Source organism: Jaculus jaculus, chromosome 4, assembly GCF_020740685.1.
Source record: "Jaculus jaculus isolate mJacJac1 chromosome 4, mJacJac1.mat.Y.cur, whole genome shotgun sequence".
Taxonomy (NCBI): domain Eukaryota; kingdom Metazoa; phylum Chordata; class Mammalia; order Rodentia; family Dipodidae; genus Jaculus; species Jaculus jaculus.
The window spans coordinates 111,261,111-111,405,289 of NC_059105.1; positions in this window are offsets into that span (position 1 = coordinate 111,261,111).

Below are 144,179 nucleotides of genomic sequence, written 5' to 3' on the forward strand. Positions count from 1 at the left end.
GATTGGATAAACCCTTAGCAAATCTGACCAAAAGAAAGAGAGAAGAGACACAAATTAATAAAATGAAAGATGAACAAGGTAACATCACAACAGATTCCAGAGAAATTCAAAAAACCATAGGGACATACTATAATAGCATATACTCCACAAAGTATGAAAATCTGAAAGAAATGGATGATTTCCTTGATTTATATGACCTAACTAAATTAAATCAAAATGAGATTAATCACTTAAATAGGCCTATAACAAATATGGAGATCCGAATATTTATCTATAATCTCCCAACTAAAAACAGCCCAGGCCCAGATGGATTCACTGCTGAATTTTACCAGACCTTTAAGGTAGAGCTAACACCATTGCTTCTTAAGCTTTTCCAGGAAATAGAAAAAGAAGGAATTCTACCAAACTCCTTCTATGAGGCCAGAATCACCCTGATACCAAAACCAAGCAAAGATAGAACAAAAAAAGAAAATTACAGACCAATATCCCTCATGAACATAGATGCAAAATTTTTCAACAAAATATTGGCAAACAGAATACAAGAGTAGATCAAAAAGATCATTCACCCTGACCAAGTAGGCTTTATCCAAGAGATGCAGGGATGGTTCAACATACGCAAATCTATAAATGTAATACATTACATAAACGGGTTGAAGGACAAAAATCACATGATCATCTCATTAGACGGAGAGAAAGCATTTGACAAAATCCAACATCCCTTCATGATAAAAGTCCTACAGAGACAGGGAATAGAAGGAACATATCTCAACATAATAAGGGATATTTATGACAAGCCTACAGCCAACATATTACTAAGTGGGGAAAAACTGGAAGCTTTTCCACTAAAATCAGGGACAAGACAAGCATGTCCACTGTCCCCACTTTTATTTAATATAGTTTTGGAAGTCTTAGCCATAGCAATAAGGCAAGAGACACACATAAAAGGGATACAAATTGGAAAGGAAGAGATCAAGTTATCATTATTTGCAGATGACATGATTCTATACATAAAGGACCCTAAAGACTCTACTAGCAAACTGTTAGAGCTGATCAAAACCTACAGCCATGTAGCAGGATACAAAATAAATACACAGAAGTCAGTAGCCTTCATATATGCTAGCAACAAGCACACAGAGGTTGAAATCAGAGACTCACTCCCATTCACAATGGCATCAAAAGAAAATAAAGTACTTTGGAATCAACCTAACCAAGGAAGTAAAGAATCTCTACAATGAGAACTTTAAAACACTCATGTGAGAAATTGCAGAAGACACTAGAAAGTGGAAAAACATCCCTTGTTCCTGGATGGGAAGAATCAATATTGTGAAAATGGCAATCTTACCTAAAGCAATCTACACATGTAATGCAATCCCTATCAAAATTCCAAAGGCATTCTTCATGGAAATAGAAAAAAACAATCCAAAAATTCATTTGGAATCACAAAAAACCTTGAATATCTAAAATAATACTGAGCAACAATAATAAGGCTGGTCGTATCACCATACCTGTTTTTAACCTATACTACAGAGCCATAGTAACAAAAACAGTGTGGTACTGGCACAAAAACAGACATGTAGATCAGTGGAACAGAATACAGGACCCAGATGTAAGCCCAGGTAGCTATAGCCACCTGATATTGGATAAAAATGCCAAAAATACTCATTGGAGAAAAGACAGCCTCATCAGGAAATGGTGTTAGGAAAACTGGATATATATCTGCAGAAGGATGAAAATAGTTTCTTCTCTCTCGCCATGCAAAAGAATTAAGTCCAAATGGATTAAAGACCTTAATATCAGACCGGAAACTCTGAAACTGTTAGAGGAAAAATTAGGGGAAACCTTTCAACATATTGGTCTTGGCAAAGACTTTCTGAATACAACCCCAATTGCTCAGGCAATAAAACCACAGATTAATCACTGGGACCTCATGAAGTTACAAAGGAATCCTTCCCCCAGAGTGGGACCTTACTGCAGAGTGAGAGGCCTCTCTGGGGGGGAAGGGGAGGGAACTTTATCTAAGGAATCTCTTGGAAGGAAAGTGTCTCCTCCTTCCAAATTGCTGCTGGTCCTACTTGCTGCTTTCCAATGTGGACTGAAGACCAGCCTAGACTGAAGAGTAGCAACTCTCCAGGAAGCCTCCAAGCCTTCAGTGCTGGATTGGGACTTCTGAGGTACCAGCCTCATGGACTGATCAGATACCAGATTCCTTGACTCTGGCCTGTAACTTGCTATTTTTGGACTATTGTAAGCTAATCCATTAAATTCCCTTTTAATACAATTCATTCTATCAGTACTGTTCCTCTGAAGAACCCTGACTAATACAGTCCCCCAATGCAAACTTGTAGCTTCCACATGCGTGCATGTACACACAAACACGCATGCAACCACACCATACACAAAACAACATATATATACACACACACACACAGAGTTGTCTTTAACAACACTGCTCACAATACTAAATAAAATAGTAAACATTAAAAGTGACCACAATTCAGTTTCACAATGGAATACAAAAATAAAATTCAATCAAGGGCTGAGCAGATGGCTCAGTGGACAAAGTGGTTTTTGCTCAAGTTTGAGCACCTTAAGTTCCATCCTCCCCCAGCTGCATGTAAAACTTCAGAAGTTGTGCTGAGCTTCTGTATCCCAGCATGCTGATGGGATATGGGACACAGATGGGTGAATTTCCCAGGAGCTCTTGCCAGTGGTGACCACAGCAAAGGGAAGCAGAGTGAGATCCAGAGAGAAAACTGCCTCAAGTGAAGTGGAAAGTGGAAAACCTACCAGAAATTGTCCATTATATTCCACATGTGTGCAATGCCACAGCACACACCTGTACCCACATACACACACATAAAACATAGCTGTGTTTTGTGTGTATATGATGGATTTCTTTTTTTTTTTTTTTAATATACTGTCTCACCATAGTCCAGGTTGACCTGGAATTCCTTCTGTAGTCTCAGGGTGGCCTCAAACTCATAGTGATCCTCCTACCTCAGCATCCTGAGTGCTGGGAGTAAAGGCATGTGCCACCACACCCAGCCTGGTTTGTGTTTTAATGTGAATGATTGTTAGAAACACAACATTAAGTAAAGGAAATATAATGCATGTAATTAAATCGTTGGAAATGCCAGGCATGGCAGTGCACTCCTTTAATCCTACTCCTAGGGAGGCATTTGTAAAAGGATCACCATGAGTTCAAGGCCACCCTAAGACTAATCCCAGGTCATCTTGGAGTAGAGAAAGATACAACCTTGACTAAACCACTACAAAAAGTCAGAACTGTAAAAAAGATTTTATATATATATATATATATATATATATATATATCAAGAGAAAGAGAAAGAGAGGGAGAGGGCTATTCCCTCTGTCACATTAATATAAGAGCTGATTAACAAGAGAAAAACATTCAAATGCATTAATTCTATGGGTACCTAGAAATCTTCGTGAGAACATAATCTAAAGAAATAATCATGTCAGGGGGCTGGAGAGATTTCTTAGTGGTTAAGGCCACTAAGTACCCATGCAAAGACACATACACAAGGTGGCACATAGTCTGGAGTTTGCTTGCAGTAGTCAGAGGCCCTGATGTGCCCATTCTCTCTCTACCTGCCTCTGTCTTTCATTCATTAATTAAATTTTTAAGAGAAATAATCAAATCATAATTTTGTCTAGACAAAAATCAATAAATTGATAATGATATGATATGGCAAATTGATGTCTGTACTAAGAGACTAATTTCTAGAGATATTACTAAGAGTTGTAGGGTGTCAGTATAAAAAGCTATAGGACAACTTAGGTTACTTCAAAAGATTTGCTCATTTTTTTCTGTACAGTACAGATTGTCAGTCTCTGCTGGTTGAGAACACTCACCAGCCTTAGTATGCAAGGGACATGCCTCCCCCAGTAATCTGTAGGGATTGCTGTGTGAACCAAAATGTCAGATCTAATATCACTTTCTGGAGTTACAGTTCCACAAATGATTTTAGCTTGAAATAGTAAAGTCACCAGTTTGGCACATTTGGGGATGAGATGTCCTTAAGTATCAAGTCACTTCACACTAAAATCTTGTTTTTATTTCATGTGTTAACTTCTCTATGCTTCCGAAATTGGACCTTTGCTCCTATATTTATTTATTTATTTATTTATTTATTTATTTATTTATTTATTTATTATCATTACTAATCTTGATGAAAAGAGTGAAGCTGGGAGACATGTTCTCTTTTGGTGATATAATATGAGATAACTATAACATCTACTACTTAATCTTCTAACGTATCCATTTTTCTGTATACATATTTCATTGCAATTTCACATTATAAAAGTTATATGTGAAGTCAAACAGGCAATTTTTGTGAATATCAGGGCGGATGGTAGTATAAGACCATACTCTAATGATATCAAGCTGTTATCTCTCTGAAATATAGGTAAATATTTTCCAGCAAAGAGTTCAATTTCTGTTCCCATATAAAAACTTTAACATTTATGTTCCATCATTTATCTGAGACTTAAGACATATATTTATTCTTTTATTCATATATACAAGAAAATCTAAAACTACAATGTGTTGTGGTGGTACATTCCTATAGGGATTATAGTTTCAGTGACTGAGGAGGCTGAGACAAAACAGTCACAAATTTGAGGCCAGCAAGTGTGACCCAGCCTGAAAAACCTAGGGAGATCTCTATGTCAATGATTAAAAATCATGAGCAACTAGAGGTATAGCTCAGCTGGCTGAGTGCATGCCTAATACCTATGAGTTCTTCAATTCTATCCCCAAGACTGCAAAAATAGATAGATAATGAATAAATAAGCATCTAAAACCAAAGGGTTAAAGGAATGGTAAAATAGATGCCAGAGAGAGAAATGAGGAGATACTGGATTGCTCAAATGAATTAGAAATTTGATTACCAATGCTCAAGGCTAGCAATATTTGTGATGTTTCAGGCCCAAGGGTGCCAGGCTGCCTGTGAAAAAGAAAAAAAAATAATTAATGTTTTCTGAGATTAATTAGAAACTTAAATGGAAGTATAATGAAAAATAGCTTGGCTTAGCTCAGTTGATTTACAACTGTGTGTCAGTAGATTTCAGAGTTACTGAAATTTCTGTGTTTTACTTGAATAGAAACATAGTAAAATTGGTTGTAATTGATTTTCCCCATATCTAGCACCTAATTCCAAGCAAGACTACTCAGAACTTCACAGAATTCTCAAGAAACTGGAATAGAGCAGGAAGCAGCCAACTGTGAGGCCATCACATTTATAACAATATGGTTGGCAGTTAAAGGCATCCATAATTAAAAATGTAAAAAGTTGTGTTTTTGTTTTTTTTTTTAAGTAACCATATCTCTTGTAGAATTAAAGTTCTCCAAACTACCTTTATTTGGTATAAATTAAATTTAGGTAACACAACTTACAGTGGAATTTTGCAAAGTTGCTGCAGACCATTTTGTTAGCATTTTCCTGGCTGTGGACTCCATTGGTCTTTTCCAGTTATATAACCTTTGACCAAGGCATAGAGTCTGCAGTCACTCAAAAGATTTGTGATAACCAAGGAAGACAAAGCTAGAGGCAGCATACAGAGGGCCAGAGATAGGGGTTTTAATGTGAAACTTACAAGTAATGAAGCAAACAATTATAACTTCTTCACTTCTTATAAAGTCAATATATGTTACAGATTTCCCATGTGTTCATTCTGAGTGGTCAAGAACTGGAATAGAGCACAAAGCAGCCAACTGTGAGGCCATTGCATTTATAACAATATGGTTGGCAGTTAAAGACATCCATAACTAAAAATGTAAAAAGTTGTGTGTTTTTTTTCTAAAGTAGCCATATCTCTAAATAAATGTAAGTGCCTCTCACAGCATATAGATGTACTTGAAGGCACTCATGTCAAGTAGGAAGAGTCTTGTTCCAGGATTACTATTTCTGCCGATTTTACAGGTCTATCTGGAGCTTATTTACTCACTGTTCTCAGTCCATTTCCTGGACTGTCAATACCTGTGGGAAACAGATGATAAGCCATATTCAGCTGTCCATGCCACTCCAGGGAAATAGGGAAACAGCAGACCCAGAAATCTTCAACAAGTCATTGATTATGTCATATGTGATGTTTCAGAGCCTTGCAATAAGCAATAAACAGGAAACCTTAGCCATATCCACACCTACCTGTCCATCTAACTGCCTCTTATTTTTATTTTTTTAATTGAGAGAGAGAGGAAGAGGCATATGGAGAGAGAGAATGGGCACTCCAGGACCTTCAAGCACTGCAAATGAACTCCAGACTATGCACCACCTTGGGCATCTGGATTAAAATGGGCCCTAGGGAGCCAAGCCTAAGTTCACTGGCTTTGCAGGCAAGTGCTTTAACCACGCTAACTTGCTATGAGACAATAGCCAGGTAGCAAGTTTTCTATAGGCACAATGGGCCTACAATGGTCTCCATGAAAAATACTCTTACTTTTGAGATGATTAATGGTATGCAATTAAAATAAATGTTCATGTGTGAGGCCATATTATCTTTCTTTACCAGCATATCACAACATTTTGACTGCAAAAGCAGATGTGAAGATCAAGGTGTCTTCTCTCAAGCAAAGCAAAAAAATAGTTTTTACTCTTAGAGTCCTTCATCCCCTCAATTCTGCTAAGGGTCTTCTTCATTGGGGTTATTGGTATTTATTGTGGGCACCAAGAGGATTCAGTCTCTGTGGGGGTGGGGAGAAAAGGGAGACACAGTGCCTCAGGCTATTCTCACCCACCCCGAGGCTCTTACAATCTTTCCACCCTCTCCTACACAATGTTGCCTGAGCCTTGTGGGCAAGGTAGAGATCTGATTTTGTATTGCTTTCTCTGTAGCCTCTGGGTTTCTGTTTTGATGAGGTTTGGGGACCACACTGTCTCTCCACATCTCCCTGAAATTGGTTTTCAGGCTATCTGTGAAAGCAACATTCATGTCATCCTTTCCTCTGTAATGACCCTGAGCCAGGGCAGATGAAGTGGAGATGATACTTCTCACAGAAGACAATTGACTCTTTATGCTTGAAGTATTAATGTACCCTGGTTCTCCCCAGTATTCTCCACCATCTGTAAGATACAATAGATTGCCCAACCAAAACTGAGAACATTTTGAATGAAAGGGGGTAAATCTAATTATTAGAGAGACTTATTGATGTATATGTCCACTCTTCCCAGTTAAAAAGCAGTGGAGGGGGGCTGGAGAGATGGCTTAGTGGCTAAGCGCTTGCCTGTGAAGCCTAAGGACCCTGGTTCGAGGCTGGATTCCCCAGGACTCATGTTAGCCAGATGCACAAGGGGCACACACATCTGGAGTTCATTTGCAGGGGCTGGAGGCCCTGGTGTTCCCATTCTCTCTCTCTCTCTCTCTCTCTCTCTCTCTCTCTCTCTCTTTCTTTCTCTATTCACTCTCAAATAAATAAATGAAAAAAAAAAAAGCAGTGGAGGTTCACTCTGGAGCTTACTGGTTTTCTCTCCTAGGGAATTTTGCTTGGTTCCCAAAGCTAGATATGAATTCTCCTCCATTAAGTGGGTCTCATGTCCAGTCCATGAGCAGTTGATTACCTACATTGGCTGCGGTGCTAGTACTACACAAGTGTGTACTTCTGCTGGGCTGATTGATTTTATATTTGGCAGCATCTCCTGCTTATTCAATATGTTGGCAACCATAATTCTCCAGCAGCTCTCATAACACTTTCCAGCACTATGAGGGCTACCTCGGAAGGAACTGGTTTCCCTCACAGTTTTAGCATGATCATTTGCTGTCCAATAACCACAGGATGTGGTGTCTTTACCAATAGCAAATTGTATTTTAATTCTTTCAAGTAAGTAAGCTTTTTGGTAATAGCCTGCATTATTTTGGGGACTTCGTGTGTCTTCACTATGGGGGGAACCTGATTCTGGCCTGGGATTTACCACAAAGAGGCCATGTTTTTTGAGTTATGTTTTTTCCACCTTCTATGGGGCTCTTCTCTTTGGGTCTCTCCTCCCCCTTACTGAGGTAATGACTTACAAAATGGTATGCAGGAATTGATTCATATTGCCATTAGTTTTATGTATCCTCCCATGCCCCTTGCTCTACCCTCAGTGCCTTTCCATCTCCTTCTTTATCTATTGATTTGTCTTTCTTTCTTTTGATTGACCACTGGCTTGCTGTCAGGTAGTCCTTCCTTCTCTCCCTCCCTATTTTCCCTTTTTTCCTGGCTTCATTCTAGTACCATGTCCATACTGTTGATACTTATTATAACGTACAAATAACTGAATCTGATCCAGGTTAGGACCTGCACAGGAGTTCATTCTTGAGTTCTTTTTGTTGATTCTCTTTATTTAGCCATGTTTTTAATCTTTTGTGAATTGTTGATTTTAATTCTCAACTAATTTTTTCATCCTTTTGTTCATGACCTCATTAATTTTGTTGAATATACTTGCCATAGATTCATTTGGGGATTCTATGACTGGAGTTTCCTCTAGGTTTTCAATGAAGGCTTCCAATGTGATTCTAGGTATTCTCCTTGAGTATTCTGGGTTTGGTGGCTTGCATTTTGTTTTTGTTTTTTTTTTGTTTGTTTGTTTTGTATTGTGGCAGTTGTCTTGTTTTGTTGGGAATGTAGCATTTAGTATCTCTTGTGAAATTATATGTTGGTTTCCTTGTTTCGGTTTGATCAAGGTAGGAGTGGGAAGGTAGTATATTCACAGCTTTTGGCTGTGTGGTCTTAAGCTTGAGATGGGTCTTGTGTGTTCACTCTCTTCAGAATTCTGGGTGAGGTCCTGGAATGCCTGGTCAACTCAGTTACTAGACTGGGTCCTATTTTCTCTCTGGTACTCAATTCTTGTTCCTTGGTGGTGTTCTTTGCTGTGACTACTGGTGGAAAGCAGGATGAGGGGGATATCAGGGATCTTGCTTTGGGTTTGGATCTCGGTCACAGTATGGGGCCTGCCTGAGTCATGTGTTTGTGAAGATAGTATGGCATTAATAATTTTAGGTAACCACTGCTTGTGAACCTCCCCAACACATTTCATTTTGGGATATGGTGGTTCCCTACCTACCATTCATGGGCATATCCCTGTAACTGGCACCTATTTGTCCCTCACAAGCACAGCTGGAATGAACACTTATCTGTTTGCCACTTGCAAGCATGCATCCAGGAATTGGTGCCCAGATGCTGTGTACCAGTACCAAAATATATTTTATTTGGGAAAATATTTCCTATAAAACTAAGTTTTATTTAAACATGGAATGGTTTTACTATTCTTTTTTTTTTTTTTTTTTTTTTTAGTAACTTGGTAATAAATTTTATCATGCTCCTCAGCTCAGGGAAATAAAGGACATTTCATCACATTTTTGAGGTCAGTTGTAAGTGTTAAGTTCTTCTTTCTTTGATTATTTAAATGCTTAAATGATAAATAAAAATTAAAATTTTCATTCTTTTAAATAGAATAAAATCATTTTCATGATATGAATATTTTTAACATCAGGATTAGTGTTTCTCAAATAGTTTTTACTAATTTAACAAAGTGCTTTTTTGTGAGTGCACCAATGTTGGAAGTATTGTTTTCTTTAGAATTGGCTCAACACATGAGAAATATTAAGGCACTGGGATTCCTTGAAGGATGAAAATTGTTTTAAATTTTAGCAAAAATCTTTATCTATATATGGATTTTTTTTCAGTTAATATCTACTTAGGTCTGTATAGCAGACAGATTCAGGTTCACTGAAATGAATTTCCAGACCACACACAGTTATGGAGGAAGGGATTTATTGAAGCTTACAGATGCAGGAGAAGTTCCATAATTGCAGAAGAAGATGGCCTGCCTTCACAGGCCCAAGCAGAGAGACAGAGAGGCACAAGCCAAAAGCCACGCAGCACAGCACACTTCAGGAACTCCACCTAGGTACACTTTTCATATCTTTAGATTGAATTCTGAAACCCACCACCACACCTTAAGAGCCACCCAGTGACATTGCCTCCAGCCAGGTGACTGCAGATGCAATCTACAAACAAACAACTGAATATATTCCATCTATTCAAACCACCACATTCTGCCCTTGGCCCCCAAAAGATTTATAACCATCACACATTGTAAATTTTACTCAGTTCAATTTCAAAGGTCCCCACAGTCTTGACCAATTTAAGATATTAAGACCTATAAAATCAAACAAGTTAAACATTTCTAACATATAAAGTCACAAACTAAACATTTTCACTGGTATAAGGCATAGCAAGAAGAGACTAAAACAATGCAAACTCAACCACCATCAAACAAACATCAAACTTCTACAGTTCAAGTCCAATACAACCAGAGACTGACAGTTTCCAGATTTTCCAATTCTACCCCTCCAGCTGGGCAGAGTAGCCAGGGAACACTTCCATCTCAGGCCAACAGTGCACTCTATGGTAGCCTTTGCTCAGTCTTGGTATATCCAAAACTTCTTGAGGTCTTCATGAAAACCATGGTCCATCTTCCAAAGGCTCTTTCAGCCTATCAGAGCATCAGGCCTTACCTCATGCCGCATCTCAGCGGCAGCTCCTAGAAGCATGTACAATTCATGACCACTCCTCACATTTTTCATGCTTCTGAAACCAATACCAGGTGTGCAGGACACAGCCATATTCTTAATTCTCAGACACAGTAAATCATAGCCTTGAAAAGTGGTTCCTTCTCCAGTCAACTTTTTCCAAAAGTGTTTGTTATTTCTATGATAGTCTTTCCTCAGGCATCCTTTCTATAGTAAAGGAATTGGACTATCTTCCTTTAAGATTGCTAATGTATTTGACAATAGTAGATTCAGTAACCTAAAACCAGTCTTAGTGCCTGTAATTTTAACTTGCTTGAGGTTTTCCAGCTTAAAATCTTAAATCTCTCAGTTCAATATCTCTAGCCAAGCATATCAGTCCATTACAAATTTAACCTTGATCAAACTCTCCAGGTCTGGGCAGCAGGACACAGCCAGCCCTTATGCCAGTAGCCCAGTTCCAACAAAGTCCTCTTCAGTCTTTCCTTCCGCTTAGAAAGCTTATAAGCCAAGCTTCGAAGTTCAATGCTGTCTGCACTTAGCATTCTCATACTCTCATCAGAATAGTCCATAAAACTTGGCTTACCATTCTAGAAGACATCTTCAGTTGCAAGCACCAACTCTATGCCTATTCCTCCAAACCAAAGGTTCCAAAAGATCAACATCCACATGGTCAGGTTCATCTCAGTCCACTCCTCATTACCTAATTCTGTAGCAGACAGATTCGGGTTCGCTGAAATGAACTTCCAGACCAGGCACAGTTATGGAGGAAGGGATTTATTGAAGCTTACAGATACAGGGGAAGTACCATAATGACAGAAAAAGCTGGCCTGCCTTTACAGGCCCAAGCAGAGAGACAGAGAGGCACAAGCCAAAAGCCACACAGCACAGCACACTTCAGGAACTCCACCTAGGTACACTTTGAATATCTTTAGACTGAAATCTGAAACCCATCATCACACTTTAAAAGCCACCCAGTGACATTGCCTCCAGCCAGGTGACTGCAGATGCAATCTACAAACAAACAAACAACTGAATATATTGGGGGCCATCTATTCAAACCACCACAGTCTGTTAGGTGCTGATTCAAACTTTATATTCCTTATAAAAGGAATAGGAGTAATGTTGTAAGATCACTATGAGAGCATTGTAGATATATCATCATTTGCTCCTCATATCATTCAATAATTTGACAGAACATTAGACTTGGACAAAAAGATTTTTTTTTTCTTTTTTTCAAGGTACAGACTACTGTACACCAGGCTGATCTGGAGTTTACTATATATAGTGTCAGGGTGGCCTCAAACTCAGGTGATCCTCCTACCTCTGCCTTCTAAGTTCTGGGATTAAAGTTGTGTGCCACCTCACCTAGCAAAAAAGAGAGACTTTCAATTCAAGATATATGTGTTAGTCACTACTGTGTAGCTATGACTAAAATATGTGAATAGGGCCCTTGGTTGACTTAAAGGAGGAAAGATGAATTAGGCTCATGGTTTCACATGGTTCCATCCATGTTTTCTTGGCCCCAAGCACTTGGGAAGAACATCATTATAGTGGGAACATGTACTTGAGAAGGTACTTCACCTCATGGAGGACAAGAAGTAGAGGAAGAGATGGAAAGGATCAAAAAATAATATATTGCCAATTACCTTCCCCCAGTAGTGACCTACTTCCTTCAGATAATCCCCACCTCCTACAAATTCTACCCTACTCCCAATACCACCATCAGCTGGGGTCAAGCCTTTTTGGTGGGATTTTCATATCCTTAAAAACATATTTGCAAAGACTATGGAATTCAACATACCTCTGAACATATCTACTCCAAGTAATTAAATTTTTATTAAGTAGTTAGTATTTCGTTTGTTTTAAGCCTTTAGTGTAACAGGTGACAGAAAAAGAAGGGAAAAGAAGGACAGAGGAGGAAGGACAAAGAAAAAGAGGCAGATGGAGAAGAAACACATGCACCAGGGAAAGGGACAGAGGGCCCAAGAGCTAATTTATATGTTTTAGTACCCCAGAAAAATTTAATATACTTATTGGTAATAAATAAAAGTTATAATTAGATGCTATCTTGGACTGAGCACTTGTACTAGCCTCCAAGACATGGCAAACAAATAGATGAAGTCAGTCATATTAAATGCCACATTCTCAGACTAAAATTTCAAAGGAACAGATCCCTAATCAGACAAGATATTTACTTGAAAATGAAAAGTTCCAGTCTACCTGAGTCAGCTTAGTTAAAAATCCCATCTAGTAAAAGCTGGGTATGGTGGCATACATCGTCAATCCCAGCACTCGGGAGGCAGAGGTAGGAGGATTGCCCTGAGTTCAAGGACACCCTGAGACTACATAGTAGATTCCAGGTCAGCCTGGGCTAGAGTGAGACCCTATCTTGAAAAATCAAAACGAACTTAATAAATAAATAATCACATCTACTACCCTCTTACAAAAGAGTGACTGACACTAAACTAACATTCATCCCTCATTCTTTTTTCTTATTATTTCTTTGTTTATACTTTGCAAAACCTGCTCTTCTGCTACTGCCCGGGGAGACTTTTTCTCTTTTATAGAATGAGATGTTGCTCAATTCATAAATCACAAGTAAACAATTATATATAAAGTTGAGTTTGTTATAATTTTGTCCTTTGACACTGTGTCCCACCTACCTGGAATGTATGACGCTTATACATTATCTCCCACTTCCACATTCCTGGACTGTTTCATTAGCTCTTCAGGTGACTTGGATAGTTCCCATGTTTGACAAGCTCACCAGTATTAATATTGGAAACATTCTTACTTAGTTGCTCTAATCTTCAGCTTTTATGGCACATCTCACCCCTGCCCAAAACAACACACACACACACACACACACACACACACACACACACACTTTAACAAGTGCCATATTTGGGAAATACATTTGGAATGTTTATACCCAGAAGTGGGAAAACTGCTTCTAGGAACAGAGCCTAAGAAGTGGGAATAGCTAACTTCTAGATATCTACCCCAGGAGTGGGTTAGCTACCTCTAGCAGCATCCTGGGGGGGGGGGGTGGAAACTAAAGAAAAGTTTAGTTTAAGCCATCAATAAACTCATTGCATCTGTTGTCATTGCTGCTCTGATGTTACTACTGTTCCAGTTTCCTCTACATTCAGATAGTCACTGACATTTTTTTGTTATTGTTGTATTGTTGAACAGTCAAAAACCAGTAATATGTGAACAACTAGTACATTGTGTAAAGGATAAGGAACTTTTGGTTTTAGATAATCCTTAAACATTTATTAAAGGAAGGAATTTAGAGGTATGATCTGCTGGACTCTGCTGATGTAGAACACACATACACTGATCACAAGAGCCACCACTTTAAGCCTACCTATCTTCAGCAGATCTGTGGGCCCTTAGTTATTAACCTCATGGTCTTTGATCAGTATTTATGTTTGCTCTGAGTCAACAGTCCAATCCGGTCACTGAATAAATGGCGCAAAGAATATAGCTTAAAATCAGTTAGCATCTCTAAACATTGATGTTCCATATTGGTCATGTGTGTTGTTCAGGCCAAAGGTAAACCAAGGCAGAAGAAACCTAGTTACACTGCTTTAAGCAGTTAGATTACATGATAGTAAGGTATAGATATACAATTATTATTTCACAGCAATGATGTCAGAAAAATTATTTGCAAAGTCCATAAAAAATTCCCATATTTCTTTTGCAAAGATCATTACCATATTTCATTCTCGTAGTTCATCCCCACAGCAGGATACTAGCCCATTGTAGAGGTGATGCTCATTGTGTTTCCTGTGTTTTGCTCCCTAGTTTCAGTTTTTGTAGTAACAGTGACTCAGATTTATTTATCAAACAACCCTGCCACATTTAGTTTTCTGCCCCATTTGATGTAAGACAGATTTTTTTTTTATTTTGTTTCACACCTTCCCAGAATGATCAGGTCCACTCATCTCATCTTTGCTCAAAGTTCAAAGAAGGAGGTAGCCTTGCAAGAAATAGGGAAGGAGAGTCAGAAACAAGTTCAGAAGAGTAATACCAAAAATCAAGAACAGCAGCAACAAAGCTGGGTGTATCAACTAGCCTGAGACATGTTAACATGAAGCCAAAGCAGGGAGCCTGAAATTATGTGCAGTGCTATTGCTGCGAAAATCTACTTTATGCTTCAAACAGTGCACAGAGGAAGAAGTTTCCTCTTTGGCATTTCTCTACTACCAATTATCTGGAGTGACAAGATCTTTTACAAGCCCTTTTTTCCAGTTTTGACTCAAATGAAATGCCCTGGTGTGTGTTACTATCTCTTAAACAGCACCATCCCTCAACAGTTTTCCTGAGAAATAAATTTATATATATGTATATGTGTGTGTATGTATATATATATATATGTGTGTGTGTGTGTATAATATACACATATAATATACATATATAATATACATATATGTATAATATACATATATATAATATACATATATTATATATATATATATAATTTGACAGAGAGAGAGAGACAGAGAGAGAGAGAGAATGGGCCTCCAGGGCCTCTAGTCATTGCAAATGAACTCCAGACACATGTGCCACCTTGTGCATTTGGCTTTACATGGGTACTAGGGAATCAAAATTGAATCCTTATGCTTTGTAGGCAAGCACCTTAACCATTAAGCAATCTGTAGCCTCAAGAAATCTGTTTTGATAAAGTCAAGCCCATAGAAGCACAATATAACATTTCAAAAATTCTTGGAACCAATTCTTTGACTAAAATAGAATAAGTGTTTTTCTTATTGCTTTCAACTTATAATAAACTCTTGAAATGACAGGTCAGTTATAGTAGCCTAAGGGGTGTTATTTGTTTCTTTCTTTCCACCCTTCCTCCTTATTTCCTGGATGTCCCTTTCATGATTTCCATTTTATTATTGTTCAGACACCACTATGGATAAAGATCTCATGAAAAAAGTCAGTGCCCAAGACACTGCTGTGTAATTACGCTCTCTCTTGATGGCACTGAAGATGGCCTTCATTGGTGGTGGCATAGGGGTTCCCTTTCACAGAAAGATGGATTGTGTCTGCAAGCCTTGATGCCCTTCAAATTATCTGAGCACAGAAAAGAGAACAGAGTGAATTTTATTTTAACTCATTTTACTTCTGAATATATTTCCCAGTAGTTGGGAGGTGGTGACTGCCTGAGCGACCCAGTCAGTTGTTATCTGTGGGACTTGATTAAGTCTGAATCCAGTGATTCATCCTGAGCAAGACACATGGTTAATGAGGAGAGAAATGGAAAGTGCACTGAGTCAGAGTGTGTTTGTGGTAATTTGTGACACATTTACTCCTCTAGGGGCTTTTTGTTTATTTCTTCCCCCTCTGTGCAGGTTTGAGGGCTAGAAGGGCGGGGGTAGCAGATAAGGGAATTTGTTATAGACTATTCAGTGTTTGCTCTCTCTTTCTCTCTCTTTCTCTCACTCTCTCTCTTTCTCTCTTTCTCTCCACCGCTGGAAGAAATTGGGACACTCTTCATCTCTACCACAGTATGCTAGGGAAGTTCTTAGCTAGATATCTTACTTTCCAGTATTGTGTATCATATTTTTCACTGATACTGCTAGTTTTTATTTCTATGACTTTTTTGAAGTGTTTTTTGCCACTTTTCTAAATAATAGTCTATTAAACAGTTCACAGTGTGTGTTCTGTAGAAATGTACAAAAGTGATTGGATGATACTAATTAAAGAGAGATTTTGTTTCCACTTACTGCAGATCAATGATGGGTTACATTAAAGCTTCATTTTGTGATGAGTTTAATACCAAAGAACAGCTGTGCTAAATACATATTTCAAGATCTACAGGTAGGTCAAAGAAATGCTCTTTTCTCTGAAAAGTTTGTAAACTGTAACTTTAAATTTTATTTGCATCACTGTTTATTGTAATCATTGTTTCAGTAGAATCTAGATAAAATTCGGAGATGTTTAGTTACTTTAGGTACGTGCTTTAATCTGGATCCTTCAAGGTACTGGCAGTACTCACAATGTATGGTGAAATTTTTCGAGTCTGATTTGCACCAAAGTATTTCAATAAATCAGGTTTCCTTTTGTTTTACAATGATCTTGGATTGAAGAAGGAAATGTCAGTGTGGTTCTGTGCCTTTCACATGGCGATTATGATTATCTCTAATCTACTGCCTGATAAGATTTCTTTGTTCTGTAAATGTTTGTTTTCCTTTATAGAAGTCTGAGGTCGGTGGATCCAGTTCTGAGATTGACAAATAGTAACTATGAACATTATACACTCAGAGGTACAGACCCTCAGACTAGTGGAATTATAGCACAAAGGAGGAGAAAATATGCAAAAAATACTGTGTAAATTTAGCCTTCAATAATCTTGCTTCAGATAATAGATGTAAAACCTATATCTATAGCATCTGTTTTAATAAAGGTTATTCTTCATAGTGGTAGTATGTTTAGATGTTTTTATTCTTTGACACTTAGATAGGATACAATAGACAGTTTACCATTGTGTTCTGCTTCCCCTAAAGTTTGATTTGCCTATGACAGAGTCCACTGCAATTACAGGCTTATAGATTCACAGACTTGGTGTTATCACAGATGAGATTTTACTGTAATGTATTAAAGTTTGATCAGGTATATTTTTTTGTTTAGGCTTCCACATTAAAGTCAGGGTTCCTTAAGGAATGCAGTAGGTGAAAAGGCTTGACAGGGAAGAGAACCAGAAGCTGACTTGGATTCCACACCTGAGCCACTGGATGACTCAGGGCCAGTCTAGTCATTTGTATCCCCTCCTAAATGGAAATGACAGTCACTGTAGAGTACCAAGCTGCTGTAACTGACTTCAAAGAGAGCCCTTCCCTTGAAGGAGATGCAAGCCAGGGGGTAAAGGCAAGGAATTGGTCTGTAAAAGAGCAAATTTCTTTCAACATGGGACCAAAAGCTCAGGAGGCTACGGTTGGTTAAGGACTCAACTTTTCAGTGAAGGCAGCACATTTACATTACTTCTGAAGAAAGGAAATAGTCTGCATTTTTGCATTCTAGGGTAAAAAGATGAGACAGAAGTCAGGCTCCCTAGTGTAAAGTGAATAATGCTGCATTCTGAAAGGCAGATCTATTGTGCATTTTTGATGTTTTGGTTTATTTCCCAGACATATGAACTCTGCATCTCGATTACCTTATGTGTAAAATGGAGATAATAGTCCATCTCCTTATAAGGCATAACAAGAATGGCAACAGACATTTGGAAAGATTTTTGTAAAGCATGTGCCATTGCTGGTACATCAACTTTGCCCTCATTCCTGGAATTAACTAGGGGAGGCCCTTATGCTGACTGTCACAGGGCCATCACATGATCCTCACGTTGAGTTTGGCACACTTGATATTTGTAGACAATGCTTTTGAATTTGGGGTAGAGCAAACAGGCAACAAACACACAAAATTTTCCTATTCTTATAGAATTTATATCAGAGAGAAATGTACCCACATTTTGGTTGAAGAGGTATAGTGTACATGGACTGTGTATGCATACATGTGTGCACATATGTTGTTACTTAGAATGGAACAAGCATAGGAAAATATTTCCTGCTCTGGAGAAATGTCTTAGTGATTAAGATGCTTGTCTGCAAAACCTAAGGACCTAGACTCAATTCCCCAGGACTCATGTAAGCCAGATGCACAAGATGGCACATGCACCTGGAATTCATTGCAGAGGCTGGGGGCCCTGGCATCCCCATTCTCTCTATCTGCCTCTTTCTCTTTCTGTCTCCAATAAATAAATAAATTAAATATTTAAAAAAGATTTCCTTTATAAAGATCTAACTTTGAATAAATTGACTGTCAATAAAGGAAGGGTGTGGGAAATATAGCACTCAGAACTATCTTCTCTTAATTTTATATTTTCATGGTGTTTTCACACAGTCAGTGTTATTCAGTCTTGTCCAACCTCCTCTTCTTTAAGGTACCCAGGAAGCTTCTAATATCTCATGGATGGGAATAGGATGCTTGAGTGAGCATCATCCAGAGCCTGATACAGGTGTGCCACAGAAGCTGTCAGGCTCTAACATGAAGCTAAATGTGCTATAAGGAACTGTGAACATATAAGCATCCAGGAGCTGGAGTGGGCACAGGGGACACCACATTCAACAGGGAAAACCTCCACAGCTTGGTCATATTTTACCCCTGGCTGATTCAGTGGTATTTGGACAAAGCAAAGCAGGTAAACATGGGGAAAGCAACCTGGATCACTGTTTGACTTGGGCATTCAATGCCCACCTTTCCTCACAATGCATTTGATCCACCTGTTAGCAAGTTGGGACCCTTATCTGCATCCACATATAAGTATACCCCACTCTAAACAACAGGAGACCACATGACTGTTTATTCAAGTAAAACAAAATTAATACACATATACTTACATACATATATAATATACATATATATAGGCATATATATATATGTGCATATATACATATACATATATAGAGAGTTTTCTTGGCATGCTAGGTTAGATATCAAAAGCCTAGATAAGAGCCATGAATATACTTTGAATCTTTAAGGCAGAAAGACCTTAGCATTTTGCTAAAAACAACACTACCATTTAACCCTTTTACATTTACAAAGTGTATAACAGTTGTTTTAATGACAATCCAAGTTTTGACAATAAGACAAATATCCCTGGAGATAAATTAAAATCATCTGCCTTCCCTGACTTCTTTTTTTCAAAGAGGAAAGAAAGATTTGCATCTTGTCTTTGTGCACATTCCCCCTGTGCTTCCTTCTCTAAATAGATGGCTACATTTTGAATAAGGAAAGGTTTGAAATGCCTCCCTATCCAGGGTAATGTTTTCTTTTGAGTTGACAGACAAAATCTTTATCTAACAAATGAATGTACTCAAGAGATTATATAATACTAATTCAATTAAAAATCTTTTATATGTTCAGTTATTTCTTCTGTGAATTTGATGATATTTAGATTGTTCAGAACTAAAAGTCATATTTACTTTTTCACTTAAACTATTATTAATCATTTTTGTATTTAACTTCAAGGAAGTTATAACTTTTAATTATTTTTCTTTAATGAATGAACAAACTAGTTATAAAAATAATCCTATCTGTAATTTTTTACCTGAAATATTATTTTTTCTTAGGTAATATTTTGAGCTTACACAAGTGTAATTTACTAAATTCAGTGGAGATAATGAATGTGGTCATCCAAGGGTTCTGTTCTTCTGTGTGTGTGTGTGTGTGTGTGTGTGTGTGTGTGTATGCACAGACATGCACACATATGGCTTTTTGAGCATTATGCCACTCAGTAAACAATTCATTTTTTTGGCTCAATATTACAATTAGTCACGTTTGAATTCTGTATATAGAATTATCAAGTATGGAGGTCATATGATATAATTGTGTACTTGAAGAAAAATCCAAAGCAAAAAATGAATAATGATTATTCTGGAATAAAAATAACATAGGAATTTTGAAAACTAAGCTGCTAGTGTAATGTAAGAAAAGGTCCTATGCCAAGTGGAATTCTTCCTTTCCCAGTTGCTGGGAAGAAAGAGAAAAAAGTAAATAGGAAATATCACATGGAGGCTTTGATCAAGTCTTTATATTAACTAGGCATCAAATTAGTATACTCTCATTGCCAAGTCCTAATGTATATGAAGTGCCTTGATTAATTGATGGGCTCAAGAGGAATGCTGACTCAGTAAAGGTCTCTTGCATCCCTTATTGTGTGCTAAATTGGGCAAAAAGTTCAAGAAAACTAACCAGCATCTTGCTCCTTATGATCATCTTGGTTAGGACTGACTCATACAGGAGTTCTAGTCTCTCCAGGACAGGCAAGGTAGTGTATCATTTGGGCTTGTTTATTACTGTCCACAAAATGAGGCTACTTTGTGCATAATCTGTATCACTAGTAGAAGTTATAAACATCACGAAGGTGAAGTCTGTTTTATTCCTACTTCAGAATGTGGGGTCTGCAGGATTACTGTTATATGCTTGTGCTGGCAGGACAGAAATGGAGAAACAAGGCAATGTTTTATTAAACATAAGATACTTATTCATACAACTTTATTATATATTTTGTATGGGCATCCAGTGTACAGATGTGTTTCTGAATTATATTTCAAATGAAATAATCCCAGTCTATACCACAGTGAGAGTGTGAATGAACTATGAGAACTTCAGTGGTCCAAAGAATACCTTATATTTCCTAATGGCTTTAGGAGAGCTCCAAATCTTCTGATCTGGGAATTTCCTACTGAGATTGCTCTATCTAGTCCTCCAGGTGTTTCTATTTCAGTTGGGTGAAAGTGTGCTTCTAGAAAACTACATATCTGGGATCTTCAACTTCTACTTGAGCCCTGTTTCCTATCTTAAGTTATACCTTACAAGATGATACAGCCAGAAACCTTCATTCCTTTATGAAGTGCTTCCCTGGGGGGTGGGGGGTGGGATCAGACTATGAGAAGAATCAGTTTCCTCAGTGTTTAAGCAATCATAAACTTGGCCCTCCTCTCCTTGATATCCCTAAAGCTTTGCATATATTATTATCACAACTCCCTTTTGTGTGCAGATATGTGTAATTAAGTTTTCAATCAATTTGACTAATTAAATGAATGTGTCTTATGTGGGCTAGATCAGAAGACAAGATTTTGGGTTTCTGAATATTACCACTAATTTATTATTCCAATAATAAATTCCAATGGACTATTTAACCTCTCATTTTTCTATAAACCAAGTTCAGGGATGCATTGAAAGGTCAAGCCAGTAAGATTACAATGTTTCTAAGACCCTCTTCCAAACCCCATTACAAGCCTTTTGTGTTCTCATGAGCCTCAAATTCAAATCTCCAGATGGACTTTCTTGACAAAGGGCACATACCAGATCCATCTGAAAAGTCAACCACATGAATGGGGCTGAAGATCCTGAGAAGTGAGTGCAAAGACCTGGCCAAGAGTTCTAAGGCTTGGTACATTCATTGTCCTGGATTTTATAGGTTTTATTGCTTGAAAAGATTAGAATTTGGGATGTACTTGAGAGTTAGAGAGCCATTCTAGTCTCTTGGTTGGGCTACAATTGAAAGGTTAGGGTGCCAGATGGTACACTTACACAAAATTTCCACTGTACCAGTGGCTTCCAGGTTTTGTTTTATGAATTTGACTAATGAAATCTATAGACTATAGAAAGGAGCTTATAAATATTTTATTATAGTGTCTAAAAGAAGAAAAGAAGTCAGAAATCCTGCTGTTGGGTAGGAAGGCTTCTCTGGAAATGGATAAGTCTGGAAATGGTGTCTCTACTTGGGGTTCTTTATGAGAATTTACTGGATGGGACATTAACTGGTCAGTCTAGTCCTCCAAACCAAATGTCTAGGCATATCTGATATTTGTATCTTCCAGCAAGGTGGAGGCTATGAAAACTCCTTTAAGGAAAATGAAATAAGGCAAAACCAGCTCCTATGTCATATGTGCAGATACCTTTTAATCTTATACACATTTTCTGATAAGGTTTTCATGCAAAAGAGATAAGGAAAACCAGATTCCACTTACAGGCTCAAGGTATTGTCAGAGTTCCTGCCACTCCTAAGATGCTTCAAAATTTTGGGAGACATACAGAAAAGAATTTTAATTTTTGGCTCTAGAGGTTGAAAGGAGACACTCATACATATTAATTATGCACTCTACAATACAATTACACATGATGCCATCAAGCATGCCTGAGAAGATACCATATTAAGTTAAGTGACAACTCTGACATTTTTTTATATCTGCATGAATAAAGTATTATGCTGGGAAGATGCTCTTTGCCATATCAGTGTGCCCAATTTGTGAACAAATATGGAATAACAGAAAATAATTTATGAAAGTGTTCTTGGGATATATCAACTTAATCATTATTATTCCATAGAGAAAGTGAGATTCATGGAGGATTGGCTATCATCTGCTCTTTGCAGGTGATAGAACTCTAAGAATTCTTCCTAACACTCTCCTGACCTTTTGAAGATTTTCTATAACCACAGGTCATATGTTACCTTATTGCATAGTCACAACTGTCTTTGCTACTCAGGGTGACTCCCCTGTGCTAAAGTAACAGTTTGTTCAGAGCAGCAGTGACTCATCTCATTGGCATGACAGTTGGTACTGTCTAGCAGCTCCTGGACATCCAGAGAAACAAACATCACCAACAGGCAGATACGTTGGTGATCCCTATGCATTGTATCATTTTCCACTAGGTACATATTTTCCTTAGTTGAATAGTAAATGAAATTTGCAGGATAAAAGCACTCATGAATGAATAACTTCCAGAAAACAAGCACTTGCACAAGAATTGAGAGATATACATAACCATAACTTGCCCATGACAGTGGACCACTTGGTAGACATATATCCATCTTACCTTGCTCCTCATTCTTCATTCTGGTGCACAGTGACCCATGCCAGATCCCCACTTTCTATCTTCATCCTCGCTTCAGATAACCCACTGTAAATGTATATTTCCTCCAAAAACCACACTAATGGTCACTGCCCTGTGCTCCATTCCTCCCTAACCAGAGGAAAAGGAACAGTTTCCTTTTCTTCATAGTTCTTCAAAATTTAACAATACAGCCTTCTCTGAACCACCATGCATCATTAAGACATTGCCTTTCATATGCTCCTAAGACAGTCTATGCATATTTTCATATCAGATTGTCACATTGCAAGTTCTTGAGGGACAGAAGAGGCCATGACTTGTGTTCTTTTGGAACTTCTAACAGGACTTATCAGTTAATAAACTGAATTAGGTGATATAAATAAAAGAGCATGAGCTTATGTAATCTTGCTTAGAACTCCTCTTCCAATGTTTTTCTTATGGTTAAGTAAGAAAATAACATGAGCCTCTGGTGCGGTAAATCTGTCTCAGTTCTCAGACATCACAACACCCAAAGCAATTATAGTTCTGAAATACAAAGTATACTTTTTGAATGTTTTTTTGTACATTTTAGAATACAGATATATATTTTAAGATTATTTATATAAGGTAGCATGGGATAAGTGACATTTGAGTATATAGGTTAAAAGTGACTTAGAAATGCAGCCTATCTGTGCTGTAGAAACAAGATCAGTTTGCTTTCTCCTGCTAACCTCATTCCTACTTTGTCATGCTTATTGCTCAACAATGTTTCAGGGAACACTCCATAATAGAGCTGCTGCAGATGGGTCTGAAATGCTAAATAGTAACAAAGATGACAAGTCCTACCATTTAATGAGTCAAAGATCAGATGCTAACATTGTATTAAAATGGAATGATGAAACACTCATAATGTGCCATTCTGTTTGCTTGAAAAATGTCAATGGAGGAGCAATAGGAAATAGAAGGCTATGCAAACAAAAGTTGCCCATACTTAAGTGATGGCAATGAAACAAAATGAAGTTTGTTTAATTGAAACAATAAATTGTTTAATTAAAAGAAATCCCTATCTCCTACTCATTAAGATATGCATCATGGAAATTCATTTTAGAACAAAAAATTAATATCTGCCTTATAACTTCAATTGTGTTTTTACATACTTTTACTTTTTTCAGAACAATATTGGCTGGTAGAGAAGGAAAAAAATCTGCATTCGTACTTTTTTGTGCACTGAGCCTATACCAATGTCTCATAAAATTAATAACTTCAAAAGAACTGCATCAGGAATTTTGATTAATCCAGAAATATAAATGGGAAGTGGGAAAGAACATGACTCAGGGCCCACTTGAAAGCTTTAAAATTTTAGTCTTTCAAAATTTACATTCCCTTCCACTGATTGGTGACAGATCAAGGCATCTCTAGGCAACTCCGAAGGCAACTGGCATATTGGATGCTGCCTTTTATGAAAACATTTACATGAGCAGAGTTTCTCCATGAAAAAGAAAATGGACTGATAGCAGAAAAGCACCAATCCCAGAATATAAAGTAAACAAAACCTTAGTTTGTGTACCTTATTGGTGAAAGAGATATTACTTCTTATATGCTGGTGAAGAAGTATAAAGACTGCAAGGGGTGAAATTTGCCTCCTCCCATATTTTCCGAGATAGGAACAAAACTTTCAGCAGAACAACAGGAGATGTGCCAGTGACAGGAAGGAGTATTCTAGCCTAACTACAGCTGATAGTACTTGGATGTGGTCTCCCAGGAGTGGACTGTCTAGCATCGATTCATTAGTTGATTTAATCTTCATGCCTGCTAAACAAGAGTTTCTCCCTTACCTAGAGGCTGTCAGGCTATCATGAGGTCCATCTTTTGTCACCCTATCATGCCACAATAAGAAAAGTGACCCTCATATCTGTTATGAAGAATAACTAGTGAAAAACAAATTACGTGATCTAGAAATACAGTCTTAATTTTTCACTCATGACACTCATGTATCTTTCTCAACTTCTTTTATTCCCATTTTTGTCACCCCTTAAAGTGGATATTTTTCCTTTACTCAAGATAATATCATTATTTTTAAAACCTGTTAAAAACACATTATATGGTTAGCATTGACAGATGTGACTTAAAGACAATTTCGCAATCAATATTTGGTGGTTCATGTTTATACATGTGACTCAGCAGGGTTGTTGACTTGCCAGGTGAGAAGCATTAGTCTTTCTTTTTTTAATTTTTTTTTAAATTTCATTTTGAGAGTGAGAGTAAGAGAGAGAGAGAGAGAATGGGTGAGCCAGGACCTTCAGCCTGCTGTAAATGAACTCTATATGAGTGAATCTCCTTGTGCACATGTGTGACATTGCATGCTTGTACCACTGTGTGTCTGGCTATGTGGGACCAGAAGATTTGCACCTGAGTTCTTAGGCTTCACAGGCAAGATCCTTAACTGCTAAGCCATCTTTCTAACCCTACAATCATAATTTGGAAGTAAGATTTTAGTACAAAGAAACTTTTGTGGACAATGCTCTGGATCCAAGAGCATTTTGATATAAGAACCCAAATCCAGCCAGGCGTGGTAGTGCATGCCTTTCATCCCAACACTTAAGAAGCAGAGGTAGGAGGATCACACTGAGTTCAAAGCCATGCTGAGACTACAGAGTGAATTTTATGTCAGCCTGTGCTACAGTGAGACCCTACCTGAAAAAAAAATCCAGGCATGGTGGCACACACCATTAACTCTAGCACTTGAGAGGCATAGGTAGGGGATTGTTGTGAGTTTGAAGCCATCCTGAGAATACAGAGTGAATTCCAGGTGAGCCTAAGGAAAAATTGATTGCTCTTACTGTAGGACCAAAGAACTTAGAAATCCAAATATGATTAACTAGTAGCATTCTCTAAGTTAAGACATTTAGACATTTGAAATATTTATGCTGGGTTGATTGAAAATTCACATTTTTCTGAATTCTTTTCTAAGGCTACCAGACATCTTTTTTTCCAACTCAACATGAAATGTGTTATATAAAAAATAAAAGTGCCTGGTAACATCTGAATTAATGTTAGAGGAATGGGTAGTGCTTTGATGGCAGGTGATAGTGCATGCCTGGCATTGTAATGGTCACATAATGCTTACTTATATTTAAGTACACATGTACTTACACAATCTGTTCTACTTTCCACATTCCAAGTCCAAGTACAGTGATTTTGTGGATGTGATCATCACTCTGGATGTTGGTTTCATAGTGAACAGGGATTCTGAGGCATGGAAGGATATTTTTGGAGCTATGACAGGAAAGGTAAGTAGTGCTAAGGGCTCTCACATTTCTGTTCTTGGTGCATAGTTTTAAGCTACCTTGCCTGGAACAGGACTATCCCTTCTTTGATTCACTTCTTTCCATGTGCTTCTCACTTCTGAGTAAGTTAGGTGTCTATTTTTGCTCATGTATACTCCATTTTGCGTTTTCTTAGCATCTAGCTTATCTGTAACTACCTCTTCATTCTGTGGTGAGACCTCTTCCTACTTGGTGGCCTTAATAACTTAGAGAAATTCCTAATATTATCACTCAACAGTCCAGATTTTCAATGCTCATATCTTGAGTGTTGAAATGGCCTCCTAACTAGACCATATGTCTTCAGTTTTTCTTCTATCTAAGTCAATGCATATATTTGTAAATTACATTTCTAAATGCAGAGCCCTTTAGATATTTATTTCCTGTTCCTCTTCATTGCCTACTTATTGGCTAAATGATTCCTTCTGCCTTCCTGAGTCTTGGTTTCCCCCATAAGAGATATACCACCATTACATCAGTTATTATTTTTGGCCTGGCTCTCCAGCCCTAAAGCCTCTAGGGTCCAGTGTTGCTTAACACCTTTTATGATTTTTCTCCTCTAACAGGATGTGTAAGTCTTTCCAGCATCCTGACAGCTAGTCAATAGGAAGGAGGTTTCCAGCTCAGCTCTAGCTTGATTTCTCCATGAACTTCAGCACAAATATATGGACCCTTCAGCAATAGGGCTTTACCATCTAGTTCTGGTGAGAAACCAAGGGTGTTGGCAATAGCCTATAATGTTTTGGAAATATCAGGGGCCTCCCTGACCAACAACTCCCTGGAAGGTACCTTAACCCTGGACTGTTCCCCAGTTCTACATATGCTTAATATGTAAGTGTGTGAGTGTCCAAGTTTATCAAAGAGTTTTCAGCTATGCACATGTGCCTATTCTTTAGCCAGAAAACAAAATTCAATATGTAGTCTCAGGGTAGCCTCGAATTCATGGCAATCCTCCTACCTCTGCCTCCTGAGGGCTGGAATTAAAGGTGCACACCACTACAGCTGTCTTAAAATACTTTATTTTCAATCTCCATGTTCATTATTCATGGGATTCTCATTTATGAAATATAATTTCTGCCATCTGCTTTATTCTTCTAAGTGTTAGCAATAAATCCTTACTAGTAAACTTCATGAGATTTAGCCCCTCTCACTCAAAATAATCCAGTCAATGTTTTTTTAATCATATATCATACTGTAACACTGTGAGTTTCATGTACTTTTTCTTAGAATCTTTATTGTCATTCTCATAGTCTATGTCTTCTCAAATTAGTAGTTTTTTATCATCACATTTATCTCTGTTCTTTGACCTAACTTTAGAGAAATGAAAAAAAAAGCACCTTCAAAACAAAAAGTCAAAGATGCTTGTATTAAAGTTTATTAAAAGATATATTGTGTTTTCTTTTCTTTTTTCTTTTTTTGTTTGTTTGTTGTTCAATTTAGAGTCTTTCTGTCACCCAGGCTGACCTGGAATTCACTATGCAAAGAAAATCTTGTAATGTGGAAAAACAGAACAGTTGCTTACCAATATGAAATGAGTAGGCTCCTGCATAATCTTAGATCAAAACTGTACTCATTCACTCCCAAATAACTTGCTATGTAAAGGGGATTGTGTGTGGCTCTGTTGAAGACCAAAGACCAGCCCGTGGAAGGACAGCAGATCAGATCACATGTGTCCAATGTCATGCTTGCATTTTCCTGAAGCACTGAGCATGAGTAACTAGCAACAGAAACTCTAGGACTGTGAACATTGAGGAAGCAGGTAATGTGGTATTAGTAGTTATCAGTTGCCATGTAGAAGCTATCCTAGTCAGGGTAAATAAAGCCATCCTGATGCATGTCTTCTTATGACGCTCTCCTAATTAAGTCCAGAAATAAATCAGGAGTGGGATACTTTACTAGTAAGTGAGCTGTCTGAAAAGGAGTGAAGTAAGCATAGTGACTAGTTTAGAGATTGGAGGCCAGAGAGAGAAAATAGGAAGGTCAATGTGCTTCTAAATGGCCACTTAATACAGAGAAACAAAATTTGCAAGTGCTTTAGGCTTTCTTTTAACATTTTAGTTTTAAGAAATATCATTTCTGGACTGGAGAGATTGCTTAGTGGTTAAGTCCCATGCCTGCAAAGCCTAAGGACCCATGTTCAATTCCCCAGTACCCATGTAAGTCAGACATACAAGATGGTGCATGCATCTGGAGTTTGTTTGCAGTGGCTTAAGGCCCTGGAATACCCATTCTCTCTCTCTCTCTCTCTCTCTCTCTCTCTCTCTCTCTCTCTCTCTCTCCTTCTCCCTGCCTCTTTCTCTGCCTTTCAAATAAATAAATAGAAATATGTTTTAAAAAGAAATGCATTTCTTAGTTGTATAAATTAATTGCACAGCATGACTTATAGTAAATAGAAATTCAACAAAGAGTTAAACATACCCATCTTTCTATTGTTTTAGCAAATTTCTAAACACAATACAATATTTTCAATCTATACCCTTCCTGATGCCCCATGTGGTTCTTAGTCATATATGTCCTACATGACTCAGAGGTTGTCCTGTATGATCTTATCTTCCTAGTTTCTCCACCTACCCTTCCACCACAACTATTTTTATACTCTCTATTGCCATATGTTGGGCCACCTTTTTTCCCCTATGTAAATAAAGTCATGCATAAGCAAGCATACATTACTTTTATCCATGCCTATTATACTTCATGCAGTATCATATCACCCAAGTGTACCCATATTGCTACAAAAGACAGCACTTCCAAAAAATAGGATAATGTGAACTAACTTTTTGAAAGATTTTCATTCATTTATAATCAGATAAGTAAAGGCAAGAGATGAGAAGAAGAAATCTGGATTGTCTGGTTCAGGACACAGCCCAGTATAGAGTTTATACTCCCCTGAACACTGAGGTGACATAAGAAGAACTGGGTACTTAGAAATGTGTCCCCTCTCTCTAAAGAGTACCTAAAGGTTTATAGTTTCCACTTTCATCTTCTTATTTCCAAGTTGACTGCAGCCATTTCTTTCAATCAAGTTAAAATGACAGATAACAGCTTAAAATATCATTCTTTACAGGGATATCTATATTTTAACAATCATAAGTCCTTAAAGCTCAAGCACCTTCAATGATGATTGAGATAGTCTCCCAGAAATAGGCTAACACTTTGGAAACATCTAAGGATGTGTTTGCTCCAGTTATACCTGCTTTGAAAGAAGAACTTCCCCTTATGAACCAAGAAGGACTTATTTTTTAGAGCATAATTAGCTTAAGAGCTCCTTGAAATAACCATGCTTTTATATATATCTTGTTGACTGTGTTTCCCATGACTTAATAACTCACTCTTTTGTGATTCACATTATTTGTGCCTACTTCAAGAAGACACTAAAGGTTGACTTTGTTCAATTGTCACTAATAGGCTGTTGAATTCTAGACAATTCATTTTCAGATCAGAATATATTAAATATTGTTAATTGACCCTTACAAGAATGGAACTACTTAGTGTTTTTAAAAAGAGATGGATAAAGGAGAATTGCCTTTCCCAATGCTTTCAAGTGCTGTCATTGACAGAGGCCCCTTTGCTAATTACAGACAGAGAAGAATGATGCTGGTAGCATTCACAGCTGTGGCAGGCTTGAGGTTCATTCTACATGAAGAAAAAAATACCAGTAACCTGTACGAGACAGACACTGCTCCAAGTACATGTGGGGAAGTGGATTGCATGAACACTGCTGCCCTTTTTAAAGCTGACATTCTGTGGGAAAACTGAAGTTGCACTTACTGTAGGCAATCTGGCAAGTTCCTCATCTTATCCCAATCATGTAGAACTAAAACAGCTTGTTAAACACTCCAGAGTTTTATGTTAGTACAGAAAAATGCAGAGCAAAAATAACATTAAAATATGAGTCAGTATGTCATGTACTTGTTGAATAAACAGATTTTGAATGTTCACCTATATCACCACAAAATACTAATGAGGGCTGGGGAGATGGTTCAGTGGCTAAATTACTTGACACATATGCCTGAGTTAAGATCCATAGAAATTATGTAAAGCCAGATCCTAGAGTGCAAGCAAATATTTATAATACCAGTGGCAAATGCAGGGGTGAACTATGAGAGATCCTGCCTCAAACAAGGTGGCAGTTGGGGACTTAAGGTTGTCCTCTGCCTATGTGCCATGGCTTGCACATACTCACATTCATTTTCATGAACACACACACACACACACACACACACACACACACACATACATGCACAGAAAACAAAATAATCAAAGAGAAATAAGTCATAATGTCACAATAATTGATATGTAAAGATTGAGAATGGTAATTGGAACTGAATTCCCTTATTCTATATCAGCAAATTAACTTACAATGAAAAGCTAGTGTTACTCCATTAGTGAATAGCTTATAAACATAGTGTCACTGTAATTCCTGGAAAAGAAATTGAAATGTTATGTTTAAAGTCTATCCTCAGATGTTTCTTATAGTTTTCCTAACAAATTAGCAAATTCATTAAGAATAAACTTAGCAAAATCAGTCATCACTATGACCAAAGACCCTACTGAAAAATCACTTCTGCTTTGTGATTACTAGACCTGTTTATATTCACTTTATCATTATCATTCTACTATTTTCAAAATGTATACCCAGAAACAATGCAGTGGTAGAGAGCAAGAGGATCCTGGAATAATAAGATGCATCTCCTCTCTGCCCATACATCTCTTTACCTGCTTGCCTCTCTCTTCACTCTTAGCCACCAGGCAGTCACATTAAAGTAACCCCAACTTCAACATCATTAGTGCTTACTATGAAGTTCCCATAGTCCCACATTCTTCTTATCACTCAGGCTGAAACAAACTTCTTAAAACCCAGAGCTAATTAATTAGCTGGATTTTCTTACATTTAATGGGAACCTTCTAAGTCAACAGAATTTAGCCTTGTTTTAATTTATGTCATTGATGTGGACTGTAAATATGCCAGCCAACAAAATCCTAAGCTTTATTGTCTAGATTTTACTTCATTAGTAATGATTTTTATTTGTAAAAACATGATGTTAAAATAGAACAAGAAAGCTTGCATGGTGGCTCACACCTTTAATCCCAGTACTTGGGAACTTGGGATCATTGTGAGTTCGAGGCTACCCTGAGACTCCATAATGAATTCCAGGTCAATCTGGGCTAGAGTGAGACCCTACCTTGAAAAGCAAAAAAGAAAAAAAAAAAAAAAAACATAGAACAAGTAGCATGTTCCTAGAATGATTTCATCATTCCTACTAGTATGAGTCTTCATTACAAAGATGCCTTCATCCCATGTTCAAAATGAGCTTCACCTTAGAATAGGCAGCACCATTACTTCTGGAAAGGGGAAGTTCTGATGCTAAATGTTTATATGTAGTTGATTACAGGAAGGTACCTTTTTCTCTATGGCTAACAGTACAAAATGAACTTTCTAAAGCCATGGTTGAATTTTTTTCTAATGTTGAAGTTGTCAGATCTAATACTGTAACTAGTCTTTTATCTGAAGTTGGCAATCTCCCAAAAGCAATCAAATGCATGAAAGAAAATAGTGACTTATATCATTATATACAAGTAAAGTGACCTTATTCTGTATAGTTTCAAATTTGCAAATATTCAGATAACAATTTCCACAAAACACCTTACCTCTGAATTGAGACAATTTCTCAAGCACAGAGCTGAGGCCTCTGAGCTGAGGATGGGAGGCTCTAGCTCGTGATTGCCATCCAAAGCACAGTTCATGCTATTCTGCATTGCTTGCTGAGATGTATTTAAAGATTGTCTTTTAGAATGAAACCAAAATGCATCCCAAATTAAATTCACAATAGAAAGATTTAGTCAGGATAAAAATCACTTTGTATTTTTACCTTCATGATGTGAATCGATTATTCTTGATAACAGTTCCTTAAAATCCTTTGGGTACATTTCGATGACAGTACTCAACATCCTACTTCCAAGTGTTAATTTGCAATAAAACTTCATCTGAATATGTTCAAAATAATATAAGAAGTTATTTTTAGATTTATTTTCATACTCTTCCCTAAACAGAGAAGAATAGTAAGGTGAGAAGCACCTCAATTTTTTATACTCTTCACATAATACCTTACTAGAACAAAGGCAAATAAAGCCTAATTCTCCCACAAAACTTTGGTCATATTTTCTCTGTGAGTTGATAGATTGACTCTAGGCTGCACTAATTCCAATAACTTTATTGTAAATGGCTGATTATTCCAGAGAACTCATATCCAAATATCCAGAGCACAGATACCTTCAGAAGTATCATGGGAAACATTCACCAATACTGTTGCAGATGTGTGGGTAGGAGACAGGATTGTTCACCAGGCAGATACTGATTTGGGATAAGTCCAATATTTTCTATGTAGATCACGAACTGTAAAAGTCTTCAGAATATCTACAAAACCTCTTAAATGTGCACAGCCTTCCCCAAAAGGCCAGTTGTTTTGGTGCACTAAGGAAGGGTTTATTTTTATTTTTATTTTTTTCAAATTGGGGATGACCTGTACAAGTCCAGCTAACTTGCTATGCTGCTCAGCAAGGGTTCCAGGTCTGAAGGAATCTATGCTATATATAACTCTCCTTAGAATTCATAAGGAATGAGCCTTTGCAGTCCAAGATCCAAATGCTGAGAATGCTACATTTTGTCACATGTCATAGATTTATTCAACAGTGACACAAAGTCACTTTAATGAAAGTGAAAGTGATTGTGAGGCACTGGGGACCCAGGCCCCCAACAAATGACTGGCTTCTAGTTCATTACTCCACAACAGGGAATTCTAATTTATCTTCACAGTAAAAAAAGAAGTTCATATGCCTCACTTATAAGATTTAAGGCATGAAGCTAGTGACTACTTTCTGTAAACTGCGTCACTTAATCTCTAGGGATAGGGTTTCTCTGATCACCTAACAATGCAGACCAAATGCATGGCACTGGGCAAAAGCTCAGTTTCTGTTTTCAGGTATAGTTAATGTCAATGGGTAAATGAACTTAATTATCAAAATAATTCCACACAACAGGGTTTTATATCAACTCTACAAAGCAGCTAAATGCACCATTTGGGTACATAGAAAGCTGAGCTCCAAGCAATCCTCCTAAATCCCTGTTGTGTACAACTGATAAAACCATAAGCATTATCTAATTGCTTCTAATTTATTTCACCATCTATTATATTTGAAAACAAATTGCAAATGTTAATGCCCAATAAAAGAATCATTAACAAAATTTGTATCTATTGTAAACAATAGTAACATCATTTAAATGGTGATGTATTATATGTTTAAAGCACTGATGTGGACTGGAGAGATGGGTCAGTGTTTAAAGGCACTTGCTTCCAAAGCCTGGAAGCCTGTGTTCAATTCCCTAGGACCCATGTAAAAACAGATGCAAAAGTGATGCATATGTTTGGAGTTCATTTTCAGTGGCAGGAGGCCCTGTTGTGCCTATATTCTCCTTTTCTCTGTCTACCTGTATCTTCCAATAAACTGTTACTCTCTCACTCATATTAATAGCTAGTTTTAAAAACTGATGTTAAGATACAGTAAAGAAAACATGGCAAAATGTCATCCTATATTATTTCAATTTTAGACCAAATATTCAAAAAAAGAATCAAAAAATTACAAATTCATATTATATTCTAATAAGCTCATTTTAAAAAATATTTTAAAATTTGTATTCATTTATTTATTTCAGAGGAAAAAGGCAGAGAGAGAGGGAAGGAGAGAAAGAGAGAGATAAAGGGCACATCAGGGCATTCAGCCACTGCAAATGAGCTCCAGATGCATGCACCACCTTGTGTATCTGGCTGACATGGCTCCTGGGGAATTGATCCTGGCTCCTTTAGCTTTGCAGGCAAATGTCTTAACTGCTAAGCCATCTCTCCATCCTGCTCATTTTTATTAGTGGTAAATTAATGGTAAAATAATGTCTTATATCTCTTGCTGATATTGATTTTCTAAACATTTTTATCACACTCAAAAATGTATAGCAGTTATTTAAAAACTGAAAGTTCTTATTAATAGCAATGTTCAAATATAGTGTGTTGTGAGAGTAACAACAATGCCCCAACTATTGGGAGAATAATTGTACTACAAGTATCACAGGATGATAATAATACTTCAAGCATTGTATGAGCATCTAAATTTTAAAATGCTATAAATTGAAAATGCCTAAAAATAGTTCCATGGAAAAACATAGGTCTTTGACTTGTGTCTAACTTGTACCTGGGACACAGAAACTCTAATGCAATTGGCTTTTTACTAGAACTTGGGAAGAATTCAGATATTTACATACCCTAGAATTCCATTCTTCCTGCCAATAAGACTAGCTTACCTCTCTGAGTTTTACTTTGATTGATATCAATAACAGGTTAATGAGCATTTTTGGTGACCACTGAGGTACAGTCATATACACATCAGTAGTTTTTGGCCATTGCTGCTTTAGAACCTTAAATCTATTGGAAATACAGACAGATAAGCAACAGTCAATGTACTTTAAATAGATGGACAAAAGCACTACATAAGTCCATATATTAACATGAAGCTTGAATGGAAAAGTCAGAAAATCTGGGCTCAGATTGTGACTTTCTTAGTTTTAAATGCAAACTCTGAAGTACCTTAGCTGTTTTCAGCTTCATTTCCTTACACATCAGACTATTACTTCAATATTTGACTCCTGGGCTCATTATTAATATTCATTGATTGAAGACATTGATTTGACTTTACATTTGCAAACTGAGGACAATTCCAAGAAGCAGAGTGTTGTCCTAGTCTGGCTGATGTTGGAAAGCACAGGAAATCCTTTGACTGGATTCCCTAATAAACTTAAGTAGGAAAACCAACATGAGGTTAAATACACAGCTAGTTGCTTGTGTGGAAGTAGCCTAATGTATGGATAAGCTATAGAGCTGTTTGGTTAGTTTTTGTGATCAGGAAACTTTCTTGGTTGTTTTCTGTGTTCAGCCATCATTGTACAATAATCTTGTTTTTAATTAATCCATCACATAATGATCTTGTCTATTGATGTTGAAGTTCTCTGAAATTATTTATAATCAGCAATATAGCAAGACACAGTGACAAATACTATGTTACTTTCTGGATATCAGAATAGACTTTTAAACTTTCCAAAGTGTTCATATACGTGTGTGTGTGTGCGTGTGTGTGTGTGTGTGTGTTTGTGTGGGCGTGCGTGCACGCATGAGTACACACATGTACATGCTTATATGCATCTGGAAACTCAGTGTCAAATTCAAATTCCTTAAACTTAAGTAAGTTATATTCTCATCATAGTTTTATTACTAGAGATTAAATCATTCCCATTCAAATATAATTAAGGGGCAGGAGAAATGACTTAACAAAGTAAGGTGTGTGCTTGCTTGCAAAGCCTGCCTGTCCAAGTTCCATCCCCCACCACCCCTGTAAAGGTGGATGCAAAGTGATGCATGCATGTGTGATCTCAATGCATTTATGATTATGGGAGACAGAGCCAGGAGAATCTGAAGCTCATGCAGCAGCTAGTTAGGTATTCATTTGCAGTATCAAGAGACCTGTGTTAAAGAAGGTGGGAGAATGGAAGAAGGGTGCAGATACCTTAAGGTCATTCCCTGTCCTCTACATGTATTCTGTGGCACATACATGCTTACAACTCACACACATACACACATTTAAAAACTAAAAATTAAAAAGTAACAAAGATAATCAAATCAACTTCATAATTAGCACCTTACATAACTTTTTCTCCATCACTATTGTTTCTAAATTAAATGTAATATAATGTTAAGCATAAGAACTGTATTATTGTTGGATGACTACGTGTGACATAAAAAGAAAAAAATGTTAAAAACATTAAAGAAAAATATCAAAAATTTTATATTAATGTAAAACAAATAACTAAATTTGATTTGTGTAAATTTTTTCCAAGTTCTACTTTTGATTATATATTGAACCATCCTGCTTAAAAACTGCCAAAAGGAATATATATATATATATATATATATATATATATATGTATATATATATACTTGTGGGGTGAAGAAGAAATAATTGTTTTCAAAACATATTTATTCCAATATGTAGCCCTGAATAACGCTGCTTAGACATAACAAATCACCCCAGTTCTTTGCCGTGCTTGCATTCCTTGCTGAACTATCTGTGCCAAATGGTCATTTTTCTCACATTTATTATGTTAACAGGATAAATGCCAACATTTGTCAACATCTTGTAAATGATGAGTCTTAATGAGGCAAGCTACTGTTTCCCTCCTCAGAGGAATTTCATAGCAGAATAAGCAAAATGCCAGGTCAAAGCAAGTGGGAGGGAATCCCAGAGAAAATCTTGCTCTGAACATACATTCCTTGAGGTTGTGCTTAGGATAGGTTCTAGGATATATGCAAATTTTGCCTAACCCTATGTAACATTTCAATTATACATATTTTTAACAAATTCTGCAAAATGAGGTCTACATGATGATTTAGCCCAAAAAGCATTATCTGCAACTAGAATAAAACACATGAAAGAGAGACTGATTTAGAGGCATTGCCAAAAGCCAATGAATACAAGTCTTTTTAATTGTTTTATTTATTTATTTTATAATAGTGGGCCATATTCCACTCACACTGGGGTAGATATATAAAGAGAAGTGGAGGAGGCAGTCTTGCTACAGAACAAATGAGCCAAGGAAGATTTTATTGAACACACATGTGAGCTAGATTTAGAGGTAGAAAATGAAGCATTTACTAAAGCATTGCTTACAATTTGAGGAGTCAGGTAAGACAAACATGAGTGAGAAAGTGCCTACAATTGCCATTGTGCTCTGTGACAAGCCTAAAGGACATATGGTCATGCCAAAGGATTTAGGGTAGAAAATATTTTTAGATCCAAACTATAATAATTACAAGCTAAATACAACAGGACACATTCTTTTATTGGCCTTAGTCTTAGTCTTTTTATTTGTAGAATACAGATAATAATACATACAATGTAATATTGCTTCAATAATTATGAGATGACTTATATTTATTCACATACATATGAAATGTGCATATGTACATATATAGCATCTATAAAACATACATATATATGTTGCTTGAAAAATGCAACTATTACCATTATCTTATTGTATTGTGCTAAAAATTTATCATCTCTGATATTAAAAAAGGTACAAAAGTAAGTGAGTACTATCCTATATAACAGAGCACATACCATATTGTACATGCATGTGTGACACTTAGAATCCTTTAAAAAGTAATGAGTAGGCTGAGGAGGTGCACTTTCTGCACAAGTATAAAAGGGCCTGGGGCCACTGAGTTTGATTCTCTTGACATGGCCAAGAACAACTGCAACCCCAGTCCAGTGAATAGCAAGACAGGAGGATTGTTAGGGTTCAGGAGAAATTGGAAAGTCCCAGAATCAGGGAAGAGATTCCATTTCAATAAAAACCAGGGGATGAATAATGGAAGGGTACACACCTGACTTTCACCTCTGGCCTCTGTATGTGTGCACATGGGTCATTTTCTATACTCATGCATACCACACACACATACATGCAAAAAGAAGGAAAAGAAAAAGTAATGTGTATATATTCTAATAACCTTATTGAGCACTTTCTGCCAGAAGGTTTTCCTAGAGAATATCCTAACATTCTTGCAACATGTCTAGAAGTAATGGCAAAATATTTATAACCATTGCAGGTCTCTGAGGATCAAAATGACTGCCTCTGCTTCTAGAACTTTGTTTGTACTCAAGGCAAAAAGCAACAGTTCACAAATTGCATCAAGAAAACAAAACTTTCTCAGCCATCATATATGTGTGTGTGTATCATATGTACAATGTGGTAACTACTAATTTTTGATCATTTTGTAATAAATTATTTTTACAGTCATAAAATTATTGCTCTGTTAGTAATGAAATGAGAAATTGATTACCTAGCAGATAATAGGCTGAAATGGCCAATATATATCGGGTGGGTGATAGAGAAAGTCTGTAAGTAGAAGAAAGGGGAAACAACCAAATTTGAATGTCTCAGAGGCAAGTGAGAAACGGAATATTTTCAAGTACTGTTGTCTAGAACTTATTAAAATGGTATTTGTTTGTTTGTGATAAAGGTGAGAGAGAGAAAGAGGGTGTGGGGAGAATGGACACACCAGTGCCTTTTGGCTTCAAATGAACTCAAGTTGCATGAGTTACTTTGTGCATCTGGCTTGACTTGTGTACTGGGAAATTGAACACATGCTAGCAAAAGAGAACAAGCACTGAAAAAGCCAAGCATGCATCCCTCCAAGTCAACGGGAGGAAAGAAAGCATGCCTTATGTGGGCAGAAATAATTGGGAGGGTAATAAAATCAGAACTTTATAAAAACATCCAACAACCTGTTTTTTTCTTCTTGTCCTAGGAAGACTATATACTCAGAAAATGGCATCTTAAGATCATAAAGATCTTTATCATTTGCTTTGCACAAAAAGCTAAGATACTAATCTATTGAGTTATTGGATATTTCAGGGCCAGATACACAGAAGTTCATTGTTAATTGTAACAAGATGGATGACTTTATCAACTGTAAGAGATTATTTCTGGTGTTTTCTATGCCACCACATTCCACTGGTTTCCTTCAGAACAGGTATGTGGTGTGTGTGTGTGTGTGAGATAGAGAGAGTTGGCAAGAGGAAATATATATGAAAAGCATTTCTGCTTTTATATTTGGAGAGTAGGTTCAAGAGAACAGATGTCAAGTTCACAAGAGAAATTGAGGAAAAAATTATCTCATAAAAATATACATATTCGGGCTGATGAGATGGCTTAGCAGTTAAGCGTTTGCCTGTGAAGCCTAAGGACCCCAGTTCAAGGCTCAATTCCCCAGGACCCATGTGAGCCAGATACACAAGGGGGTGCACGTGTCTGGAGTTTGTTTGCAGTGGAGGCCCTGGAGCGCCCATTCTCTCTCTCTCTCTCTCTCTCTCTCTCTCTCTCTCTCTCTCTCTCTCTTTCTCCCTCCCTGGCGGGCCCATTCTCTGTCTTTCTCTGCCTCTTTCTCTCTCTGTCTGTTGCACTCAAATAAATAAATAAAATAAACAAAAAAAATTTTTAAATATACACATATTCTCTGAAATATGAAGAGCATGAGTGAATGAGAATATGTCTCTGGAACAAGGAGCCACAACCAGGGAAGCAACAAACATGTCACATCTTCTTTCATCTGGACATTTAGATTTAATCACAATTACTAAGGAGCCAGGGAGTACAATACTCTGGCTTTAGGCAAGTTGGAGTGGCAATCTACCTGGGAACCCACAGCATTAGAGATGAGCAAGTTATGCACCATGTCAGTAAATTAAAAGGATGGAACTGATCAAAATATCATCCTAGGGCTGGAGAGATGTCTTAGGGGTTAAGGCACTTGCCTGAAAAGCCTAAGGACCCAGGTTCAATTCCCCAGAACCCACATAAACCAGATGCACAAAGTGGCACATGCATCTGGAGTGTGTTTGCACTAGCAGGCCCTTGCATGCCCATTCTCTCTGTCTCTGTCTCTCTCTCTCTCTCTCTCTCTCTCTCTCTTTCTGTGTCTCTTAAATAATAAATACATTTTAACAAATCATCCTAGAAGCCAGGCGTGGTGGCACATGCCTTTAATCTCAGCACTTGGGAGGCAGAGGTAGGAGGATCACTGAGAGTTCGAGGCCACCCTGAGACTACATAGTTAATTCCAGATCAGCCTGGACCAGAGTGAGACCCTACCTCGAAAAACAAAACAAAAAAAAAAACTTCCTAGAAAACACATCACATGGCAATAAGTGATTTACCATTGCATCTCCAGCTGTTCACTTCACATTCACAAACCACCACCACCACCACCAAGCAAATAGAAAGCTTTAAACCTTGAAGAAGAAAAAAAATCTTTAATTTCTGTCTTGCTTAATTTTATATCCCTAAAGATTTGAGTTTTATCCCTGCTTTTTCACTCCTCACAAAAATCACTAACCCCCACAAGACATTACTAAGTAAATTTTGACTATTTCTTTGAAAGGATGCTGCTCTTCAGGCTTAGAACAGTTGAAGAATTATGTTTTAGGTTCTGAAAATTAGAAAATGGCATCAAATTTTGCAAGTCTACATAATCTTCCAAAGTAAAGTACTTTGGAAAGGCCTAATTTCTAGGACTTTAATTTTCAAGCTGATGAAACAGCTTCCTACTTCTTAATAGCAGAACCCACATTTCTCACTGTAAGGTTTTGTCTACAGAAGAGGACTATCTGTGGAAAGAGGGAGAATGCAGGATACAGAACAGGACTGAAAGCTAATGGCACTCAGTAGTGAGGCAGGAAGAAGAAGGGGGCCTCTGGGGAGCAGCCGTGATGGAGTTGGAATCTACCCTGAACTATTTTCCTCAGAGGAATCTTAGGACAGAGTGGATAAGAACTTTTAAGGTATGTCTTGGTATGTCTAGGACATATACACTCCAGGTGGAGACTACCTTACAATCACAACACATTGAGTATAGGTAAAGAGCTTTTGGATTATGACCTGGCATATGCTCTACAAAAGAGAGTAATGCCATCATTTTACACTCTAGAATCTAGTAAAAGTCACTTCAAATCCAATTGGTGAAGTTGAAAATTTTTTAACTGCAAAAATAAGTTCAATCAAATAAGCAGCTTGAGATAAGAATATGGAAGTCCTGGGCTGGAGAGATGGCTTAGCAGTTAAGTACTTGCCGGTGAAGCCTAAGGACCCCAGTTCACGGCTTAATTCTCCAGGACCCACGTTAGCCAGATGTACAAGGGAGCACATGCATCTGGAGTTCCTTTGCAGAGGCTGGAGGCTCGGGCGCGCCCATTGTCTCTCTATATATGCCTCTTTCTTGCTCTCTGCCTGTCACTTTCAAATAAACAAAAATAATTTAAGAAAAGAATGTGGAAGTCCTTAAAACATTACATTTACTATGCTATAATAAGAATCTTGGAGTCCCCAAAATATTAACTTCACTGTCCTGTAATAAGAATATGGAATTCCCCCAAACATTGCATTCATATGCTGTAATAAGAAGCTTAGAATTCCCAAAACATTACCTTCACTGTCCTGTAGTGATAATATGGGAATCCCCCAAGCATAACATCACTGTTCTGTGATAAGGATATGGTAGTTCCCAAACATTACATCACTGTCCTATAATCAGAATGTGGCAGTCACCCAAACATTGCATGCACTTTTGCTGTCTTGATCTTAAATCACACTCTTACAGAGAAGAGAAAATTACACTTATGTTACCAAAGTATAATGGCTTTAGGTCATTGCTTGTTCCAGAAACCCCTCTGAATGAAGGAAGGAAAGGTTCTTAACTGTGATTTTCTTCTTCCTGTCACAGAAGCACTGAACATTTTCATTAATCATCCCTGATTTGGAGTTGGAAAGTACATCATTTTCTCTGGAAATTACTCTTTTCTTGGTCTTTATATTCTGAGCACAGTGACACATAATCTGGATGGTGATTAAGCCACATGTGTGGAGAAGTAATGAGTTTGAAGTTTGGTTATCTTACTATTTTAAGAAGTATTAGGTCTATATAGGTATGCTTTTGAAAATTAAGAAGGAAAGTTGCAGATGAAAGGATTTAACATGCAGTAAGAGAAAAATCCACATTGGATAAAAGAAGTAGAAGAGGATTAATATGAAAAAAGTATATAGAGGTAGTAATAAAATATGTCTGAGTACATCAAGTATCATTGGGGTTATTGAGATATAAGACTCTTCTTCCATATGTCTACGAGAGTTAAATTTTAATCTAGGGCTGGAGAGATTGCTCAGTGGTTAAGCACTTGCCTGTGAAGACTTAGGACTCCAGTTCAATGCTTGATTCCTCAGGACCCACGGAAGCCAGATGCACAAGGTGAATCATGCATCTGGAGTTTGTTTGCAGTGGCTCGAGGCCCTGGCATGCCCATCCTCTCTCCCCCCCCCTTTCTCTCTCCTTCTCAAATAAATAAATTAAAATTAAAATAAATTTTAAAAATAAAATTTAATCTAAACACCATGGAGAACAATTTGGCAAAACCAAGCATAACTAAGGAGGGACATTTCTAGAAACTGTACAACTCCAAATAGTTGAAAATTCCTTGATAAATGGGAAACAATGCCAATAACCATTAATGTTGCCAAGAATGTTTGTCTTCATAATAACTGGTTCAAAAAAAGGTACTCATTTCATGGTGACCAGAAAGCAAAGAGAAAGCTGCTGGGAGAGACTAATGTCTAACTAACTCTAACCCACTCAGTGAACTAACTTCTTTTCAGTATGCCTAGTTTCCTACATCTCAACAGGGCCATAGGCTTGGGACCAAACTTTCAATACCTGAGCCTTTGGGGGACATTAAGGATTGAAACTCAAGCAGCTACCAATAGGAAGAAACAATAACAATAATAACAACAACAACAACCATAGACCCTTCTATGTCTAATACTTTATTTGCAGTTCTTTTTTTTTTTTTTTTTGATGTTTTCATATTCTGTGTAGTCAAGCTTAAAGTAGTTGGGCGTGGTGGCACACACCTTTAAACCCCGCACTCAGGAGGCTGAGGTAAGAGGTTTGCTGTGAGTTTGGGGCCAGCCTGAGAATACATAGTGAATTCCAGTCAACCTGTGCTAAAGCAAGACCCTACCTTGAATAAAACAAACAAACAAAGCAGCATAGCCTTGCCACTTGCTGTGGCCCATGAATGGAATGCAAGGCACAAGAGTGCATGTTAACAGTGGAGGAACAGGACCTGTAGTATGTTTGCCATACACTATGTCTCCCCTGCCAAGGTAACCGGCAAGTTTGAATAGTTGCTGTTGTGTCACCGTGGATTCTAGAGAGAATTTGTCAGTGGTGAGTAGCCCAAAATAGAAGTAAGATGGGCAAGAAGCTTGAGAGAGACTCAAGTTTTCCTGGTGAAGTCTGCAGCATCCAGTGTTGTTACTAATGACATTAAACCTGCCACTTGTTGTCAGCATCTCTTGTTCTGGGCCTGTCTACCCAGGACTAGCCAGCGTGAAGATGTTTCTTATTACAGCCATTGATGCCACCCCTTACCAGTACCTACAGCATGTGGCTAAGTAATTCTCCAATGCAAGATAAACACTCTACCATCAAAGTCCAGTTCTTGACTAAGCCTTTATTTTACATTAATTTATAACAAGTTCCATTATTATCTCCATTTTATTAATCAAAAAGATGAAAGTAAAGAAAAAATAATTTGTTCAAGATGACAAAGACAGAAATGGTAAACCAGCTTAAAAGCTTAGGTAAATTGCCTCTAGGGTCCTGAACACTTTTTAAAAAATTATTTTTATTTATTTATTTGCAATGTTAGAGGGAGGATCTGTTGAATGACATGGCAGGCCATCTTGTCTTGCTTCTGCAAATGAAATGTAAATGTATGCACCACTTTGTGCATTTGGGTTTAAATAAGTACTGAGGAATTGAACCTGGGCTGTCAGGCTATGCAAGCAAGTGGCTAACTGCTGAGCCATCTCTCCAGCTCTCAGTGTTCCTCAACTTTTTTTTTTTTATTAAGTAGAGACTTTGTATAGATACATCATGTATTGGTACCATCATCTCCCTCTTCCCTGCCCCCATTCCACTGAGGGAACTCCTCAACTCTTAACTCTAACATATGGGCATAAACTGTAAGTTTCCAACTGAAACTGCAGTCACTAATCCTGTGACAGAATCTAGATATATCAGTTACCTTCTTACTGTCAAGACAAAAATACCTGGCAAAGAATTTGTTTAAGGAGAAAGGGTTATATCACATTAGAGCCCCAGGCTGGAGTCCATCATGGCAGAGAAGGCACTGTGGTAGGAGCTTGTGGCTGCCGGCTACCGTCAGCACTGTGAGAAAGCAGAACAGAGAGATGAATGCTGCTCCTCAGTCAGCTCCTTGGTATACAGTCCAGGACCCCAGCCCATGGAATGAAGCCCTTCCCCATGGTCAAGGTGGATCTTCCCATCTTGATAATGTTAATCTAGAATACCCCTCACAGACAGGCCCAGAGGCTTACTTACTGGATCATTCTTCACAGGTGATTCTAGGTCCTGTCAGGTTGACAGTATAAACCATGACCCCAGCCTTGTTCTGACATCTGCCAGAGCTATATCTCAGAAAACAGTGGTTATGGGCTGTTAATCCATTTGCCTGTGAAGTCTAAAGACCTGGTCTCGATTCCCCTATATTCATGTAAGAGATGCACAGGGTTGCGCATGTATCTGAAGTTCACATGCCAATTCTCTCTCTCTTTCTCTCTCTTAAATAAATGAAATACTTAAAGTAAAATATAGAAAAAAAAACAAAACCAAGAAAACAGTGGTTAAATTTGGACTCTAAATAGTAGCATCTGGTTATATCAAACCTAATGTGTGCAGGTGGGGGCTTTTTAAACACTATATACTCAGCTTGTGGGACCAAGCATACAAAGTAAATGTAAGAGTAGCTTACACTGAGCCTTAATAAGAAAATCTTATTATCAGATTACTGTTCTCTGGAAGAGTCTTTTCCCAGTCTTTTATTTGTAAGAGATGATCTTGTTTAAAATCAAGAAATTTTATCACACTGAAAATATATCTGTAGAATTCACTGGTGAAGGGTATAGACATAGCTTTAAATTTCTTCAGTTTAGTTACCATGCCTTATTTTTTTAATACAATCTGCATCTTAAAGTATTTTTTCTAAGAAAGTCTTTAACCTTTTCAGACATTCTCTAAGAAAACCAATCTATTTTGAAGCCTTTAGAAATATTTCAGAGCACTTGAAGATGATATATATTATGTGATATGCTATTACCAATATTTCCAGCAGGCAGGTAGCTGTGGTTAAAGAAAATAATGTAACTGGTAAGTGTTGGACATATCTATGTTTTTTGTGTGATTTTAAGCTACTCTCTAATCCTTCAATAAAATAGTTCTTTAAATCTTGTTTGCCAAACCACTTAACACTGTTTGAAATATCACTAACTTCTAGAACAATAGCTCCTGAAAGCCAAGCAATGTAGTATGTAGATCACACAGGCACATGCCTCTTCACCCCATCCTGTCCCATGCAACACTACACCCGGCCATGGGCACAGCCTTTGTCTTGCTGTGCCTTGCTTGTCAAAGAATTTAATGAGCACAAGAGAGAGAAAAGGTGGTGGAAAGAGCAACTTTCAGCTTTCCTATGTTCTAAAGTAGGGTTTTAAAAGTACTTTTTCACATTTAAGTACCTTTTCTGCATAGGAGGGGAAATAGATGAATTCTGAAGAATAGCAGTTTGAATTACAGAAAATCACCATCATCCTTTCAAAAAGTTTACATATTCCACTTTCACATGAAACCTTTATTAAAGTTGGGGTAACTCTTCCTTCAAGGGGAAGACAATGGGACAATATTGTGTAAAATCACATCTTTGTGTAACATATTATATACAGAAAAATACCTTAAAACCCTGTGAATAAAATATATTTAAATGGGAATGGCCTTATACTATTAGTCACTGAATTCATCAGAAAGAACCAAAAGGCTCATGTGCAACTATATATGTATGTTCTTACATGAGTCATGAGTTAAACTCTCCCTACTTCTCTCTCACTATGGTGGACTTAAATGTTCTCAGGAAATGATTTGCCTGCCATAGTTAAGAAAGTTAGATTAAGTAGTTAAATGAAGGAAAACATGATAACATTACCATAATGCAAGAAGTTATCTTTCAGTCTAGAAGATTCTCTCCTTCTTCTTACTATCTGGGGACAAATCAGGACTGTAGTGTTCTTTACACAGTATGGTATGCATCATTCCTGAGTGTGAATGCACCCTGTAAGCCTTTGTTTCTACTATAAATATGGTTCTGTGTGGATGTCCTAACAAGCCTGAGGTATCAGCTGCCAATGTGTTCTTGTTACATAAAAATGCCAGTCTCTGAATTAAGTCATTTCTGAAGGTCCTTTGAAGACAGTCGCTTTGTGAAAGAAGTTAGATTATGTGAAAGAGGCACATGATGTGACAATAACTTGTAATGTCAGCAGGAAGTTCCAGGATAGGATTGTTCTCACATGAAATAGCCATTGAAGAGATTCATTTGTCTCTCTCCCCATTCATGCTCAGAGGCACACCAGCTGAAGAAATTACCATATGCTGGTAGAAGGAGAAAAATAGGATTTAGTTCATGTTTTTTTCATATATCCTTTTACCCTCCCCCCCCAAGGTACTGAATGGTTCCCAGAAGGATTTCTCAGCCATCAACAAGTGTATAAATATAGGGGGTGTTGGGGGAAGAAGGTAGCTGAGGGTCAGAGGAAGAGGGGATGTGTGTGTGGACAAATTGCCACTCTGCAGATGTATGTAAGGATGCAGTGATCTGAAAGAATCCAGGCTGCCTCCCTTTCCAGTGTGCTTTGATAAATTGCTCCTTATTGTTTCCTTATTGTTTTCAGAATGTATTTCCCAAAATGAAATGCATTTTACAGTCCCTCAAGCTATAGGACTTCTAGAGAAAAAGACCTTGCACCATTTTGAACACTAGTGAACTCTCTGCAGCTCTCAGACAGGTGATGAAACAGGCATACAACTATACTCATATTCTGGACTGTGGCCAATAAAATTGCACACTATAAAGACTAGGCACACACATAATCTAAGCCCACTAAGCACTAAGGAGATAGAAGAGTTTGCCCATCTTTTTCTTTGAAGAGTTGTGATCTGAAGAGTATCCACATCAACATCATGCAAGGTGTGAGTGCCATCAGTAGGTTCTCTTAACTTTCAGTAAAGACATATCCTGATTTATGTGCCAAGTGTCCCATAAAAACAAAGATTCGTGAAAGAAAGTGCTGTCCACAAATAGGGGTAAGTGCCTTTCTTAATTCACTGGGAAAGTTCCAGAGAATTTTCTGGATCATTGCAAACAAGTAAAGATTGGCTCACCAACATGTTCTGGAAGATCTGAAATGATTTTCAGGGCTCATGCTGAAGTGAATTCAAACATGGCCTATCACACAAGTGCATTCAACATTTGTTTCCAGTCAGTTTGCAAACATTCTTATTCATCTAAGTAGAGACAAATGAATATAGGGCCTGTTACTGATTCATGAGAATGTGTATAAGGAGGACTGTACACTAGAGCCTTCATGGGAGAGAGTGAAATGAGAAAGAGCTAGGAGCATATGTGTTCCAGATGGAAAAAATAAAAGAAACATGAGCAATAGAGAAATCAAATGACATACCTAAGCAGCAAGATTCTGTCCTAAATGGTGGGGCTGAACAGAGAGTTGAGGATGAACCTGGAGCCATGCGTGCAGTGGAGCTTGTATAAAAGGCCAAGGGCTTCAGGAAACAAGTTCTATTTTTACCAGCTTTGTTTTGTATGAGAAATTTTGAGGACTCTGTTTACACATATGAAAAATTGAAATAATATGTCATTCAGATATTTTTAAACATTAAGTATGACAATACATAATTTCATTCATCTCTTTGTATTTGAACTTTGAATCCATGGGATTAATTCAACCGCAGGTAAAAATATTTGAAAAAAATGTGTGTATTCTGAACATGTATAGATTCTTTATATTCCATTATTATCTGGATGGGGCAACATACCAGCTACTGACATTGTTCTTATGCCATACTAGATGGAACAAAATACTGGCTAATGATGTACATGGGACAACATACCAGCTACTGATGTAGTACTTACATTGTACTGGATGAGACAACATACTGGCTACTGATGTAGTACTTACATAGGACTGGATGGGAAAACCTATAGGCAACTGAAATAGTAATTACAGTGTACTAGATGGGGAAACCTACTGGCTACTGATCTAGTACTTACATTGTACTAGATGGGGCATCCTAATGGCTACTGATATGGTACTTACTTATTAAGTGTGAGAATTAAAAATATGTAAGAGAGTACGCATAGGCTATACAAAAATATCATGGAATGCTATGCAAGGAATTTGAGCCTCTTTGGATGTTGGTATGCACAGGTAATCTTGGAACTAGTCCCTGGGGAATTAAACAAAAAAAGATGACTTACAATACATGGCATAATTCATGTAACATAGTCAGTGTCCTCAAATAACTTGAATTTTTAAAGGTTTTGTAATTAGAAGAGTAGATAAAATTTGATATAGCTCTATGATCTGTCTTGAATATCTAGCTCTAACATGTTCTTCACAGTCCTCCTTGAGTTTTTAGAATTTGATAATAAATCAAATGCAAAGGACAAATAGTGCAGTGTCTAGAACTATAAAGGACTCAGCTATTTTTTATTTCATATATTTTTATTTATTTATTTTGAAGGGAAGAAAGAGACAAAGAGAGAGAGAGAGGGAGGAGCGAGAGAGGTGTGTGTAAGGAAGGCAATGGGCACACCAGGGTCGCTAACTGCTGCAAACAAACTCCAGACTCATGCACCACTCTGTATATCTGGCATTACATTGGTATTGGGGAATCAAACCTGGGTCATTAGTCTTTGCAGGCATCTTAAACTGATGAGCCAAAACCCTCAACTTTATTATTTTCTTAAGGCACTGTCTCACTCTAGCTCAAACTGACCGGGAACTCACTCTGTAGTCTCAGAGTAGCCTCAGACTCATAGTGATCCTCATACCTCTGCCTCCTGAGTGCTAGAATTAAAGGCATGCACCAACACAGTCAGATTGTTTTTTGCATTTTTTTATCATTAAATATATGTACATTATGTATTTTGAAAATATTGACCACCTACCCTTATTACCCTCTCGTATACTCCTCTCATTCCTACTAGATGCCTTATTCCAGAACTCAACTGTCATTATGTAGTATCATTATTCTTTACCATATGAATCAGGACTTTATATCTATTTCTCATTACTAGTGTCTGTGAAAACAAAAATCAAAGATGTTCACTTTAAGAAACAAAATGTTGACAATATTTGGTAATGCCCCTACAAACTAGTTTGAAATGAAGACTTAAAGGATAAACATACATTTTTCGGAGAAAGAGCTCTATGACAGAGTGCAAATAAGAGGCAGCATAGTATGAGCCTGGCTGTCTAGCATCCCCAACCTAACCCATAAGCCTTCCTGGCTGGATCTTTCCCAGGTTTGCAATCAGTTAGCTGCCTTCCACTGTATCCTCACAAAATAGGGTAAGAATGATTTCTCCCTTTTTCTTTCCATAAAGTGTCCTACCTCACAGCCTCACCTAACTCTACTTAGCTCCCAAAGCCTTCATGCCCAATTATAGCTACATTGAGGCTTAAAGCTCTAACATATGAATTGTATGTATGTGTGAGTGTGTGCACATGTGTGTAATTAGACACATCAGTCTATCATAGTAAATTAAATCTATTTTTATCGTGCTTTCTCAAAACCAGTTGTCCATGTATTTGTAGAACTGCTTTATAAGTTCACTGCTTCATTAATCTATATACTTGCTCTTGAAATTACCACACTGTTGTGGGTACTGTCCTATACACTAATATATATATATATAATATAATATATTATATTATACACTAATATATATATATATATATAATATATATAATATATATATAATTATATAATTATATATAATTATATAATTATAATAATAATTATTAATATTAATATTAATATTAATAATATAATTATATAATATATATATATATATCGGCTTTTCTTTTCTTTTTCAAGACTGTTTGAGATAAGTTAGGGTGTTTGTGAGGCAGTTATGGTGGATGGACCCAAAAACTAAACAGCAGGAATGTCTTAGTCTGCCCTTGCAGTCTCTACTTTGCTAGAGATCAGAGAAGAATCTGCCTTATCCTATCTCTAACTAATCTGTTTTTCCATAAACAACCTGAGTCCTTCTCTGGTAATGAGTTCCACTTTCCTAAAATTAAGGTTTAAATCAGCTCCTATAATTCTGATGGTACGCCTGGCTCTAAATTTGCAGGTATGGCTGGCCTCTTCTTGAGCCTGCCCCTAGCCCAGACCAATCAGATCTCTTTGAAGTTCACCTGAGCCTGAAGGTAGAACCTACCACATAAGGCTTATAAATAGATACTTACCAGGGGGGGCAAGGCTGGCTTTACATTCTTCCTAAAATTCATTTCAATTATTTATACATTTTTTACTTTCTCAACACTTTGTAATTGTTAGTAAGAAGATTCTATACACAATAATTTTGTACCTAAGTTTTTCACTATTTTGCTTGTTTGCCAATAGCATAATGTAAATTTTGCTTTCTGCACATTCATTGTTAGTTTTTGAAAATGAGTTTAAATTTCATGTGTTACTTGTATTCTGAAAATGTTCTGACTTTACTTATGGGTGTTTTGAGTTTAATTCTTACATTCTTTGAGATTGTTCGGATGGTGCCGGCCTAAATGAGCTGCACCTCCTGGGGAAGGAAAGGCAAGACATTAAGGGTTCATTGGGTCTTCTAGGGGGAGCAGTCCCTAATAGACCTCCAGTTGGAGGGTGAAGAGGGGCAAAAAATGGAACTGGCTGATTCTCACACTCTCAGGTAGCCCATCAGTTCTCATAACCCCAAGCAGCCTCCTAGCCAAAGTCCCAGTGGCAGGTTCCTCCTGCACTAACTGCAGACCAGGAGTCCCAGGCCCGCATAGCTCCATCTGAGTCTCAGTCCTGGGGGTGGGGTCTTCTCACTCACCCAACCCTGCAGGAGCTCTGCCCTATTCCCCCACTCCATGACTATATTCCCACTTCCCCCAATCCTGCATGAACTCTGTCCCATGAAAGCCATCCCACTTGCCAGTGCCCCCCATCCCCTTGGGAACCTAGGACAGCCAGATTAGCTCCACCTGTACCTACAGGATCCCAAATGCCATCCTGACTACTGGCCACTTCCCCCATCCCCTTGCCCACTTCAGGCCACCTGAGCCACATTACTGTACCTCAAATCACAGAACAACAAGCTTCTACATCAGGTCCTTGGGCCCCCACCAGAGTCTTATAGGCTCCTTCCCTCTGAGTAGACAAGTCCAATTACCACCAGAAAAATAGTGGAAGCAAACAGAAAAGGGAATAACCACCGGACATACTTGAAAGGTAGACTATAGCTTTCTCCTAAATTAAATAAGGCTCATACACTGTGATAGGCAGACCACAATGCAAAAGGAATAACATGAAAAATCAAATTCAAGTAAATCCAATAAGATTGCCCAGTCCTACAATGGATATCTCTAATCAAAACATAGAAGAGACATTAGGATCAGAACCCCAAAATGAAGTTATAAGCTATGCAACCCTGACCAAGCAAATGGAAGAATTTGCAGAAAAGCCACAAAGGGCTGAATAGTATGAATGCTGTCATCACTAGACTAGACCTAATAGATAACACCCTGGAAGGGGTCCAAAGACAGTTAAATGATCTGAAGGAGAGCAAAATTAAAAAAAAAAAAAAAGGACCTAAATAACATTCTGATCATGGGAATCCCAAAGGGGAAGAAATTCAGACCAAAGGCATGGAGAACTTATTCAATAAACTAATGGAAGAAAACTTTCCCAGTCTCTCAAAAGAAAGGCCCAGCAAGTTATCAGAAGCTAACAGAACTCTAAACAGACTGGACCAAAGGAGAAAGTCTCCAAGACATATTGTCATTAAGACTTTAAACATTGTTACAAAATAATATCATCTTCAAGTAAGTATAGATTTATAAAGTCCTGTTTTGAGTGGTTTCTGTTTTTGTTTCTCACTTATGAAAGTTGTTAGAACTTCAAGAAACATACTGAGCTAAAACAGTATGAACATTTATCTTTGACTGGTGAGATAGTAAAATGCTTGCCTTTCAAGCATGATGACTGGATTATGGTCCCAGGACCTGCATAAGTGCCAGCTGTGATGATGCACATCTGTAATCACAGCACTGAGTAGGAGAAAAGTAGATCCCTGGAGTTCACTGGCTTGTTGCTCTAGCCTGATTGGTGAGTTCCCGGCCAATGAAAGAATCAAAACAAAGTGGGTTAAGTAGTTGGATTGAAATCTTCCCCATAGCCCATGTGGTTCTTATTCCTCTGTGTGGGTACTATTGGGAGATACTGGAACCTGTAATGGGTTGGACCTAATGGAAGAACATTAGGTCATTAAGGAATGTTCTCTTTTTTTAAAAAAATTTTATTTATTTATTTGAGAGTGACAGAAAGAGAGAGAGAGAGAATGGGCATGCCAGGGCCTCCAGCCACTGCAAATGAACACCAGACGCGTGTGCCCCCTTGTGCATCTGGCTTACATGGGTCCTGGAGAATTGAGCCTCGAACCGGGGCCCTAGGCTTCACAGGCAAGCACTTAACCACTAAGCCATCTCTCCAGCCCCAGGGAATGTTCTCTTGATGAGTATATTCATAGCCCTTCCTCTTCTTGTCTTCTTGTTTTTCCTGGGTGACATGGGTGAGTAGACCTTATTATTTTATGTGCTCCCACATGATAACCTTGCGAATACAGCCTCACAGCAGTAGGAAGTTGTGACCATGGACCCCAAACTCTTAAAGCATGCTTATTTGAGGTACTCTGTCACTGTGAAGGGAAGCCAACACATTCATTATGATACTCTTTCCTCTCTGAAGCTACAAGCATTACTGTGTTCTTTTCATTGTCTGGGGCGAAAAAATATAATACATTTTTCAATTTTCTTTAAGAATAAGCTTGCCAGAAAACAACTATCTTGCATTTTATTAGAAAATATCATTATTTGCCTTTCATTCTTTTTTTAAAATTTATATATATAAAAATTAGTTTTCTATTCAGCAAATACAGGCAGTTTGGTACCATTATTAGGCTCATCCATGACCTACCCCCACCCCATTGGCCCTCCTTGTTGAGGTATATGGGTCATGCATTGTGGAGTTAGCCCACAGTTATTGGTACAATAAATGTCTCTGCATATCCTGGCCCAACATGTGGCTCTGACATTCTTTCTGATCCCTCTTCTGCAAAATTTCCATGAGCCATGTTGGGTTCATTTTTGGTCTGCTTCAGTGATGAGGTATGGGGGGTTTCTGAGGCTCTGGCTCTCTGATTTGGTAGGAGTTGATTTTTCTCTGTGTTGGTCTCCTTCCCCCTTGTGCTGGTATCCAGTTCATCAGGAAAACAGCACCCTTGCTTGTTTTGCCAATTTTTCTTAGTTTCAGTCGGGACCCTTTTAAGGTATGATGGGGTGGCTCTCTCCTTAGGATCTGCATCTATCTGAAAAAGAGAAGCAGATTCTCCAACGGAGAGTAAGTTAGCTCCAGAACAAAAGAAATAAACCTTACGTTTTTTTAGAGAGAGTTTAATAGGTGTAGGCCCTCTTGTAGCCCATGATTGATGGTAGCTTGATATTGGAGAGAGGGCTTATATTTGGATATGATTCTGACTTGCTTCCCACCTCCAGCTATGGGACCCGTACCACTGAGCCAAATCAAGAGCAGTTGGTTTCCCACCATGGCTGTGTGCTACTATTGCACTTCTGTGGGCATCACACCAGGTTATTTGTTGCTTAGTAGGTTAGACCATGAGTTGCTTGGACAGATATTGGTCATGTCCCACAGTCACCCAATTAGCACCTTCTGGCACTAGACACGCTGACTGTCTGGGCACTGACTCTCTCCTGGCTTCCAGCCATGCCTTTCCATTTTATGTGTCAGCTGCATATGGAGTCTTCAGCAATAGGGTCTTACCACTAACCTTTGGTGGGTCATCAAGTACTCTGACAGAAATCTGTCTTTCTTTTAGGAAACCTTGTAGGTCTCTCTGATCAAAAACTCATTGTGGATGATAGCCCCATGATTGTACTGGGAGTTACAGGTCAGTGCCCACTAAGAAAATGAGGAAAAAATATAACTAATATACAAGAGTTAGAGTGGAGAGAGGGGGAGGGAGAGGGAAGAAGGGAGTACCTTTTATACTTAAAAACCACAAAAGACTTCTGACTTCTGTACAGATAATTCCTTCTATGCAAGGTCCTCCCCAAAGAGCTTTCAAATATCTTAACCACCAAATTCAGTGTTCTGATTATTTGACCACATTGGAATCTGCTGCAGTCATCACCATAACATATCCATTCTTACTGATTTCTTACTTGTTTCTATTCTAGAACAGAAACTATCAAATTGTGTTTGTTTTGTTCCTATTATGAGTCCAAGGAATGAATAAATGACATAGAAATTATCATTATCATATTCAAATTAAGAAACTAAAGTATTGGGAGTGTTACTGTCCTGTTGAGGAACCATTTCTAAGGATAACACTGCTCTGAAATACATGGGAAGATGAGCTGCTTAGAGTTCTGTGTGATGGATCAGACAGACACAAGCTGAGGTTCCTCATGTTGCTCTTCTGGCTATGGCATGTTTTATGTTCTGTTTTGTTTTCTTTTGTTTGTTTTTGTTTTAGTTTTTGAGGTATGGTATCTCTCCAGCTCAGGCTGACCTGTAATTCACTATGAATTCTCAGGGTAGTCTTGAACTCATGTTGATCCTCCTACCTCTGCCTCCTGAGCTCTAGGATTAAAGGTGTGCACCACCATGCCTAGCTAGCAGGTTTGAAAGTGTAGGACTCTCAACATTGGCTGCTTTTGTAGTCATTGAATGTTCTTCTAGATATACACTTATTGTTACCATCCTGCAAAGCCTAGGGAAAATATGTCTCTTGAGAAAATTCATGGCATTTCTCAGGCACGCACCTGACTGTTCAATGTCAACACTCAAGGACCTGAGTGGGATATAATCTTCATTACTTAATAATTATATTTTAATTTCAAAAGTGTTCTTACTATTTGTTTTCTGGGGTTCTCTTTTGGAGTAATTAGTTGATCAGCATACCTTTCAGCATCAAGTGGTATTTTATCTTAATCTAAGCTGTCGTTAATAACGAAGTATCCATGATGTGATAATTTAACTCAAAATCTCCAGAGACTTTCTTACATTATATTTGTCATACAAAAGTGAGACCTACTCAAGTGGAATGTGAATATCTGTGTTTAGTTATATTTAGCACTAATCTGTGAACTAAAGATATAACTATTCTAGGCATTATATTTATAGCACATAAAATTAAAATAAGTAATATTTATTTACCATGATAATATTTTTTCATGCCACATATTTCATGATCCATTTAACTTTAAAACAGCAATGGAAGCTCCAATAACATAATCATTCAGCTCATGGATCTATAAAAATGTACACATCAGTTTGTTTTGGATCTTGGCTAATAACCCCATCACTGTATATTTTTAATAGATCCCGTCTTCCTTTCCTTTGTCTTCCTTCTTACAAGTTCCTTCCTTCCTCTCTACCTTCCTCCTTCTCTTTATCCCTCCTTTCCTTGTTGTCTGTTTTCTTTATCCTTCTTCCTTCTTTCTTCCTTTCCTCTCTCCATCCTTTCCCTCTTTTCTTCCTTCATTTCTTCATTTCTTTCTTCCTTTCTCATTTCTTCCTTTAATTTTACCTTTTCTCTCTTCCTTCTTTTCCTCTTTCATTTTGAATAGCATGAATTCCTCAATATGCATTGCTATGGTGGTATGAATAAAACATGACCCCCAATAATCACATATATTTGAACTAGTGGCACTGTTGTGGCAGGTTTTGGCACATTTAAGAGATGGAACTTTGCTGGAGGAAGTATGTAACTGGGGATGGGCCTTGAGGTTTTATAGTCCTGCCCCACTAGCAATCATCTCTCTTTCTACTTCCTCCCTGCTAATGTGATGCCAGATGTTTGCTCCTGTCATGCCCTCCCCTCCATGATAGACTTCTTGAAAGTATAAACTGAAAGTAAATTGTTTTATTCCTTAAAATGTTTCTGGTTGAGTATTCTCTCCCAGCAACAAGAAAATAAATGATACAATTATGTATATAGGTTTATTATAAAATGAATTATATAATTTCTAATATGTCAACTTCATGCAATACTTTATAGTAGAGATAAAAACAATTTAAAATGAGTTCTACCACACAACCTGATGCAGTGAATGAAATGGCTAATTGTTCAAGGAAATTTGTAGGCAGAGAGAGAGAGAGAGAGGTATACATAGTACTTATGTTTATTTGGGAATGTCATCTAAAAGCCCATGTATTATCAACTTGACCCCCAATTTTGAAGTGTTCAGTTGTGGGGCCTTTGGAAGTCAGTTGCATCATGGAGGGAAAGTAACTCAACTCAGTGAAGCCAGGAAGCACTAAGAAGCAGGAGAGAGAGGAAAAGAGGAGGAAGAGAAGGTGGGGAGACCTACACAATATAAGCTGATTTTCTTTCTACCTATCCTAATTAAGAAGTTCTTAGGCAGTTACATAAATTCTATTTAAATTATCAATAATGGGCCAGAGAAATGGGTTAGTGGTTAAGGCACTTGCCTGCAAAGCCAAAGGACTCAGGTTCAATTCCCCAGGACCCACATAGCCAGATGCATGCATCTGGAGTTCATTCGAAGTAGCTGGAGGCCCTAGTATACCCATTCTCTCTCTCCACACCCTCAACTTCTATCTATCTGCCTCTTTAGCTCCTCTCTCTCTCTCTCTCACTTTCCTGTTGCTGCTGTCCATTTGATGTTGCCCAGGAGGTTATGTCCACCCTCTGCTCATTCCATTATTTCCCCCTGCCATCATGGAGCTTCCTCTCGAGTCTGTAAGCCAAAATAAACACTTTTTCCCCACAAGCTGCTCTTGGTTAGGTATTTTCTCCAAGCAATGCTAACCTGACTACAACATCTACCATCGCTGCACTTTTCTCTGCCTATGTGTCCCCTGCATTTCTTGTATCTTGTGTCTTATTCCATCTCAGGCTCCCTGTGTGGTTTCCTTGAAACTGTCATTAGCTAAATAAGGCAGCCTCCCAGTGCCAGACATATGGGAATTTCTTTTCACTCGTTCTTTCCTTTTATTTATTTATTTTTGTAACTGTGTGTGTGTGTGTGTGTGTGCGCATATGTGTGTGATGGGAATATATATATGTTCAAATGTGTGTATTGGGCATCTTGTTTTTTGAGACAGGCTGTTTCACTGAATTTGGTCCTCATAATTTCAGCTAGCCATGCTAGCCAAGAAGCCCCAGGGATTCACTGTCTCTGTGTCTTCAGTGCTAGGATTATAAATGGATGCTGTTACATACAGCTTTTTCATATGGGTGGGTATTGGGAATCTGAACTCAAGTCCTTCTACTTGAATAGCAAACTGTTTAACAACTGAGCTATCTTCCAGCCTTCTTTTCTTTGTAACTCTTTTTTTTTTTTTTTTTTTTTTTTTTTTTTTTTTTAGAGAGAGAGAGAGAGAAAATTGATGTGCCAGGGCCTTAGCCACTGCAATCAAACCAGATGCTTGTGCAACCTAGTGGGCATGTATAAACTTGTACTTGCCTCACCTTTGTGCATCTGTCTTACATGGGATCTGAAGAGTCAGACAAGGGTCCTTAGGCTTTGTAGGCAAGTGCCTTAACCACTAGCCATATCTGCAGCCCTCTTTGTAACTCCTAATGAATTTTTTTTGTAATAATTCTTATCCCCAATTGTTTTCAAAAGCCTAATCTATGCATAAACACTATAACTTTGAGACTGTCTTGTTTTTCTCACGATTGTGCCAAAACCCTGAAGTTAACTGGACAATAAAGCAATGTAGTTCTTCCAAATGGTTGGATTAAATTAGTTGTAGTTTCAAGTCATGTTATCATTAATAATATTAGTCACAATAACACTCCCACCAGCTAACATTTAATTACACACAGCAGTGTACAAATGCCATGTACTCAAATATCCAGAGATTTGCTTTCTAAACAGAATCCTTTACATAGGAAGAAAGGAACACCCAGGTGACCCATACATTTCTCCTGGGAACTTATTTCACATCTCTAGATTTTATTCAAGCTCCAGTTCCCACTGTGTTTCCCTTGGAGCAAATGTGCTAATGTTCTCTCCATTCCCTGACAATATTTATTATCTCTAACACCCATTTATCACTTTTCAATGTTGCCTTAGATCATTATTGATCCTTTGATGTGTGTCCTGTCCCTATACTTTTATCTGCTTTCCTTCACTGTAGTTCTAGCTTTCTCCTCCTGTGAGATTCAGATTTTATAGTGATAGCTACTGTTTCTCAAATAAAAGCATCATAATTCACTCAGCAAATTTCTCTTGTGTTCCCACATTTATATAGGGTCTACATATCAGGAAATATTTGATAAAATTGATCCCTCTTCACACTAGTATTATGAGGGTCAAAACCATTGTCTAACTCTATGCCAAGTGCTCTTTAAACAGTGAATGACTCACCTCAAGTTATTAATTATTTTCAATATGTGTAACAAATATCTGCTTTATACTACAGATGACAAAACTAAAATTTAAACTATTAAGTAAATGCCTCAAGATTATGTAGACCAAGCAGAACTAATCTAAACATTTTTGAGTTCTGACAAAACACCATAAAGAAAAATTCTACCCTTGACCTCACGTAATGGGCTACAATCAAAACAAAAGCACATTAAGCATACTATGGCAAATGGCCTGGCTCTGAGTAACAGGTGCACATGAAACATAAATACATTGCATGTGTGGATAAGGGTTCTATCTTCAAGATAGGTGTGTGCAAATACCTCAAAATAAAATCCCTGAAATTTGAAACCTTCTGGTTCCAACTATTTCAGATAAGAAACACTCATTTCATATTAAAGTGACTTTCAGAGCTGATCCAACCTGATGTCTGTCTATAGCTCTTGCCTGCCATGCTATTCTGTTGATAATGACAAAACATATCTGCCAGGTGTGTTCTCTCCTGGAAGTTGCTAACGTATGCATTATGACCTTCTATCCCATAATACTAAGCAGAAAAAGACAAGTGAAGTTATGATTGAAAAACTGACCCTGTACATCGAGGAGCTGAAAATCACTCTCGATTCTTCAAGCAGCAGGACAGTTGTTGCATTATGACTCACTGTTCCTGCAGAGCTGTTTGAGGGACTGTGGAAGAAAAGTGTCTCTCCTTTTATGATGTTTAATTCAGTAGGTGAAAAGACCTCAGTTCCAAATGCTGTTCTGGCCTTGCACTGCACAGAGCTGGAAGTGGAAGGAACAGAGTATCTTTCCTTCCCATGGCATAACTTCTTTTATTCATTTGCTGAGCCTAGTACTACCCTGCTTCTGAACTTGTCTCCACTGACATAGAAACTCTCTCTAGTCCCAGAGAAACATTTCCAAGCAAAACATTTGTGTTACACAGTATTTATCTTTGTCTAATAATTTGCCATGCTTTCTACCTCTATGTTGTACTTCATAGGCAAGTCATAAGATATTTTACAAACTTAAACCATAACTTTCCTCTGTAACAGGGAGTTACAATTTATAGATAGATGATTGCAAGTGAGCTTGTGTGTGTGTGTGTTTATCAGATAATTTTAGTGAATATCATTCTGAAAGCTTGCTCTGTGGTCATCTGTTGCCTTCAGCTGCTTCCCCATCATTTCACTGCACATATAGCATTTTTTTTTTTTTTTTGGTGCCTATTGTTTAGTGAAAAAGGAATTGATCCTTCAGCAATTACCTACTTATTGAGGACAACCAAGGTCAGCGGTGATCTTGGAAATTTTTAAATGCTGGTAAAATTGAACCAAGAACTTCTTATCTGCCATTGTCTCTAAGATATTAAATGATTGAATTAAATAAACTCTGGTTGTGCTATTTTGGATGATTGACAATATCTTCCATTAATTCCTCATTACTTCCCTATTGTTTTATCAGGGTTTCCTTTGTTTTATTGTCATGGCTCAGTGTCACTGCTTGGTTGAAGTATCTGATTTGCTGAGATTTTTGTTTTTCTTCCTTCTGTTCATCCACAGACTTTCTTTATAATGCAACCATATGAAGCTGCATGACTTACTTTTCACATTTTCTGCTTTCTCTAGTGATGGGGTTTTGTGGACATTTTCTACAACCCTCTTGCTATTATGAATCAGAAACTAGATTTCAAGCTTCAACACTCTCAGGGTTAAGCTGCATTGAAAAACAGGGAAAAATAAATGAGAAAATTTAAAGATTCAGAATAAAAGACTATTTTTAAGAATAAAGCAATGCTATTCCCTCAAACCAATCTTGTAAATACATCATCCACCCACCAGCTTATACAAGGAGATACTCTCCTGTCAGTACTTTCTGAACCCATGTTCTCTTTTTTTGTCTAACCTAGTAATTATGACAGCAGCTAGCAAATGTATCACTCTGCTTATGGCAATCATCATCGTTACCCTGCCGATACTTGTATAAGAAAGAAATTCCTTACACACAAGAAAACCTTCAAATCCCTAGGGCATTTTCATGGTTTTAAAATGGAATTGAAACCAGTTATTTGGAATGCCTTTGTCTGCATCCACCATTGGCAACAAAAGTTTCATAGTTTTGAAGGATGAAAAGCTCCTTACACCTTATGCCTTAGTTCTTTGTCCATTGTACCCTAAGTTGATACACTTTGATAAAAGAGAGCTTTAGCCACATGTGACCTCTATGAACATGTTGCATGTAGACACCAAAGTAAATTCAGAGGCTAAGCAAGTTCCTTTATTTTCACTCACTGGTACAAATGCATGAGACTATATTCACGTGAGCTGCACATGTCCTTACAAACACACACACACACACACACACACACACACGCGCGCACACACACACACACACACACACACACACACACTGATGCCCCTCATGATTATTTTAGCCCATTTTTCTGTCACTGAATATAAGAAAACTTTCAGATTTGTCCAAATGTTGGATTTTTCTAATTATGATTGGGTTTCTTTTTATCTTGCTCTACACGGAAAATAAAATTGTGATTTAGATAGTTTGGTCCCAGTAGTCCTGTCTGTGCTCAGCAAATGGTTCCATGTCACTCCCTGCATCACAATATGGGAGCCACGGAGCTTGGCTGCGGCTAATCCTCTGAGCCTGTTAATAAGCTTAGGAGCACGTTCATTGAAGGCTGACGCGTTAGGCACAAACAGGGAGAAAATATCTACTGGGGGAAACTGAATTGGTTTTAATCATCTGCTAATCACCAGTAATGAGACCTACTCTGGGGAAGAAAAGAAAAACAGATAGTCAGAGGGCGGTTTTGTTCTTCACAGCAGAGTAACAGGGAATGAGAGGGCAGCTGTTATTAGGAAAGAAAGGATAGAAAGAAAGAAGGGATTTGGCCAGAGCAGATGAAGCGTCCTCTGTGGCACTCTGTTTTGTTAGTTGAGTGTTTCTTTCATACAGGCTATGAAACTTCAGATCTCTCCGGCTCCCCCTCACAGCCCACCTCCAAGACACTGCTTCTGGAAAAAAGGAACTTCCTTCCCACCATCATCCCATCCTTTGCCTGTGCTCCTCCAGCACTCTATCTGAACATTTTAAGGAAGTATCTTCCCTTGAGGAAAGAAGAAAGAGGAATGATAAGGAAAGCTGTTGATTAGAACAAAAGTTTTACAGAAATCTAGGATGAGAGCACTATGGTCCCTTATCATGAGAGGTGAGGCCTCCAGAGAATCTAGGAAGCAGGCATCAGTTTCAACATGGTCAGTGCAAACAAAATTGGGTTGACATTTTATCATGTCTCAGGCTTTGTATTTTCACATCTTCCAGCAAGAACATGACTTGGTGACCACTTTCGATACTATTTCATAATTTTCTTTCAAATTTCAAAGCCCTGCAATTGATAATAACAACTTTCAGGTATATCAGGTGGGTTTGGAGGACTGTTCTACACTAGACCCATGTCATCATGAGAGAAAGTTAACAATACATTTGCTTGCATATACTCTCTGTAATCATCATTTGTATACAAATGACTGAACTTGTAACAGTGGTTTTGTTATTCACCATTGACACTTTGTTCTTCAAACAAAGTTCTGTGCCAGGGAAACCTCCAGAGCATAGCACTCCTAAACCATCCTCATCTCAAGAACTCTTATCAAGGGGCTAGAGAAATGACTCAGCAGTTAAGATGCTTGGCTACAAAACCTAACAACTAGGGATCAATTCCCCACTACCTATGCTAAGTCAAATGTACAAAGTGGTGCATTCATCTGGAATTTGTTTCTGCTGTCTCTCCTTATGAGTAAATAAAATATTTTAAATATATATTTGTAGAAAAAAGAAACCTTGTCAGCTCTCAGTTACTTTCACATTGAAACCTACACAACTGTCCCTGCCCTGATTCCAGTTGCATCCTTCTAGTCTCATATCTTCTCTCCAACCATATGCCTTTTTCTATTTCTGACCATGAAAGGACTCATTGATACCTGTGTGGCTTGGCTTTGCCTTATGGTTAGTGAAAGCAGTGTGGTCTCTTAGTATCCCTTGCTCTATCTTTCTTTCTGTCTCTCTCTCTCTCTTTCTCTGTCTCTTTGTGTGTGTGTGTGTGTGTGTGTGTGTGTGTGTGTGTGTGTGTGTTTTACTTGTTTGCAATCAGTGAGAAGAGAGGCAGATAGAGAGAATTGGTACGCCAAGGCCACCAGCCACCACAAACTCCAGATACTTGTGCCACTTTGTATATCTGGCTTTACATGGGTACTGAGGATTCAAACTTAGGTCATTAGGTTTTATAGGGCAAGTGCCTTAACCACTGAGAAATCATTCCAGCCCATTGCTGACTACTTTTTAATTGTGCGTAAAAATATACTGTGTCTCTTTGAGCTTCATGGCAATTTACTTTCAAGTACCATGTATCACTAATCATGTTGACTAGAGTCAACCCTCTAATGATAGGGCCAGTTACAATCTTCTCTGCATCTCCTTCCCATTTAACATACAATCCATAGTAATCTCTGCATATGTTGAAATAAACTTAATTTTAAGAACTTTTGTGGAAGAGATTGCATTAAAATTTTAGCATTTTGCAATCAGGTAAGATAGCTCACACATTCAATCCTACCATTTGAGAGACAGAGGATAGTCAGGGCTACCCAATGAGACAGTTTCAAAAAAAGTAAGTGTTCTATAAGGATATATTTAATTACTGTGGAATCTATATATATATATATATATATATGTAACTTGCACACTCATACTTATTTTTACTTGTCAGTAATCTATATTCATTATTTCAGTTATAGGGATAAAGGCTGCATGTTGAGATAAAGAGAATCAGAGTCGAATTATAAAGTATATTTTGGAGAAAATGGAAATGGAAATCTCAACACACATGGCATTGTCTTAGTCCTCTTCATGCAATCCTCACAGGTACCCTTAGGGGCTGATGAGTGATGGAATAATGCAACCCTCAAACACTGTGTCTTGGGAGAGGTCACATTTTAGAAGGGGAGAAAAACTTTCAAACAAAAGGTAGTAAACTAGTGCTTCAGTAATTCATAACCAATGTCCAGAAGTTCTGAGGAAACAAGATTCTCAGGAGCATCCTTTAGAAAAACAGCTCCAGAGAAGAAATTAAACCACCATCATGGGGGCAAAAGTAGTGTTCTCCAAGTAGAGGAAGAATATCAGCATTGGGATATACAGGAGATGAGCATGCTTACTGAGGACACATTGAATAGTGTGGCCTGGTAGAGAAAGTGCCACAGGCCTTAATTATGAATTTAAACAAGTATATGTTGGATACAGTTCAAAGTTCTACCTGAGTCTTGTGAGTAATGAGCAAATCAAGTGAGGAAAAGATACAAAAGAAATTTCAATATTTTTTTGTTTTTCAAAGTAGGGTTTCATTCTAGCCCACATTGACCAGAAATTCACTATGTAGTCTCAGGGTGACCTCAAGCTCATGGTGATCCACCTACCTCTGCTTCCCAAGTGCTGGGATTAAAGGCCACCACACTTGGCTGAAATTTCACTTTCTTTTTTTTTTTTGTTTTTTTTTGTTTTTTTTTGTTTTTCGAGGTAGGGTCTCACTCTGGCCCAGGCTGACCTGGAATTCACCATGGAGTCTCAGGGTGGCCTTGAACTCACAGCGATCCTCCTACCTCTGCCTCCCGAGTGCTGGGATTAAAGGCGTGCGCCACCACGCTCAGCTCTCACTTTCTATTTAGATCTTCCCACATGAGTTATTCTGGGTTCTGTGCTCTATGAATTGAAAATCCATTTGGCCTGCTTGCCTCAAAAGGCCAGCTTAGTATATCAAGCCCAGACATCTTAAAGGGTGGATGCAATACTGCAGAGCAGTGATAGCTCAGTATTTGTGCAACTATTGCCATCAATTTTCAATACTAAGAAAAGTTGAGAAGTAATCATACTAAATTACTTCATTTTAAACTATAGAATTTGGGTACAGGATTTCTTTCGTGACCTAACAAATTTTTCAATAGTTAGTGGGGTATGGTGATATCATCTTTAGCCTAAAACTTTTTTTAAATTATTTTCTTTTATTTTTGAACTCAGTGAATACAGCCAAGTTGGTACCATTGGTTGCCTTCTCCCTGTCCCACCCCCTCCACAGGGACCCTTCTTGCTGGTGTATATGGATGGTGCATTATGGGATTAGCCTTCAGTTTTGGGTAGGAGGAAATATTTCTGCGAGTCATGACCCAACGTGTGGCTATGACATTTTTTCCATACCCTCTTCCGCAAATTTCCCTGATCCATGTTGGGATCATTTTAGGTCTGCTTTAGTGTTAAGATCTTGAGAGCCTCTGTGTCTCTGGATATCTGGTTTGGTAGGGGTTGATTTTTCTCTGCGTCTACCTCCTTCACCATTGTGTTGGTTCCTGGTTCATCAAAAAAAAAAAAAAAAAAAAAAAAAAAAGCATTCTTGTATGTTTCCCCAATTATTCTTAGTTTCAGCTGAGGACCTTTTGAGATATCATGGGTGGTTCTTTTCTTAGGATCTGCATCTACTTGCAAGAGAGAAGCAGGTTCTACAACAGAGAGTAAAGTCAGCACCATGTAAATGTGATAGCCATTATTTTTTAGAGAGAGTTTAGTGAGAGTGGGCTTACTTTTAGATATGGTTGTGACTTATTTTCCAGCTCCAGCTATCGGTTCCATTCCACTGAGCAGATCAGTTAGCTAAATCGAGAGCAGTTGGTTTCTCACCATGGCTATGCACCAGTATTGCACTTGTGTGAGCATCATGTCAGGTTGTTTGCTGCTAAGTAGGTTAGACCATTCATTGTTTGGGCCGATATTGGTCATTTTCCTCCAGTCGCTCATGTAGCACCTACTGACACTAGATGCACTGTTTGGGGACTGACTCTCTTCAAGCTTCCAGCCATGTCATTCCATGTTACATATAAACAGTGTATGTTACCTTCATCAGAAGGTATGGTGGGTTATCAAATACTCTCACATAAATCTGTCTTCTCTGGGGAAAGCTTGTAGGTCTCTGATCAAAAGGTCATTGTGGATGATATTCACCTGCTGGTATCAGGAGTTCCAGGTCAGTGTCCAAGAAGAGAAGGAAGAAAAAGATACGTGATATGGAAGAGATAGAGAGGTAAGAGAGAAGAGGGAGAGAGAGAGAGAGAGAGAGAGAGAAAGAAACAGAAACAGGAGGAGATAAAGGTCAGTTTTTGTTGTAGCCTCTCCATTGTTGTATCCTCTCCAGGGCCTTGTGAATCAGGTATTTCCTCTAAGGGCCTGGTGAAGGTTCAACCATTTGGTCTGTCTTTTAGGATGTAGAGTTTTATGGTACCATTGCCTTTTGGGTCCAGTTTTGTGTCCTCCACCCCCTCCCTTACTCCCCTCTCCATCTCCACCCTCCCTATTGTCAAGTCCTTAAGTTACTTGCTAGGTATGTTGGCAACTTGGGTAGATTCAGGTTGGGAGCTGTAGATGAGAGAGACTATGTGGTGATTATCTTTCTGTGATTGGGTGAGTTCACTGAGAATGATCAGTTCCAGGTTTGACCATTTTTCCTCAAATTTCACTGTGATTTCCTTGCTCTGTATAGAATCCCATCATTTAGATATGCCACATCTTGGTTATCCATTCACTTAATGATGGACATGTGGGTTGATTACAGCTCCTGGTTATTACAAATTGAGCAACTATAAACATAGTTAGCAAATCTCTCTGAACTGAGACATGGACATTTTAGGGTACATGCCCAGTAAGGGAATAACTGGGTCTGTTGGTAACTCTATAGTCAGCTTTTGTAGGAGACTCCATATTGCTTTCCAAAGTGGTTGTGCCATCTTACATTCCCACCAATGATGAATGAGGGTTCCTGTTTCTCCACAGCCTTTCCAGCATTTATTTCCATTTGATTTTTTGATGTTTGCTATCCTTATTGGGGTAATATGGAACCTCATAGTGGTTTCAATTTGCATTTCCCTGATGAATATGGATGATGAACATTTTCTTAAGTATGTGTTTGTCATTTATATTTCTTCCTCTGTGAACTGCCTGCCCAGTCCTTTGTCCCATTTTTTTTGAGTGGATTGTTTGACTTTTCATTGTTTAGGTTTTTTAGTTCTTTGTAGATTCTAGAAAATCAGCCTCTGTCAAATGGATATTCAGCAAATATGTTTTCCCATTCTGTGGGTAATCTATTGGCTCTGCTTATCAGCATAGAACTTTCAAGAAGGCTTGAATATCTATCCTTTCAGGCATGGAAAAGTAAAAGTGATCATCCCAGGCCCTATTCTAGCTGATAATCAGAGGTACATGTATTTTAAACTCACTCCTTGGGGTGCTATTTATATCTCAGTAGTCTACCTTTCTGTATTCATTCAGCAACTAAACAGTAAGTTTGATGAAGCCCATTGTTCATAGCAACCCTACTTCATTATTGAAGAGTTTTAAGTTACTTATAAAACTGAGCATTTAAAGTAATTTTTAGACAAACAACATTCTAATGTTGTGAAAAACAGATTTCTCAAAATACTCCTTCTAGGACTTAATTTCTTTTAATTGGCAATATAATTTGTGAAAGTAAGACAAGACTTCTGAGGTCTTATGTCCTTTCCCAGCTCAACCACATGGCAAATGTAGGAACTGAATTCAAAGGTGTGGAGTGACATTTCCAAAATCACATAGCATCTATTTGGAAGACCACCAAACTTTTCCTACTTGACACTGCACCATCATGGATGCATATGAAAGGATAAAGGACAATGCAAGGATCCCAGCATAAGTATAAAGGTCAGAGATACAGCCCTACCAATTCCACTCTTTCTTAAAGTTTACCTACTTAATTTTTATTACTGAAGATTGAACCTAGGGCCATGCAAATATTAGTGAAGCACTATACCCTTCAACTACATCCCCAGTCCATAGATGATATAGATATAGAGATAGAGATAGAGATAGAGATAGAGATAGAGATAGAGATAGAGATAGAGATAGAGATAGAGATAGAGATAGAGATAGAGATAGATAGAGATAGAGATAGAGATGGAGAGAGAGAGAGAGACAGGGTTTCTTTAAGTTGCCTAGGCCACCTTTGATCTTACAAGCCTGGTCTCTCATCCTTCCAAGTGGCTGGAATTAAACCAACAATCCCAGATTGACTTTGGTATAGCATCAATAAGTGAGTTTCCTGTGTGTGTATATTTCACATCCCACACCTCCTTTTCCACATCTGTAAAAAGGTGATTGGAAACACCTGTTCTGCCAATTTCTATGAGTTGTTGTGAAGCTGTGATACAATTCTGTAAAGAACATGCAATAAATGAGCCTTAGTAATGGAAAGTGTTGGAAATATTGTTGATACCTGACCCAAAGTTTCACATGTGATTGTAAGTGAACCAAGGAGAAAGAACAGAAGGACCTATGTTAAGGTCATGAGGAAAGCAGCAGAGCAAGGCCTGTTGGAAGCTGCCAGAGATCAAGTGCAGTACAGAGGGATACCTCTGCAAGTCAGAGAGGCAAGCCAGGCCTTGATCTTGAAAGCTGTGTAGTATCTCTAGAGGGCTTTAACTTCAGACAGTCACATTGATTTCAGATCTTCAATTATAAATGTCTTTCAGACAATAATGTCAACAGTGAAATTAAAGGAGAAAAAAGCCAAAGTGACACAGTAAGCTCACCATTGCTGGTAAGACATCCCAGCTCATAAGGAGACTTACCAGCTAATACTTTTGGAAAATGAATATGTTTTTTAAATCAAGTGGTTCAACTGGCTCAGGTTTAGGAGGCTGAGGAAGACCTCAACTGAGGCAGAATTGAGATATCTAAGTCTTACAGGAACTGCTAAATGATGGATGTAAATGACTCCCAGCTTTGTGGCTAAAACAGTTGATAGGTTGATGGTGTTTTTATTTAACTTGTCTGTGGATATAATAAGTTGGGTGGTGTGTTCATTTATTATCCATCATTGTCACAATGTACCTGAGGTAGAGAATTTGTAAAGAAAGGAGACATGTCAGCTTATACTATTGGAAAGTGAGTATCTTTCTGAAAACAAGTGGTCCCATTGGTTCAGATTCTGGCAAATGGTTCCATGGCTACTTCACATTACTACCTCACAGCCTGGAAGATGGCATCATGATGGGAGTATCTGTGAGACAGAGTAAGAGATCATTTAATCAATAAAGATAGGAGCATGAAGGGGCTAGATTTTCACTTTTAACACCTCCTGCAGATACTCATGTACTCCTTAAAAACATTATGTATTCCTGCAGAGAAGTGTGCCCTTATGATAGTGACTTGTACTAAGCCCTACTTCTTACAGGTCCACCTCTCAATATCACCATATTGGGACCAAGCTTCTAAGACATGAAGCCTCTAAGGGAATAAACAAGCCAAATGACAACAAGTGCCATGAAAAATAAGTCTTAATCACCCTGGAGATGGAGTACAGGGGTCTTGAAAGTATGGGTTTTGGGATTCAGAAAAACATAGATTCCAATCTTTGTTTTTGAAATTTCCAGATGTGTATGAAATAATGATGTGATGTATTATAACAGGGTCTGATGGTGGTTGTGCTGGAAATAATAATGGCCCAATAATAGCTGTGGACATCCAGGATAGCCTTCCAAAGGAACTGGTAATGAATATATAATGGCATATTTGATACACATATACGAAAGAAAGAAAAGGATTAAGGAAGGCACAACTTTGCAGTATAGTGATACATAAAAGATGGAATAGAGAGTGTGGTACTTCGAATATAAATGTTCCCCATAGCCTCAGGTATTGTGAGTAAGCTTCCTACTTACCTTCTAGCATGGTGGCGACATTGGAAGGTGGAGCTTTGCTGAAGGAGGTGCATTGTTGAGGGAAGACATTGGGCTGGATTAGTCTAGTCCTCCTGTGTGTTCAGAACAAGCTCCTGCTTATGGGTTTGTGCTATTCTCTCTGTGCTGGATGTGTGATGAAGTGAGCCAGCTTTCTCTGCCATGTTGAAGCTTCCACTGAGACCGATAAGCCTAAAAATAACACTTTCATCCTATAAGCTGCTTGTGGTCAGGCATTTTGTCTTAGCAACGAGATGCTAACTAAAACAAGGAGAAATATAAATCACAGAAATGTTTTATTTAATTTATGAAGGACCACTGGAGTTTATAAATTAAATATAATCCAACACTAAAAAATGTGTAGAAGTTGTGTGTGTGTGTGTATATATATATGTATGTATGTATGTATATATATATATAAAGAGGTTTCAAATGTAACTGTTTGGAAAGGTGATAAGATCTTTAAGAAGGGGGGTTCAGTGGAGAATTAATGTTAATGACTGCCTTGTGAAGGGGTTAATGCTGCTCTCTGAGTGAGCTAGGACTTGCTCCTGAGAGAACATGTTGCTGTGAGAGCATTTTATAACCCCCTTCTTGGCCTCCTAGCTTGTTGTCCAGAATGTGCCATCTCTTTCTTACACTGCACCTGATAGCTTTTTTGTTTGAATCTCAGGCCCCACATTGTCCTCAACAGAAGTGAAAGCTAGAAGACAACACACTTGCTTTTCTATGCTGTGACTCAATAATGACACACATCATTCTCACCCACCAAGGTCCATAGCCCTTCAATCCAAACACCTGCTTTTCATAATGTGACTCAACATTGACATATGCCATTCACATTAAACAACCTCCATAGACCACCAAACCAAACTTCCCCCCCCTCCACCACTTGGATATTTGATGGAGAATCAATACCCCTCAAAAATCATAAAAATAGCATAAGGAGTTCAGCTGGGACTGCCCACACCTTACCTCTGAATGTTAAGATGATGTAGTCTCCATCTCATCCCTAACTTTAAAAAGATATATATTTTATTTTTTTTTTATTTATGAGAGAGAGAGAGGGAGGCAGATAGAGGAGTAGAGACAGAGATAGATAGAGACAGAAAGGGAGAAGAGAGAGAGAGAGTCTGGGCATGCAAGTGCCTCTAACCACTGCAACTGAACTCTAGACACATATGGTACCTTGCCATCTGGCTTTATGTGGGTACTGGGGAAGCAAACCTGGGTCCTTAGTCTTTGTAGGCAAGTACCTTAGCCACAGATCCATCTCTCTAGCCCTTCTCCATAACTTTTTTAAAGTATGTGTTTATTTCACTTCAGCTCACAGTGAAAGATAACCTGCTTTTTCAGGCTTAAATAAAAATAATGACTTGCTTCTGAGGGTTCCTCTAGCTCTGTCTGACTCCTTTGTCAGAGGAGTAGCACAATAACCAGTGGTCATGGCTACTGTGCCTCATTCTGCCTTCTCTTTCCTCTTTACTCTGTCAGTGCATCTGCCTCCACATTTTATCTTTCCATCTGCCTGTCTCATTAGCATACTTTGACAGATTAAAAGGCTAAGGTCAAACCAACAAACCCCTAAAGAAATACTGCCAGTTATTGTCATATGTTTTTTAAATACTTTGCTCTTCAAAGAATTTAGTAAGGAATAAATTCAACTTTGTCTCCCAAGAGTTGTTTTAATATTAAAAAATTAATGCCCTTAGCTTTCTGCATTTCATTTGGTAAAGAACAATATACTGACCCAGGGCATAATGAAGGAACACCCTTACTTCTTATAAGTTTCTTCTGAAAGTGACACACCAAATGGCAAGTAGTCTTACACTGCAGTCACAAAGCAGTCCAGGCAGGAAAGATTACTAAAAAGTTAATCCAGTATGGGAAGTATAACTCACAACCCTGAGCAGTGAGTGGTGAGTAGTGATATGCTCCATGTTAGGACACAGACTGATGGATCAAGTTCCTGTTCTCAACCTTCTGATCTGGAAAGCATTGAGGGAGTAATCAATTTTCTCCATGTTTTACTTTCCTGACCTGGTAATAGTGATGTCCATCACCTCAGGGGGCCATTAGAATGCTGGAAACTCTAGACTGGTTTATTCTGGGTACGTAGTGCTTCCTTAGCTTGGTATCTCCAGCTTTGTCTTAGAGTAAAGATTTTGGCCACTTAGATACTTAAAAGTATACTACAGATATTGTTTTACCTCTCAGGGAAATCTGATCAGTGTGCAAAAGTAGCACTGCCAACTACCTTCTACAAGTGGATAAGCCCATGGTCCACAGACAGTGTTCACTGGAACCATCATTGTCAGTCATATTCCAGCCTTCCCAGAGTGAGGCCAAGACAACAAGATAGGGTCATAAATGGAGATGTACAGGCTCTGTCCACCTATCATATTTTTAAAGTTAATTTCCAAGTTGATAATTGAGTGGCTTCTAGGGCTGCCCTGCTGACGACTGCTCCGTGCTTGCTGATGAGCAATGGTGTGTAACCAAGTGGTTCCTAGTGTAGAGAAAGAAGTGAGGCTAAGAGAGGAATTGGGGGATAGAAAACTTGAAGTGGGGGTATAAGATAAGTTGGGAGGGAGGGGGAAAGGAAGGAGATAACACACTAAACTTGAAAGCTAATTATTTGACATATTTTGAAAGATAAGAACAGGATAGCCTCCAAGTAAGAGGCATCTAATAGCTCAAAAAGTCTCCAGTGAAGTTGTTCACTACAGGTAAAAGGCCAAATTACAAGATCAAGTGGCTACATTACCAAAAATTATTCTATTGATTTCAGTGAGGTGCATCTTCCTGCGATGATTACCACCATCTCAAACCTCCTTTCCTGCTGATTTGGAGCAAGCAGCACCATCTCTGCATTTCAAGTTGTTCAAGATGTATTCACATGTGTGGGTAAGCACAGGTCTGCCTGCTGTGAGAGACTAGCAGACAGGCAGGCAGGCCAACAGGTTTCTCAGGGCCAGCATCTCTGTCACCATCAAGAAATTGTGTGATGGGGCATCATTTGTACCAGAAATACTCTGACTTCTGGACATTTCTTGCAAGGGGTGCTACCTTGGGAAACTATCACCAACAGTCAGTGCGAATCTTGCAAATTCTGGTAGTCACATGTAGAAATAGAAAAGCAATGTGCTTAACTTCACATCTATAGCCCCATAGGGACATATTTGAGTTTAAATTTAAGGGCAGAGGAGCTGGGGATATTTACAAGTGATAGAAAACTTGTCTAGTAGATGCTATGCTCTTGATTCCATCACCAGCACCACAAGATAAATAAATAAATGAAAAGGCAAGGGAAATGGAGAAAAAGGTGTTTCTTATTTTATTTAGACCGCCAACAGCCCACTGTTGCTAAGGAAGGGAGTGATATAAAGAGCATTCAGTAGAACAAAGGTCCATCCAAATAAAAATTGAACAACTCGTTACTCCACCCATACTTTACAAGACTGACAATGATATCATTTTAGTTGTTCAGCTATATTGCTTTCCTAGTGATTTTGTTGGGTGTCAGACCTGGATGGACAGCTCCCATTTACAGTGATACGCAGTCTAATGAATTCAGTGTATATCCTCTCTCCTCTGAGCAGCAAAACTCACATGCCTACTTCCTGGCTCCTGTTCTTGGATTCACAGTTGGTTAATGTAAAACCAGGCTGACACAGAGCGTCTTGCAGTTTATGTTTGAACCAGAGCCAAGAGAAAGCACATTTCTGGTGTTGGTGAACTTCCACCCCCATGGGCCTGGAGAGCGCTATTGTGTCCATGAATAAAAGCATAAGGCAGGGTGGTGTGGTGAACTCTAAGCCAATTATCCCTGCCTTTGCCCTGCATTGGCCTCCTACTTCTCGGGACTCTTCAAGCTGATGCCGAACATATTCAAATCTTCCCCTGAAAGGTTTAGTCTAGGTTGCTTCTTCAGTACTGTTTGAACATTAAATATGCAAATAATCATCATTACACTTCCAACAATTACACATGTTTGCGAGCACCGTGTCAAGTGCTGGCAGCAGAGCAGTCATTTGTAAAGACAAATATTCCATTCCAAGAGATGTCATGCTGCTTAGAAGATTCTTTTTTGTATTAGTAGCCACACTGCTGCTTCATAGAGTGTGCAAATGAACGTGACAGTGCTGCCAATAGCTGCTAGGCCCTTCCTCTCGGTAGAGCAGGTGCCAATCACCCATCCCCAGCAGCCAGCAACCGAGGAGGCCTGGCCTCACAACCCGCCACCTCCCAACATGCCCACGAGGAAGGCACTTGCCCTCTCACGAGCTCCCAGATCAGTTCTCCTGCCTGTGACCCACTTCCCTGTCATCCCTCCTCTTTGGGGTTGGGGCGCTCAGGCCTTCAGACTGTTTTAATTCCTGATTTCTAAGTATATTCCCATGTTTGTAACCGATGTTCTGTCATCTGTAGCTCAGAAGGGATGTGAAAAGCCGCTAGAACTCAGGCCTTTGTCACAGCAAACAGCCGTCCTTTCCTCAGCGTATTTTATCTCCTCTCCTTTTGTTTTTCCTCCTCTTGCTCCCCTTCCCCTTGCTCTTTGCTTTCCCCTCCCAGTTTCCTCATGTAGTTATGGATAATTGTCACCATATTTACTTTTATCGCATCCAAAGTGCCGGCTTAGAGGGGCCTGGACTTGAGTCCCCACTAATCTTGCCTTCTCCCGAAGTAGGAAAATCCCAAGTCTTGCAGGGTCCAGTTGATAACCCTTGTGCTTCTTTTCCATGAAAGACGGATGGCTCTGGCAAGCTTGGGAGTCTGCAGATAATGGGATTGACTTGGTACTTAAATCTCAGTGAACCAGGACAGCATAAGTAATTAGTGAGTCGGATCCATCCTGGGGTGCTAATGATGGCTAAGTCTGCCCCCACGCCATTCTGCAAACGGCAAGAGGCACATCCATCTCAGGCAGATAAAAACCAAGGGAAACACTGCTCACAGACACCATTTATTCCTTCTTTAATGCACAATTTATCCTAGAGGGGGAAAAAAATCTAATTTTCCTCAAGTGATACCCAGAAGACCAAGTGACCATGCTCCCACCAGAGTTCATTTTGATCACAATACTGCTCCTGTTTTTAATTAAGAAAGGCTAATTAAGAGAAACTCTACATTTATCTTCTTATCTACTTGTCAGCACAGACTCCCAGACATTACCTATATTTGTTTACAATCTGGCAACTGGTTTTCTATCAGGGAACCAGATAATAGGCTTGGTTTATATACAAGTTTGTGGCATGATAAAGCTTTGGACATTGGCGTTGGAAGTTGACTAACCAGCCACAGCAATAACTTTTGGGATAATATAATTGTGTTTACAAACACACACGTGTACATGCACACACACACACACACCACACACCACTGGCTACGCTGGACAGCTTTGATTTTCCTCAATCCAAATGCAAGACATCCTATACACAGACTGATCATCTCTCTCATTTTTCCTTTGTCCCAGAGTGATCACCCTTTATCGGGATAATTTAGATAAATGTCCTTCTATGGAGCTTCACTTATCCTCCCAGAAAATGTGGTCTGGACAAAGAGCCAGGCAAAACAAATGGTATAATATTTGCATCACACCTATGTTCCAAGTGCCCCCTTTTGTTTTTTTCACCATTGTTGTGATTTGTGTTTGTTCCTTTTCATCTTATTTGATCAACATTACTAACCATAATGTTGTGTACAAAAACTCCTTCCTCTAGATGATCTAGAAGCCCAACAATAAAAAGCAGCTACTGATTTCAACTAAAAGTTACTCATCATCATAGGTCGGAGGCTGGCAATTCTGTGAATTTTGATCAGAACTGCATTACAAGTTGTGGACCCCTTTGTCCAGCTCTGTCATGACAAAAGAATATTGAAGCCAAAACCTCGGAGGTCAGCTCTAGCCTATCTCTCCCTTGCCTGTCTGCTAATTATAAACAAAACCAAGATAAGGCTAAGTAATAGCTCATTAAGAAGTTTCCTCATAACTCATTTCCTTCTCAATCCTATCCACCAACAGTTTGAATCTTCTTACATGATCCATAGATTTCTGACCACTTGACTTCTCAGAAGGCATGCTCATGTACACACAACGAAGTCACACACGTCAGCATACTGGCATATCAGAGGTAGATTTCCTGAAACCATTCTCCAGTATTTAGAGCTTAAGAATGGAACTAACAGTAGGCATGGTAGCTCTTGTCTTTAATTCAAGCACTCAGGAGGCTGAAGTAGGAGGATCAATGTGAGTTAGAGAACATTCTGGTATTACCTAGTGAATTTCAAATCAGTCTGGGCTACAGTGAGACCCTACTTCAAAAAACAAAAAAAAAAAAAAAAATGGAGCTAAGTGAGCATTCCACTTGCTTTCTGCCCTCATAATCTGTAACTGACTAGAAGGTTTTCAGATTTAGGATTAAAAGAGTCAGGGAAAAACCAAAGAGGCAGGATCTTATTGAGAAGGGTATGGTGTTTATGCTGGTGAGAAAAGTAATGCTTCTGGTACCCACTAAATAATGATTTGATGTGTGTCCTAAATGTAGATTTTCCTAAATTAACTTGGCTTTTATGCTTATAGCATGCCAGCTCATATTAATATGCCTGGTTCAAAGGTTCCATATATCTTCCTTGAACAGAGACAGCTTTCTAAAGATCATGGGAGTTTGTCCAACAGCAATTTCATGCATGCAAGCTTGCATATGATCTTGATCTTACAGCTTCAAACAGGTTTTTATTTAGCGATATATAGTCTTATTCTAAAAGTATTTTGATATTTTAATTCATTTCCACTTCTGCCAAGGGATAATGTTGACGGATGAAAACTACTGTGTTTTACCACATCAACCCCATGTACATGTGCCCGTTGCTCTACAAAAAATTCAGACATGTATCTCACAACTATTGTGAGAAAAACTAGTGATGTGTTCAAATGTTATTCTTACATTTTACAAATAGCACTATGTAAAAAAAGGATCAAACTGAGAAAATTGCATTTGTTCCTTGGAAAAAAGTGATACTACTCTAAGGTATTTTTTAAGGATAATGTACATGTACATGTCCAAATTATTTAAAACAATTTTTTTCCATTAAAAAGATATTCAAAGCCAATGTAGATTAACATGTGACCCTTAACAACTGTGTGTCCTGAGGAATGTGTCATTAATACATCTCATCCTTATGTGAACATTATAGGGACTGCTTACACAAACACAAGATAAATAATTTAATGGTATTGAGAGGGAGTCAGGCAGTTAGGGTGGCCCTGAAAAGAAAAGGGCAGACAGGTCTATACTTGTTAGATATCTCTTGCGTAGTTCCCTATACCTGCTTTTCCATACTTAAGGCCCTACCTGGGATGATGGTCTTTTTCTGGAATCTGACATTGTGGTTGGTCAAGCTTAGACCACAGAACTTGGCATGATGGCTAGCATCTTCTTGAAACAGTCCCAAGCACAGACCAATTGCTGTCCCTCTGGCTCACCTGAGTGGGGAAGGTAGGGCCTGCCCCCATAAGGTTATAAATAAGTTTGTGAGGGGTGCCTGACCACTGGTGAACCTCCGGCTTCTTGTGAGTTTCTCTTCTGCTCAGCCAGGCCAAGCCAAGGGGAGAAACCCCCAGCCCTTACTTTCACATGGCCTCTTTCTTTGTTCTTTTTTCTGCCCTCTCCACTGTTTTTCCGGCACCACATGGATTCTCAAGCTGTGTGGATGTATTTGTTCTCCTTTCCTTGGTTTTGTACTTCCCTCAATAAATATAATACTTTAATAATTATCATTCTCAGTATCAGTTTATTCAATTATTTAGTAAAAAATAGAAACAAACCTAAAGATTGGGGTTCAAAGAATTTCCTGAACCCATAGCACCTCGTTACAATACCACTGAAATATAGTTGTCTGCCATTCAAGGAAACAGTGCTATGTGACACATGAAGTATGATTATAAACTGGGTATTTATAGCTGTTTGCTAGGGTATAACTTCTAGCCTCACCATTCACTCCTGTGTTACTTAATTTCTACTGTAAAATGGGAATAACAGGGCTGGAGAGATGGCTTAGCGGTTAAGCACTTGCCTGTGAAGCTTAAGGACCCCAGTTCGAGGCTCGGTTCCCCAGGTCCCACGTTAGCCACATGCACAAGGGGGCGCACACATCTGGAGTTCGTTTGCAGAGGCTGGAAGCCCTGGTGCACCCATTCCCTCTCTCTCCCTTTATCTGTCTTTCTCTCTGTGTCTGTCGCTCTCAAATAAATAAATAAATAAATACATATTTTTTAAAAAAAATGGTAATAACACTAATACTAACCCCATTTACCCTTTGTAAGATTAAGCCAGTTCATCAATGTAAAGTGCTTAAACAGTACATATTAAATAAGAAAAAACAAACAAGCAAATAAGTGCTTTAAAGAAATTTGTGTCTTACAGATTAATATTTAATTTCCCTACACATAAATGATTTTATATTTTTACAAAAAAATTAGTGCATTCTGAGGAGTTCTGCTTGCTGGAGGGAAGCAACATTTATGCAGCACTAATGTGAGTGCTCTTCAGAAGTCCACCTCTGCAGTCTGGTAGGAGATTCCTGAAGGTCCTGACCAGACAAAGATGACTCTGCATCCCCCCCAGCCTAGTGTGTAGCTTTCTCCAGGCACCTTCAGGTAGACCACAACTTGTCCACCAGAACAAGAAAATACCTTGACAATGTGGCCTATGTGGTCATTAAATATCCCTTTCAAAAAAACACACTACTGGCATTAAAAGATGTGGCTTTATTTTCATGTGGTACCCACTATGAATGCATTACCTGGCCCTAATTGAAGTGATACATTTAGGAAATAAATTTAAGCTTGTCTCAGTATTTCCTTCTGGTCAAAGATAAATGGTGGAAGACAATGTTTTAGATAATAAATTCCAGTTTTATTTCTTTTATTATTAAAATGTCCTTCCTTTTACTTCTGGTGAATAAAAATTATTAAAACTCTTTCCCACTTTTCTGAATGGATTTATTTTTAGTATCATAAAAGTTGTAAATATTTTGAACTTTTCAAGGATAAAATATTCTATTGGATTTAATTTTTTTGGCATAATGATTTCTTGACTACCAAACTTCATTATTTTTCAACTCGATATACTTCCCAGAAGAGGTTTGGACTTCCATGATTGTAATGTGGCAGTGATTACATTGTTCTTTGAACTTTCCCAGCCATAAGTGGAGAGTTCCTTTACTCCATGAGAAAATCGAGTCTTTAAATGGGATTCATGGCAGGTGGAATAGCCACTCTGCAGAGTAGGGTTACATGGGCAACGTAGATGAAATCTATGAGGCATTCTTTCTGTGAAAGAAGCCAAGAGAATGGGGGAGAGAGAAAATGTGAGTGAATGATTAAATGAACTTCAGGGGCATTTTCATCTGGGAGACAACTGTGAAAGGAGGAATAATAAATGACTCCCTGCCTTTCTAGAAAACGATTGGTACCCATTGTCTATTCTGGAAGCCATCTGATAGCTCATGCCATCTACCAATGGGCATAGAAAAGTTTGTATAAAAGAAAAGGGGTCAACTAAGAGGAGAGAAGAGGCTTAGCCAAAACAAACTGAAATGCTTCGTTTCACTAAGGTTTGATTAATGGGATATTAGACACCTAAGACCGTTGAGACAAGAGCTAACTAGCCTTTAGCAAACGGCGCTGTGAATCACACTTCACACATCAAGATGTGAGGTAATGAGATTCTCAAAAGTACCACATTTAGAAACAACCCCTTCAATTCGAACACACAATTCCCAACTCCTGCCAGTTGCTGGCACATTTCCACTGTAACATTGGAAAGGAAGCTCTGGGATTTTTTTTTTTTTTTTTTTTTTTAAGACGGGGGGATCTAGTTTTGTTTGTTTGCTCCTGACCATTGATAGCATGAGCCAGCAGCTGTTGTGAGAATAAGGAATAATAAGTGTGCATGTACAGCAGACAATTTATAACATAGCATGATTATTCCCTAATTCTAAAACATCGGAATTTATGGCTTAGAAATAGTAATTGACGTGGAACAACTTTACAACTGCACATTGAATGTCATTTGCTGAGGTTCTGTGATGAGATTTGAAGCAAAGACACTACCTCTACCTCTATCTCCCAAAAATTAGTGTAAATTCATGTCCAACACAACTCAAGATTGATTAATTTAAACATTGTAAAATTTTGTTAAGGATTTGCAACCATCATCAGGACAGCTTGAGCTGAGAGCTCTGGGTAAAGCTACATCTCCACCTAGTGGTAGAAGGGAACATTTAATTACCTTCCCCTGCAAGGAAAAAGATGCAGTCATCCTTGGCAGCCAGCTTGAAAGCCCTGCCTGGGTCGCTGTGCCACTGGAGCACAATATTTAAAGATAACATTTTAATCCTAGAATGTTCTTACTTCCTTTCCACCCCTCACCATTTTCCTACTCTTCAACCCTAAAAGCTGACATTATTAGATTGCAAAATAGCTGAAAAATATTCCTCCCACTCTATTTTTCCATCTTACACTGTGCTCACAGACTTTGACCAGAAACTCATTTGAGTAGCTAAGGATCATCTTTGAGGACTCCCAACCCTCTCCGCATCTTACTTTTTTGCCAGCTCACTACTTGGCATATGGCTCAAAAGCTAGAGAGGATTAACAGAAGTTTCTATGTAGATGTCTCAAGACTTATTCTCAATCAGAAAAAAAAAAAAAAAAAAAAAACATATGTACTATGCCCCCTCACCTTTCAGACTAATGAAGGGACCTCCTTATACATGCCCCAATCCCAGGAATCCTAGAGAAGTGAGATCAAAACTGTTTCTCACATAACAATGATGTTTAGCTCTTACTACGTTCCTTTCTCATTAAAACTCAATGGCCCTGCTGAACATGGAAATAGTTGACCGTGATAATATACCTCAGGTTTATATGATTTGAATAATCAATAAACAATTAAGACTGCTTTACTCTTTAATACCAAAAAGACATTTGGATGCAGTCACAGCTAAAAGGAAATTGTTTGTCTTGCTTTTAATTTGATTTGCAAGGTTACAGAGGACCTGCTCATTGGAGAGGTTATTTTAGCCAATTAAAAAGATTCTGCTATGGCTGCTTTGTCATCCCAGACTCATCACCGATTTAACCTACACTATGAGAAGATTTAAGAACCAGGGACTTTTGTCTTTAATATCTCTAGAAAACTTGAATCAAACTAAGAGTCACCGCTTGCTAATTCCTGTAATTAAGCATTGCTTGTAGGAGGGTATGTTGCCTTGATGGAAGCTGTTGCTACTGTATTGGTCCCCAAAAAAATTGTTCAGAAATTTTATCCTACAACGTTGAAATTTTAGAACCTATTAATTAATACCCATTAACTTATAAAGAAGACAAAGAGAGATAAATTTATTAATTGTCAGCTCACTTTTACTCTAGCTTATTTTTTCCTTCAACCGAATATTCTAGCATATGAGTCCTTAAATCGAAGGAAAATTCCATGTGTGAAGAAATAAATGGAAAAATCAGAACAATGGGATTCTGTAGCACTTTTAACTTTCATAAGGGACAAAATTCATAAGGTCAGATATTTACATACACTAGCCATGATTACCTCTTTTAAAATTAGCAGACATAGAGTATGTTTCTTTATAGCCCTCCAGTGGTCTTAACACCACCCTACCATAGGAGGGGGATCTCACTTATTTTGTTGGTTAATAAATTCTCAACATTATGCCTTTTGAGTCAAGAAAGAACTGTGGTTTTACTACTTTTTGCTAGGTTTGTTGGCTTTACATGGACACAATCAACCCAATTTTATCCCTAAGCATCTTTAACTTTTCTAAGACTTCCCTATAAGTAAAAAGTGCTCTGAACATAAACTAGAAAGTTAAGGACACAGAAAGCATCCTTTTGTAGGCGCCTTTTGTAAGCAGTCCAGAACGAAGGCTCAAAGAAGCAGAGCTATTCTCAGAGCAATCTGTCATTTCAAGGGAGAGTGATTTAAGCACATAAAAAGTCCTACACCTGTGTTGGCTGTATCTGACAGTGATTTCCAGGAGTTCTGCCATTACTATGCTGTGACATAGATTCTGCCACAGTTCAGTCTTTCCTGTGCTTTGTGTGAATGTCAAGGTCTCTCCCAGGATGAGCCAGGACAGTCTCATGATATGGTAACATAAGAAAGCTTCTACTAGTTCCTTCAGTAAAATGGACACACACACACACACACACACACACACACAATCTTTCAGTCCATCAGCCTAATATTCAATGACTCCCTAAATTAATCCACTGTGTATCTCGTGTTCTCTAATTGTTAAGGATTGTCATGTCACTGTATAGATTATTTGTAAACTTGGCTATGTGTGGTGGCTTCGGGACTCTCAGCATCACCACCCCACCATGCCTATTGATACAAAGGGGAGCAGGTGTGAAAGTTCTGCTGCAATCAAACCAGCCCATTTTCCAACACTGTTATTAGTAAGGCAGAGGCATGGGGCTTTGCTAATAATGTTTAAGTCTCCAGACTTAATTACTTGCATGATAAAAAGCTTTTTGGCTTAGCTAACTGTACCAGCCCCTGGGATAACAGTTACACGAGCTGCACTATTTTCACAAGGCATCACTGTTAAGGAAAGACCTTCTGGCGCCTGGTGAGCACTGGATCACTGTTTTACCAAAGCTTCTGATGTCCCCATGCTGCTGATGATGTGGCAACAGAAGCCGCAATGGTTCAGGTGGGTCTCCAGAGGAAAGGTTTTGTTAGCATCCTCTAGTTGGCTCTGTCACAAGGAAATACTGAGCAAGAAGCTGGGAGGAATTTCATCCTTATCCATACACCTGGCGGTGCGTGTTTGGAGGAAGCAACCCCTACCACCTAGAGGTGACCACTGGTTCCTTCTCTTTGCAATTCACAGAACATAAACCCTATATTTAGCACTTCCAGACCTACCAACATTAAGGGCTTTTCCAAAGTCTCGTGCCTGAGACACTGAAAATGTTCTGCCCTCTCCTAATGCAAGAAGTTATGTATCTTCATTTCTATAATTAAGAAGGGCTTTCTCAAAGACACAAGAAGAAACCCTTCCCTGAGACTTAAAATTCTATAGCCCTTTCTCTATGATGTGGCATATGCATGTGTGTGCAGTGTGCATGTTTTCATGCATGTTCACCGATGAGCATATAGGTTTATGTGCAGGTGCACATATGTGCACATTCATGTGGAGAGACGGGGATGACTTTTAGTATCTTCCTCAACTTCTCTCCTCCATGTTTTGTTTTTGGAGTCAGTTTCTCTCCCTGAACACAAAGCTCACAGGTTCAACTAGACAAGCTATCTAGAAGACCATTGGGACACGCTTGTCTCTGCCTTCCCAGCACCAGGACTATAAGCATATGCTGATACACTTGACATTTGGGTGGGTACTAAGATCTGAAAGCCATTCTTCACACTTGTACAGTAAGCATTTTATTTCACTGAATCATCTCACCAGCCCCTATACATCATTCTTTATGCAGAAACTATTGTGAAGCTATAGAATTGAATTGCAAGTGTCCTTTCATATACATTATATTTTTATCTGACAACAGTTAACTGTTTGATCATTCTCAAGTTCTTAAGCAATAGCTTGACATATAAGTCCATGATGAAAATAAGGTCCAAACTGAGAGCCACTTCCTGACCAGTTACTTATTAAAACTGGATCTACAGCATGAAGTGGGTGGAAAGCTTTGTTTCAGAAAGAAAATTTAGACATTCAAAGTACATGTCTCAGTAGCAAGGCTCCAACATGACCCCAACCAGGAAGCAAGTCTTGTGCTAAGGGAAAACTGGTGAATGTTTTTTTTCTTTGTTTTTATTTTTTATTTTTTTATTTTTTTTATTTTTCTGGTAGTGACTCCACATTATTACTTTTAAGAATGTCCTTCCTTTGGTTTTTTATAATTGAATTTACAACTGCAAGGGGAAAAAAGCATGAGATGGAAACCAAGTGAACTAGCTCAGTAACTTGCCTATACCTTTCTAAACAAAATGAAATTCTATTCAGACACATAACCTGGCTCCCACGGAGCGTCAGAAGAAAGCAGCCAAGGAAATGAGCAAACGGGGGACTTTGGATGAATCACAGGGAAGAAACACACAATGCATTACTACGATGTAGGCATTGTAGGAAGCAGAGGAGTTGTGCCCAAAGACTGGGGATAAAAGTGTATAAAAATGGCCCACTTCATCAAATCAAGGATTTCTTCCTAAAACCCCACATGGATTTTAAGGCGGGGAAGTTGGGAAGGCTGTTTATTCTAAAGTTGAGTGTCTTTTTGTAAAAATGGGCTTTCAAGCTGCCAGGTATGGTGGTGCATGCCTTTAATCCCAGCATTCAGGAGACAGAGGTAGGAGGATCATTGTGAGTTTGAGGCTACCTTGAGGACTACATAGTGAATTCCAGGTCAGCCTGGCCCAAAGTGAAACCCTACATTGAAAAACCACAAAAGTGTGTTGTGGGGGTGCTTTCAAAGGATGAAATGTTTCCTTGACTACATGTGAAAGTCCAGTCACTCAGTGGAGGGGTTTAGAAGCATTAAATACAATTGTCGCTTCCTTTTCTTCACTCTAAGTAGTCCTTCAGGGCCCTGTAGAACTGAAAGCTGTAATGTGTTTGGATTTACTGGAGGAGGAGAATGGGAGAAAAATTCAAGTTTGGCAATCCCTGTCTCAGCAAAGTGTATTAGCAAACATTGACTTGCATGTGTGGCCACTTCCTCTAGCTTCCTCCCAGGAGTGCTACTGTGCTTTCTCAGAAGTGCTATGAGTATTTCAGAAGTAGTTCATTAGTGATCATTTAAAATCCCAGCAGTTTCATGATGATGGATATTAGCAGGCCTTTGAAAATACTATCACCAATCCCATAGGAAATAGCAGCATCTAGAAATACAGCAAGGAAAAGAGTCAAATAAGTACCTGTAAACTGGGTTGAAAACTGTTTTTCTGCTGTTTGTCCCAGAAGAAAGACCAAGCTATAATTGGATGAAATAAAAACAAGTGTAGCTACATAGTCAACCTTATGATCTGTCAGAATAAGGAACATATCATTCTCTAGCCATTTTCCTTTCTCCTGGTCTATGCTCTAATTGAATTAAGAGCAAAGTTCCTGCTTTTCCAGGTTCTTTAATGGCAACATGTAGCTTAGAAATGCTCATTAAGCATATACTGTAATAATTGTTTTTACCCACGATGAGATCCATGTAATCGTGGTTCCTATTAACTATTGAAGCATTTCGCTTTGCTTTGACATTCTTCATTCTCTCTCTGTCTTCCTCTTTCTCTCTCTCTCCGTGTGTGTGTGTGTGTGTGTGTGTGTGTGTGTGTGTGTGTGTGAGAGAGAGAGAGAGAGAGAGAGAGAGCGAGCGAGAGAGAGAGAGAGAGAGAGAGAGGGAGGGAGGGAGAGGAGAGAGAGAGAGAGAGAAAGAGAGAGAGAGAGAGATTTGGAGCATTTATGACTTGCTCATTGTAGGTCTCCTAAGAATTGAACAGATGAATAAATGGTCCATCAATGAATCAATACCATTTCAGGCTCACATAAAAACATCTTTATGACAGTAACTTGAAGAACACTATCAGTATGAGGAATTACTTCACACATTCAAAATATTGATATAACAATAGGTCCTCAAGAGAAAAAACTATACCACAAAATGCTGACCCACTGACAAAGTACTTGAGGGATCATTTTCTTCCCACCTGTGGTAGTTTGACTGTAAAATATACCTCCTTGACTCATTTGCTTCAGTACTTGATTCCTAGTTGTTGGCATGGTTGGGAAGCTTGTGAAACCTTTAGGAGGTATAGCCTTGCCATAGGAAGTGTGTTTAACTGGGCCTTGAGATGTTCTAGCCCAGCCCTGTCAGTGTTTTCCTAACTCTTTACTGCTGATGTGAAGATATAGTGCTGTCTGTCTGCTCATGCCATACTTGTCACACCATAATGGGCATGTTTTCTCAAGTGTATTGTGGAAGCTTTAAAATGCCTAGATTGCCACACATTTGGACCTCCTGCTACTCCCTGTCCATCTAGTTCCCCTACATCATGTTCATCTCCTCTATCCCTCTCTTCTCATGCCATACCTTTATTTCCCCCCATAAATAAAGAATGTGCTCAGCATTTTTCTGTCCTATAAATATAAACAAAGTCTGAAAATTCTGGAGCAAACATCTAAAAACAAATGCTCTCTTTATGGAAACCCAGGCCCAGAAAGCCAAGCACCACATGTTCTCCCTCATATGTGGATCCTAGCTACAGATGATTGGGCTTCTGTTTGAGAAGAAAAATATTTAGTAGCAGAGGCCAGTAAGTTAAAAAGGAGATATAAAGGGAAGAGAAAGGAAGGGAGGAGGGTATTTAATAGGTTGGTATTGTATATATGTAAGTACAATGATTGAGATGGGGAGGTAATATGATGGAGAATGGAATTTCAAAGGGGAAAGTGTGTGGGGGGAGGGTATTACCATGGGATATTTTTTATAATCATGGAAAATGTTAATAAAAATTGTGAAAATATAAAATATAAAATTAAAACAAAAAGAAAGAAAGAAAGAAAGGAATTCTCTCTTTAGTCTGCCTTCCTTAAAAGAAGCCAGCCCATTGATCAGTATTAAATCAGCATATGTCAGATGCTATTGCTGTTCTAGGTGAAAAGTCACATGGGCACATCAAAGTGTATAACTTACATGCCAGGCATTAAGACATAGGGATCTCTTCACTAGCAATGTAAGCTAGTATCATTCCAGGACAAGAAAATGAGAATCAGCAAAATCAAGTCACATCTTAATTTACCAATATAACCAGATAGGTATGTTTGACCTCGATTCACTTTTTCCCAATTATGTCTTTTAAAGATGAAATTAGCGGGAAATCTTGTGGAAGAGGGGGCGGAAAGAATGTCAGAGTTACATGTTGGGTCATGATTTTCAGAGACATTTATCATACTAATAACTGGGGGCTAACTCCACAATGCACGACCCATTTTCAATAACAAGGAGGGTCTAATGGGAGGGGGTAGATCACAGATGAGCCTAAATAATGGTACCAAACTGCCTGTATTTACTGAAAAGAAAACTAATAAATTAAATTAAAAAAAAAAAAACACAGCTTGCAATTTTCAAAAAAAAAAAAAAAAAATGAAATTAGCATCTCAGCATCTTCTGCTTGCTACTACTGCCCTAACCCCAAATCTATCCTGGAGAAAGGATCACACTGCAAAACACTAGCCTGGGAACAGATCAAATTCAAAACTCCAAGTACAGGGTCTATTGAGTATACATTGTTTTTGTTCCACTGGAAAGTTGAAATATGATATATATCCATAGATCCAATGCCAGAGACTGTTTCCATAAATTTTTCTTTCCTATACTCTTTTTTTTTTCTTTTGGATTTTCAAGGTAGGGTCTCTCTCTACTCCAGGCTGACTTGGAATTCATTATGTAATATCAGGGTGGCCTTGAACTCAGGACAATTCTCCAACCTCTGCCTCCCAAGTGCTTGGGTTAAAGGTTTATGCCACCATGCCCAGCTTTCCTACACTCTTAATATTCTAGTACTGTGACTATATTATCCCAACCTTTACCTGGTGAAACATTTTTTTTAATTCCTTTTTGACAGGTCATGAGTAGCTAACTGCACACTGGCCTTGCCCTCCATGGACTTTGTTTGGGAATCATGTTGTCTAGCCAGGATCACTGGGACCCAGTCTGTACCCATGTCTTCTCCTACATTTCCCTTTATTTCCTTCTTCCCCTGGCATGTTGCCCTCTGTTCTTCAGTGAGTCTTCTTGCATAAGTGTTCCTGCATACTATGCAACCCTCCTTTCTTGATTATGGCTCAGCAACACAATACTGAGAAGGGCTGCACACTGAGACTGTAATCCATTAGCACTGGGAGATTGTGGGAACATGCCCTCAACTCTCATTAGCAATGGGAATGTGGTTTCTCATGTTTAGTTTTCCTCAGCCTTCATGAAACAAAATGCAGTATTCATTTCTAAGGTTTTCCCAAGCAACTGTCTTCTAATGGGAAAACTTGAACAAAAAATATGTATCACATGCCAAACAGCTAACCTCACCCTCATAAATATTTATGTTTTAGGCAGAGATGAAACATCATTTGTAAGATGGATGTGCTTCTTTGGAGTTCCAACAAGAAAATGCCTGGAGAGTTGAAGTGCTTCTACAGCTAATAGGCACAAAACCTTTTGTCATGTGCAGGGGGCGGGGTCACACAAAGAAAAATCACTGCATGTTCCAGAGACTGGTCGTCTCAGAGTTACAGAATCATCTTCATTCCACTAAGGAAGAAAGCAGAGTGCTGGAAATTCTGTGGGAAGTCTCTTGCTGCAGTTCTGAAGTGGTACAGTATGGTCTGGACCTGTTAGAAATGCAGATTCAGGCTTTACCACAGACCCACTAAGCACAGTTGAGGGGTGGGTGGTTCTATTGTAATACCTCCTTCAGGTGATTATCATGCACCCAAAAATTTTGAGAAGCACTGATGTATGACATTAGTAGTATTAGAGAAACCTGAACTTGAGCACTGCTTCCAGTATAACCTATGTGAGCATTGAGTGACTTCCCCTGCTCAATCTTTTTTCTCATGTATGAAAAGGCAATAATAGTATTTTCCCTAGGAAGTTATTGTGAAATTTATTGAAGATTTTCATGTAAATTATTTTTTAGGATGTCAAACTCAAAATAAGAATACAATCCATGTTTTCTACTATCATAGCCAAATTAAACAATCTAGATATAAACAGGCTATAAATCTACAAAAGTAACATTTAAGTGGTTCACACTGGGCAAACAACACTGATTAATTAAAAGGAACAAGTAGCTAAATATTCTTTTTTTTGCTTTTCTTTCTTTCTTTCTTTTTTTCTTTCTTTCTTTTTTTTTTTTTTTTTTTTTTGGTGAAACAATCTCACAAAGCCCAGGCTGACCTTGAACTCCTGACCCTCCTGATCCTCCTGCTCCCAACTGCTGGAGTGCTTGCATTACAGGCAGGTACTATCATTCTCAAAAGATTATTTCTCTTGAGAATCCACAAGGAGATATATATATATATATATATATATATATATATATATATATATATGTATGTATGTATGTATGTAAGTATGTATGTATGTATGTATATAAATGTTGTTGTTTCAGCAGCTGGAGCAGAGACCAAATCTGAGCAAATGTCAGCCAGCTTGGCTAGTTAGCTGTCTTTCTTGGCTCAGTGTCAGATATCTACCACTGCTTTGCTCTGTGACTTCTCTGACTCCATGATCGTGGCTGGTCAGTGAAACTGCTCACAACATGTTGTACAATTGGAAGTACAAGAGAATTCATGGCTAGGAATCTACCATGAATTGGCAAAAGTGAGGAGCCAGGTAACATTAGTCTCCTTTCTTATATACCAGATGTACAGAACTTCCTCACATGCATCCACAATGACCTTTGGAAGGTTGGGTATCAATTCAGAAGGATATATCCTTGACGTTGTAAAGGGGTATTTGAAATTGGCTTGTAAGGGGAGTCTGGAAAAGTTTGAACATACGTGCCAATGGAATTCTAGAGGGGTCTGGAGAGATGGCCCCATGGTTGAAAGCAGTTTTTAGGTTCAGTTCCCTGGTGCCCACATAAAGATAGATGCACAAAGTGGTGCATGTGCCTGGAGCTAGTTTGCAGTGGCACTAGGCCCTGGCACACCCATACATGGTCTTTCTCTATATATCTTTCTCTCTGTGCTTGGAAATAAATAAATACATATATTTTTAAAAATAAATTCTAGAATGCTGAAAGCATAGCTTAATAAATGATAATAATGAGAGCTCAGTAGATTACAATGCTAACAGAAATGTAGTCCTCACAAGGTTTCAGATGAAAATGAAGTCTCTATTGAAAATTGGGCTAGAAGCAACCCAGTTACACCATGTCACAGAATTTGATGCATTTTGTGCATGATATGACCTTTTGTATGGAGCCAGCTTAAATATGATTGACTGGCTTATTTGGAAGAGGAGATTTGAAGACCATTCAACATTCAATTAGTGGCTATGGTATTATTGACTGTTTTAACCAAATTCACAATGATAATCAGCAGCAAAAAGGAGCAAGTCAGAGAAATTGGACAAGGTTGCTGCTCATAACTCTGCAGGAAAAGAGTGTGAGATCAGCAGTGTGGGCAAGAAGAAGCCACATGAATTGCACCTGCAAAACAGAAAAGACTCTTATAGTGTCTCTCAGAACTCTGCAAGGCCAAGCCACCCACCAAAAGCTCAAAGGTACAGCAATATAAGTTTATTGCAAAGAGTTTTCAGAGAAGTGTTTGAACTCTGAAGCACCTTTCTTACCCAGAAATCCCTAGTAAATTATGTCCCCTAGATTTGTCAGTGAGGAAGCCACTCAAAGGTTCCCATAGTCACTGTTCAAGTAAGCCCAAGTACAGCTCTTGCTTGTGGGACTGTGATAGCTTCCACATGATGCTAGCCTGGTAGGCATGGTTCAATCATAAGCCTGAAGGACGTGCTAATGTGTGCTCAAGGGCCAGAGACCCAGTAAAGATCTTCTACAGGATGATGCTGGCAGCCAAAGGTAAACCCAAAGCCTGAAAGGACTCTCAGGAAAGTAAAGATACCAGCAATGTGCAATGCCTGTCCAGAAAAGCATTTGGCAATGCACTCCAATATGGTGGCTTTGTCCAGAGGGTGTTCATGTGAGCTGTAATCATGAAAGACATGAAACCTCAGCTTCTAAGTCTTTGAGGGCTCACATTTCACCACAGTGTGCTAGCTACTGTTACAGAGATTACAGGGTTTACTGTTTGCCCTACTGTATTTAGTGTTGCTTTGAGCTGATTCCTTTTGCTCCTTTCTTACTCTTCCTTATTGGTGTAGGATTGCTTTTTCCTGTGCCCTTCCACCAGGGTATCATGGAAGTATGTAACTTTTAAAAATGTTTATACAGGCTAACAGTTGAGTATAACTCAAGTTTCAGAAGAGACATAAATTGGACTTTTGAGCAACAATGGTATAGTTAAGACCTTGGCTCTCTTTGGGAGGAACCCAGTACATTAAGCATTGTGAGATAGATTTCAACTGTTGGTGGTTCTGGGGATGAATGCTATAGTCTGAACATTGAATTCCCCCAAAAGTCCCTTTATCAAAGGTGTATCCCCCATGTAATATTCCTCTGAAGGGGATTGTGTCTGTTTCTCTTTTTAGATTTCTGATGAATATTGACTCTGTCATGTACTCTTTGTCACATCTATCATTCTCACCAGAGACCTAAAAGCTGTGGTCCAGTCATGGGTCAGAGACTATAAAACCTTGAGCTAATGTCAAATTTTATCTTTAATTATCTCAGGTTTATGTATGTACTTATCAGTGGGTTTGTCAACTCCCCTCATTGTTTCATCAGCAAATGCAATTTTGAGATCTGTGGAAACCATTGGGTGAGGAGCATGAGCTGTACTTGTCTCCTGCTTCCACAGCTTCTATGTCTATCAACAGACTTCTATAGAAGGAGAAATTCCTCTCCCCTGTATTGCATCATGTTCCCTTACTGAGGTGTACATGGAAGCACATGTACTGCTTTAAATGGAGGAAAGAGCAGAGATATTTACACTTCCTTGAGGAGGCTTGTTTTGTGGGGTTGTCAGGAGAAGCCAAGGAATATACTTCTGGAACCTACATCTGAGACCCAAGATTCAACCCACATATAACAACTGCCAATTCCACTTACAACTCAGTTCTTAATTTTATTTATGTATGTATTTTTTAATTGTTGTACCTCTGCCTCTTATGCATATAATTAAAGACAAACATGAGGGAGCAAATGTACAATATTAAAGAAATATGTACTATGAAGTGATGAAATTGTATGGTGACAAGTGAAAATGATGGAAATAAAGCCAACTGAAGAAGTGATTGTCTTTAGATTCCAACAGCAAAGTTTGAGCCTTGGCTTCACCATTAATTAGCTGTTCCTTGCTTCATCTATGACAGTTTCCTTATCTATACAGTGTGGATAGTTCTATTTTTAATGTTCTTGTTGATTTTCTTAATGTCCATATGAGTTCAGACTCCTACCAGAAATAAGTGTTTCTTTTCCCCACATCCTCTCCAGCATTTGTTGTCATCTGTCACCCTGTTCTGACTGAGGCAAAACGAAGTCTCAAAGTAGTTCTAAATTGTGTTCCCCCTGATGACTAAGGGTTTTTCACTTTTAAAATAGTAATTGGCAAGTTTTATTTCTTCTGTGTCGTGTGTGGAGCTGTCATTTGAGTTGGACAGATACTGCTGCTTTCTTTTTATTTTTTATTTTTATTTTTGTTTATTATTACTTATGTATTTGAGAGTGACAGACAGAGAGAGAAAGAGGAAGAGAGAGAGAGAGAGACAGAGGAGAGTGGGGGCACACCAGGACTGCTAGCCACTGCAAACGAATTTCAGACACTTGTACTCCCTTGTGCATCTGGCTAACATGGGTCCTGGGGAATCGAGCCTTGAACTGGGATCCATAGGCTTCACAGGCAAGAGCTTAACTGCTAAGCCATCTCTCCAGCCTAATGATGCTTTCTTTTTAACAGCACCAAATGACTTCACAAATAATTTGATTTGCTTTAAAGTTAATGATAAAAACTACTTCAATAACCACTCCCTGATATTTCCTCCATGGCATTATATGATGTCTTCTACACAGGACAAGTAGTGCTCATTAACCTTCATCAATACAAATTGGTGGTGGCAGTATTTTTGCTCTATGCAGAGCATGAGTGTAGGTGTATTTGCATAGTGGTCATGCCCATGCAAGAGGCAGAACAAAAGAAAGATTTTCCTTTTATGTGTTACAGTATCAATTCAGACAAGGACACATGAGACGAACAGCAATGAAACATGATGCACTGCAAACATTTAGAAGAATGTTTAGTTATTGTAACCAGGATACCTTTGGAACAGATAGCTGGTTTTAAAAGATGCTTGTGATGGAAGAACATTAATGGAGCACCACTTGGAGTATTGAGGGGAAAGGAAATACATAGCATCTGTAGGGAAAAAATTTTCCCCTCTGCAGTCCACTTTCTTCTAATTCCTTGTTATCTATAGTTCCTATTCACAGAGTGTGCTTGACCAGTGAATGTTATTTTTTTCTAAGGGAAATGGAACACACAATGATCAAAGTGGTAGAATGTGGCAGTGAGTGGTCTGGGAAATGGGACTGAACAAACTTGGGGGCAAATTTTGGCTTTGTTAGGAGACTTTGGGCAAGTAAGCCTGCAAACTTCAGAAGGATGGTTTTCAAAGGTACTGCTACACAGATCCCTTCTGTTATACAGAGCCCTTGAAGCAGATGTAGTTTTGAATTCAAAATAATTTGGAATTTGCTTGAGTAATAATGATATGTGTACTACATATTGTATACCTCCATGTCGAAGTCTAGGGTAATAAAGTATAGGCATATTTTTGTGCAAAAATATTCAATGCAAGTAGAGGAAAGACTGCAAGTAAACTTGTGTCTGTTTATTTATGGGTGGTTTTTGCCAAATGAATTTGCATTAAATTTTTTTGCATTGGTAAGTCAGATATCTTTCTGTGAGATAGGACAGGGCTAGCATAAGCGAACAGGACAGACAGTAAATCTCAGGCAGCAGGTAGCAGGCACCAACCCAGCGCTGACTAAACCCCTGCTCTGTATGTCAGGATTCCAACTGATCCTTCACTAAGTGAAGCTGATCCCAGTTCTCTTATCTCCTGTAAGCTACCACACTTTCACTTCAGTCCAAATTACCAGCTTCTCTCATGGAATGCCCACAAAATCTACCTGCCTGTGATTCTACTAATAATCACCATTATGAGAAGCTGTTTCCCCATAACACTTCTCCACACTATAGACCATATGACTACCAGAAAGTATGAATCATACCCTGTTAAAATCCTCTAATGGGTTTCCTTATTTCTCATCTACAAGCCAAAGTCCCATGCTGCTTGTCTGTTCCTTTCAATTCATAAAGCCGATCCTCTGCCACAATGCTCTTTCTTTTTTTCCTTTCTATCTTATTCTCAGTAGTAAAGAAGAAAGGGTTGCTCTGTGATGCCTATACCTGGTTGAAGAGATACCTGTACAAATACCCAGAATCCTCCTCAGACTCTACCCAGGGCTGTCAAGGTACGTACTTCTGTGATTGTGATGACTCCAGTGGGTTCAAGACCTCTAGAAGTCCAAGGCTGTTCCTGTTTTTTTTCACTCTTGAATTATCAGGGCCAAGTACCTTACTTGGTGCATAATATAGTCACCCTATGAATATTTTAACTGACCAAAAATTGAATGAGTGTGAAAGAACTACACATCAGGTAATCTAAAGGACTTAAATAAACACTTTTAATTCCCTTAATGTTCTTTTAAATCTTTCATAAGTCTAACTTCACCTTGTCAATGCCACAATGACTATTTTGTAGATGTGATTGTCAAGTAACTTTTGAACTCACCAAAGGGCAAGTAAAGTTCAAATTCAGAGCTGTGGTGAGAGTGATTTTTATGGATCTCAAGTTTACATATCTCCCCTTCCACCACACTACCTAGAAACTGGACCCAAGGGTGGGGTCCAAATACAAGATCTTTCTACTTGGATGCAGTAAAAGATGATGCTGAAACTGAGTACCTCCTCCAGTAGCTATGATGTATTGTGTTCACGGTTCTCTAATGGAGTGACAGAGGCATAGACCCTCACTTGATTAAAGTACTATGTGTTTAGATGGTGGAACTTAAACAAAGACATAGTGTTTTATTTACTTTATGTGTGTGGTGTGTGTGCACGTGTGTGAACATGTGTATGTTGGTATGTATGTGGTCACATATGTGTGCAGATGTACATGCACATCTGTACAGGTGTGCATGTGGAGCTCAGATGTCAATATCAGGTGTCTTCTTCAGTTGATTTCTATTTAATTCTTGGAAATAGAGTCTCTAGCTAAACCTGCATCTCACTGGTTGACAAACTAGCTAGCGAACCTGGCATTTCACATGGGTGCTCAGTGTCTTCCTCATGCTTGAGCAGCAAGCATTTACATACTGAGTCATTTCTCTAGCCCCAAGAAATCCTGTTTTAAGGCCAGTAGTATGGTCTGCTCTCCAAAGAAATAGGACTAGTCACTGGAGAGGAGATATGGAATAACCACCTTACTCTCTATTAAGAGACAAAGCAGGGTTCTCTTCTCAGGTCCCCTTCCCCTTCATCACACCATGCCTGCTCAGGCACTGCACATTGACAACACCCAACTGTGCAGTTTTGGCAGGCATAGTCCAGCCCCTATCCTCTGGCCTTTAAAACACATTGTGGGTTTTACCTTCTAGGGAGATTCTTACTCTGGAAAGGTGTTAAAATTTTTATAAGTAACAAGCTAAAAAAACATTTAAATTTTATATATAAGTACTGGTCTCTTCCAATATAATACTTACCGATTTCTTCATTAAAAATGTGTGTTTGTTTGTTTTTGAGGTAGGATCTCCCTGTAGCCCAGGCTGAAGACCTAGAATTAACAATGTAGTCTCAGGCTGGCCTGTAACTCACAGAGACCCTCCTATCTCTGTCTCCTGAATGTTGGGATTAAAGGTGTGTGCAATCATGCCTGGCCTTCATTAAGATTTTATATATCACAACTTTACTGACAAGAATATATCAAAAAGTTGCATAGGCATATTAGACATAAATTTGAAAGGGGAATTTTAAGTTTTTACTCAAAATTTCTCTTAATTATGAGACTTGGAGGGGTACTATATTTTGTATCTTAAAGAAGTAAGGAATGATTATTATTATGTTTTTGTTTGTTTGCTTTTCATGGTAGGGTCTCACTCTGTTCCAGGCTGACCTGGAATTCACTTTGTAGTCTCAGGGTGGCCTTGAACTCATGGCAATCCTACTACCTCTGCCTCCCGAGTACTGGGGTTAAAGGCATGCACCACCATGCCCGACAAGGAATGATTTTAATAACACATCTTTCTATACCATTGAATGACAGTTTATAATAGAGCTGTTTTTTTTTTTCCTGTTTTCAAGTTTTCAGAATCAGGGATGTATTCCCTCCCATAGAGTGGGCCTCCAGTTCAATTAGAGGACAGTTGGTTTCCACCATGACAGACGTGCCACTATTGCACCAGTTGGCTCATTTGGCATGGCTGGCCAATTATAAGGCTTGCAGTGTCCACCATTGAGTATCTTCACTGGTGATTTCTTTCTCTCCCATTGAACTGCATGCAGAATGGCTTCTTCCAGCTTCCTGTCAGCTGGTCTAACTGGAGGAAGTTATCAGCTCAGTTTCAGCAGGATATCTCAATGGCCTTCCAGCTATTTTGAAAAGACTTATTTAAGACATTGGAGTAATTCTTAGTGCATAAGGGTACATTTTAGGATTAGTGTACCAGACAATCATCATTTGTCCAAAGATATGAACACAACCAGTGCCATGAAAATGCAGGCATATTCCCAAAGAAGTGATAGAAACAGCAAAACCACTTCCATCTGTTTCTCATGGTTACTGCAGGCTGAATAAATGAGTTGGATTAACCCGCACCCCTACCCTGGCTGCTAAGAAGGAAAGATGGATTTTTAATTAAGCACCTATATTCTGGAAAATAAATATGAATGTTTTAATGGTGAATACTCCACGGGATTTATGCCTGAGCAATTTGTGGTTTCAGTCACAGCCACAAGTTCAGCCAGTTTTTTTCTTGTCTCAGAGTTCAGGCTCGCCACTTGTTAAATGTGGATAACAGAGCCTGTGTCTACATACCAGGTACTGACTAGAGTGATAGGATCATACCTTTACAGAATTCCCAGCATATTCTCATATTGGATAGTTAGAGGACTTTCAAATATCATACTATTTCATCATTGTATGAACTTAGATTCTGTCCAAGAGACCCTGTGTTACGGGTTGGGTCTTAAATATCCCCTCAAATGATCCTGTGCTGAAGAATTGGTTCTCAGCAGATGGCAGTAGGGCCCAAGTTGGAGAAAGTAGGTAATTGAGTGCATGTCCTTGAATAGGATGGTGGGACTCCCTCTTCTCTCTCTTTCTCTCTCTCTCCCTCTCTCTCTCTCTCTCTCTCTCTCTCTCTCTCTCTCTCTCTCTTTCTCCCCGTGTTTTGTTTTCTGATGCTATCTCTTTGTTTTCCTGTCTCTACGTTTTTCTCTTCTTCCCACTTACTCTTGCTCACTCTTTCTCTCCTTGCTCTCCACTCACTATGAGCTAGATAGCTTTGCTCTGCCATGTGCTTCACACCATCACAATCTGCCTCTTCAAGGGTCCAAAGCAACGGGGCCAAATGACCAGGATGACCATGAACTGAACACTTAGGAATTATGAGCCAAAACAACACTTCACCTTTAAAGTGGGTTATTTCAACTATTTTGTCATAGTGACCTAAAGCTGACACAGTATCAAAGATAGTGATAATAAAGGCCAACTGTGACCTTTCCCATCAGGTTTGGTCTAGCCCCTGTCACATAGTTACATCCGCTGCTACTGTTACTGGATTCTCTCCCTAACCTTGTTGGCTGATCTGGAAGTGAGTAACTGTGTTAAAGTAGGGCAGTGAGAATCTTGTCCTGCATTTGTGGACACAAACACAAAGAGCACAGCTGGAGTCTCTCCCCGGGGTCTGGAATATGAAATGTAAACCAAGGAGGGGTGGAGGATTAAGATTCAGAGCCCTGGGCACTTCTATGGTGGAGCTGCTGTGCAAAGAGAACAGGCAGAGAGGTAGAAGGCCTGTCACTTGCTACCACAGACCCTGAGAGACTTTGGCAAACTTAGGTCCTTGGAGGAATCCTTTGGGGTTGAATCACAAATAGATTAATGAATAAGGATAAGAATTGTTAAGACATAAAGACAGCATATACCCTCCTAACTTGGTCACCTGATATTTGTAGAAATCAGTACACAAAATTACCAAGAGATTAAAACATTTATTTTAAGAAACTTTAGTACTCCAAAGTTGATATAAACAGATGAGAAACAAGCACCAAATAATAGACTAAATAGTGTTAAGTCCTTCTTATCTAAAATAAAATTGATTGATTTTTGGAGGTAAACCAATATTTTTACTTTTTTTTCAATTAAAGATATGCTTTGAGGTCAGGGAAAGAGATTGAGTAGAGGAAAGGGGGGAGCTAATCAAAATCTAAGAGAGTATAAATAAGTCATATGGAAACCTACTTTTTTTGGACAATGGAACAACTAGAAGCCATAGATTGTTATTAGAAAACTTTAAGTGTTAGGGATGGGATACCTTCCAGTGAGTTCTTGGCCAGGGAGGTCACTAATGCCCCCAAAACATTGCATACCATTGTCAAGGCTCTTTGTTTCCCACCAAGAATAGATGGTAAGGCCCTATTGCAGAATACTCCACATAAATGGGCTGCAAGGTAATTGAGAAACCCTGCTGGAACTGAGCTGAAAACCTCCTCTGTGTATATCAGCTGACCAAAAGCTGGAAAAAGCTATACTCCATGCATTTCTATGGTAGCAAGAGAAATAACCAGTGAAGATACTCAAAAGTAAACACTACAAACCTTAAATTTGGCCAGCCAAGCCAAAGAAGCCAATGGGTGTGATAGTGGTGAGTCTGTTACAGGGGAAACCAATTTCTCTCTAATTGGAATGGAAGCCCCCTCAATGGAAGGGAATACATGTCTGATATTGAAAACCTATGACAAGGGTAGCCCTAGGGGTATATAACATCTGTAGTGTCTGGCTAACTCTATATACTATGCTCACCAAACTGCACTGTAAGCACTTCAGTTAATGTTCATGCCTACATATTAATGCTAGTCTCACCTTTGGTTACAGAAGCTTCTCTTTTTAGATGGCAGTGACCTTGGGATGATTCAGAAGGCACCATGGTGCTGAGAAGAAGTGACAGAGGAGTGTTCAGCACTGAAATATCTCTATCACACCTTCCAAAGCTCAGGGTTCATTGCTGAAGAGGTGCCAGAAAGAATTTAAGAGCCAAAGGAAAGGTAGGACTCCTTACAATGTACTCCTCCAGACACAAAATGACCTCCATGACCTCACAGTGCCCAATACTACCTACACAAGACCATTATAATAGGAGGAAAATATCATGACATCAAAATAAAAGAGTGACTGATTGAGAGGGGAAAACATATGTTGGAGAGTGTTGTTGCAAAGAGGAAAGTGGGGGTAGGGAAGGAATTGTCACGGGTTATTATCTATAATTATGGAAGCTGTCAATAAAAAAAGTTTTTAAAAAGAGAATATGCTTTGTATGACACCTCATCTGTTGGTACCACAATTTTCCTCCTCCCTGGCCCCAATCAGATGAGAGGACACCTCAGTGGGGTTGCTGGTATTCCCCATGGGGTTGTGGGTTATGCATTGTAGTGGCTGAAGTCACTCTTGGGAGGTGAGAGAATGCCTCTGAGTATGCTGTCCCAACATGTGACTCTTTCCTTTCCGTTCTTCTGCAAAACACCCTAAGACAAGTCTACTTTAGTGTTAAACTCTGAGGAGCCTTTGGTATGAGGTGAGTATCCTTAGCATCTACCTCCACCTCCCTGGTGCTGATTGTCAGGCTTGCTATGGAAGTATCATTCTTGTTCACCTCACCAAGGGTGTGTTTTCACCTGGGTCTTGGATGCTATGCAAAGAGTGAATTATTTCCCCAGGACTCACTACCATCTGAAATAGAAAAACAGATTCTCCAACAGAAAATGAAGTCAGTATAGTTAAAATAGTTAATTTAGAGAGGTTTTGATGGATGTAGCCCTTCTTTTGCCAAAGACCAGTGGGAGCTTAGCACTGGAAACCATAATCTTGTTCTCCATAGGATTCTAAATCAGTTCATAGTCCTAGTGATGGGTTCCTTTCAACTGAGCAGATCTCTTAGCCAATCAGAAAGCTATTGGTGCATATGTCTTGTCAAACTCATTGCTTTTGAGTAGCTGTGACCCCTGCTTACTCACAATGTTGTTGACCACTTTCCCCCAGTGCCTCATGTAGAGTTTTCCTAAACTAGATTGGTTAACCATCTGGGCAATGGCTCTCTTCTGGGTTACAGACAGGTCTTCCAGTGTTCTGTGTCAGCAGCATGAGGTATATTCAGCAATGGGTTTTAACATTTACCTCAGTTGGGCAATCAAATGCTTTGACAAAAGCCTGTCTTATTTTGGGAAACTTGTAGGTCTTGCCAATCAACAGGACAACAGTACTGATTTCTGGTACTGGGGGTTACAGGACAATGACAAATATTTTAATTTTAGGCTTCATCTTACCCTGTCCAGGGCCCTTCTTACTAGTGATTCCCCCATGCTTCTGTTGAGGGTTATATCTTTTACTCTTCTATCAAAGAGAAAGTTTTCTGTGGTACCAGTTCATTTAACTATTTCTTTCCTACATTAAGTATTGGCAATATTTATTTCAAAATAAATTATTTATACCCTATAAGTTACAACTAAAGATAAAAAATATTAAGATATTAAGTCACCAGGTATGATGATACATGTCTTTTATACCAATATTCAGGATAGAGAAGTAAGAGTTTGAGGCCAGGTTGGGACTACAGAGTGAGTTCCAGGTCAGCCTGAACTAGATTGAGACTCTACCTCAAAATATATATTGTCATGCATACTATATTTATAAATAAGTATAGTGTGCCTGGTAACATGTTACTTAATGCTATTCCAGCTAGAAATAAAATAGGGCATATTAAAAAGGGGACTTCTGAATTGTGTATTCAGTATTAAAAGCAAAGCACATAATGTGGTGCAGGTTAATTATACCAATATAGAGCTCCAAATGAAAGGGAATATACTTGTTAAAGTAAAAGAACCAAGAAGTAGGTATGGTGGTGAGAGAATGTTATTTCCCGAATTCCATTATGTTCTTCAGTTATAAGAACCACAACAATAATAACTTAAATGTCACTTTCCAAAACCAGTATTTTAGGACTTTTCATTTATGTGCGTACGGACGGTGAGAACATTCTCTATACATTACATCATAGGAAGTGCAAAAGAGGACTGAGAAACAAGCTAGATTTTCCCTATCTACTTAGAATGTTAGAAAGCTACTGTTGCAGTCCAGTTCGCATTGCTGGTAGAAGTCACCTAACCAAGAGCAGCTTCTGGAAAAAAGAGTTTTATTTTGGCTTACAGGCTCGAGGGGAAGCTTCACGATGGCAGGGGAAAATGATGGCATGAGCAGAGGGTGGACATCACCCCCTGGCCAACATAAGGTCGACAACAGGAACAGGAGAGCGTGCCAAACACTGGCATGGAGAAACTGGCTATAAAGCCCATAAGCCCGCCCCCAACAATACACTCCCTCCAGAAGGTATTAATTCCCAAATATCCATCAGCTGGGAACCTAGCATTCAGAACACCTAAGTTTATGGGGGACACCTGAATCAAACCACCACAGCTACCATTCAGGAAGACCGGGTGCCTAAGGCCAAACTGTTGTATGTAACAGGGTTATAGTACCAACATTAGGGAAACCTGTGACCCATACAGTATGTCCCATGTGGAACATGTGTCTGTTTGCAGGTAGCATGACTGAGTTATACATACTTTTTTTAAATTGTCTGCCTTATTAAAAATCATTCAAAAACCAAGTATTACCATAATCATTTTGTGATTTTATTTCATTTTATGTCATGATGTGACTTAAACTTTATAATTCACAGACAGAAATGCAAGCATGCTATTTCAATACCAATATTTTAAAGGCCTGCTACCACAAAAGTAGACTAGATTCCCCCAAGCTCTCTAAGTTAGGAAGGACAAAGGGAAGATATGAGTAGGCATCCAATAAAAATTCAGCCCTGCACTCAGCTCTCTCTATCTAAGGCTTTTTGGTACTGATTTCAATCAACTATGGATTAAAAAAAAAAAAAAAGGTGGCTGAAGAGATAGGTCAATGGTTAAAGGAACTTGCCTACAAAGCCTGGTGGCTGGGGTTCAATTCTCTAGTGTCCACATATAGTCAGATGCACAAAGTGGCACAGGCCTCAGGAGGTGTTTGCTGTGGCACGAGGTCCTGGAACACTCATACTTTCTTTCTCTCTCTCTCTTTCACTCTTTTTCCTCTAGCCCCCTCTTTTCTTGCATTGCATCTTAAATAAAATATTTAAAATATACATATTATATCATATATATGTGTAATATAATATATATTAAGAAAAAATAATTGGGTATGCACTGAACATGTATAGTTTGTTTTGACATCCCCTAAACAATAAACTATTACAGTTTATATATCATTTATCTTACATTAAGTATTATAAGTAATCTACAGATTATTTGAAGCACATAGAAGGATGTGTACAGGTTATATTGCCAGACTATACCATTTTATGTGAGTGACATGAGCATCTGTGGAAGAGTCATGAAATTAATTCCCCATGGATATTACATAATTGTATACAAATGAGACCATTAACAATGCAAATGTCATATTATCTATGAAAAGTCATTTAGAAATGCTAACCATGGACCAGGAGAGTGGTAGCTAACATTAGAGAATTAGAAGTAATTGTCCAAGTAAATTGTCCAACTCTGAAGTTCCTCTTTACAAATCTGTTTACTGACCTTTATAACTACAGAGCTGGGAATGCAACAATGACATCAGACTGAATAAGTATAAGGCTTGGGGTTGGTCTAACAGCTTCAAATTATCACCTTGACCCATTCTTGGACCTTGTGCAGGTCACTTCTCTTAGCATTAGTTTCTTCAGTGGAAAAATAATCTGCATACAATAGATTTATTTTGACACTTTAGTGAAGTAAAATGTGATGTCCTTAGCCTCATGAATAATAAAAATTTATGAAATTAATATGAGAATCTTGGGGTGTATTTGAGGTGGCAGACCCTTTTGTGGCTCTTGGGTGGGTAATAACCCAGGAGCAGAGGTGCCAGATGGTCACAGTGACATAGAGCTTCCACTCCATCAGTGGTCCCTGGGACCTTATCATATGAATTTTGATAAATGAAACCCACAGACCATAAGATAAAGTTTAGAAAGATTTTATTATAGTCTTCAGTATTTACAGAGATAAGAGAGGGAACTAACATGGAGCTCCCATACAACAGAAGGGGTTTCTAGAAATAAAAAGGTCCATCTGGAGACCCAGATTGGAGTCCTTTATGGCAGTTTACAGGATGGGGACTGAACTGGTCAGTTTAGTCCACATGACAGATGACTGGGTGCTGCTCTGCTTTCAGCAAGAGTGTAATCCCTTTATATTCCTTTCTATTCTGAGAAGGAACAAGATAAGACAAGAGTCCTCTGTTCCCCTCCTCTGGTGAGTGTTCAGGGAAAAAGACATAAATAAAGAAATAAACAGATTCTTCCTTACAGGCCCAAGGAAATTCTTCATTTTTATTTACAGAGCCAGCACCCCTAAACTACCTTACAATGATAGTCCTAAAATAAAAGGGCCTTACTTTGTAAGATATGAAATTTTTGTTCTTCATTCTATTCCTCTGGCTTATCTTCATCCATCATTTGGCCTCAGCACCTTTGGCATACATCCCATCCTCTCCTTGCTCCTTCCTTCTGCTCCAAACTTCAGTAGCATCTCTGATAGGAACATGAACCTGGAAGAGGTAATGGAGAACAAGAACAGACTTCTTATTCAGATCTTGGCATAGTAAGGAAATTGGTCATCGCTGTTTTCAGTTGGCAGTAGTGAGGACTGGTCAAGGAGATGGGAAGCTTCAAAGAGAACAGCATGCAGGGATGCAGGGTACCCTGAATGGAGGGGATTGTAGTAAGGAATCTGTGAGTGCCTAACCAAAACATCCTATGTGATTGGTGAGGGGGGATATATTTGGCTTTCTCTGGTTGTCCTTAAATTGGAAGTTGGCTGGGGGTTGAGGGTAGGAGATTTTAAAAACCGCCAATTATTGTCAACTTCTAGTTATTTGAAGATGATTGCAACTGAGGCCATGTTTTTTTTTTTTTTTTTTTTTTTTTTTTTTTTTTTTTTTTAAAGGATTATTGAAGATACTGGTTTGGGTGTCTACATGTTTGACTGATAGATAACAGACTGGTTTCCTGGGCTGATTATTCGAGATGAGGTGCATGTTACATACTAGGAGCTAAATTTTATTTGATATAGGATCTTTCCATTCCCTGCTTGTATATTCATTCTCTCCACAGGGCTCTGTGGATTCTTCCTCCACAACATTTATTTCATGTGCTTTAGTACATTTCGCCTTTGTTATCCACTCCCATTTCCATGGTCAGTACACAAGGACATTCAAGTTCCTTCAGAGAACTGAAAATCACACTGTTTGGTTTAAATCTTTTACCACCTGTGCCTTCATGTGTAAATGAGTATCTCAATTCCATGGATTCCTTGCAGTGTAGCTTATAGTGCTGAATTTAGTGGAGGCTCCAGCAAGACCCAGCTAGCATAACTTAAAACCAGCTTTAAACTGTTTCAACTTTCAACTTCCACATCCATGCCATGGGGCAGCAGAAGAACATAGTTAACGCTTAGATTTACATGCAGGAATGGGTCTTATTACCTTACCTGGAACCCTGCCCTGCTTTCATCTTCAGCAGCCCATGTCTGCCCCCTTCTACTTCATTGCATAATCTTTCTTAGTACCAAGGTATTTTGTTTTGTTTTGTTTTGTTTTCCCACAGTACCAAGGGTTTTTAGCAAATGATTGATTTTCAGTAAATACTTGTAGAAATAATGTCTTTCTTAGCATATGATATATATATATATATATGTATATATATATATATCATATATACATTACATATATATATATCATATATACATATATATATATATATATATATATAAAATAGATTTATTGGTTTGTAAATGAGAGAAATTAGTCTTAGATTTGGAAAGGTAAGAGGGTCCATTCATGTCTATGCCACTTGGATATCTGTGAAGAAAATTAACCAGTTATCTTTCTCAAAAAAATATGCTACATGTGGGTTTTTAAAAAGAATAAATTCAGCTCAATTGACACCATCAGAAGGGAGGAAGCTTGGTGAAATCTGGCAGGTTTTTGTTGTTGCCCTATCTACAGAGAATTCCCTGTGTATAATCAACATCACAGGAACTGGAAATAGCTCCAGGCATGCACTCATAGTTTGCACTAACATAAGACAGCATTTTGAGAACATCTGATGTTTAGGAAACTCACTTTGACCTTGCACTTCCTCTTCCTCAGAAAGAGGGTAGAAAATGCCCTCCTCAACACCTGTGGGCAGCAGATGGAAGAAAGTATGTCTGATATATGGCAATTTCTCTCTGATTTGGAGGTCTGTTTGTTCAGGAGGTAGAGAGGTTGAAGGGAGAACCATGGGGGAAGAAGCACAAGACAAGCAAAATCAATGTTCATCAATAGCATTAGTGGCAAAGAAGTAGCAAAAGGAGTCATTCATTCTAAGTTGAAGAAATTAAATCACATCTACTTGGTATGATCCTGGGATGTTTTTGTTAGTATATTATACAGAACAGTGAATTTCGTAGTGATATTTTCATACATTTAGAATACTTTGATGGAGGTCAGCTCCTCTCATTTTGTTATGCTTTTCCTTTTCATTCCCGTCCTCTTTCTGATGTTACCATTGAGCTTTAAAATCTTTCAAAGTATACTGGACATTTGCTCCAAACCTGGAGGAACTCATAGGGATCTGTCTTTCTGGTTGTATCCCCAAGGCTCAGAGCCCTCTAGGTAGGTGATGTGATGCTACTACATACAGGGTTTGCTCTCAGAACCTGCTGAGTCAGCCTGGAGAGCAAGAACCCACAGAGACCCTAGCAAGCCACCTGACAAAACAAAGTCTGTTCTAATAACTAGTGTGGACTCATAAAAAGATGTTTAACCTGCATGGGAGATGCCCTATTGTTTTGACCTTCATGACAATTGGGTGTAAAACTTTGAGTAAACACCTTCCTGACACCTATTACAGGAACTCGGTGGGAGGCGCAGCCATTAATCAGAACAGCCGCAGGAGGCAGAGCACTGCTGATGGAGCCCTGGAAGGATGACTTGATCCCCTGCAGTTCTCTCTCTCTCTTTTTCTTCAAATTAAAACACAAGGAAATCAAGAGAGAAAGCAACTCCATTTGGTTCCAGCCTGCCTCCCAGAAAGGGCAGTTTCAACCTGCCTGTGGTAGGAGGAGGCTGGCTGGTTGGGATGGCGGGTGGAATGTCTGCCCAGTTACTGTACGAGTAGGAACTTCTCAGAGGTGGAGGCTGGGAAGAAAGCCCCAAAGGCAGAAGCACTTCTTCCATGGTACTGCAGGCTCAGATGCACCTCAAGGTGATGGGGCCAGGGACGTCAGTGCTGTCCACACAGATGGCGGGGGGGGGGGACAGAGTTAGGGTTCCACACACGCAGCCCAGGACATCCTTTCTGGGAATCTGGGAGAGACAGCTACAGAGGCACATGCAGAGCTGTCCTCCATCCTACAAGGCTTCTCCACTGAGCCAAATGTGGAGCCGGAGAGTCCAGTCTGAAACGGGGACTGCCTGTGTGCGAATCCTGGTTCTGCTTTGGAGAGAATAGAGTTCTGTTGTTGGCCTGTTTATTCATCTAAGTGGGCTTGCTAATAATATTCAGTGTTGGGCTTTGCAACTATGAAATTTGAGGTTCATGTTTATTTCCAAGTGACAAGAGAAGTTGTGCTTTGGGGGGTGGTATCCGGCAGAGGGCAGAGAAGTTTGTCGAAAGAGACTGGTGTATGCTAGGACAGTGTCAAAGAAGAAATAAAATCAGAAACCATTTTGGTAAGATAAAAAATAAGCACTTCCATTGTGCAAGTGGCTGTGGGAACATAACTATTCAAGAACTGACTGAGCCTGATGATAGCAGCGCAGAAGTTAAGTCAGAAGCACTCATGAGGGCTTCCCCTCAAGAGTCCTTCTCCAGAAAGCCTGGGAAAAAATAGCATGGCTTCGAAATACTTCTTACTTTGTTAGAACATGACTTTTAAAAACCTAAGCTCAGCCTCTCAAAACTAAACTTGAGCATTGCCTGGGAGTAGTGCATGATGCACGCCAGTAGATTATCTGCATGTTGGCCCTCCTTGGTATTTCATGCTCTTACATCCCACCATGCTGAGCAGCAAGGAGTTGCACAGCTGGTGATGCTGACCTATGGGCTTCATTTCTTAATGGTTCTAAGGAATTCATTGCAACATTACTTTCTGCCCACTGTCTGCTAGTTTCTTTGTGTAAGAAAGCATTCACTTACATTTGACCCTGAAGATTATAAAAAATGGGGGGGAGTAGTCAAAATTTCTAAATTAACTTTCTTTTTTATTTTAATTTTAATTAAATTAATTAATTAATTAATTTTTGACTTTTCAAGGTAGAATCTCACTGTAGCCCAGGACGACCAGGAATTCACTCTGTAGTCTCAGGCTGGCCTTGAACTCAGAGATGTTCATGTTCCTACCTCTACCTCCCAAGTGCTGGGATTAAAAGCACGTACCACCATGCCCTGCTTTAATTTAACTTTCTTTTGCAACAAACTACATACTTATTTTTCCTCTACTGTGAGTTAAATTTTCATGCACATTATCTATAATGATTCAGAATGTTTTATTTTGTTTAAAAATACATAGTGTAATCAAATCAGTTGCATAGAGGTTTGTGAGTAACTCTGACTGAGAAACTAGCCTGTTTATTAAATGGAATATATATACACAACATATGGCTGTGTGTGCATGTGCACAAACATATATGTTTAGCCTTAGTTTTCTGTATTTGGCTTATAGACAGTTCCTTCTGTTTTACAGTGTAGTTCAGTAGGGCTGGGCCTGTAGCTCTGTGGTAGAGTTCTCTTGTCTAGTATAGTTTAGGATTTGTGCTCCATCCCCAGCACACACAAAAAATAAAAAATAAAATAAGCAAGCTCAAGCTTCATTCCTAGTTTCATGCAGCTTTTTAAAGTTTTTTAAAGTTTTAAAGTTATTCTCACTTCCTTGATATTAGTCCCCCTTAAATTTAATATCTGTAGCAAAGGGTGTGCTTTTTACATGGTTCCAAATATGTACATGAATGTTCATGCCTCTACTTATGTGTGCATCTACAAACCTGGAGTAGATCCACCTGGCTGGTTTCTCAAATGTCATTCTTAGCCTTCATTTCCATTCTAAGGGTCCTTCCAAGGCTAAAAGTTGGAGATATGACTCAGCAGTTGGGAGGCACTTGATTACAAGGCCTGAAAGCCAGAGTTCAATTCCCCAGGACCCATGTAGTACCAAATACACAGAGTGGCATATGTGTCTGTAGTTTGTTTGCAGTGGCAAGGGGACCTGGCATGGCCATTCTTTCTCTTTTGCTTGCAAGTAAATAAATGAATAAATATTGTTTAAAAAGCCTAAAAGTCATTCTCACAGTCATGATGACTCAGCTTTGATCAGGGGATACAATGGAACTGGAGGCACTATGAGAAATCTTTCCCTTCTTTCATGTGGACAGAGGAAGAGTGGGAAGCATCTCTTCAGAATGTTAGTGCCCTGGTTTAAGACCAAGATGTTGATATCTTAGCTGTGGCTCCCATCTTCTTGCATCAAAAAAGCAAACTTACAGAAGAAAAGCTACTGTCTAATGTACTCTTAAAAGATTCCTGGGATGAACATTGAACTTTCAGAAGAATGAACTACCTAGACAGTGGGCTTACAACCTAATATTATTTCTAGGTTAATATACTCACTGATTTTTGTTTAAAACCCCTCCTTGGTCACGTTTCTGAAACTCATACTCCCTACTTCCTGAGGGGAAAAAAAGAGAAAAAATTACCTAATTGTTAAGTTTATCTTTTGTGTGCTTGAATTTAGAGCCCCAAAGTTGACAATGAAATTTTGTCTATTTATCAACGAGCTATCTTTAATTTTTATGGTAAATACCCATACCCATGTTCCTCTACAAAAAAAACTCGTTTGCATTCAATTCTAGTTGAACTAGAATAGGACAACTCCATTGTCTCTGTTTTCAGAGAATAGCTGAAATCCTTCTAATATCTAGACAGAGCTAACTCCCTCAGACAGCATATAGTTGTGTAGAGAGTGGAAACACTGGGGTAAAACCAACCATGAAGGAAATCAATGCAACTTCAGAAAATATAGTGATGGTTGTAGAAAGATATGACCCATGGAAACAAAAAGAGAAACAATTTGAGACACGAAGCCTCTTAGGTGCCATTTCAGAAATGACTTCCCTTGAGATAGAAATTCATAGACTATCACCATGTCTTGAATGGGGAAAAGTTAAAAATTAAGAATGCACTAAGTTTTGTGGAGAAGGAATGAGAGGACCCTGACATTGACAGAACTGCAGCACAAATATTCTGGTGCACATGCTGGGAGCCTGAGGCTCACACTGCAGCTAAAAGATATAAAGTATGGGGACAGATCAGAGTCCTAAGGAAACACTGCTCTAGTAGAAATCCAACATCCAATGAGTTGATTTCTCTGCTGCTTGCCTCACATTTCTCTGCTAGACTCACTCTCGAAATGGGGAGAATAAATGAGAGCATGAGCCTGGAGAGCACTGGCTCTCCTTGTTGACAGGGCTAGTTGTGGCTCTTTAACACATGAAAGGTACTGAGCAAGTTGTGGATATTATTATGCTCTGGGAAACTTGGAGAATTTGGCACTCCCCCCCCCCCCGACTCCTCTGCCCTGCTGGCTGACCTATAGTGTCTCTCCACTTGTCTGTTTCTAATTAGGGACCCTGTGGAATCCAGGCAGCCTGCGCTCCATCCCAGGTGTGCTCATCAGCACATGCGGTGCCCATGTGTGCTATGAATATTCACCAATGTGTCCAAAGTTAACTGTTCCTGGCTCCTCACCCTCTGTATCTGCTATATATCATTTAACTCCCAAACAACTGCTTCTTCCCCATACTTTTCTGATTATACAATTTTAGCCACCAAGAAACATTTTGATAATTAATCCAGTTAATGTTAATTGACACGTAATTGATTTCATTGTAATATTTTGTAAATCCAAGTATATGTTTGACTTTTTCTCTTTTCCCTTCAGAGCTTTGGATTCATGAGCCATATTAGGGCCACCCATAACTTTAAATTGATAAAGTTATAAAAGTTTATAAAAGTTAAAGAAAATAACTGACTCTAATGTATCATGTTTTCTGATGAGTAATGAAACCTAGCAGTCCAGCAAGCAAGACTTGCAAGTATCTGGTGCTATGCATGATTAGACCATCTATCCCCACTTGTCTAATGGACTGCATGCTTTTCCATGCACTGGCAGCCACCCCTCTCCAAGTCATATGTGCTTAGACCAGGGCCACTTCATAAGGGAGAACACTCAGCTTCTCTCTTTTCTATTATTCTTTTGTTGTGTTTCTCTTTGATATGTGAAAGCCCACAAAAATAATGGAAAATGTATCCCTGAAACTTTCCTCACATAAAGGTCTCAAATTAGTCAGTCTCTGGGTAATCTGAGTTTAAATTGTCTACATGTGTTGTTCTTCTAAAGAAAGATAGGGAAATTTCCCATTGAGGTTGCATAGGAGATAGGAAAGTATGTCTTGCTTGTTCCACTGAAATAGTATGCAAGGTTGGGAGCAAGCTAATCTGCTTTCAACTACTTTCCTCAAAACATTAAATATTTTGGATCCACATTTTCTTGGATTCTATGTATATCATTCTTAAAGATTGTAGGGGAAGAGTTATCTAAAAGAGTCTTTCCTTAGCTTTGATCTGTATAAATGTTATATTCCTTATCTCTGTAGTTACAGTAAAAGAATATTATAGAAATATCTGAAGAAAAGAAAAGCCTAAATCATCTGGCATAATTTAAGAAGTCATTGGAACATGAGTTGAGCAGCATAAAAGAAGTGCTGACTTATATTGTATAACTAATGATTCACAGGAAATAATTACCTGTCTTGGTAAAACAACTAGGGGCCAACCAGTTGAATAAATACAAGATTTCTTCAATAAACTTTATTTGTGAAATCTGACAGAAACAAAAGTATTTGAAAATAGTCATAATTATAATCAGTATTTTAAGTTGTTTGTTTTTGCCAAAACGTGGCTGATCTGTTTTGCAAAATGCAAGCTAGTTTCATTGAGCAAAAGCTTTATCGACATGATACATTTCTTTACACACCTAGAATAAACTTTAATGTTTTTATTAAGTCCTTTGACCAACCAAAAATTTTCTCTATAATTGTATGTAGTCAGAAACAGAAGACATCAACTGAAAGACAAGCAAAAGAAAGCAAAATCATTAAAATAACTTTGAGCCTAATGCCATTCATATATACCTACACATTTTCTACTGTACTAGGCTTGAAATCTATCTTTTTAAGCCAAAGGAGATAAGTATGTTCATGATTTTAGTATTTTATTTTTTAACATTTTACTAATGAAATTTAATTATTATTTTTAAAAGGATGGGCATGATGGCACACACCTTTAATCTCAGCACTCAGGAGGCAGAGGTAGGAGGATCACCATGAGTTCTAGGACACCCTGAGACTATTTAGTGAATTCCAGGTCAGTCTGAGCTAAAGCAAGACCCTACCTAAAATAAGTAAATAAATAAAAAAAATTCTTATTTCTTTTAAGAATATTCCCCAGATTTCCATCAAAGAAAGTTAGATTTGTAAAAAAACATTCCTAGTAATCAATGTTAAAAATCACATAATTTTTGCTTTATTTTTCTAAGCGAAGAATATGCACAAATGAAAAATCTTACTGTCCTAGCAGGCATACAACATAGGGCTTTAAGCACTCATTCAAGAATGAGTTTTAAACATAAAATATAGTTCTGTGTTTATGTATTCTTGATTGTTAGTTGTAATCATTCAGCTAATAAGCCAGCCAAGCAATGAAGAATAATATTTCCATGAATATAGAATGTTTGTAGTGGGGCTATTTAACTTTATTTGGCATTTTCCCCCATATTTCATAGTTGCAAGGACAAAAGTGCACGTAAGTTGCAATTCTCATTTAACAACCTATTCACAAATAATTTGAGAAATTGTAGTATTGACCTTTTTAATTACATAGCTAAGTTAACTTCTAATTGTAATGCAATCTGGCTATAATTCATTTAATCCTGCTGTTTGACAAGAAATCATTGGATTTTCTTGTCTGTTTCCCTAATGTGTATAATACCAAGAAAAGGTGTTACTACCTGTTAAAAATGTACTGAAGAAGGTGGCATGTCAAACCTATCAGAAGGGGTGCAGTTTGTTCTGACAATGTTTAAACATGTATATTTAATACCAGGAAGAGGATCTTTATTTCAGCTTTGTAAACTCCCTAACTTGTCTTTGAACAAGTGAATGCAGCATGTATGAGCATGCTGCAGCACTAACTAGTCCTCTCAAGTAGTTTTTTATCTACAAATCACTCGGTCCATCCAGTGCAGTTCTTACAGTGTCACATTTATATCACTGCTCCAAGGTAGAGTGGACTTGACCCTCGTGATTTAATTCTTTCTCTAGAAGAAGCCATTGTGTCCCACTATATTCAATACATTCCAAAACAGAAATAAACACCTCAGTTTCTAAGAGGAAACTGAAAGAGAAATTTTATTCTCACTGGAAGCATTTATTCAAATTTGAATTTTTCCTGTTCTTCATTTAGTGCAATCTGTAGTACAAAATGATTTGGACTTTTAATAATGTTTTGTTTTGTTTTTCAGATTGGAGCAATTGTGAATATTACTTTAAAACTGTGTCAATGAATTCTCTGGCTCAGCCAGACAGGGGCTGGTGCCTTCCATACCTGCTGCCTAGATACTCTGTACCTGCTCCTGATCAGTCACAGGAACTCTTCCTTCCAGGAAAACTTCAGACTCAGGTACAGCATGACATACAAGTTTCTCCATCAGGAGAGATTACATTGCTGTTTCTGAAACACAAGGAAGGTCATCCTCCCCTGGTTGTGGCTGTTTGCAATATTATCTCATTCATTGCATAATTGTAGCATGTAAGCTACAGTTCTCTTAAATGATGTCTCTACTTTATACGTAGTTTTAAAATTGAAACAAATGTACACGTTTACCCTCTTGCTCATTTTTAAGCTGACAACTAGTAGCATTAAATGCAGTTAGAGTGTTAGACTATCCTCAGCAACTTGCCAGTACCCATCTTGAAAAACTGGAATTTTCCTGTATGCCTTAAGCACTAACTTGCTTATTCCTTCTTTGGTGCTGTTCCTGGAAAACCACCCTTTTTTTTTTTTTTTCTCACCTGTACCTACTGCCTTTTTTTATTGCTGAATTTACTATGCTGCATTCTGTAAGATATAATAAAGGAATTTTATTCAAAAATTTCCTCAAAATAGCCATATATTTACAGATAACATCAACAAAACACTAAGAATGTTCCAGTGAGCCCATTTCCAGTGACCAGCAGTGAGTCACAAGCACGGCATGTAATGGTGGCTCCATAGTTAAGTTCAGCTCATTTCTGACTCCTAGGTTTCATCTGTCCTACTTTCCCTATCAGAGCCCACTCCTTTTACTCTTCTCTTTAGCTCTTCCATGGATAATTCATGACAAAAGGGATGATTCCAGTTTTAGACATAAAAAATATGCTTGATATTACTTTGCAATAATGTTACAGGTAAAATAGAAAATGCTTTCTATTTTACTTACAAAATCATTTCACATATGATAACATGTCTATTAATCTCATAAATGTAGATCTTCTACATTTGTATAAACTCCTTACTCACAAATTCATCCATAGAAACGTTAAAGTGATATTTGACATACATAACAAATTTGGCAACTATAGGGGCTAGAAGGATGGCTTAGTGGTTAAGGTGCTGGCCTGAGAAGACTAAAGACCCATGTTTGATTCTTTAGTACTCATGTAAGCTGGATGCACATGGTAATAAAAGGTCTGGAGATGGTTTGCAGTGGATAGAAGACCTGGTGTGTCCATTCTCCCACTTTCCCTCTGAAATAAATAAATAAAAATAGAATTAAGAAAATATTTGGGATTTTTTGGGATAGATAGATGGTAGATAGATAGATAGATAGATAGATAGATAGATAGATAGATAGATAGATAGACAGACATTGATGGGTGGATAACTAGAAGAAAAAAATCTTTATATCAATTCTGGGGATATATTCCTTCTATTATTTGCCTAGAACATATGTGTAGTTTATAAGCTTTATATAACTTTAACAATTATAACTTTGAGCATTCAAGCAAAAATGTTTTAATTTATGATCATAAAAATAAAATCTAGGGCTGGAGAGATGGCTTAGCGGTTAAGCGCTTGCCTGTGAAGCCTAAGGACCCTGGTTCGAGGCTTGGTTCCCCAGGTCCCACGTTAGCCAGATGCACAAGGGGGCGCACGCGTCTGGAGTTCGTTTGCAGAGGCTGGAAGCCCTGGCGCGCCCATTCTCTCTCTCTCCCTCTGTCTGTCTTTCTCTCTGTGTCTGCTGCTCTCAAATAAATAAATAAATAAAAAATAAAAAAAAATTTAAAAAATTGTTTAAAAATAAATAAATAAATAAAATAAAATCTAAACTCATTAAAAAGGCTACAGATAAATATATAGGTCAAACCAAGTTTAAACAGAATGCTATCAGACATATGTATGTTCTACTTCAGTATCATCATTTTAATGCAAAATTTATGCAAACTCATCTTTCCAGAAGATCACAAGAGATCCCCATATACTCTACAATAGATGTTTATTCCTTGGGCAAAATGGCACAGTCCTCTCCATGCAGAAGATATCAGGAGCCTTCCTTATGGGATATTTTCAGCTGCTTCATAGCAGCTGAAATTCAAGTGTATTTAGATGAAAATCATGAAAGTATTCATGAATGCATAGGTGCCAAGGGTTTCTCAACTTTCTTGAGGATGCAAAGGCCAAATATACCTAGAGGACATCAGTAATGTTTCAGAACATATTTGTGATATAATACTATCTTCTGTGTTCAGAGTTATAAGCAGATAATATTTATAAATAGCCTCAAATACATTTTCTTTTTTCTCTATTAACTCATTAAAAAATGTACAAATAATCTGTGGCTTCTTTACTCACTTACCAGTTAGGTTGGAATTAAATGTTTTGCTGTGTTAAAATGTAATAATTTGATATGTTTCTCCATATAATCCAAATTCTTTAGCTAACAACCAGCATCATTTCACTTGAACTAAAAAATTGTAAAACACTTATAATTGTACTATATTTATATGAAACACAATAGAAAATTAACTCAAAATACAGATTAAAAATCTGCATGGCATAACGTCCTTGTCATGCAATGACAACCTCATAACACCTCCTCTAGTTTGTAAGGATGACTGCATCTGAAAGTCGCCTTCTACTTCTCTGCATTTAATAAACATTTTTATCAGTTGGAGTAAGAACTGTTCTTTGGAACATAAATTTTATTTTATTTACTCAAATCAGATAAAGTTTCCAGGTATTTTATCCCTAATTTTCTACTTATGTAAATTGACCTATTCTCTGTCTCCCTGTTTTTAGAATGATTTCTTCTAAAAGCCCCATATTGGGACATCAAAAACTGCTTGCAGAAATGAAAGTATCCTCATTATGCTAATGTAGGATCCACTGATAGGCATGTTCTGTTTTATAAATTATATCCTCTTGTCAGAAGTCAAAATCCATTTAAATAACTTCGTGGAAATTGTCACCAAGATTTAAAATTGTGTATTTTATATGCCATTGTTGATTTAATCCATGGGCTTAAAAATGGACATATACTTATTTTAAAATTTTAGTATGATTATATTGTCACAGTGTTATCAAAATGAAACCTAGATGCAAATGTAATTTTCTAGTATAGTTTGATAAAGTTTTGCATCTTGTATTTTTTAAAATTTTCCAGTTTAATAAGATATGCTAAATAGTATTTGCTGCTGTATATTTTAGTGCCAACAAGTTTGTTTCCTACGTGCATGAATTTTTCCTAAAGGGTAAAATAAATATACATGTTTTCACAAAATTATTAAAATATCAAAAATTAAAATGAAAACGGGATTTGATTTATGAAAATTATCTCCTATTATAAAAGCACCTCCAATCTCCATGTAAGTGTCACATGCTGCAGAACAAAATGTGAGCTCATTGAAATTGAGTATATTTACAAAAATCTCAATACTGAATAAATGATGTTTTAATGAGAGCTTTAAAAAAATCTAATAGTCTTAAGCTGCTACTTAAACCATCAAAAGAAACCTGAAAACGAACTAAAGGCCTACACCAACATGACCATTTTGTTAGAGAAAAATGTAATACATTTCCTTTGTAACCATTCCTGATAAAAGATCAGATTTCAAGTTTGTTTTTAGTGTGTCCTATGCCCTGATTTTTTGCTCATTTGATTTTACTTTTCAAAATGACCAGTACCACTGCTAGAGTGATCTTTGATGTTACAAAAAAGTGGAAAAATCAAAGTGAAGAGCTAAATCTGTTCGTTTTTCAAACATATTAATCTTGTCAAGATAATACATAAAAATCAATCCTTGAAATTTTTTCCAGAGCCCTTTCGCCTCTCTTTTATCCAAAATATGAAACCACTTAGGATAAAGCAATGGGAATAACTGCAGAAATGAAATCCTAAATTATATATATTCTGGCTATGTATATTTTTAAATGACCCAAATGGTCTAAGTTTGTGTGGTCAGAAATGATCTGTTTGTGTAACAATTGACATTGGTCATATGTGCTCAGCTCACATAAATGGCAGAAGGAGAATTTCTGGAATGGCTCAAAAAAAAAAAAAATAAAACTCTATTGAATTTCAAAGCCCTGACAGTAACAAATACAAATTGCACCAGCCCCCAAAAAATTGTTGGGGCTAATTTTAATATTAATGAATTCTTTACAACCTCAGTTCAGCGGTTTCGATTAAGCTTTAATTAGTAGCCAGAGGGGAATCCAAAACAAAAATAAGGAGTTGAATTGCTAATTAAGTTAGTTTGATGAGGTAGAGTTTTAGTAAAAGAATGGTTGTTGTTAGCTAGCAAGTTCTGACAGGCTAAAAATACTAAAGATTATCATTATTGTAACTAACATTGTACCAGCTCTCTACATAGAATAGACAGTTCATTAGAATCCACAGCTTTGGGCTGTCAGTACTGGAATTAAAGCCTTGTTAATAAGAGAGAGCAGGGTATGAGAATATGAATCTAAGACAAGTCCACAGGATTTTAACTTTTGTTACAAATTAACTAGTTATTGTGGCCAACTTAATATATCTGTCCACAAACAGGAACAGTTTTTTGTTTTTTTTTTTCTGTCATCCACTGCAGTTTGAACAAAGATATGGCTTATTAAAACCTGATGTTGCAAAGGAATGTGCTCCCCTCCACAGATGATGAAAATATTCTTTTTGTTCAGGTCCTGAGCAACAGCCACAATTTTATAATAAATTTAAAGAAACAGCCAAAAACAAGAATACCTATCAATTTTTTTAATGTATAACTTCCCCATTAGAACATTGATAATACTTTCACAATTTTGAGTACTCTTAATAAGTTAAATAAAAACTTAGAGGACTATTTCAAGGCTGGAAATTAACCCATTAATATGATATTGAATACCTTCCTGGTACTCTAAACACTAATAATTATTCCCCTGGTAACTCTGTGGGAAGGGATTCAACCAGACTGCACAAGAAGAATGAGAACCATCCTCTGAAGGATTGTACAGAATGTAATTTGATTTCTCCATACCCTGATGTGTTTTTTTTTATAATTTGTATTTTATCCTTTTGCTTAAGGTTTCAAAGACTACAAACTCAATAACTCAGGGATAAGAGACAACAGAAAAATAAATGATATTGTTTCTGAGGTATTAAATATAAGCCTGGCTATCGAAGCTGCATGGTAGTCACGAATCGTAATCAGGTACTTTGACTTAACACTGTTTTGTTCTGTAATAAGGTGGTTGCCATATGTTGAAAAACCTATCCGCCTGTATCTGAGGGGCTCCATACCTCTGTAACAAATCCAAAAACTCATTTTATAATACCTTAAATCTATCCATTGTAATGTTGCTCCACAAGTGTAAATCCACATCAAACTTTGCTCATGAATGTGACTGAAAGATTACATACATTATCATCAAAAACTGAAGGGAAGCAGTGAATTAGAATGCAGTGGATCTCACAAAAATAACTTTCAGTAAATCTTCTTTTAATGCATAGTTTACAATTTTCTTTTGCTCAGCATGAAACTGATTAAGATCCCCCTTCGAAAGAACATCCCCCCTCACAGACACATTGTTTAATATGGTTACAACCTCCAATATTTGACAAATCTGAATTTCAATGCTACAAATGTGATACTTGCTTAAGAGCAGCAGAGTATTAATAATTGATCTATTTGAACGTAGACTATGTTCCAATTACAGTATTTCACATATTGCAGCAACTGAACACACATTCTCTTCCCGGTGAAACCTTCAGTGTGAGTAACTTGCTGATCTCTGCTAGAACTCTGCTAGAAATTGATACTCATCATGAAGTGTTTTTGTAAATTGTCATGTAATAATTTCAGTTTCAGTGACAAATGTACAAACTAACTGTTAAATTAGTAATAACCTGATTAAACAGAAAACTTTTCTATAAACCAATATTGCTGATTTCTCCAGATAACCTTTGGTTTGAAAAATTCATAAAATTTAAGATGGTAATTAATCTTCTGCATCTAGTTTTAAAATATCTCTCTGTTTCAAAACAAAATTCACTAGATCAGGCTTCAGACAAGTTATGTAGGACAAAATAGAACATTACAAATCTGATATAGTCTATGCTGTGTTTCTTAGCTATTGAGCTATTTTGGACAGGAGGTTAAAATATCAACAAACAAAAAGTAAAAGAAGCCTTGCTATGGAAATGGAAGTGAGTTTCCTAAGAAGTAATGAGGGTCTGATTTTCACCAAAAAACTATTTATTAGTTTTAATATAGGCATACATAGAAGGCTAAAATTATTATTTTTAAAAGTAGAAATCAATATTATTATTTTTATTTCTTGACTACAAAAGATGCCCCAAAACACACAGAAGTTATTTCTTCTTGCTGGTGGAATATCAACAGCTCATAGTGAAAGTAAAATACCTTCCTTTGTTTCAAAAAGATATCTTGACTTCAGACAAGTGAAGTTGAACAGAGAACATCCCCACAAAACATATTTTTGGACTTAATGTCAAGACTACTTAAAATGTGGTTACATTAAAATGCTATAGGATTTATTGTATTGATTCTTTTAATGTTTTCTTTCATCTCATGAAATTCCACCATTTTATTTCATTCATAAAGATAATTGATGAGATGTACATAAATCTATGTGCCCCCTTATAATACCAAATGTATATCATGAGGCAGCTTCAGGGGCTGGGATATGGTGAGAGAGGGATTCTTGTGTGCACCTAAGGAATGTAAGCTTCACTCTGTTGGCCCACATCACCTGCAGTTTTGTCCTTGATGCTGGAATTTCATAGAGCCCTCTGAGCTTTACTATGTGGGAATTGGAGAAAGTAGATTAACTTTTATGTTAACATAAAGTATCTTCTTAACTTCAGATTGTTTGCACATTTTTAAAGTAGAGAGGTCCTTGAGAAAAGAAAATAACAGGAACCTTGTGAATTCTATGTTAAATGATTCAATGATCCTTTCATAACATTAAACTTTCAAGCATCAGAAAATTAAAGAAATGCACATTTATTTTTCCTACTTGTCTCCTTTACAGTGTAGATCTCAAAGTAACAACTGTTTTCTTTTGTGTTAATATATTTTGCTTTTACTAGTAATATCATACCTTCTTTACTTCAATCACAAAGAACTTACATGATACTTTGAAAATGAGCTGCTTGTTGCTTACTTTAACACCTACTTAATCTATCATTTTAGTAAATAAAACATCCACAGCATGCAACGAGCATCCTTTAAATATGTCCCAGATTTATGAAACTACTGCAAGTTATTAGAATTTTTAATAGTGAATGCTGTAAGAATTTTTGATTGCTGTACTCTGATGTTTCCTACAGACTTTGATTTCTTGTATCATAAATGTCATAAAGGTCTATCAGTTGCCTAATCTGATAATAACATTAGAATTCTATTGAATTTTTATATGTGCTATTAAAATTTTAAGACACAAGAAAGAATGAAACTACCATCTCTTTAGAACTTCTTGGTATGGATTCTTTCCTAAATCCTTTCAAAAGATTATTTCATGTTATCTTCTGTAAATAAATTCTGTAGGGAACTCTTATGTCACATTTTAGGAGGGTACAATCACAGGTGAGTCTACATACCCAGCCTCACAAAATGACTACATAGTAGTCCCATCTCTAATTGCTGACCTCAGCTTCAACACTGGAAAATGATCATCTGGCTGTCATTCATTTCAGTTAAATCCCTTACTAGCCAGAATTTCTCAGCGGGATCTATCCCACACAGAGGAGGAAGTGAAAAAGATTGTCCAGTGGGAGTGGAAATTAAGCTTTTAAAGATTTTGCTCTTTATTTTGATAACAAAGGAAAGGAGATAAACAGTGACCCAGTGGCACTTTCACCATGGGAGTCTTTGTACCTACTGTAAATCACTGTTTGCAGTGTTTGGACACCAAACTTTTACAGCAAGAAGTTTATTGTTTACTTGGGTTTCCATTTAAAGTAAGCACATCGTTTACAAAGCTTTACCTTTACAACTATACAATGCAGCCAATTAGGTTCATACTAGCTCAAAGCAGAATTAGAGGACCACTATCTGTGGGATCCCATGGTAAATGACCAAAATAAGCTACTAATTCTTCTGGTTAACTTTTATGGTATCTGTAGATCTGGGCTTGAACCACTGTCTCAGGCAGCACTGGATTCCCTTCCAATTCCAAACAGGTTAGCATATAGTTTGTTCTTCCAGATGGCCTCCTAGTGCCTGGCTATTGAGAATTTACAGTGAAAGAAAGCCTACTATGTACCACCTGCATGGGGGCATGGGGCACTGACCCATGAGATCATAAACACATGCCTCCCAGACAAAGTGACCAAGGACAAGCATCCAGGGTTAATTTTCCAGTCTGCCCTGGATAGTCTGCATAAAAGCTAGGAGACAATGGCTCCTTTTGACAACAAAGAGTCCTGTTCATTTTCCCCCCTCACTGTCCCTCATGACATGAGCAAGCAGGACCACCATCAGGGTCCTGAAGCAAGAGCAGAATCAGAGCAGGTGACAGTGATAGGGAAGCCAGGTGTTTCTCCTTGTTGCTTCCGTCATTCTCATCAGTGGAGCTACAATAAAACCTGACCAGGAGTGGGGACAACTCCTCCCATTTTCCATGGAAACCATTCAGACTGAATAGCTTCCCGTTTCCTACAAAACAGAACCCACATCAGAAAATGAGTGAGATATCCTGTTCTCCAAGCATCCTTAAGAAGCTTTCACAACCACCAGGCCCCAGACTCTGTTCTGATGCTTACTTAAGACTACATGGAGCACCTTACACTTGTTCTTCTCCTCCCCTTCTGTGACTCAACTTTCCTACAGCTACTAGTTTCCCCAAAAGGGCAGGTAAGGTGGACTGACTGCATCTCTAACAATAGTTCTTGCAACTTTCTATAGCTTTTCTCTACTAAATCAGAAGACAAAGTGGTGCATGTCATTGTGTTGAGAGACATTTGTGGGAACGGGTAAAAGAGGAGGAAGGTAGCATGGGAGAAAAGTGACAAGAGTTCCACCACAATATGTCCAAAGATTGTCAAATGAAAAACACTTTCTCCATCCAGGAACTCTAACTGCTTAATATGCAAACAGAGTCTTTACTGATGTCCTTTCTCAATGCTGCCTCAGAGTATGCATGGGATTACCTGAAAAAACATGAACCAATTGACATCACATCTTCTAAAACCATGAGGACAGGTTGGAAAAATGCTAAAATCCAAGCTTCATTATGGTGCTTTTCCTGCTCTGACTTTATTAAAAAAACTGCTCAGGCTAATGTGCAACTACTGCATCAATTTTCAGGGAATTACCTACACTAGACTTGTAAACCTAAATTCCTTATCATTGGTATAGATGTTTAAATTTTTATTTAATGGCTGAAAAAATGGCTTAGCGGTTAAGGTGCCAAAAGACCCAGGTTCAATTCCCCAGGACCCACGTAAGCCAGATGCACAAGGTGGCACATGTGTCTGGAGGTTTTTGCAGTGGCTAGAGGCCCTAGCACCCACATTCCTCTCCCCTCAAATAAATAAATAAAAATATTGAAAACATATTTGAAATAAAATAGGCTGTTATGCTTTAAAAAGTATAATTATTTAAAAATTGAATTAAAATAAATTACTTTATAAAAGAAGATTTTTACAATTACTATCTTCTTACTTGAAAAAATACTCCTGTTCAATGACAAATTACATAAAAACAAAACCAAACCTACAGAGAGTATTTCAGGAAATTCTCCACAGAGAAGAAATAAATAATCAAACTCAAATGCCTATAAGAAGCAGATCACAATAACCAAACTCAGAATAGGCACAAAAAACTTCAAAGTCCATGAAAACACCAAACCACATATACCATTACAATATGGCAGGGATCAAATCAAATCAAATCATTACCCTAAATACTAATGGCCTTAATTCACCCATGAAGAGACACAGCTAACAGGATGGTTCAAAAAATTAGAACCCTCAATCTGTTGTCTTCAAGAAACCCACCTCACCACTAAAGACAGACACCTCCTCAGGATGAAAGGGTGGAAAACAGTACTCCAAGCAAATGGGAATAAGAAACAAGCAGGCATGGCTATATTAATAGTAGATAAAATAGACTTCAAACCAAAAAATAATCCAAAAGACAAAGAAGGCCACTTCCTACTTATCAAGGGAATGATCCTTCAAGAGGATATGACAATCATAACTCTGTATACACCAAACACAGGGGCACCACAGTTCATAAACCAAAACATGCTTGACAATAAAACAGAAATAAGCACCAACAACATCATAGTTGGGAACTTCAATACTAATTATCAGAAATAGACAGATCATCCAAACAGAAACTCAACAGAGAAGGAAGAGAGCTCAACAAAACCACAGGTAATTTAGACATAACAGACATCTACAGAACATTCCAGTGTAATCCACAGAATACACATTCTTCTCAGCAGCCCATGGAACATTCTCTAAAACAGGCCATATACTGGGTTACAAAGCCTGCCTCCACATATTTAGGAAGATTGACATAATTCCCTGCATGATATCAGATCACAATGCCATATTGCTAGAAATTAACAACAAAAGACCCACCAAGAATCCCAATGGTACCTGGAAAATGAACAGCACACTTTTAAACAATAAATGGGTAGTGGATGAAATAAAAAAAAATGAAATTTCAAAATTACTAGCATTGAATGACAATGAGAACACATCATACCAAAACTTATGGGACACAATGAAGGCAGTCCTCAGGGGAAAAGCAATAAATGGCTTCATAAAAAAAAAAAAAAAAAAAAAAAAAAACAGGGAGATCCCAAATCAATAACCTAACCATCGACATAAAGGCACTGGAAAAGCAAGAAAAATACAACCCAAAGAGTTCCAGAAGAAAGAATTAATTAAAATCAGAGAAGAAATTAATGAATTGGAAATTAAGAAAACAATTGACAAAATAAAGAGCTAGTTCTTTGAAAAACTAAACAAAATTGACAAACCCCTGGCCAATTTGATCAAGCAAAAATAAGAGATGCTTCAAATTAACAAAATTCAAAATGAAAAAGGAGAGATCACAACAGACATAACTGAAATTGGGAGAATCATCAGGACTGATTTGAAAAAACCTCTACTCCATAAAGTTGGATAATGTGGAGGAGATAGATAAATTCCTGGACACATACCATCTATCAAAGCTAAACTAAGAGGAGATTAATCTCCTAAATGAACCTATTACACTCACTGAGATTGAAAAAGTAATAAAAAACCTTCCCAAAAAGAGCTAGTCCGGGACCAGATGGCTTCTCAGCTGAATTCTATCAAACTTTCATGGAAGAACTCAAACCAATCTTCCTCAAACTGTGCCACACAATTGAAGAACAGAGAAATCTACCCAACTCCTTTTTTGAAGCTAGTATCACCCTAATTCCAAAACCAAGCAGAGATGCCACAAGTAAAGAAAACTACTGGCCTATTTCCCTGATAAACTTAGATGCACAGATCCTGAACAAAGTTCTCTCAAACCGAGTCCCACAGCACAACAAAAGTATTATCCACCTTGACCAAGTGGGATTCATCCCAACAACATAGGGGTGGTTCAACATACAGAAATCTGTCAATGTAATACACCACATAAATAAGGTTAAACAAAAAAACCACATGATCATTTTGATAGATGCAGAAAAGGCCTTTGACAAGATAGAACATCACTTCATGATCAAAACATTGGAGAGAATTGACATGGTTGGTTCCTATCTTAACATAATAAATGCAATATACAATGCTCCTAAGGCCCAAATAATACTTAATGGACAGAGACTGGAGGAATTACTAAATTGATCAGGAACAAGACAGGGTTGTCCGCTCTCACCTCTGCTCTTCAATATAGTACTGGAAGTCCTAGCTCAAGCAATAAGACAGGAGAAGGAAATGAAAGGGATAAGTTAAGTTAGCTCTTTTCGCTGATGACATGATTGTGTATGTAAGAGACCCGAGAGACTCCATCCCAAAACTCCTGAAGGTGATTAACTCCTATAACAAACTAGCAGGATACAAAATCAATGCACAAAAATCAGTAGCCTTTCTATATGCAAATCACAAAGATACAGAGAAAGAAATAAGGGAATGGTCCAATTTTGTTTTTTAAAAAAATTTTAAAACTTTTTTTTATTCATTTTTTTATTTATTTGAGTGTGACACAGAGAGAGAGAGAATGGGCACACCAGGGCCTCCAGCCATGCAAACGAACTCCAGATGCGTGCGCCCCCTTGTGCATCTGCTTAACATGGGTCCTGGGGAATCAAGCCTTGAATCAGGGTCCTTAGGCTTCACAGGCAAGCACTTGACTACTAAGCCATTTCTCCAGCCCACATGGTCCCATTTTCAATAGCAATAAAAGAAAATAAAATACCTTGGAATAACGTTAACCAAGGAAGCGAAAGACCTATACAACGAAAACATAAAGACACTCAAATAAAGAAATTGAGGAGGACTTGAGAAAATGGAAAGACCTCCCATGCTCCTGGATAGGCAGAATTAACAATGTGAAGATGACAATCCTACCAAAGGCAATATACAGATTTAATGCAATTCCAATTAAAATCCCTACAGTGTTCTTCACAGAGATAGAAAAAATGATCTCAAACTTCATATTTAAAAGCAGTAGGCCTCGCATATCCAAACATATCCTCAGCAAAAGAAATATCTCTGGAGGCATCACCTTACCTGATCTGAAGCTATATTACAAAGCCAAGGTAATAAAAACAGCATAGTACTGGCATAAGAACAGGAGTATAGACCAATGGAATAGACTTGAGGACCCGGACTTAGTGTCAAGCAACTATAGCTACTTGATATTTGACACAGGCATGAACAATATAGACTGGATAAAAGACAGCATCTTCAACAAATGGTGCTGGCCAAACTGGATAACCATATGCAGGAAACTGAATCTTGATCTACACATTTTGCCATGCACTACACTCAAGACCAAATGGACCAAAGACCTCAATATAAGACCAGAAACTCAGTTACTACTGGAAGAAAATGTAGGAAGTACTTGCCATGATATAGGAATGGGAAAAAAAAAACTTCCTGAACAAAACCCCATAGTTCATGATCTTAAACAGTCACTCAACCAATGGAATCACATGAAGCTGGAGAGTTTCTTTAAAGACAAGCGTACAATGAGCAAAGCCAAAAGATTACTCACAGAATGGGAGAAAACATTTTCTGGTTATCCAACTGACAGAGGCCTAATCTCTAGAATCTACAAAGAACTCAAAAATCTACACAGTAAAATGTCAAGCACCCCACTCACAAAATTGGGCAAAGAGCTGAACAGGCAGTTCACAGAGGAAGAAATACAAATAGCAAACTCACCCTCCTTCCTGGGAAGGAGGCCACCTTCCTAGAATTTAAATCCAATCCTGACATTGTGATTGGTCAAGTTCAGCTCCAGAATTTGGGGTCATGTCTGGCCTCTGCATAAGCCAGAACTTAGGCCAGACCAATTGACTCTCACTCTGACTCACCTGAGGCAGAGGTAAATCCCCCTGCAGTAAGGTTATAAACATGTTTACAAGGGACATGCTCTCTTGGCTGCCATCTTATCACTCCTGAGCCTCCAGGTTCTGGTGAGCCCTCCCACCACCCCTTCCTTAACCCCTCCTACCACCTCTTGCCCTGCACATGGCATAACTTTCTGTTCTTTCTCTTAATCTCTAAATCCCTTTTCATGTTTCTGTTAGGCCCGCATGTGCTCTTAGACTATGTGTATGTATACATTTTCCTTCTGTTGGTTTTGTACTTTCCTAAATAAATATACAATGTAATAAAAATATAATCCTGTTCATGAACACTTTTTCTGCCTAGTTAACCACATTTCAAGTAGGCTTCTTTGCTGGCAAAGCTGGTTGTTCCAGAGATTGTGCACACACATGATATTACATTTCCATTTGCTGTCTGTGTGAATGAGCTCCACCCAATGTATTCACTGAATCCAAACATAAAAGGATTGGAGAAGACAATTGTTATTTTTGTTTGTATTCTTTTTTTTTTTTTTTTTTTTGGTCTTGATTATAAGCTATCAGATCCAGGTACTAAAGGCCAAGGTCCAGTAGAGTTTCAATTCACAGATAACTAGTCATCTGTCATAGCCAAGGTATTAGTAATGCCACTTGCACACTTAGTTTTTTAACCAGAGAGAGAGAATTGGCACAAGTGTCTTCAGCCACTGAGGTTGAAATCCAGATATATGTGCCGTCTTGTGCACATGTGGAACCTTGCTCCCTGTGTCACCTTGTGCATGCGGCTTACGTGACCTGGAGAGTCAAGCATGAGATGTCAGGCTTCATAGCAAGCGTCTTAACCACTAATCCATCTCTCCAGCCCCAGTGTACACATTTTTAGTAGGTGTCTCTGAAGTGTGGAGGCAAGACTCAGAATTTACCTACAAAACATACATCCTCTGCTGGACTACATGTGATAGACACACTCCAGCTTTCTTAATTTCCCATGGTTGTACAGGTAGATGCCACTCAGTAAATGATAGCAATCACCCTCTTCTCTTAAAGATATTGAAAACATGTCATTAATCATAAACTATGACTTCATTAGAATGTTGAACACAATGGAATTATAAAACAAAGTGTCAAAGGTTGTCACTCATTAATTATCACCTTCATATCAACACAAACTTGTTATCCTCACCTATTACAGGTAAAATATTACTTCTGAAATATGCCAAAATATTTAAGAGTATTATTTTAAGTATATTCATAACTTATATTTAGTGGGTTAATTTGAAAACATAATTTTTAATTTTTATTTTAGAACTTTTTATTGATGTGTGTGCATGCATAAGAGAGAGAGTTAGTATACACAGGCATGCAAGGGCCTCTTGCTACTATAAACGAACACTGGATGCTTGTGCCACTTCCTGTGTCTGGCTTATATGTACAGCTTGATAATTGAACCTGAACTGGCACACTTTGTATGCAACTGCCCTCTTTCCATCCCCACACTCCCAAATTTTTAAATCAAGTAAATATTTTCTGACTAACAATGATGTTGTTTTGGTAGTTAATGCCTGTAACAATCTGTCAGGGAGAAATTGAACACTTTTGTTCTTTATATACACTTCACTAATTATGAATTTACTTTAATTTTCTTATCTGCCTCTGTAGACAGGGAAGAAAAAAAGTATTAGTCTAGTTAATAATTTGTCATTAAAACTTTTTTGTTTCAAGAATTATTATGGCTGATAAAAGTAAAAAGCTAGCTCTCCCTGTAAGGAGACCCCAGTAGAAAAGAAATTGGTAAGGTTGAGATCATAAAACTATGTTAATTTTACTTTGTCAAGAACAGTTTATATTAAAAGGTTAATGGAAATAGCAACATAATTTTTCCTGATGGTTATCTGTAATCAAATATTTACTGAAAGTGTCATCATCTTACTTCACATTTTTGTAACCACATCCTTTCTACAACAAACATTTTTTGAAGGAACAGCTATTCTTCATTTGCAATGACAGGGCCTGGATTGAGGAGGAAGAATGCCTGCTATACTTACATATTTCTAGTTGACATGACATAGTGTTGCTCACACAGAGGTGAAATTTGAGTTAGCACTATCCTCCAAGAGAGGCAATTAGGAAATAATTAGGTAGTAAGATTCAACTCCCTTCTTTTTCTATGTACTTTATTTCAAAATTTCACATCATTACCATGTTTATGTGGAATTTGTCAAGGTCCTATGTATTATATTTAAATTAATCATTAGAGTGGCAATGGTTTTCCTCTTATTGAAAATCTAACTACAAGGAAAATCAACAACAAAGGCATTAAAGGATTTAACTTGATAGATTTTTTTTTAAATGTAGTTTCATTCTTTGTTTTATTGACAACTTCCATCATTGCAAAAAATATCCCATGGTGTTTACCTCCCTCCCCCCACTTGCCCCTTTAAAACTCCACTGTCCATCATATCCCCTCCCCCTCTCAATCAGTCTTTGTATTATTTTTATGTCATGATCTTTTCTTCCTATTATGATGGGCTTGTGTAGGTAGTGTTAGGTACTGTGAGGTTACGGATATCTGGGCTATTTTGTGTTTGGAGGAGCACATTGTAAGGAATCCTACCCTTCCTTTGGTTCTTACATTCTTTTCCTCCATCTTTTCTGCAATGGACCCTGAGCCATGGAAGGTGTGATTGCAATATTTCCGTGCTGAGCACTCTTCTGTCACTTCTCAGCACCATGGTGCCTTCTGAGTCATCCAAAGGACACTAAAAAGAGAAGGGTTTCTAGCCAAAAGTGAGAATAGCATTAATATATGTGTATGAACATTGAGAGAAGTGCTTACAGGGCAGTTTGGTGAGCATAGTATATACATTTAGCCAGACAGCAGCAGATGTTACACCCCTAGGGCTCATGACTATTCCTGTTGTAGGTTTTCAGTATCAGGGATATATTCCCTCCCATGAAACAGGCCTCCTGTCAAATTAGAGGGTTTCCCTCATAACAGACATGCCACTATTGCACCCATTGGCTCATTTGGCCTGGCTGGCCAAATATAAGTTTTGCAGTGTCCACTGTTGGGTATCTTCACTGGTGATTTCTCTCTTTCCCATTGGATTGCATACAGCAGGGCTTTTTACAGCTTTTTGCCAGCTGGTCTACATGGAGGAGGTCTTCAGCTCAGCTCCAGCAAGGTGTCTCAGTGACCTTGCAGCCCAAGTATGTGAAGTCTTCAGGAATAGGGTCTTACCATCTATTCCTGGTTGGAAATCAAGGGCTTCAGCAATGGCCTGTACTGGTTTGGGGGCACCAAGGACTTCCCTGGCCAAAAACTCACTGGAAAGTATTCCATCCCTGGCACTGAAAATTTCTAGTAACAATCTATGGCTCCAGTGTTCTTAAGCACCCACACAATGGAATACAATGATACAAAATTTTCCCCTTCTAGGGCTGGGGAGATTGCTTAGTGGTCAAGATGCTTGCCTGCAAAGCCAAAGGATCACAGTTCAGTTTCCCAGGATCCAGGCAAACCACATGCACAAAATGGTGCATGCATCTGGAGTTTGTTTGCAGTGGCTAGAGGCCCTGGTGTGCCCATTCTAAAATTCCCTCTCTCTCTCTCTCTCTCTCTCTCTCTCTCTCTCTCTCTCTCTCTCTCTCATCTCTCTCTCTCTCTCTTTCTCTTTCCCTTTGTCTCAAATAAATAAAATAAACAAATAATTTTTGAAAAGTTACATCACTAAGTTGTGTCATGCATATATCACATAGGTAATAAATTGTTTTAAGATAATGTGTATCTTCAAGGGAAATTATAAATATTCTGAGCTTCTTGAGTCACATCTCTCATTGAGTGAAAGTAATCCACACTCTTGATGATTAAGAATGCAAGCTGGAGTGAGAACAGACATTTTAAGTGTCAGCACATTAGTGTGTTTGTGGAGAAAGTCCATGGTCTCACCCAGATGGCACTAATTTCATGTCCATATAATATATTTTCTACATGTTCTGGTTATTATGTATAGGCATCTCTCATTCTATTCCATGCTGTTATTTTTTATTAATCAAATTAACAAAACATATAGTTAAGGAACTGTTAAGTCATTTTTCTTTATAGTAGTTTTATTTTGTTTTTACAAAAATTTATCATGATGGGATATTAGCTATTTCACACCTTTATACCATAGCTTGGGAACTCAGATGCCTCACACTTGAGCAGCCATTACCATGGCTTTTCTGTGCCTCTTTGGATATTGCTGAAGTGTGAACATGGCTACCCTTCACCCTGCTGGGTTCTTAGGCTGGGACAATAATTAAACTGGCATATGGCACATTAATGGGACAAAAGGACAGCAAATTTTATCATGTTCTTATGCCCAGGAACCACACAAAATTTGGAGCTGATAAAAAGTAGTGTACACCTTTAATCCCAGCACTTGGGAGGCTGAGGTGGGAGGATCACTGTGATTTTGAGGACATCCTGAGATGACACAGTGAATTCCAGGTTAGCCTAGGCTAGAACAAGATTCAACCTCAAAAAAATATAATGAAAGATGAGTTCTCAAGTTTAATGCCATTGAAAGGTATATTAAAATATTTAAGCTTCATTATAACAGAATTCCATGCAACATTGGAAAATATCCTAGAAAGTACAATGAGAATGGATTTTAGTAGCCATTATTTTTAAATTTGTCTATTTAAAAATATGTAATATGAATGGATTGGAGAGATGTCTCAGTTGGTGAAGTGTTTGATATGCAAACATGCAGGCCAGAATTTAGATCCCCAGGGCCCAAGTAGATGCCAGACAGGTATGGTGACTGCCTATAATCCCAGAATGTGGGAGGTAGAAACGAGCTAACTAGATTAGCAAAACCATTGAGGTCTCTACTCAAATAAGAGACTCTGCCTCAGAAAAATAGAGTGATCAAGGAAGATACCTGACATCAACTTCTGATCTCCATATGCACATGTACACATACATGCACTGGTACCTCCCCCCACATGTACACATATGCATGCATGTACACATGTACACATTCATATAGGAAAATATAAAATAGATATCATTCTAAGAGTTCTAAGACACCATTTTTAGCTAATATAACTACTCAAAGTTTAGAAGTAAACCTGAATGAAAAAATTATTAGTTTTCACAAATTATTAATTTCCTACATAATCTACTATATCTGCTTTCTACTAAAAAAAGTTATTTCAGGCTTTGTGCAAACTGAACACTATGACTAAAATTATATTGAAGAATTTAATTACATGAAAGTGAATAAAGATGAAAAATTTGTCTATGAAAGTAAAGATGTAGAAAAGATAGGTATATTTATATTAATGATTTTATGTAATTATCAATTAGAGCTAAACTAGCTTACCATTTTGGTGGCAATTTTGCAACTTATTTCATTGAATACTTTCCTCATTATTCAGTCATCATGTTTGAGAAACACAAGTTGGTGGACATTTTTCCTGAATATTACATTTAAGCTATTAAGTTATCTAGTATAAGAAAATACTGAACAGGAGTATCTAAAACCTACATCATATTAAATAATGAGGAAATATGTGCTTTTTATCAAACTTAAGTTAAAATATACTATAAAAAATCTGTCAGGTGTTCTCAGGTTGGCAAGAATTTATTGAATAATAGCCTGAATCAAATGTTAACAGTCTTTGCTGATGTGGTATCTATACTGTATATGATATAAAGTTAACCCTCCATATTTACAAGCTCTACATCCATGGAGTAACCCAATTTTGAATTAAAAATCACTTTTTAGGGCTGGAGACATAACTCAGTGATTAAGGCATTTGCCTGTGAAGCCTAAGAACCCAGGTTTAATTCCCTAGTAACCATATAAGTCAAATGCAGAAGGTGGAGTATGCATCTGGAGTTTGTAGTGGCTGTAGAGCTTGGTGTGCCCATTCTTTTCTCTCTCTCTCCCCCTTCTCTCTCTCATATATAAATTAAATATTTTAAAAAACACTTTTTAAAATTGAGTCTGTATTAGACATGAATAGTATTTTCCTTTCTTAACATTTTCCCCCAAGCAATACAATACAACAGTTACTTATAGAAAATATACATTATATTAAGTGTGGTAAATCATCTACAGATAATTTGAAAATGAATGGAAAGGTGTTTTATTGGCTCTGTGTAAACACTACATTTTTCCATGTGACTTCCGCACTTTGGGAATTTGGTACCTGTGTTTGTGTGGCAGGGTTCCTGGAAACAGTTCCCCCACAGGTTCCAAAGGACATTAGTATAAATTACTTATATTTCTATAAGTGTCTTACATATCCCAATAGGTGTAGTTGAGGGTGGGCACCCTGTTGTGATATCTGTTTTACAGCTTAGGTATCCTAGTACTGCTAGGCTAACCTTAGTACCTTGACTGGTCCTTAGAAATCCATCAGTGGAACATGAGGGGGTGAAGTGAAGACCAACTTCCCTGATTTGTAGCACTTTCCTTTGAAGAGGATGGCAAGAAAATTATGCTATGTCCTTATTAACGCATCCACAGAAAAGGTTAACAATATCCTCCTATCCCACTGTGAGAATCAAAGCAAATTTGTTTAGTAAGGTTTGTGTGTGAAAAAAAATTAAATACCATAAATTAAGGCAATAATAAGCCCTTTTGACTAACGAATACATTTAACCACTTTTGTCCCACTTGTATTTCCTAATTATTTTCCTTCTTGAGATGGAATATCTCTTAAGTTTACTTCTGCATGAAATATTTGTCCTCAAAATACCCTTTATTTTTCAATCTTAGTAGATCATTTATTAGAAATGCTGAAGCAGTACCAGGAATGACTACTTTACAGCATGTTAAAGATGCCCTGTAGGTCATTCTTATTGGAAATGCAGTCACTCTGATAGAAGTGCCAACTTCCTTCGAGATGATCCCACAGAATATGAAGTCAGAGTAAACACTGTTCTCCATGATGAATTTCCTGACACACCTCTATTTTAATCCTTTTGTTTAGAAGGCTTTAAATCTCTATTTTTATTTTTATTCTTTATTTTATTTTATTTAATTTTTTTTGAGGTAGGGCCTCACTCTAGCCCAGGTTGATCTGGAATTTACTCCCTAGTCTCAGGGTGACCTCGAACTCATGGTGATTCTCCTACCTCTGCCTTCTGAGTGCTGGGATTAAAGACATGCACCACCATGCCCGGCTAAATCTCTATTTTTGTGAAATGCTTTTGTAAGCCATCTGGGAGCGACCTTATTCTATAGTTACACCATATTTTTACTCAAAAAGTGTCAGTTAGCCTAGTAAATAAATTTATTTTCCAAGATTAAATGACATACTTCTATTTAAAATTAACTTATAATGAAATTATATCACTGTCATGAGTACGTATGTTATTAATGACATCTTTTAAAAGAATATCTGACTAGCTCTTGGGGAAATCTCAAAGAAATGTGTTAAGGCTTTTTGGAACAATGGCATGACATCTGTAAAGTCTTGGGATGCCAGGCTAAACAGACATATTGGCAGAATGGAAAGTCTACCAGGAACTTTAAATAATCCTCAGTGTGTATTTAGAGAAGACATGCGACACTGCATGTGCACACACTTAACTGGGAAAGTCCTGTGATATGCAGAGCTCATCCTCAGCAGATGAAGTTGGATGCTTGGTGGGGCTAGGCCACTGGGCCTGATACACATCTCTATTCCCCTGATCCCAGAGGCTTATTTTCTCTAACTCTAATAATACCACACAGTAATAGTCAAATGAAGACAGGCACATGCAAGTTTCTCTATCCTGTTATTTTGCCCAAGAAGTCAGTAATTCTCAGAAACTAGTCTCCATGTTATCTCCTTTTTATTCAGTTCTGATTAGATTAGTAAACTTTGAAGTGTTACACACAAGTGGTTATAATATTTTTCATAGTTACAACATAGAGCTGACCTAAACTCAGAGACCATTATGCAGTAACTATTTGCTGAATGAAGGCATATGGGAGCTGAGAGAACTCCAGGTAGGTTTTGTCTGCTTATTTTGCTCATCAGTGAAGTGGAAAGGGTAACAAACAGGTGGTATCCATAGTCAGTTGAAATTTTTCAAGCTGAAGGTTAAAAAAAACTAACATGTGAGTGGTTCTGTTAAAAATAATATTTAAATAACCATTATTGCTAAGAGGTAATTGAAAAAAATATGGTCATCATGAAATTATTTTTCTTGCCAATATTTAGCACAGAGATTTAAGTAAATACAATTTATAAAAGTTTTAAAACACCTTTTGCATTTGAGCATTTTCACTGACTCTAATTAAAGATCATAGGAAAAAGTATGATTTCTTTCAAACTAATTATTGAAAATTCGTTTTACCTTTTGAATGAGCTTGTTTCTTGTCAAGAGTATTATTATTATTATTATTTTAAATTTTACTTACTTATTTATTTGAGAGTGACAGACACAGAGAGAAAGACAGATAGAGGGAGAGAGAGAGAATGGGCGCGCCAGGGCTTCCAGCCTCTGCAAACGAACTCCAGACGCGTGCGCCCCCTTGTGCATCTGGCTAACGTGGGACCTGGGGAACCGAGCCTCGAACCGGGGTCCTTAGGCTTCACAGGCAAGCGCTTAACCACTAAGGCATCTCTCCAGCCCAAGAGTATTATTTTGACATTAAATCTGACAAATATAAGTAGAACTTTTATGAACATGATTAGACAAAAATGAAGTAAAACCCAATTTAGTGTGAGATACTTGCTTTAATCTAACAGTTAATATTATATCCTTTTAAGTAGATGTTGTCTATTAAAAACAAATTATGTGATAATACTGCTGATAGGGCTAAGACATGCAATTGAGGTCTTGGAATGTATGTGTGATTACGCTGAGAAAATGCAAAGCATGGCTTACTTGACTCTCTCTCTTCCTCCCTCCCTTCCTTCCTTTCTTCCACTTGCCTTTGGCATACTATTCTGTTGCTTTGGAAGAAGACACTATTTTTGTCAGAAAACAACCTCACCAGTATTTAAGTATTACTGTTCTTGCCTTGCATGTTGTACCAATAGCAAATTAAGTCCAAAAGTCAGGACAAGTTAACATCGGCTCCCGACATTGCACATGGTACCAGTGACTAGCTCATTTACTTCTTGTACAGTGATGCTGGAAGATGTTTTAACTTTAAGGTATATAAAGCCGATGGCTTCTATTTGGCTAGCTGCCTTAGAAAGATAAAAGATAAAAACTCACTCTCCTAACTTTGGAAATGATGTTGAAAGTCTGAGTAATAGGGTAAGAATCTGTCATCATTTTGTTTTGAAACAAAGATTACTATACAAGTAGAGGTTAACAGAAGATATTTGAAACATACTAAAATTTTATTAACTAAGCACAGTAAAAAGTGGTACTTGATTCTGCTATTATAAATGAAGTAATACTTGTCAATCATTTGAAATTTGACATTTTTATAAGATTCAAGCCGCTGGTATTTAGTAAAAAATTAAATTCTACATTAAAATTCCCAATATTTCTTATAGAGTAGAAATATATTAGATAGAATCAGAAATATAAAAATGAATAATACAAAATATTGATGAAAATATTCCTTCCTAGTCAACAATTTTCATTGTTAATGTTCTATTTAAGATTAAATCTTTCATTTTCACCAATGAAATTAACTTTTATAGTGCAGCAATTTTTGGATCAGTGTTTCTTTCAAGCACATTGCTCATCCATTGCCTTCCTATTCCATTGTTCTTCTAAGACTGACCATGGGATGATTTTGCAATGGTCAACATCTACAGTGTTGAGATCTGCCAAATAGCAAATCAGCCTTTATAATTAAAGTTGACAAGCTGACAACAAAAATGAGTGTAAACTTGCATATATATAGAAATTTTTATGTCACATTGCCGTCTGTGCACTTGTTTGCTTTTAGTCAATAGCCGAAGGCGTGTTTCTCTGCACTAGAAGCATGCTATATTCCAAGGTCTTCAGACAGCTCCCCTTCGCACTAGTGAGTCTGCTGATTAATTTCGGACACTCTTCTTAATTAACACCCCAAAGGAAGTCTTAGATTGTCAGCCTATCGTCCATGAGAAACAAGTGAATCTGAAGGATGATAACCTAGGGAGACAGGCATACTCTTTCCCAATGATGTTTTAAGAACATCGAGTTGTTTTCAAGTCAGGACTGTCTGGCAATGCCTAAGGAAGAGGTAGGCCTTTAATCAGGGCAAAAATAGAGATTTGTGTGAGTCTAATTTAATTTACTTTTTGACACGAAGAGGAGTGATAGATGCTCCTTGACAGATGAAACATGGCACCCCAATGCCTCTGTGGTGCCAGTGGCCTTGATTAGTAACTGGAACCATTTTGACCTCCAGGCAGAAGAGCTGATGGATGAGAGTAAAAAGGGAAGTAATTAGGACAGTTCCATAAAGTAGGAAGCTTGAACATTTTACCCAACTCTGTGAAACCGAATCATGGGACCAAGGATGACTAGACTTATGCCATCTTTCACAAGTTGGTCTAAAGACACAAACCCTTTGTGTAAAAAGATTCATCATAATAATTCTGATAGTACTAGGTCTACTGAATGGATTTGAGTTCACATCTTTACATTACCATTTCTGTGGAACAACTTTATAATCAGCTATTAAACCAACTGTTGCATCTGTGAGAGAGACTAAGGCAGGGTCTCCTTACTTGCAGTCCAGTTCCATCAAAAAATAGGTGAAAACAGATCATAACTTTGTAGCAATAAGGTTAGAATATCAACATAATCTAGAAACCAGCAAAAGTCATTCAAAACTAAATCCTGTGTCATAAGTCTACTTTTCACAGTGTTCACTTGTGGAGCACCTGATTGCTCAGCATGGTGAGCAGAATTTGTGAAGCTAAGTCATCTGACAACACTGTGTTCCTAGCTGTACTCAGCACAGAGGAACTACACGCTTAGGAAAGCATATGCCAGCCTATCTGTTCCTCCTCAGGGGAGAAAAAATATCTTCATGTTGATACTATATGTTCTATTTTTGCCCCATACTAACAAATGCTAAAGTTTTTCTTTTTCATTATTTCTGTTTAAAACTTCTAACCTGCAAGAGCATTTTAAGATGTCTATTTTTAACACTTTGCCATGAGGAAATATAAATGCATTTTGCTGAATTCCTTAATCTGAAGTATGAATCGTCACAGCAGCATAAAAGAATAATTAAACATGGCATCATGTTAGAAATGAAAAATGACAAAAGGAACTACACATAGTTATTTCAATTAGCAATATCAATGCCTGTTATATATTTATATAATCATTATATTCAATGAAGACAGTTATTAATGCTTTCATGGATCAAATGAAGTGAGAAACTATTGTGATCCAAATGACATAATAGGGTTACAAAATGTTTGCAAACATAAGCATTTTTCTTATTTATTTATTTATTTATTTGACAGAAAGAAATAGAGATCGAGAGGAAGAGACAGAGAGAAAGAGAGAATGGGCAGGCCAGGGCTTCTAGCCACTGCCAACGAACTCCAGATGTATGCTCCCCTTGTGCATCCTGGCTTATGTGGGTCCTGAAGCATTGAACCAGGGTCCTTAGGCTTCACAGGCAAATGCCTTAACCACTAGGCCATTTCCCTAACCCCCATGCTCCTTTTTTTAGCTACATTGTTTTGCAATTTGATTCTACCATTTGTCTCACAATATGATCGAGTACATTTCCCTATGCCTTTAATGAGTGTGCGACTTATGTTGGCCAATGAACAACTAGATATCATGAAATAAACTGAGCATTATTTTTTTTTTAAAAAAACTGTGTTTCCCAGAGGCCCTGAGGACAGGTAATGTCCACAAGTCTAAGGGACATGAATTTCACTTGTCTTATTCTCAGGCAGAGAGAAAGCACTGGGAGGCAGTTGTGAGGAACACACAGGTGGACCAGAGTCTGAATGATGCTGAGGATTCAGTATCAAGAAAATTTTCTCAGCAAGAAGATCTTCAAATAAAATTAGAAACCCACTGATGTGCAACTGCAAAACAGAGACACAAGAAATACTAAAAAGCAAGGCAACATGATGCCTCAAAAAGATCATACTTTCTCAGTTACTGAATTCAAAGACACTGAAATGGATAAAATAACGAATGGGGATTTCAAAAATTCATTGGTAAAAGTGATCACTGGTCTCAGAGGTTATAAAAAGCAGATGAATTCCATGCAGCTAGTGGAAAGGAAAGTCAGCAACACAGAGGGAAATGGCAGCAAAACGAATGACAAAATCAGCAGTATGGATGGAAATGCCAGCAACATCAAAGTGAAATTCAGATAAGAAATGGCTGTTTTAAAAATATAGACTGTAACCTGAAAATCTGATAATTAAAATTAAGTGGAAAAATCAAATTAAAACATAGTAAAAATTATCCACAAATAGGATTAGCAAAGCAGAAAACAGAATATTAGGAATAGAAGACAAGGTCAATGAGACATTACATTCAAGCATCAATAAAGAAAAAAAATCAAGTGATTACAATGTTCATCAATTCAAGGAGATGATTAAAGACTGCACTAAGAATTTACAGTATAGATTTACAATTTATGGAAGAAACAGTTGAGATAAAAAAAAAATAAAGGTCCAAAGAATTCAATGAAATTACAGCAATAGCTCCCCAAATCTAGAGAAAGAAAGAAACATCAAAAAGCAAAAGACATTTAATGGGCCAAAATGATATGGCCAGAGAAGATCCTTGCCATGATATAATATTGTCAAGATATCAAAAATGAAAAGGAAAATAAAAAGATTATAAGCTACAAGGGGGAAATGCCAACATTTCTACAAAGTGGTCACAAGATCACAACATTGATCAGCAATCATAAAATCCAAGAAAGCAAGGGACAATGTATTTTAAACACTGAAAGTAAATAAGTACCAACTCAGATTGTTATATTAAGAAAACTACCTTTTAAAAATATTTATTGATTGATTAAGAGAGAGTGAGAAGGAGAGAAAGAGGCAGATAGAAAGAGAGAATATGCTACCTTGTGCATATGGATTTATGTAGATACTGGGGAATCGAACTCAGGTCCTTAGGTTTTACAGGCAAGCACCTTAACCACTGTACCATCTCTCCATCCCCAGTAAAATTACTTTTAAAATTGACAGAGAAAAAAAGCATTGCACAATAAAGGGAAAAGCACAATGAATGCAATTCATAACCACCAAGCCAACACCACAGAACATACTTAAAGGAATACTGTCCATACCGGAGGAAGAAACAGTCTTAGTTAGATAAGCACAGGAAAGAATACATTTCATGATAATAATGTATGAACAAGAGCAATGAGTTTCTCATACCAATATAGTCAACAAACAAATCTCTATTATTAATAGGGAGAGATCAAATAATATTAATCCAAACAACTAGAAAAACAACTGAAAAATTACAGAAATTATGAATATCTCTCAATACTAGCTTTAAGAGGAAATAGCTTTAACTTTGCAATATGCAATCCTCCAGTTTCAGACAATGGAATACACAGGAGCCATAAATCATTGTTAGAAAATTTTCAGTGCCAGGGATGAGATACCTCCAGTGATTTGTTGGCCAGGGAGGTCCCTGATGCCCCCAAAACATTATAGGCCATTTCCTGAGGCCGTGGTTTCCCACCAGTAATGGATAGTAAGACCCTATTGCTGAAGACTCCACATGCTTGGGCTGCAAGGCCACTGAGAAATCCTGCTGGAACTGAGCTGATAACCATGAAGCCATGCTACATGTAGTTCAATGGGAGAAAGAGATACCACCAGTGAAGATACACAACAGTGGACACTGCAATCCTTATAATAGGCCAGCCAGGCCAAATGAGCCAATGGGTGCAATAGTGGCAGGTCTGTCATGGTGGAAACCAACTGCCCCTCAATTGGACTGGAGGCCCGCTGAATGGGGGGACACATTCCTGATAATGAAAACTTAAAACAGGAGTAGTCATGAGCCCTAGGGTTGTAACATCTGCTGGTGTCTGGAAAAATGTATATACTATGCTTATCAAACTGCCCAGTAAGCACTTCTCTTAATATTTATACCCTTACATTAATGCTACTCTCACTTTGGGTAGATAATCTTCTCTTTTCAGATGGCAGTGACCTTGGGATGACTCAGAAGTTATCATAGTGCTGGCAAGAAGTGCATGGAGTACTGAGTAACATCTTGATCACAACTTCCAAGGCTCAAGGTCTAATGCAGAAGAGGTGGTGGAAAGAATGGAAGAGCCAAAGGAAGGGCAGGACACCTTAAAATGTGCTCCCTCCAGACATAAAGTGGCCTGGATATCCATGACCTCATAGTGCCTGACACTACCTACACAAGACCATCATAAAAAGAGGAAAAGATGATGACATCAAAATAAAAGAGAGACTGATTGAGATGGGGAGGGGATATGATGGAGAATAGAATTTCAAAGACGAAAGTGTGGGGGGAGGGAGAGTATCACCATAGGATATTTTTTATAATCATGGAAAATGTTAATAAAAATTGAGAAAAAATAAAAATAAAGAGATGCAGACTGGTTCACTGTGTTGAAAAATTTGATCCAACTAGTTGTCTCCAAGAAACATGCATCAATGATTAATACACCCACTGAGAGTTAAAGGATGGAAGTCAATGTATCAAGTCAATGCAAGTCAAAAACAAGACAGTGAAACTATTCTGATAACTCAAAAAGTAGACTTCAAAACCAAAATTAGCTAGAAAGTTCATGAGTTGGCAGAATTGATGTGCAAATGGCTACATTATCAAAAGTGATTTACATAATCCACATAAAAATTCCAATGATAATTTTGTAGAACTGAAAAAATTAATCACAAAATTCATATGGAAACACATAAAATTCCAAAGATCCAAAGTCATCCTAATCAGGAGGAGCAATGGTCGAGGAACCACAATACCAGCTCTGCGTTCTACTGTAGAGCAATAGACAAAACTGCATACTTAAGAACTGCATTGTTTGCTCGTCTGAACATTTAATTTCTGTTATCTGCTTATTCTGTAATATTTATTTATTTATTTTGGTATTTTTTTCTTGTTTTGCTTTTCCTGGTTTCATATTAATTAATTTTCATATTAATTAGTTTTTTTTAGGATTTTACTTTGATTTATCTCTAGTAATTTTAGGTTAGCTCTTTATGTCAATATTACTGGTTCCTCATCAATACATTGTTTATACATTATATTATGTGTATTAAAATAAATCTCCCCTGGAAACACAGAATCGGTTTTAGTAACATGTATAAACTTTCATAACTTAACATTCCTGTTTATTTTAAGCACCTTTGAAGCTTCTTGTAATGCATTTAAAATAATATGTTATAATTATTTTGCTTTAAATGTTAAAGACAATAGAAAATTTAAAAACATGAACAAATGTATGGTATTTTTCATGCTAATATCATCTCTTTTTTTTTTGCCTTGTTGATATTCTAATATTTCTTCTTTTAACTTGGAGAATATTGCATGAAAGTCAATAAGGCAGTTGTGCTTCCTGAGAGAATGCCTTGATTCTTAAGGAATATTTTTTAGTTAAATGGTAAAGTTCTTTCCTGCATAAAGAAGTCCTTGGATTTGGTCCCTGGCACCACAAGAAAATAAGAAAAATGAATTTTGAACTGACAGGTCATTTTTTTTCCCAGTACTTGAAGAAAGTTGTGAGTTTTCCCTTTGCTCTCCATGTGCTGTGATTTTGTGACATTGAATCCAGTCTTCGAACATGCTAGGTTCTATGTTCTATCATGAACTACACTCTCAGCCCTAGCTGCATGTCCTTGACAAAAAAAAAAAAAAAGAAAGAAAAAAAATCTCTCCGAAATTGGTGTTTCCTCTCTATGCAAAGTGTATTCCTCCAGTTGTTTTCAATACTGCTTTTCCTTGCTTTCTCTTTACTTTATCAGATCCTCTTCTCATTCATAGGTTCTCCTGGGTTTATCCAGGTGAGACATGGCCCAGCTTCTTGAATTAATCTCTAAGTTCATAGGTTGTTATTTTTTTTTTTATTTTCTCCAAATGTAGAAAATTTCAGCCATTTTTCTATGCATACTTTTTCTAGCCCATTTTGCTTTCTTCTTTTATTTTTATTTATTTATTTGAGAGCTACAGACACAGAGAGAGAGAGAGAGAGAGAGAGAGAGAGAGAGAGAGAGAGAGAGAGAATGGGCGTGCCAGGGCTTCCAGCCACTGCAAACGAACTCTAGACACATGCGCCCCCTTGTACATCTGGCTAACGTGGGTCCTGGGGAATCAGGCCTCGAACCAGGGTCCTTAGGCTTCAGAGGCAAGCGCTTAACCACTAAGCCATCTCTCCAGCCCATTTTGCTTTCTTCTTATTTGAGATCCTAATAACACACATTGTTGATAGTTTGTTTTCTTTATTCCTAGACGTAGTTTTCAAGTTTTTCCTCAATTTTCTCTTTTCCTCTGTTTTTTAACTTACAGATTTGTATTAGTTTGTATTCTAACTCAGTTTCATTCCTTTGTCAATTTTATCATGATATTCAGCTTATTCAGTTAAATACTTATTTATATTTTTACAAGCATGTTATATTATAAAGTCATTCTTTATTTCCACGTCTCTGCCAACAAATTTGATTTCTTGGCATATTTTTTTCTCTTGTGATGAGTAGTTTTTCTCAAAGCTTCTATTATGTTGAAGCCTAAGACTGTTAATTCTAACATCTCTCATCTCTGTGTTACTATTTGTTGATTGCATTTTTATTCAAGCTGAAGAATTCTTTTCTCAAGTCACTTTGGTCAAGAGGTTCTGAAACTATGGCTCTAGTTCAAATCTTGAGTAGCAATTGGCTCTTTTCACACTACTCTGGCTAGAGAAGCTGATGTACCACCTTTTCATTGTATGTCCTTAGGGGAAATCCAGCTTATCACTCAGCCTCCATGGATAAACAAGCTGGAGCTCTTGATAGAGATGGGCTGAGCTGGAAGTTCTGGCTTCCCATTTGGACTTCACTGAAACCCTATGACTGTGCATAGTAGAAATGCATCATTGTTCTTCTGCATGCTCCCCTTCCTACCCATGGAGAAGATGGCCTTGTTACTATATGGCAAAAGGTCAGTTGTCTCCTATGCCTTGTTGTTTCTGGAGATAGGTGGATAGGGTTATGTGTCATTTGTCACTAGGAGGTAAGAGAGGAGTGTTTGTTCGCCACTGATAATGATGGTGTTGGAAATGAGGAGCAGTGTTTTTAGTTGGGGAGGCTGAAACCCTAGCTGTCTGTGTGTGATATCATCTCAGAGGACTAGAACAGCAAGGGTTTTGATGACTAATTACAGAGCTGTGATGGCTGATGTTTGGGTGTGCACAGTAGTTCTGATGGTTTCAAGGTGAATGTGTGTCCCTCATAGCCTCAGGAATTTATATCGTTTTACTTTTATATGAGAGAGAGAGAGAGAGAGAGAGAGAGAGAGAATTGGCACACCAGGGCCTCCAGCCTCTGCAATCGAACTCCAGGCACATGAGCCACATTGGGTGCATGTGTGACCTTGCATTTGGGTACCTTATACATGTGTCACTTTGTACTTCTGGCTTCTGTAGATCTGGGGAGTTAGACATATGTTCTTAGGCTTTGCAAGCAAGTGCCTTAACCCCTACACCACCTCTCAAATCCAACCTCAGGGAATTTTGCTAAGGTTCAGCTTCCTACTTACATCTCCAGAACTGTGCTGCAGAAGGAGTCACTGGGGGGCGGGGGGGCAGGGGGTTCTTTAGTTTAGCCCTATGTTGCAGTCAGGCTCTCATTGCTGTTAGAAATCACCCAACTAAGAGCAGCTTGTGAGAAAAAGAGGTTTATTTTGGCTTACAGGATCGAGGGGAGCTCCATGATGACAGGGGAAAACGATGGCATGAGCAGAGGGTGAACATCACCCCCTAGCCCACATAAAGTGGACCATAGCAATAGGATAGGGTGCCAAACACTGGCAGGAGGAAAGTAGCTATAATATCCATAAGACATTCTCCAGAATGACTATATCAGTGTCTTTAAGCTGGCCTTTATAAATGTATGGGCAAGTTTTAAAAGGCCCTAAGTGATTCTAACTTGTAGTCAGGGCTGTAGACCACAACATGGAGGTTCTACCTTGATGATGCCAGGGGCTCAGAGGAAGGGTATGGATCCCAGGTCACCTGAAAAAGTCTGCAGATTCATGTTAATATGTATTATTTCAAACAAAATGATGACTATGGAAGATAGCCATCTAGAAGGGAAGAACTAGCAAGCAGGATGAGATGAAAGGTAAAATCAACCAAACTTTAAAGGCAAAAGGGGCTCCATTCTAAAGAAACAAAAGCAGTGATATACAGGGTTAAGGTTACTTGTGATGGCCTAAGTTAAGAAGAAATAATACACAAACTGGTGATTCCACAAAACTAGAAGCCATACTGGGCATCATGCTATGAGCCTATAACTATAGTGCTGCGGAGGGGCAGAGATAGTACTGTCCCTAGAGTCTGCCAGTCTAACCTATTTGATGAATGAGCTCTAGGCCAATGAAAGAGCTTGTTTCAAAGATGTTGTTCTCTGGTCTCCATACATTCACAAAGAACACATGTGAAAATGCACACACACACAC